Below are 144,179 nucleotides of genomic sequence, written 5' to 3' on the forward strand. Positions count from 1 at the left end.
CTTAAGTTATTAAATTAAATTAAATTTGATATTTAAGTTATGAGATGAACAATCATATTTTCTGCTTTGCCCTATGCTTAAGAGATACTTCTATATAATTTAAAAGGAAAATACTCTTTCAAAAATGTGAAAAATCATTTATTTTCAATTATTTGCTCTTAATCTATATTTTGATGAAAACATCTTAAAATCTTATATACTTTGATTATAACTGCATTTTAGTTTTTAGTGTTTAGAATATTACTGTCCACAGGACACAAATTATGTAAAAACGATTGTGCTAACGATTTTCTGAAATGTGGGCAAGGGGAATAAGTATTATGGGATGAATACAAGCTAATATATGAGTCCCTGGAGGCCACCGCAAGCCGCAGGCTGAGGGGAGTGGGCAGCGGTTGGGACCGCACCTGACTCCTGTCGCACGAGGACTGCTCTGGCTGTCACATCAGAGCAGCAGGGCTGGGCGGGAGGGCGGTGCCAGTCCCGGGGGAGGTGTTGTCAGTGGCTCAATCCCACGGGGGCAGCATGGAAGTGGTCGGGTGTGGGGAGCAACTGGGAGCAACTCGGACTAGACTAAGTTACTGGAATTAAGACTTATTCTATGCATCTGCTCTCCCACAATATGGCGCTGGGAGAGGAGGAAACAGCTTCTACACAGCTGCCTCCAGTTCAACCAATAAACTGTAGGACCTGCTCCTGATTGGAGGAGAGCAGCGTACTCGGCGTGTGGGTAGCAGAGTTGGGATTGGTGGAAGAGGACTATAAAGGAGGAGAGAGACAACATGCACCAGGAACATCTAAGAGGAACATCTATCTGAAGGAACACCTGTGCAGCCCCCGAGAGAGCCGGCCGGCGGTGTGCCACTCCCCCGCGGAAGTGGGGAATGTGGCAGGGGGAACCGCCCTTCCACGGAGGTGGAAGGGTCGGTAGCCAACCCGGGAAGAACCAGCAGCAAACCCGGGGAGGGCCGAGCAGACGAAAGAACAGCGCAGGGTTTAGTGTCGTTCCTCCACGAAGAGGGGGAGCGACATAATGGTGCCGTGACTCGGATATGAAGCCTAGGCAGGGCTTAGTGTCGTTCCTCCATGAAGATGGGGAGCAACAGTCGGGGGCTTGGCTCCTGGGCTTCTTTGAAGATGGACTGCAGGGACCTCCTGGCTGGCTGGCTGGGCCACATTAGACACGGCCAAGGGTGACCCCAGGGCGTGAAGTCACAGCTCCATCCGCAAGTATTGTCACTATGGGAACTTTACAGTGGGAGGGGGGAACTCGGAGGGTTCACAGCTGACGCAGGTGAAGCCGTTTCTGGGTCCAGTGATCCGGATGTCACAACCCACAGGCACAGCTTCTCTGCGGTCAGGCTGGTTCATAGCTCCTTAGGCAATGGCTCCTAAGGGTTTCCTTACTCCATCTTGGCAAATAAACAGTCATAAAGTCGCGCAAGTCGCCGACTGTCTTTACTCCTCCCAGCTCTCCTCGGGGAACTTCAGCTCACCCCGGAAGGAAGCTGATGCAGCCCCAGGTTTCTTCCTGTCACGGATATTCACAGAACAGGCTCTGTGTGCCGGGGTGTCCAGGAAGTGCCCGTTTATGCTGACTTCATAGCTCTTTTTTGCTTGCTAGGTTACCTGTGTCTCTGGCAATCGTGACAGACTAGAAGCAAGCTAGGTGTTCTATGCCAGAAAATCACACCCATATCACCCTAATACTACGGAGTGTAAGTGAAGACATTCACAATGCAGGTAAGGACAAGAGGAAGTTGCAAAATGGTAAGTATAGTCACTGCATGTTTCAAGGCCATGAGAGATCCGTCACAGAGCACAAGCCTGCTTGGTGATAGAGTCACAAGCTACTCCCTTTCCTGTCCATCTTCTTTTGACATTCACTTAGTAGACCTACTTCTCTCTTGGCCCTTGGATCGAAACCTCTATCAGACTCCATGTATGTTGTCTCTGGCAACAGAGGAGCCTGTGATTTCTCCCAGGAAAAGGTGCTTCTATTATCAGCAAAAATGTTCCTCCCCAAACTTGATTTAGAGCTGAGACGTTTTCCCCTTGTCCAAGTCAGAACTTCGAACGCTTGCAGCCTGGAGATGGCTTGCATTTCACTCTCGTCTCTGCTCCGCATTGCTCTGACGCCCGTTCCCTACCCACTGGGCTCACTCCATCGCCTTCTGGTTCCTGGCAGCGTTGGGGCACAGGAGGGAGAAGCAGCAGGGCCAATCCAGTCCTTGCCTGGTTGCCACTAACGATGACTGAGGATCAGAGCTCTCAGGCCGGGGCGTGGCTGACTGTCCCTGTGGACGTGTCTCGTATGTTGAGTAGTTCGGGGTTGTATTCTGGACCTCGTGGGTGCTGTGCTGTGCACTTTCCTTCTCGTGCCCTTTTATAATGTGCTGAAGAGTGTTGGGATTTCCATAGCAGCTGAGCCTGGAACTCGAGACAGTTTACAGATACAGAAAGCAATCATCCTCAAGTTCTGTCTCCTACAAGCTTTCTCCCACATTCTCCACGCTGTAAGACCAAGACATCTTATTCTAATTCCACTTTTTAGGCAAAAACATTTGGAATTTAAGCCAATCAATCACTTCTAAAGAAACCACGGATCAAAGAGAAAAATCAAAAGGAAAACCTCAAATATTATGAACGATCACCAAATTCTCTCTCCCCACTGCCATCATGTCCAAGTTGGGGTCTCCTAAGGCGCCGGACCAGTGGCAGTGCTGCATCTGAGGCCTGAGCATTGTAACAGCCCATGGGAGTCCGGGGGCTGCTCACGAACTGCGTGGTGGTGAAACCGAGACCACGTGTCTGGCGGCTCTGGGTTTGCCACCTGCGCGCCATGGAGGAGGTGGACACAGCGTGAATGCAAAGCCACAGCAGGTGGACAGAAGGGGGGTGTGGCCACAGAACGCTGTCTCAAGGCCACAGCAGGTGGACAGAATGGGGTGCAGCCACAGAAGCTGTCTCAAGGCCACGCCTGGTGGACGGAAGGGGGTGCAGCCACAGAGGGCTGTCTCAAGGGAAGTTCTCAGGGAGCAGCAGCCCAGCGTGGTTGGTGGCATTAAGGAGGCTGAGAGCAACCCTCAGAGGTGATCAGCGTGGCTGAGGCCATGGCAGAAGACGGGTTTTGCTCCCGTGGCCTTTGCTGGCCATGCCTCTGCTGTGAGATTGTCGCTCCTGCGAGCGGCCGCAGCTGTGAAGCCAGGGCGGCCCTTCCGATGCGGGAGGCGGCTGGCTCGCCATCCATCCCGGGAGGCTGAGGCGGTTCTGGACAGTTTGGTGGCCGTCGTGGCACTGGCTGTGGTGGCGAGGACAGCTTGGGTCATGGAGGGCACTTCAGTGGTCGTGGTGGCTTTGGTGGCAGCCGAGGTGGTGGTGGTTAGGTGGCCGTGGGGATGGGCACCATGGGTTTGGCAATGACAGAAGCAGTTTGGAGGTGGTAGAAGCTACAATGATTTTGGCAATCACAGGAATCAATCTCCAGATTGTGGATCCTGGAAGGGAGGAAGCTCCGGGCCCTGTGGTGGCGGCGACCGGTATCTGCCAGCCACAGGATCAGGGTGGCTATGGTGGTTCCAGCAGCAGCGGTTATGGCAGTGACAGAGGGCTTTTTATTAAGCTTTATTTATTTATGTGAAAGGTACAGTTACACACAGAGAAGGAGAAACACAGAGAGAGAGAGAGAGAGAGAGAGAGAGGTCCTGCATCCACTGGTTCACTCCCCAGAATGGCTGCAACAGCCAGGGCAGGCTATGCCAGGCTGAAGCCAGGAGCCGGCACTTCTTCTGGGTCTCCCACACGGGTGCAGGTGCCCAAGGACTTGGGTCATCTTCTGCTGCTTTCTCAGGCGCATTAGCAGGGAGCTCAATGGGAAGTGGAGCAGCCGGAACTCTAACTGGTGCCCAGATGGGATGCTGGCGCTGCAGGCAGGGGCTTAACCCCCTGTGCCATGGTGCTGGCCCCGGCAGAAGGTTTTAATAACAGCCAGGATAAAAAGCTTAGCAGGAGAGGCGAGCCCGAGAAGCGACAGGGAACCACCGGTTATAGCAGCTTTGTGATCTCAGCAAGTGCAGGGGTGGCAGGGCCCAGCAGCTGGGAAGAAGACACGTGTTAGACAGCACCCTGTGTACAGGCCAGAACCCCCAGGGCTGTATCTGGGACCAGGTGCATTCCGGGTTATTTTAGTCTCTGTTCTGCGGGAAGTGGAAAGCGTTCCAACACAGGGTTTTTATTTATTTATTTATTTATTTGTTTATTTATTTTATTTTTTTGACAGGGAGAGTGGACAGTGAGAGAGACAGAGAGAAAGGTCTTCCTTTGCCATTGGTTCACCCTCCAGTGGCCGCCACGGCTGGCGCGCTGCAGCCGGCACACCGCGCTGATCTGAAGGCAGGAGCCAGGTGCTTCTCCTGGTCTCCCATGGGGTGCAGGGCCCAAGCACTTGGGCCATCCTCCACTGTCCCCCTGGGCCACAGCAGAGAGCTGGCCTGGAAGAGGGGCAACCGGGACAGAATCTGGTGCCCCAACCGGGACTAGAACCCGGTGTGCCGGTGCCGCAAGGCGGAGGCTTAGCCTAGTGAGCCGTGGCACCAGCCCCAACAAAGGGTTTTAATGTAGTTGTTTTTTTGTTCTTTCTTTCTTTCTTTCTTTCTTTCTTTCTTTCTTTCTTTCTTTCTTTCTTTCTTTCTTTCTTTCTTTTTTTCTTGTGCCCTGGCTGTTGATTGTTAAATGTAATAGTCTGATCATGATGCAGAATGTCATGTGTCTTTTTAAAGAATGTGCCGTGAAAAGTTAGTCTACCTTGAAGCCATCTTGGTAAAGCTCCCCGGGGGCGTAGTCAGGATTCGTCAGTGATGCCGGGTTCCCTGGAATTCATTTATAAACTGCTTGGGAGGAGAAGCACGTGCTCAGATACTGACAGCTACTACTGTGCCCTTCCGAAGGTCACCATTAAAAGAGCCGCCCAAGTGAACTCACGGGAATATTTGTCGTAAATGACTGTTGGCACATCCTTTGCAGTATATCTAAATTGATTAATGTACCAGGTAAATCACGGATGGGAATGAAGCTGTGTGATCCATGATTATGTCTAATCAATTAGTAATTTCTCTTGAAAAATACTATAAATGAAATGAAAATATGACATGTCAAAATCCAGGAGATGCAACCAATGCAGCATTTAAGGGCAAGTTTGTAGCATTAAAATGTTTCTGTTGGGGCTGTGTTTGGGCATAGCTGGTTAAGCTGTTGCCTGCAACACCAGCATCCCATATGAGCACTGGGTTGTGTCCCGGCTGCACCTCTTCAATCCAGCTCCCTGCTAATGAGCCTGGGAAAGCGGTGGAAGATGGCCCAAGTACACGGGCCCCTACCACCCGCATGGGAGACCCAGAGGAAGCTCCTGGCTCCTGGATTCTGTCAGCCCAGCCCTGGCCACTACAGCCATCTGGGGAGTGAACCAGCAGATGGAAGACCTCTCTCTGTGTCTATGTTACTCTGAATTTCAAATGAATAAATCTTTTTAAAAGTTTATGTGAAAGAGGGAACAGTTCTCAAGTCCGTGATTTAAGCTTTCACCTTACGATATTAGATTAAGAAGAATAAATTAGACCTAAAGAAAGAAGAATGAAAATAATAAAGAGCAAAAATTAAGGATGTTGAAAACATAAAACGATATGGAGAATAAAAATAAAATCAGGCTTTGAAAGTATCAACCACAGTAGTGAACATCAGGGTAGACTACCTGAAAGGGAGCCAGAGAGAGAGAAAACACAAAAATTTCCATAACAGAAATGAAGAAGGGGCATCACTACAGACCATACAGATATTAACAACAATAAAGGAATAATATGGGAAACGTTATGTTATACATTCAACAACGTAAATGAAATGGGCCACTTTTTAGAAAAATACAAAGTACTAAAGTTTATGTAAGAACTAGGCAAACCTGAATAGCCCTATGTAAATTAAAGAAATCGAATATACAATTAACAACCTTCCAACAAATAAAACTTCAGGCTCAAAGAGTTCACAGGGAGATTTTACCAGGCACTATGGAAGGGATAGAATTCTACCCAAATTCAAGAAAACTGAAGAGAAAGTGACACTTACTATGAGGCCAGAGCTACTTTAATATAAAGAAATCAAGTTCATAATCTCCTGTGTATATACGTGCAAAAATGCTCAACAAAAATCTTAGTAAATTGAAATAACACATTAAAATGACAAGAATAATATATGATAGCTTAATAGGGTTTGTCTTGGGAATGCAAGACTGGTTTTATACTCCAAATTATAGCAGTGTAATTCACCATACCCACATACTAAATAATAAAAACTATTTGCTATTCAGTGGATGCAGGGAAACATTTGACAAAAGTCAATACGCACTCAAGATAAACCAAGGAACTAGGACTAGAGATGGACATTCTGAACCTGAGAAAGGGAATCTCTTCCCAGAAGTTATAGCTAACATCCTGCTCTGTGGTGAAAGACCGAATACCTTCCCCTGCAGGCCAGGAGCAACACCAGGTGTCTCCTTGAACCATTGCCGTCTGACGTGACACTAGTGGATTTAGCTAGAGTGACAAGCTATAGGAGACAAGATGATTACAGACGGAAAAGGAAGAAATAAATCTGTGGTGATTCACTGATGGATGCATGTTAAAAATCCCAAAATATCAACAACTACAAAAATTCTCCTAACACCAATAAGTGAGTTGAGCAAGGGTGAGGGTGCACATTGACATACAAATAGAATCATCATTTTATATGCTAGCAACAAATCAAAAAATGTTTAAAATACCACCTACAGTCACACCCTAAAAAAGAAATATTTAGGCCCAACATGAGCCCAACAAAATATATCCAGGATTTACATACTGGAAAATAAAAACACTGATTTAAAAGTCAACTAAGATCTGAGTAATTCAAAAACATACATTGTATCTACAGATTGGGAGACTGCGCTGTTAAAATATGAAATCTTTACAAACTCATCTTGAGAGTCAATGCAATGCCAATCAAAACCCCATAAGAAATTGTTTTTGTAGAAACTAAAAGCAGATTCTAAAACTTCTATGGAAAAAAAGGAACTTGAAAAACCAAATAAATTTTGCAAAAGATGAAAAAAGCTGGACAATTTACATTACTTGACTTCAAGACTCATTACAAAGCTAACCAAACAAACAAAAAAGACAGTGTGGTATTGGCACAAAGGTAGACCAATAGGCCACTGGAACCGAACAGAGTCCAAAACAGACCACACTTACACGAGCAATTGGTTTTCAACATTGGCACAACAGCGATTAAAAGTCAAGAAGGGCCAGTGTTTTCAACACACGGTCCTGGAACATCACGGCATAGACAGAGGGAAAAAAGCCACGATTTATACCTCATACCTTACAAAATGTTAACTCAAAGTGGGTTAAAGACCTAAAAGTAAGAGCCAAAACTGACATCCATCAAAGAAAAAAACTGACAAACTGGACTTCAGCAAAATTAAAAACTTTGTATAGAAGATGGTGTGAAGAGGATTGTAAGCCAACATTGAGAGACAGTGCACACTCATCCCAGGTCTGACGAAGAACTTGCTTCCATTCACGTTAGACACTTGTACTACTCAATCAGAAGAGAACAACTAGGCCGGCGCCGCGGCTCACTAGGCTAATCCTCCGCCTAGCGGCGCCGGCACACCGGGTTCTAGTCCCGGTTGGGGTGCCGGATTCTGTCCCGGTTGCCCCTCTTCCAGGCCAGCCCTCTGCTGTGGCCAGGGAGTGCAGTGGAGGATGGCCCAAGTGCTTGGGCCCTGCACCCCATGGGAGACCAGGAGAAGCACCTGGCTCCTGGCTCCTCCCATCGGATCAGCACGGTGTGCCGGCCGCAGCGCGCCGGCCGCGGCGGCCATTGGAGGGTGAACCAACGGCAAAGGAAGACCTTTCTCTCTGTCTCTCTCTCACTGTCCACTCTGCCTGTCAAAAAAAAAAAAAAAAAAGAGAACAACTTGGGCGGTTGCCGTGGCGCAGCAGGCGAGCCCTTGCTCGAGGTGCCCGCCCGTCCCTGTCACCTTTTGGAGAGCGAATGTGCACCCTGGGAGGCGGCAGGTGAGCCCTGAAGTTCCTGGGCCCCTGCCACCCGCGTGGGAGACACAGGCAGAGTTCCGGACTCCCGGACTCAGCCCGGCCCAGCCCTGGCTGCTGTGAGCACTGGGGAGTGAACCAGCGGGTGGAAGCTTGCACTCTCTCTCTCTCTCTCCCTCTCTCCCTCTCTCTCTCTTGCTCACTTGCTCCTGATCTCTCTGCCCCGGCCCCCATACCCACCTTTCAAATAAATGAAAACAGATAAAAGGTCTTTGAAGCCAAAACAACTCAATTCAAGGAAACGGGCACAAGATTTTCAAAGGCTTCAGCGAAGGTGGTATCTCAGTGGTGAACAAGCAGGTGAAGAGACAGATACTCAACCTGGTAGTTGCTAGGGAAACGCACATGACCCACCGCTGGGCTAAAGGCCAGGCCCCAGTGTGGCTGTTTTTTAACAAAGCTCAACATAAACACTTTTGGGGCCGGTGCAGTGGCGCAGCAGGTTAACGCCCTGGCCTGAAGTGCCGGCATCCCATATGGGTGCTGGTTCAAGACCTAGAGGCTCCATGTCTGATCCAGCTCTCTGCTGTGGCCTGGGAAGGCAGTAGAAGATGGCCCAAGTGCTTGCACTCCTGCACCCATGTGGGAGACCGGGTAGAAGCTCCTGGCTCCTGGCTTCGGATGGGCGCAGTTCTGGCCGTTGTGGCCAATTGGGGAGTGAACCAGGGGATGGAAGACCTCTCTCCTCTCTCTTTCTCTCTCTCTCTCTCTCTCTCTCTCTCTCTGCCTCTCCTCTCTCTGTGTAACTCTGACTTTCAAATAAATAAATAAATCTTAAAAAAAATAAAAATATGGGCTGGCTCCATGGCTCACTGGGTTAATCCTCCGCCTGCGGCACCAGCATTCCATATGGGCGCGGGGTTCTAGTCCTGGCTGCTCCTCTTCCAGTCCAGCTCTCTGCTGTGGCCCGGGAAGGCAGTGGAGGATGGTCCAAGTGCTTGGGCACCTGCACCCGCATGGGAGACCAGGAGGAGGCACCTGGCTCCTGGCTTCGGATCGGCATAGTTCCAGCCGTGGCGGCCATTTGGGGAGTGAACCACCGGGAAAGGAAGACCTTTCTCTCTGTCTCTCTCTCTCACTATCTGTAACTCTACTTGTAAAATAAATAAATAAAATCTAAAAAATAAATAAATAAAAATAAATCTTAAAAAAAAAAACCACCTTTAACATATGCAATACCACTACCAAGAGCTGAGAAAAATACAAACTGCATTTACATACAATCCCGTACTTGTATGCTTACAGTGGCTTTATTCATAAGTACCCCAAACTCTGAACCATACCCGAATGTCCTTGACCTGGAAAACGCATAATGCGACTGCGGTGTGTTCACACCATGGGCCGCTGCCCAGGAGGAGAAAGGAAGGAAGGAAGGCCGATGGGGCAGCAGCACGTGGGAAATTCACACAACGAGGGCAGCACACTCAGAAGGGCGTCAGATTCCCTTCAGGTGATATTCTGGAAAAAGTGGAATTACAGAGCCAGGAACCAGGTCGCGGGTTGATGGGCTGGGGGTGAGAGACGAGAGATTTGGGGGGGGTGACAGGTTGCTCTCTTTTAATCTTAGTGGGGAGGGGCGGCACTGTGGTGTAGCGGGTAAAGCCACCACCTGGGGCACCAGCATCCCATATGGATGTCGGTTCTAGTCCCGGCTGCTCCTCTTCCGATCCAGCTCTCTGCTGTGACCTGGGAAAGCAGTAGAGGATGGCCCAAGTCCTTGGGCCCCTGCACCTACGTGGGAGACCCAGAAGAAGCTCCTGGCTCCTGGCTTCAGATCAGCCCAGCTCTGGCCGTTGCAGCCATCTGGGGAGTGAACCAGCGGATGGAGGACCTCTCTCTCTCTCTCTCTATCTCTACCTCTCTCTGTAACTCTGTCTTTCAAATAAATAAAATAAGTCTTAAAAAAAAATCTTGGTGGTGATTACCTGGCTTACACCTCTGTCAAACAACAGCGTACAGCAGTGTACACTAAAAATAAGTGACTTCTACTGTGCATAAATTTCTAAAAAGTAATCTAAAGGGATCAAGGCTGAAACTGGCACTTAGAAGAGGCCCTGGTAATTAGTAAGCAGTATGAAAGCCAGTTCTCACTGATGTCTGGATGCACATATTAATACTATTTGCCTCTTGCGTATTTGAACTATCAGCCAGGACACAAACTATTTTCCAACTCAGTAATTACAAATTAACGCAGAGATGTCCAGAGCCCAGAGGAAGTCCTGAACTGATACCAAGAAATGTGCACGCGCTGGTCCCAGGTTGGGGACCTCTCTGACCACCAATTATTGTTGTTCATAAACCAAAGCAGCCCCGTGGCCAGACGGCACTTTCCAAGTCAGGATCAAAAACAGAAGGGAGCCGTGGTCCACAAATAAACATCTCCCGTGCAGCAAGACAGCCCAGGAATGTCCCCGATGGAATTCAGAGTCTCGGAGCAGCTGCTTCCACGTGGAAACAGAGCAATCGAGATGACAGCACACGGAAACACAAATCAACAAGAAAAAACACCCAGCATTCAGGCCTGATTTCCCGATCTTGTAAACAAGTCCAGCTTTCAAGGACCCCTGTGGCATAGACGGCAGGCCTGAGGCAGGCCTGGCTACTCTACACCATCAGTGTCTGTGGGTTAAGGAGAGACAAGTGCTGAACACGGGAGGAAGCCCAGGGTTGCCTCTCCGGTGGTCACCCCTGCATCCCTTCTCACAGCAGCGCCCTAATCCTGAACTTGGAGCCCAAGAACCCTGTGCCAGACTGGGGTGGTGATGCTGTCACCTCTCTCCAGGGAGCACCCCCCCCCCACGCCTTCATTCCCGAATGAATCAAACTTTTATTTTTAAAAAGGATGTCTTTATTTATTTGCTTGAAAGGTAGCGTTATATACAGAGAGGGGGAAAGGCAGGAACAGGGGGAGCTTCCATCCGCTGGTTCACTCCCCAGATGGTTGCGACGGCCAGGGCTGGGCCCGGCAGAAACCAGGAGCCAGGGGTTTCATCCAAGTCTCCCTCATGCATGGCAGGGGCCTAGGCCCTTGGCTCATCCTCCGCTGCTGCCCCAGGCACATTAGCAGGGAGCTGGATTGAAAGTGGAGCAGCCGGGACTTGAACTGGCGTCCTATGGGAAGCCGGCACTGCAGGGGGCAGCTTAACTTGCTGTGCCACATGCCAGCCCCTCAAACTTTTATTACAGCAGGACCAGCTCTCATCGGAAGCCTCCATCCGTCTTTGAATGGATGAATTTGAAGTCCAGGGGTGGGGGTGGGGGGTGGGGGGGGCACGCGGGCTGTGTTAGTCCAGGGGCAAGCAGGTGGCTCGGTGGCTTCCTGAGGAGGGAAGAGGAACCAATGCAGGCGCCTCTGAGTTCAGGTCACTGGGCGAGGCGCCGAGGGCAGCTGGACAGAGCACCCCGCCCCGGGGACAAGCGGCTTGGGTGTCTTACTCATAAATTAAGCATTTTGAGGACAACAAAAACATGCTAAAGAGGGCTGGGTACATGGTAGGGGCTGGACAAACACTGGTTGAATTAAACTGAACTAAATGAGAAGTTTGGCTATGTTGTGGTACAGTGGATTAAGCTGCAACACAGTCTTCCTATATCAGAGTGCCGGTTCGAGTCCCGGCTGCTCCACTTCTGATCCAGCTCCCTGCTAACACACCTGCAAAAGCAGCAGCAGATGACCAAATGCTTGGGCCCCTGCACGCACATGGGAGACCTGGGTAGAGTCCCAGGCTCCGGGCTTCAGCCTGGCCCAGCCCTGGCCATTGCAGCTCTTTGGGCTGTGGGAGGTCAACCAGCAGACAAAAGATCTCTCTCTCTCTAATTGCCTTTCAAATAAATAAATAAATCCTAAAAATAAGTGAGAGGGGCCGGCTCTGTGGCATAGTGGGTGAAGCTACCACCTGCAGTGCCGGCATCCCACGTGGGCATCGGTTTGGATCCCGGCTGCTCCACTTCCCATGGAGCAGTTTCGATGCTCCACCTCAGATGGCGGTAATTAGGGCGGAGGTGATTAGGATAGAGGGGAAGCCCCTTTGGGGCTTGAGTTGACAAATTTTGACTTCCTTTGAAGCAAAGTTCTCATTTATTTATTTTTGTTTAAAAATTTATTTATTTGAAAGGCAGAGTTACAGAGAGGCAGAGAGAAAGGTCTTCTTCCATCTGCCGGTTCACTCCCCAAATGGCCACAACAGCTGGAGCTGTGCTGATCCGAAGCCAGGAGCCAGGAGCTTCTTCCAGGTCTCCCACGTGGGTGCAGGGGCCCAAGGACTTGGGTCATCTGCTGCTGCTCTCCCAGGCCACAGCAGAGAGCTGGATCAGGAGTGGAGCAGCCAGGACTTGAACCTGCACCCCATGGGATGCCAGCACTGGAGGTGGTGGCTTTACCCACTACGCCACAGCACTGGCCCTGCAGACACTTTTGGGGAGGTGGGCTGGGAGGCCTGTGGACGTCTAAGTGGATTTGGATTGCAGCCACCCCTCAGGTGGGACGGATCAGGAGTACTTTTTCCCCCCACCCCCCACCCCCCACTGTGTGTGTGTGTGTGTGTGTGTCTCCCTCTCTCTCTGCCTTTCAAATTAAAGATAAATAAATCTAAACAGAAACAGAGGCCCTCCTTTGAGGTAGCCACCTTATATCCATGTAATGGACCACGGGCTAATCCCTCTGAGTTCCAAGATCAGGAAGTCAGCGCTTTGTTTCCACTGCCTTTAAGGCTCAAGTCTGAGATCCTACACAGAAATGAAGCTGTCGGTGTGTGTGTGTTGGGATCCTGGGAGGGGCCACGTCATGGATGGCCTTGGGGGCTGAGTGTGGGAGTTGGGATTTGGTTCCAAGGAAGCTGGGCTCGGAGCTCCCCACAAAGCCTGTTCCCAGGTCCCTGCCCCCACGCTCCCCTCCCCCACCGTAGTGCTCAGGGCCAGTCCTGAGTCTTGCACGTGGGGCTAACCCACGGGATGCTTTGCTATCATATGAGTTACGTGTGGCACAGTTGGGCTGACAGCTGCCCCGAGAGCATCTGTGTGTTTGGTGATCTTATTTCTGCTCAAAACCAAGAGCTTTCTTTGGGCGTGTCTCAGGCAATAAAAGGAGCGCGTGGTTTTTCTTTGAGACCAGGGGCATCACAGAGGACGTGCAGGCCATAGCTTCATTGCGTAGGCGCCAGGGGCTCTCGCACCTGTTCCAACAGTTTAAGCAGGAAAGCTTAGAAAGACCAGAGCATCGAACACGGAAGGGCTTGAGGAAACAGGAACCTTTCACTGTATCAGTCACCTGACTGGATGACTCATGTTCTTATCACAGCGTTTCTCATTCGTCTGCCTGTTTCTCCCAGGGATGTCACCCATCACTCCTCACCGGGCAGGTCCAGGCAGCCCGCCGTCACCAGGAGCCACTGCCTGGACTGGGGTGGAGACCCTGAGCTGAGCCTCATCCCAGCTCGCTGGGTCTGGATTCTGGAGTCTGGGATGCTGCACCCAGCAGCCCAGTGTACAGTTGAGGTGCAGGGGGGCCGCGTGCGCCCCAAGAAAGCCAGACCCCAGGGAGAAGAAAGGAGCGAGGGACAAAGGATGGGGGAGGGGAGCTGGATGTAAAAGGGGCAAGAGCAGCACCCAGTAGCCACCCCAGCGGGGTTTCCGGTCCTGGGACCACAGCTCCAGCTTTGCAGGTGCGCTTTTACCTGCCCACCTTCTGAGGCGCAGGTGCACTCCAGCGCCAGGCGGTTTCCTGGGGCCCAGAGGCAACGAGGACTGGGAAGATATTTCACTCTCCAAACCCACTTCCTGGCTCTGCTGGCCAGGCAGGTGCGCCATACAGAGTCATTGTGGGGCCGGCCACGTGGTAGATCTGACAGAAACTTGGGCTCCATCTGGAATTGTTCTGTGATTACCCAGCATCAATCTACACTCTTTTCCATACCAACCCTGGAGACCCACCCTGCCCTGACTCCTCCCTCCTCACCTCCTCACGGCCCCACCCTCCCACACCGACCCCGACAAGGGGCTCAAGTAGGTCAAGGCCAAAGCTCATCTGGCGAGCACTGGAAATCATGTTTTAACAAAGGGTTCACTAATTCAGCCCCGGAGGATGCACACCACTTCCCGAACCCACAAACAAGGGGCCGAGCAGGACGCTCGGGGACCAGGAGTGAACCCCTAAAGGCAGGCCATGGCATCGGCCCCCAGGAGCTGACGTCAGACATAAGCACACATGGAGTAGGATGTGCACAGACGTCTGTGAAGTGGCGTGTGCCACGTTTGAACTTCGGACCTTACTTAAACCTGGAAAACCTCAGCATGGGCGCACAACGTTGTTTCTTCAAAGCCCAGACGGGAGATGCTGCAGGCCTTGCACGCGGTCTCTGTCCCGCGTCGTCTGTTTGCTTTGCGTCAGTGGAAACCAGTCTGAGCTCACAGGCAGGGCCTGAGCTGCAAGGCCGGGTACTTCCGGTCATTTCCTCGGAGATGGCACCTGCCGTTTCCAGGGACGCTTATTCCGCGGTGACTTTTCCACGGTCCTTTGCTCTGTCGACCTAAGCGCTCTTTTCCCACAACTCCCGCTGTGTCCACTTCTGCCCTCCGGAGCCGGCATGGGCTCCTCTCTGTCGGCCACCACTGCCCTGGAGGCTGTCCCCCCCCCTGGCCTGGTCGCAGCCCTCTTTAACTTGAATGCCCGTTCTCATCCCCTGCAATGGCCCTCCTGCCATGTGGCTTCTGGGTCTTCCATTCTAGAAAGGCGGTGCCGCCACCCCAGACTCATCTGAACCATCAAGCCAGCTAATCTGAGCAGAGTGTTGAGAACACACCCGGGACGGCTCACGTGCGCTCCAACTGGGCAGGGTGAGGGTCACTGTGGGGTGTGCACAGAGGAGACGGCATGCAGATTCGTGGGCCCCCCTCCGTGTGGGAAGACCCCAACCACTCTCTGTGTGGGAACACCCCCCTCCCCACTCTCTGTGTGGGAACAGCCCCCCACTCTCCATGTGGGAACACCCCCAACCACTCTCCGTGTAGGAACACCCCCCAGTGTGGGTATACCCATTCTCCGTGTGGGAAGACCCCCCTCCCCACTCTGTGTGGGAACACCCCCCCCCACTCTCTGTGTGGGTAGACCCCCCCATTTGACGGGGCCCTGGCAGGACAGCGTCTGTCCCCTGGGCCGGGACTTCATCCTCCCTCGCCCAGGCTCTCCAAGCCTTCGGTCCGGGGCACTGAGCTCGCGGCCTTCATCCTCCACTGAGCGTTACACCCGCGGTGTCTCTGGTTCTGACGTGGCACGGACTGAGCCACGTCACCAGTACCCAGGTCTCCAGCCTTGAGAGGGCCTGCCGTGGACTTCTCACCTCCTAACCTTGTGCACCAGTTCCCCTCATCAGTGTGGCGCAGTGTCTGCCATCAATCCTCTCCCGTGTCACACTGAGAAGCACATTTTCAGTGGTCACCCGGGAAACCAAGCAGCTCCTTCCCTGGTTGTCCCTCCTTCACGTCCGGGAGCCCGGGAGCCACTTCTCGATCCCGCACCAGCTGGCACACTGGGCTGTGGCTGACACGCGGCTTCTCTCCTGCTAGATTCCGGCTCTTTCCCCGCTGGTCACTGTGGAGAGGGTGCCGTGGGAGCTGAGGGGGACGCCCGGCAGCACAGCCCCACTGCCCACACCCGGTAAGGACCCCGTTCCGCTGGGTCCTCACCCTGGCACAGGGCTGGCGCAGGGCCCACAGCAGGCCTTGCCTCCAGCTCGCCGTGATGCTGACAGCTTGATGCCAGGACAGACACCTTGCCCTGCAGAGCTGCCCAGGACACGCAGGAGCCAAGCTCAGAGAAAGCACGGAGTTCTAAAGCCGATGGGGAGAGAGCCCGCTGACCATCAGGGAGAGAGCACCTGCTGACCAATGGGGAGAGAGTGCCCGCTGACCAGCGAGGAGAGAGTGCCCGCTGACCAATGGGAAGAGAGTGCCCGCTGACCAGTGAGGAGAGAGTGCCCGCTGACCAATGGGGAGAGAGCACAGCTGACCAATGAGGAGAGAGTGCCTGCTGACCAATGGGGAGAGAGTGCCCATTGACCAATGGGGAGAGGGCACAGCTGACCAATGAGGAGAGAGCGCCTGCTGACCAGTGAGGAGAGAGTGCCCGCTGACCAATGGGGAGAGAGCACAGCTGACCAATGAGGAGAGAGTGCCTGCTGACCAATGGGGAGAGAGTGCCCATTGACCAATGGGGAGAGGGCACAGCTGACCAATGAGGAGAGAGCGCCTGCTGACCAGTGAGGAGAGAGTGCCTGCTGACCAGCGAGGAGAGAGCTCAGCTGACCAATGAGGAGAGAGTGCTCGCTGACCATCGGGGAGAGAGCGCCTGCTGACCAGTGAGGAGAGAGTACAGCTGACCATTGGGGAGAGAGCGCCCACTGACCAATTGGAGATAGAGCCCACTGACCAATGGGGAGAGAATGCCCACTGACCAATGGGGAGTGCCCGCTGACCAACAGGGAGAGAGTGCCCACTGACCAATAAGGAGAGTGCCCGCTGACCATTGGGGAGAGAGTGCCCACTGACCAATTGGAGATAGAGCCCACTGACCAATGGGGAGAGAATGCCCACTGACCAATGGGGAGAGAGCACTGCTGACCATTGGGGAGAGAGTGCCCACACGCCCTCTCAGCTGCCTCCCAGAGCTAATGGTGCCTAGAGAAGTGAAGGAAGGGGAGAAGCGAAGTTTGAAAGGGAGACTTGGGAATCGCTTGGGGTCTAAAATCTTCATTCATCTGGAAACGTGCTGGACTGGCCACCCAGGAGGCGGTCACACGGGAGGGGAGGCTCCTGAGGCGGGAAGCCCCAGCCCTGAGGTGGGCCTGCAGGTGGGGTCCTCGCCCGAGGCAGCTCCGTCCCCCTCGCTGCCAGGGCACAGCCGCAGTGGAGGGGTCATGCGACTCCCTGTGGCTATGCTGGGTGCAGTGCGTGTCCCCTGGCCACTTCTCTAAGATGTCAGCCACAGCACCTTTGCCCAAAGAGTCCCACACACCTGTCTTATGAACATAGCACAAACATGGCCATTTTAATCGCTGGTCTTGCAGACGAGTGTGCACATGCATGTGCGTATATACATACATATCAAATTGGAGGACTGACACGGCATTTGATACGTTTACTCTAGCGGTGGGTGGGTTCAGACAATGCACCTCAAGGACGATACAGGTCTTTGTGGGTGTTTTTAGTAACCTGGCTCTGCTGCGCAGACGAGATCTGAAGCTTGGGTTGGGCTGGGTTGGAGATGTCCATAATGAGCAAGGCAGAGCGTGCGGCGTTCCGTGGGCAAGCGCAGCGTGTGCGATGCCCTGGTGGTGTCAGAGCGTCCACACCCCGTGCCCCAGACGTCTGCACATCACGGAGTCAGCTGCCGGCTTCGTGGTGACTCTGGGTGTGCTGCCCACACAGACGCCGTGACAAGTGAGGCGAACAGTGAGGCTGGATCCTGCTTGCAATCGAGGTCGAGAGTGGACTGTGTTCCAGACTGAAGATGCTGAAATGCCCAGTGTCCACCACGTGGCCTCCGCGGCACCCGGTGGCAGCAGCCTGAGGCTGTCCTTCTGCTCACAGCCCCGGTGAGTCAGTCAGCACGGCGGCCCACGGTTACCACTTCCCGGGGATGGAGACCCCACACTCGTACCAGCCCACATAGTAGTAGGGGGTTCCAAATCCAATCTGGCCAAAGCTGACGGGCTCCTGGCGGTACTGGCGGTAGTAGCCTGGGAGGCAGTGAGACAGAGGGGAAGGAACCGTCAGACACAGAACCAGCGGTCACAACGCTCACCTCCAGCCTCCTCCAGGCAGAGCTGACCTCACGCCGCGTGTGACTGCACACGCAGCCATGCCTCACGCCGCCTGTGACTGCACATACAGCCATACCTCATGACGCCTGTGACTGTACACACAGCCACGCCTCATGCCGCGTGTGACTGCGCACACAGCCATGCCTCACACCATGTGTGACTGCACACACACAGCCATGCCTCACGCCACGTGTGACTCTGTACAGACACACAGCCATGCCTCACGCCGCATGACTCCACACACACAGCCATGCCTCACACCGTGTGTGACTCTGCACACACAGCCATGCCTCACGCCACGTGTGACTGCGCACACACAGCCATGCCTTACGTCGCATGTGACTCCGTACAGACACACAGCCATGCCTCACGCCGCATGACTTCCACACACACAGCCATGTGTGCACGGGGTCACGGCTGCCCGCAGGGTTTGTCTCAGTCCCCGGAGGTATGTGGCTACGGCAGGAAGGAGCAGTCCCACCCCTCCTTCCCTCCCGCTCTCCACAGAAGGCTGTGTGGAGCTGAGGGCTGCGAGCACGCACAATGGGGCAGGCACTGAGCTGAGCAAGCACCCAGTCCTCAGAGCTCAGTAGGCACCCAGTCCTCACAGAGCTCAGTAAGCACCCAGTCCTCAGAGCTCAGTAGGCACCCAGTCCTCAGAGCTCAGTAAGCACCCAGTCCTCAGAGCACTCAGTAAGCACCTTGTCCTCACAGCACTCAGTAAGCACCCAGTCCTCACAGAGCTCAGTAAGCACCCAGTCCTCACAGAGCTCAGTAAGCACCCAGTCCTCAGAGCTCAGTAAGCACCCAGTCCTCAGAGCTCAGTAAGCATCCAGTCCTCAGAGCTCAGTAAGCATCCAGTCCTCACAGAGCTCAGTAAGCACCCAGTCCTCAGAGCTCAGTAAGCACCCAGTGCTCACGGAGCTCAGTAAGTACCCAGTGCTCACAGAGCTTAGGGTCTCCAGGCTGCCAGAGCTCCACCCAGGAGGACTGAATTCTGAGTCTGTGGTGACTCTTAGAGCTTTCAAGAAACTCCCTCCACAGAAAGAGCAGGGCAACACTTCTCCTCTCCCTTAAGGGAAGGGATGCCCCATGCTCCAGACTCCCCTGGCCCCAGCTGCTCCAGCCTGGTAGAGCTGCCTGCGTTCCCCCGGTGAGCTGATGGACTAGCGGCCCCCTGTGTACAGCACACCGTGGCCGCCGGCACAGACACCAGTGGAACGCAGACCACGCCTGGGGCACTGCAGGATTCTGAGAAGTTAATGACCGAGACACAAGTGCTGAGCTGGCTGATGTTGAGTCAGTGGGGCCAGACTGGATGTTTGATCTGACACTGCAGATTCTGTGAAGTGCTTGTTGGACAGGGTTAACACTTAAATCAGCAGACTTTGAGTGAAGCGGGTCACCCCCTGTACCATGGTGGGCCTTGTGCAATCAGCTGACAGTCTAGACAAGAAAAGGGCTGACATCCCACCAAGTGGAGGGACTTCCGCCGCTACTCCCTGGTCTCCGGCTTGGCAGCAGCCTCCACAGTCACATGATGTGACTCCTTAAAATAAATCCCTCGATTGGTGGATAGACAGCAGACAAGACAGACGGTGGATTAGATTACAGGTAGACGGATTAGAAGGACGGTGGGATGGATGTATAGATAGAAAAATAGATATTTAGATAGATGATTGATTGATAGATCCTATTGGTTCCGTTTCTCTGGATGAGATAACTCTGATAACACTCATTTTAAATCCTTGAAAATAGGTAATGGTTTTATTAAAGTATTTCTCAAGCTAAGTATCTAGGCGGGTCAGCATATCTCATGTCCCAGAATGTGTGATTCCCTAAGGGTACAGAGCAGGCTTCACTTAGCTGCTCTGATGGTGGGGGGAGTTGGTAACACACGGGGGGTTGCACTGGGGGTGAGTACACCCATCGCCCCCACACCTACAGAGCCATAATCAAATAGCTGATTCCACTGTCTCCTGAAACCCAACGTGCTGGGTCTGCACGTTTCTCTCTGGCGTCTGTACTTTTGCTCACGCCATTCTCCACTCCCTGCATGTTCAGCCAACCCTCAAGGCTCACCATAGAGCCTGCATCTTCCGGAAGCCTTCGTTAGTATCCTCACATGGCCGCCACCTTCAAAATCATACAGTGACCATCATAATCACCTGACAATAGGACCAGCATATGATGCAATTCTTGTCATTATCTGAACTTGAAGGTGTTCACGCTTAGTTACTGTCTCACATTATCATGGTCATTGCGTACTGCCAATTTCATAGCCCATTCCTTACGTTAGGGCTGAATTCTTTTATTTTCCTTTGTATCCCTACCTACTCGATAGGAGTAGTTTGCTAATTCCTTATTTTTATTTTCAGTGGCCTAAAGTGTTCCCAAATCCATCTTCAAGTGGTAAATCAAAGGCAGAGCTACTGAGAATTTTCTCCTCACGTTAACCCTCCTCTCCCACCCAGTGTAACCTGAGCACATCAGGAACCAGCTCGGATTACCTTGAATGGCAGGGAGGGCTTCCACATAGGACTGGGGCCCCGTTCTCCCATCAAGGTGTGAATCCACAAATTGGCAGTGGTCTTCCCCTCTTCCCCAGCTGTCTCCGATGCTGTAGAACGTATCTGCGTGAAGAAACAACAGGTCAGCTTCTAGGCGAAGAAGGGCAGCTGGCTGAGGCATGTCCACACGCTTGAGGGACCGTTCGGCTGGGCACGTACTTACTCTGGGTGCGGCACGCTTTTCTGGTATGAAAAATGGTGACAGCAGCACCAGCCTCATATATGTTCTAAGACTTCTGCAAGATCGTATATGCTGAACACTTAATGAATATCCAGCAAGTGGTAACTATTATTACAGGTAGTTTCAACTTATAATGATAGACCTTTTATGCTTTAGTTTAAAAAAAAGAAATTAAGAACATTGTGATAAAGAATATTATTGAGTGATTGTGAAAGGCAGGAAGGTCTCCCTAAACAGAACCTATTTTCATGCGTGACTACATGAAGGTGTGTCTGTGGTGTCAGACGCTGTCCATGGTGCTGAACCACCTCAGTGCAGTAGGGCCAAGTTGCGTCCCAACCCCGGATACCAGGAAAGGCTGTGCTTCCCTCTCCCAGGAATTCTGAAGCACGGGAGGAAGAGAAGGGACAGGAAAGCGATAAACAGTGTTTGCGGGGATGGCCACGTACACAGAAGCCGCCAGCACAGGGCATGGGCAGGGAGGCTTGCTCTTTGACAAGCTTTCCTTAAATCATCACTCCTGGCAAGAAAGACACAAAGATCTTTTCCAAAATTATCGGTGACAAAATACAGAGCAGCGCAAGCCCAAAAGATGCATTTGCTAAAAGACTGAAAACTGTACAAGTTGAAAATAAAAAGCCAGCTTGTGCATGTAGGTGAGTCAGAGCCAGTGGAACAGAAATGGCATTTTGAAGTCCAGTGCACTCATGGAGTGTCTGCTTCAGTCCTGTACTTGGGGAAAATGATGCGATTTGCATTTGCACACAAAACACACAGCACTGTTGACCTACATGTCTCCATGTAAATATTTTTCCCTGTAGTTGTGGCAAATGGCAGGAGTTAAAGGGGAACTTTTCCTCAATTCCTTCCACTTACAGTCATACCTATTATTTATTGAATTAACTTCAAAGAAGACAGATGTTTAAATTTCTAGAAGAACGCTGGATTTCATTCCTAAAATGCAGTGCATTTAAACATATATACATATTGTTGGGTGCCAATGTAAAAATTAGTTACCCCAAAGTAGAGGACATGCGGCTGGTTTGCATCTGAGCCGCATGAGCCACAATAGGTCTGGGCCCCATATGCATTCTGATGCACCTGCAGCATCCAGTCAACATCCGAGAAAATGAAAAACGCCCACACTGGGCCGGCGCCGCAGCTCACTAGGCTAATCCTCCGCCTGTGGCACCGGCACACCGGGTTCTAGTCCCGGTCGGGGTGCCGGATTCTGTCCCAGTTGCTGCTCTTCCAGGCCAGCTCTCTGCTGTGGCCTGGGGGTGCAGTGGAGGATGGCCCAAGTGCTTGGGCCCTGCACCCCATGGGAGACCAGGAGAAGCACCTGGCTCCTGCCATCGGATCAGCGCGGTGCGCCGGCCGCAGTGGCCATTGGAGAGTGAACCAACGGCAAAGGAAGACCTTTCTCTCTCTCTCTCTCACTGTCTACCCTGCCTGTCAAAAAACAAAATGAAACAAAAAAACGCCCACACACCCCCTCCCCAGTCATCCCCAACAACCTACCTTTCAGGTTGTCACTGAGGTAGATCTTATACCTCAGGGAATTACAAAGAACGACTCCCACGAACTTCCTATACCAGGTCCGCTTCACGTATTGCCGCCCCTGGCAGTCCGTGTAGCTGGGGTCGTGTTTGAAAGCAAATGGTATCCAGATGGGCTCGCCACCTTGACAGCACAAAAGACACGCGCTGAGCCTGTGCCCTCCACAGAGAGCACGCACCACGCCTCTCCCTCCTCCCAGGGCCATCCTGAGCCTGTGCCCTCCACAGAGAGCACGCACCACGCCTCTCCCTCCTCCCGGGGCCGTCCTGAGCCTGTGCCCTCCACAGAGAGCACGCACCACGCCTCTCCCTCCTCCCGGGGCCGTCCTGAGCCTGTGTCCTCCACAGAGAGCACGCACCACGCCTCTCCCTCCTCCTGGGGCCGTTCTGAGCCTGTGCCCTCCACAGAGAGCACGCACCATGCCTCTCCCTCCTCCCAGGGCCATTCTGAGCGGGTTTTCTGCCTCGCCAATGAGCACCTCCTTCTATCCCCGTCTGTTTTTTAGTACTGAAGTACAACTGGGGATTCCTGTTCAGCTACACACGCTCCAATAAGGGGTTTTCAGGTTTAGGGAAAGTGCACCTCAAGGCCATAAGCTGCACTGAAGACCTGACTTTGGGGTGCATCACCCCAAGCCCCTCAGCAGAGACTCCCCATCCCTCTTGCCATGCATAAGGCCTGTCTTGAACTTCAATATCAGGGCTTTCTAAGTTTGTGTGAAAAACGAAGTAAAACTTCATGGTACATGAAGCATTTTGTCATTTGCCCAGCAATTTAAAGTATTCGTAGGGTTATGTGAATAACTTATTTAATAGATATTGGCTACTCCCTTCTAGTTTTCAGAGATACTGACTACTATGGCTCCATTAAAAAGTTCCCACTCCTGGGGCAGGTGTTTGGTATAGTGGTTAAGCCACCACCGTCACCCATACCCCATGCCAGAGTGCTTGTGTTCAAGTCCTCACTCCATTCTCCATTCCAGCTTCCTGCTAATGCACACCCCCGGGAGGCAGCAGGCGATGGCTCTAGTCGTTAGGGCCCTGCCACCCACCTGGATGGAGTTCCCGGCCCCCAGCTCTGGCCCAGCCTAGCCCTGGCTGTGGCAAGCATCTGGGGAGTGCACTAGTGGACGCGAGATCTCTCCCTGTCTCTCTGCCTTCCAAAACAAATAAATAAAATTTTTAAAAATTGCCATCCCCAGCTTCACTCCTGCCTCTAGCTCCCTGCTGATGCAGCCCTGGGAGGCAGCAGCGATGGCTTCAGTGGTTGGGTCCCTGCCATACGCGTGGGGAACCCGGACTGAGTTCCCAGCTCCCAGCTCTGGCCCAGGACAGCTCTGGCCCTTGCAGGCATTTGGGGAGGAACCAGGGAATGAGAGCACCTACTCTCATTATCTCTCAAATAAACCAACGAATAAAAACGTTTAAGTTCCCTGGACAGTCTTTTCCAAAGCTCAGGCTGAATGGTGCCAACAAACCGGAGGACTCCTCAGAAAACAGAGAACTCACAAGTGGTGCAGCACTTCTACTCGCGAGTGACCACAGCGGCCGCATGTGCAACACTGAACCCGATGGCCAGAGGCTCAAGGTCATCAGGGGCAGAAACTTACCTGGGGGCCTCACGACGAGCAGGGGGTTGTCTGCAGAACGAAAAAGAAGTAACTGAGCTCCGCCTCCTCTCACAGGCAAGCACAGTTGGGATGCTCACTGTGACTGGATCAAGAAGGCTCATTCGAGAGACACCAGTGTCTCTCCTTCGTTTTTATCTCCCAAGCATTTCCTTTTTGGAAAAGTCTTTTCTAGTTACATTGCACTTTGATTTACACAGAAACTGTAGATCCCTGAAAGTCCTGTTTTGATACTGGGTGCTATAAAATAATTCAATACTCATTTAAAAAGAAAAACTCTCTTTGGAAAACCGCTTGGCAGTTTCTCAAGAGGAGAAGCCTACACGTGCTATTTGATCCATCCATTCCCCATTCCCCTTTTACTTATTTATCCAAAAGTAGAAACATATGTCTGTACAAATACCTACACATAAATGTTTATAGCATCGTGGTTTGTAGTAGACAAAAAGCAGAATCCATCCAGGTGTCTGTGGACAGGTGACTGGGCTGGCACAGCCACACAATGAGACAGTCCAGGTATCTATGGACAGGTGACTGGGCTGGCACAGCCATACAATAAGACAGTCCAGGTGTCTGTGGACAGGTGACTGGGCTGGCACAGCCATACAATGAGACAGTCCATGTGTCTATGGACAGGTGACTGGGCTGGCACGACCACACAATGAGACAGTCCAGGTATCTATGGACAGGTGATGGAGCTGGCACAGCCACACAATGAGACAGTCCAGGTGTCTATGGACAGGTGATTGGGCTGGCACAGCCATACAATGAGACAGTCCAGGTGTCTGTGGACAGGTGATGGGGCTGGCACAGGCATACAATAGACAGTCCAGGTGTCTGTGGACAGGTGACTGGGCTGGCACAGCCATACAATAGACAGTCCAGGTGTTTATGGACAGGTGATGGAGCTGGCACAGCCACAAAATGAGACAGTCCAGGTGTCTGTGGACAGGTGACTGGGCTGGCACGGCCACACAATGAGACAGTCCAGGTGTCTGTGGACAGGTGACTGGGCTGGCACGGCCATACAATAGACAGTCCAGGTGTCTATGGACAGGTGACTGGGCTGGCACAGGCATACAATAGACAGTCCAGGTGTCTGTGGACAGGTGATTGGGCTGGCACAGCCATACAACAGACAGTCCAGGTGTCTGTGGACAGGTGACTGGGCTGGCACAGGCATACAATAGACAGTCCAGGTGTCTATGGACAGGTGACTGGGCTGGCACGGCCACACAATGAGACAGTCCAGGTGTCTGTGGACAGGTGACTGGGCTGGCACAGCCACACAATGAGACAGTCCAGGTGTCTGTGGACAGGTGACTGGGCTGGCACAGCCACACAATGAGACAGTCCAGGTGTCTGTGGACAGGTGACTGGGCTGGCACAGCCACACAATGAGACAGTCCACGTATCTATGGACAGGTGACTGGGCTGGCACAGCCATACAATGAGACAGTCCATGTGTCTATGGACAGGTGACTGGGCTGGCACAGCCACACAATGAGACAGTCCATGTGTCTATGGACAGGTGACTGGGCTGGCACGACCACACAATGAGACAGTCCAGGTATCTATGGACAGGTGATGGAGCTGGCACAGCCACAAAATGAGACAGTCCAGGTGTCTATGGACAGGTGATTGGGCTGGCACAGCCATACAATGAGACAGTCCAGGTGTCTGTGGACAGGTGACTGGGCTGGCACAGCCATACAACAGACAGTCCAGGTGTCTATGGACAGGTGACTGGGCTGGCACGGCCACACAATGAGACAGTCCAGGTGTCTGTGGACAGGTGACTGGGCTGGCACAGCCACACAATGAGACAGTCCAGGTGTCTGTGGACAGGTGACTGGTTTGGCACAGCCACACAATGAGACAGTCCAGGTGCCTGTGGACAGGTGACTGGGCTGGCACAGCCACACAATGAGACAGTCCAGGTGTCTGTGGACAGGTGACTGGGCTGGCACAGCCACAGAATGAGACAGTCCAGGTATCTATGGACAGGTGACTGGGCTGGCACAGCCATACAATAAGACAGTCCAGGTGTCTGTGGACAGGTGACTGGGCTGGCACAGCCATACAATGAGACAGTCCATGTGTCTATGGACAGGTGACTGGGCTGGCACGACCACACAATGAGACAGTCCAGGTATCTATGGACAGGTGATGGAGCTGGCACAGCCACACAATGAGACAGTCCAGGTGTCTATGGACAGGTGATTGGGCTGGCACAGCCATACAATGAGACAGTCCAGGTGTCTGTGGACAGGTGATTGGGCTGGCACAGCCATACAACAGACAGTCCAGGTGTCTATGGACAGGTGACTCGGCTGGCACGGCCACACAATGAGACAGTCCAGGTGTCTATGGACAGGTGACTGGGCTGGCACGGCCACAAAATGAGACATTCCAGGTGTCTATGGACAGGTGATTGGGCTGGCACAGCCATACAATGAGACAGTCCAGGTGTCTGTGGACAGGTGATTGGGCTGGCACAGCCATACAACAGACAGTCCAGGTGTCTATGGACAGGTGACTGGGCTGGCACGGCCACACAATGAGACAGTCCAGGTATCTATGGACAGGTGACTGGGCTGGCACAGGCATACAATAGACAGTCCAGGTGTCTGTGGACAGGTGACTGGGCTGGCACGGGCACACAATGAGACAGTCCAGGTGTCTATGGACAGGTGACTGGGCTGGCACAGCCATACAATAGACAGTCCAGGTGTTTATGGACAGGTGATGGAGCTGGCACGGCCACAGAATGAGACAGTCCAGGTGTCTGTGGACAGGTGACTGGGCTGGCACGGGCACACAATGAGACAGTCCAGGTGTCTGTGGACAGGTGACTGGGCTGGCACAGCCATACAACAGACAGTCCAGGTGTCTATGGACAGGTGACTGGGCTGGCACGGCCACACAATGAGACAGTCCAGGTGTCTATGGACAGGTGACTGGGCTGGCACGGCCACGCAATGAGACAGTCCAGGTATCTATGGATTGGTGACTGGGCTGGCACGGCCACACAATGAGACAGTCCAGGTGTCTGTGGACAGGTGACTGGGCTGGCACAGCCACACAATGAGACAGTCCAGGTGTCTATGGACAGGTGACTGGGCTGGTACAGGCATACAATAGACAGTCCATGTGTCTATGGACAGGTGACTGGGCTGGCACGACCACACAATGAGACAGTCCAGGTATCTATGGACAGGTGATGGGGCTGGCACGGCCACACAATGAGACAGTCCAGGTGTCTGTGGACAGGTGACTGGGCTGGCACGGCCACACAATGAGACAGTCCAGGTGTCTGTGGACAGGTGACTGGGCTGGCACAGCCACACAATGAGACAGTCCAGGTGTCTATGGACAGGTGACTGGGCTGGTACAGGCATACAATAGACAGTCCATGTGTCTATGGACAGGTGACTGGGCTGGCACGGCCACACAATGAGACAGTCCAGGTATCTATGGACAGGTGATGGGGCTGGCATAGCCACACAATGAGACAGTCCAGGTGTCTGTGGACAGGTGACTGGGCTGGCACGGCCACACAATGAGACAGTCCAGGTGTCTATGGACAGGTGACTGGGCTGGCACGGCCACGCAATGAGACAGTCCAGGTATCTATGGATTGGTGACTGGGCTGGCACGTCCACACAATGAGACAGTCCAGGTGTCTGCGGACAGGTGACTGGGCTGGCACAGCCACACAATGAGACAGTCCAGGTGTCTATGGACAGGTGATGGGACTGGCACAGCCACACAACGAGACAGTGCAGGTGTCTGTGGACAGGTGACTGGGCTGGCACGGCCACACAATGAGACAGTCCAGGTATCTATGGACAGGTGATGGGGCTGGCATAGCCACACAATGAGACAGTCCAGGTGTCTGTGGACAGGTGACTGGGCTGGCACGGCCACACCATGAGACAGTCCTCAGTCCTGAACCACTGGTCAACACAACAGTATTGATAAATCTCAAGGTGATGGTGCTGGAAGCCAGACGCCAGGCAGAGGCTCACGCCCTACGACGTCCTCTTACACAAAGTTCTACAAGTTCTGTCGCCTATCGAGACAGAAAGCAGATGGCGGCTGCCTTCAAATAGAAGGGAGGAGGCATGTGAAACCCCTTCGAGGTCATCTGCCTGTACTTCCAGTTTTAAGCATCTTCTTGCAAAAGATTTTACTTTTTCCACATAGTTGGTTCGGCAGACCTTAAATTATTCCATCTGAAAATATTTTCCAAAGACAAGTTTGCTGGTATCAGTGACTGTGTAGGAAATACCTAAGCAGATGGAAGCCAGAGTGGTGGGTGCAGGGCTGGCTCTGCTGGTCTGACCTGAACTCCCGAGGGCTTCCCACATGGAAACGTGGCTGACCCAAGAGTGGTCACAGTGGGCCAGCCCTCGCACGCGGCCCCAGACCCCGGGTCACAGGGACGTTGTGCTGAAGGGCCTGGGAGCTCAGCCTGCCTGCATCCCGAAATGCAGTGAGATGCTGTCAGAGAGAGCGTCTGTGAGATGGAATAACCTTCCCATTGAACTCTGCTCTCTGGCTCCTGGCAAAGAGCATATCGGAGACGTGGCTAACTGAAGAAGCCGCCTGTCGTCCACACGAGGTATGCGACCTTGAGCTCAAAGAGCTCTGCAGGTAGCTGTGGGCCAGGCACACCCGAACTAGTCTTTTCCTTGGGGTTGGAAACCGGGTTTTCCTTTCATTGGAATTCAACCTTTCTCGCCCCCAAAGGGCCAGGGAACACTGCTTTAAATTGTATCATCCCAGGTTTAGCCTAGCAGGAAGAAAATAACACTTACCTTATGAGAAGATACAAAATATGAGCTTTTTACATACAAAAGTAAGGGTTCTGCTGCTTTAATTTGTACATTATTGTCATTATTCTGGAAAATTCATTTAATTTCCAACAAAAGCAGAGCAGACAAGACCGGGAAGACGCCCGTACCTGATTCTGTAACAAAGGAGACTGAGGGGCTGATGGGTCCGTAGCCGTGCGGGTTTTTGGCTTGAACTTTAAAATAATACCTGAAATTAGGAGAAAGCGGCTTTTGAAAGAGCGATTCATTTGATTCTGTGTAATGGCACAGACTCCCAAACAACTGAATATCTACTCACAGCAGCCTTTTAGTCTTAGTTTGTATAAACGCACACACCACAAGCTGCTTCAGGTTTATTCTGAATATTCTCCTTTTTAATAACTTTTCTAAATTATAAGAAGGTACTTCAAATAGTTCATGGAAAGAGGAATGAAAAGATACATTCATTCTGGTGCCCCTTCCCCAAACTGAACCCACCTGTTGTTTTCTCATTATATGCCTTTCCACAAACTTTCTATGCAGACTGCTAGTTCACTCCCCACGTGCCTGCAATGGCCAGCGCTGGGCTGGGCTGAAGCTGGGAGCTGGGAACAGAATCCAGTCTCCCATGTTGGTATCAGGAACCCAGCTACTGGAGCCATCACCACTGCCTCCAGTGTTTGCATCAGCAAGAAGCTGCAATCAGGAGCCTGAGCCGGGCTTGACCAGGCACGCTGAGGGGGCACACGGGCATCCTAACTGGTGCTTTAACCACTAGATTGAAGTCCACCCTTCTTTCTTTCTTTTATTTTTAATTTTTTGTTTGAGAGGCACAGAGAGAGAAAGACAGAAACAGTGAGACTGATATCTTTCTGTGAACTTTTGGAAGACCCCGGGCATGCATGGATTTCAAAATTCTTTGCACCAAAATAAAACTTACCTTTTAATTCCATTTCTCACAAACTTTTTATTACTATACTATTTTGTTATTCTATTATTGTTTCTCTGTAATTACCATAGTGGAGACACACAGCTAGTGGGAAGAGAAGGGGCGTACGAATGAAGCGAGAGGTTACTCAGGCAGCACGCCCTCCTCATAGCTGCGTGCAGGACTGTGCAGGCTCCCAGGGGCCTGCCCTGGGCTGCTGCCTGCTGATGCTGCTCTGGTCGCAATCTGAGCGCCACAGCCTATCACTGAGGCCAGGGGGAAACGCAGGAGGCTGATTCAATGGCGATGCAATGTGTGGTTGGCGGGCAGCAGGTGCAGCAGGCCAGAGGTTGGCCTCCTCCGCGGAACTAATGCGACAAGGATGTTGTGGCCACAGGAGGAGCCTGTTGTTGGCTCTGGGCTGGGAATGGACAGCCCCGCAGGTCACTGAGTCAGGAGCTCCCGTACCGCCAGGACAACGCGAGTGCAGAAAGGGGACGTGGAAATGCCTGGAGCGACAGCCCTTGCTCAGGGCTGCACTGCGTCTTGGAAGAGAGAACGTGCCAGACACACACGGAGTCAGCTGGCTCATGTGGAGGGAGCCGCGTACCGTGCACTCTTACATGAGCTAACAGACAAAAAGTGGTGCTTAGGAAAATGCTGGAGACCAACACCACGCCGAGAGCCCTGCCGCGATTCTCAGTGAGACAGCACGTAGCACACGAGCTGCCCTGGTCTCAGCTGCTCACAGCGGAAGAGGGATGAAGGCAGCCCAGGGGTGGCGGCGCTGGGCCACTGTGGAGAGCTCAGTTTTCTGGCCAGAAAGAATGTCACACAAATACCACAGAACCCGCAGTGGGCACTACACCGGCCATTCGGATGCTGCTTAAGATGCGCATGTCCCACACTGGACTGCCTGGGTTGGATCCAGCTTCCTGCTAATGCACACACCTAGAGACAGTAGTGATGGCTCAAGCGACTGGGCTCCTGCCGCCCACATGGGAGGCCCAGACTGAGTTCCTGGCTCCTGGCTTTGTTGTGGGCATTTGGAGAGTGAACCAGCAGATGGAAACTCACTCTGTGTGTACGTGCGTGTGTGCGTGTGTGCGTGTGTGTCCGTGTCTTATTTCTCAAAATAAAAAAAAATTAATATTACAATATTCTTTATACAATTAAGTCAGGCCTGGCGATTATGTAGTAGTTCAAATGTACTAAGTGTAACAGGATGAATTATCTACAGAGAGTGAAGGGTTAAATGACTTGTTACATCAACTGCCTAGCGCCAAGTGGTTGAGCAATTGGGATGGTCAAGGCAGGGCCTGGCCTCACAGGCACAGAGGTATTTTACTTGGGTTTGATTAAACAGAAAAACCGAAAAAATGGTTTGCAAAATTAGTCTTCTTAAGTCATTCACTTCTCATTTAAGAGTATTCTTTTTCAAATTTAATTTAAAAAAAAAGATATGCACAATTAAAAACACATGAGTTCCCCAACCTCAGTTCACTCTGCAGTGGGTGTTTTCCCAGTTGTGCATACTTTTATTCAGTGGTTGTAGAATTATTTAAGGAAAAACTCTGCAGGCAGCTCAAGCAGTGGGTTTGGCATACATCAGCGACCCTGCTCAAATTTTCCTTAAGGAACGACACTTCTGTTCAGAGACTAAGGGACATTTCTGCTAAATAGCTCCTTAACCCATTGCTGGACTCCCTCTGCAGAGGGAGGCTCATGCGCGCCAATGAGGCGGTGCTAAGAGGGTGAGCACCTGGCTGAGACCCACCGCTCAGACAAACTTGGTTTTGCAGCGAGATTGTTTTTCCCACTGCAATCTACCTTCCCGCGGACAGGATTCTCACGCGCTAGCGCCAACCCCGAGGCCAAGGAGAGGTTCTCAGAGTTCACAGGAAACTCCATTAGAAGATACACACAAGTTGGCAAAAAGAATTTTGAAATCCATGCATACCAGAATCCTTCCAAAAGCTCATGAAAATACACATTATGGAAAAAATTATGCACAGAGTTCAAAAATGTTTTGCATTCAAATGAACGCATCTTTTAATTCCATTTTTCCACGAACTTTCTGTGGCTTCCTTGTTTCCCATTTGTTTCACCTAATATGTAAAAGTAAATCTGAGTGTGCTGCACAGAAAAACAGCTGGCGTTACGAGAAAAGTGAAATTCCCATCTTCAAAACCACAGGAAACTTTCCTGTGGACTAAAATATGTGCTTCATATCTGAGTAGCCGCTGCCTCACCCGTCACAAGAGCAGGCAGACCTGGCCTCCTACATAAGCTTCTGGCGCTTTCTTTTGGACATCTCGAAAGTGACAAGTCTCTGTCCTTATGGACGTAAAGTACGCAGACTCCACAGCGGGATGGGGCTCCCTGGAGGGAATAAGGTCAATAATCTCACGTAAAGTGAAAACCAAGACCCAGTTATTAGGAGCCAAAGCTGCCTTTTGTGCCTGCCTCCTCCGTGAGTGGCTGACTCCCTGTGTCTCCTCCACTGGCTGGGGCTGGTCCCCCAAAGAGGCCCCAGGGAGTGGGGAGTGGGACCTCACGGAATGAGCCCCTCGATGCAGGAGACAAACAACCATTCTTGTGTCACACCTGTATTCTCCTAGCTGTGAACACAGCAGCTGTTCCGAGAGTTTTGGGGAACTTGGTGTAGGAGCCACACAGGCTGTGTGCAGCCACTCCAGGATATCCCAGGGGACCCAAGCCCTACCCCCACGGCCACCACCACCTGCACTGTGGGTGCAGCTTCCTCTCCCGCAGCCCTCACTGAGCCGCCCCCTTTGGTTCCTAGAACCAGTCTTTGGGCCATGCTCTCTGGCTGCAGCAAGGCTGCCCCACTCCATTGCACTCATGTTTTCCCCAGGTGACCACCTGTGTGGGAGATCAGGCTTCCGCAGGGAGGCTGACCCGACTGCCCCTCTACCCCTAAGCACAGTGTCCCCTCATGACACGAGCAGAAGCAGTCACATTTGTGTTGCTGAAAGACAACCTGTGTCCTCTAACAGACTGCAAGCTCCAGGAGGGTCATGCATATCCCCCCAACCCCCGGTCCCCCAGATTATACCCCCGATGCACAGTGGGAGGGGAGCCCACCCAAACTGAATGCTAACCACATCACAGGACAAGCACCTGTTGAATAAGCTGCCATCCTGCATAACCACCTCCTGACATTATTGCAAAGTCTGCAACCATCAGGCCCAGCAAAAGCGTGACCAGGACTTCTGACTGGAGGCACATGGCAGGGAGCAGTCAGGAGACTGGGATGCCAAGTCTGTTGCAAGCAGCCATGTGGGAAAACATCTGGAAGGCGTCGTCCAGCTTTCCAATCCTGTGGCTGGGCTATAAACGTACTGTCACTCTGCACACAATAAAAAAATGATGCTGACCTCGCTTGCTCTAATTTTGTTTGCTCTGGTTAATTGTTTTTCATGCTTTCTCAGTGTCCTGCTTCACTACTTTGTCTTTTTATTTGCCAAATCCTGAAACTGGTAATAGTTTGTAAAAGCTCAGTTCAAATAAGCCCGGATGGCGCATTCAAGCGTTCTGAGCAAACTCCCAGCGGGCTCCCGAGTCGCTGGGTGCCTGTGGCCGCCGTCCAGTTCTATTTCTGCAGAGTCCATGTAGGCAGAGTGCTCTGTTCCAACTCTGTGATCCTCTGACGACACAGAAGATGAGAGCCCTTAAGCCCACCCCCGAGGCCCATGAGCTCTTTGCTGAGTAAACAAAGGCCAAGGCAAGCCTGTGCTGGAGCCTGGGGGCCCATCGCTTCCATGCAGGATTTCTGCAAGCCCACGGGGATTCTGAAATTGGCCAGGGTAGAAGGATTTATAAAACAGAAACTGGGAAATGCATGAACCAGGGTTTCCTCCCAGAGATCCAGCTTAGCCGTGCATCTCTGCTTGACCAGCCCATGCCTGGTGCCTTGCCCGTGTCCCCCGGCCAGGGGAGCTTTCTGATGGTCATTAGCATCAGAACCAGACAGTGTAAACCAGGACGCACAGTCGCTCCCTGTGCAGCCCCTGGGATCCAGTTTTTCCCATTTCATGCTGAGGGCTATGAACTCTGCCTTCCAGAATGGTGCACTGACCAGCCACTGTCCAGTTCACGCGAACAGGCTTGCAACTTCATCAGTGTGCAGAATGCCTCTTTCTTGACTGGTCTTCCGTATCAGTCAAGTAAGCTGCTTAGCAACTGCTACTCCATTAATGTCACATAACAGGGCTGTGCCGCCTAATGCTGCCACACTGGTGACGACAAGTGGATAAATCCCTTTTCAACACACAGAGCAACCCTTCATTCCTAAATGGTACAAGTAGTGTTTAAGAAAACATGGAGTAGGCCAGCGCCGCGGCTCACTAGGCTAATCCTCTGCCTTGCGGCGCCGGCACACCGGGTTCTAGTCCCGGTTGCCCCTCTTCCAGGCCAGCTCTCTGCTGTGGCCCGGGAGTGCACTGGAGGATGGCCCAAGTGCTTGGGCCCTGCACCCCACGGGAGACCAGGAGAAGCACCTGGCTCCTGCCTGTGGATCAGCGCGGTGCACCGGCCGTGGCGGCCATTGGAGGGTGAACCAACAGCAAAGGAAGACCTTTCTCTCTGTCTCTCTCTCACTGTCCACTCTGCCTGTCAAATAAATAAATAAATAAAAAGAAAACATGGAGTAAAATATAAACACTGTAACCTAACAATTACAACATAGTTAGTCGTCGTGTTACCTGAGAATATATGACACTTGGTCAGCATTCATTGACATTCGATGAGAACTAAAAAGAGAATTTAAATTCTAAAAACGTTTTTTCTTCATTCTTTCCCTTTCAACTGAAGGATATCTGTGCCTATGCAGGCAGCCCTCTTGTCTTGGACTGACTGAGACCTCGTACCTTGTGTTTGGCTTCAGGTTCTCAATGGGCAAATGAGTCACAGAGGACGCCTGTGTGGACCACTTGTTCCTGATGAAGTCCTCATAGGATGCACTGTAGACCAAGTAACCTGGGATGGAAACAGAGAAGCCAGTGAGTGGGCCAGCGCTGTGGCATAGTGGATAAAGCTGCCACCTGCAACGCTGGCATCCAGTATGGGTGCTGACTCAAGTCCTGGCTGATCCACTTCTGATTCAGCTCCCTGCTAATGGCCTGGGACAAGCAGCAGAGGATGGCCCAAGTACTTGGGCCCCTGCACCCATGTGGGAGACCTGGCTGAAGTTCCTAGCTCCTGGCTTCAGCCTGGCCCAGCCCCTGCCATTGCGGCCATCTGGAGAGTGAAACAGAAGGTGGAAGATCTCTCTGTAACTCTTTCAAATAAATAAATAAATCTTAAAAAAATGAACGAACACAATGAGTACCAAGGGACCAAGTCAGATACACAGAGCAGCCCCGTGAGAGGATGGGGCTGAGGCTGGGCCGTCCACCTGACCCTGGGTAGACTCCAAAGACAGCGAGTGGCAGGATGGCACACAGCCCTGGCACCTCTTTGATTGTGGTGGAATCAGAAGGCCATGACAAGATGGCCACTGGCAACAGAAACTGCCTGGCAACAGGCTGTGATTGGATGCCTTTAGAAACTGCCTGGTAACAGGCTGTGATTGGTTAGGGCATAGACCGCCCCTTGACCGGATTGGCTGGTCTCGACTATATAAGTTGCTGTAGCAACTGAAATAAACGAGTCTGCGGGCTGCTCGCCTCTGGCCTGCTTTCACCTGGCTCCTGGGGTCTGTGTGGTGACCCCACATCTCTTGCCCCCACCATGCTCCTCCTCTCAGAACGAATCCACCTCAACATTTGATGACAGAGATGGACACATGAGTGAGATGCTTGCTAATGACTTGCCGGCTCCCTGCTTGCTTCCTTCTCTGCTCCCTCTCACTCCCTCGGCTTCCTCGTGTCTTCAGAACCGATCACGGTCACCTTGACTGCACAGAGAAAAAGGAAGCAGACGAGAACACCAGCAGCTTCCTCGCAAGATGTACACCGCTGTCCCTCCTTTGAAGGGAGGAGCACTGACAGCAAATACTGTGCCTGTGCATGAGACTGAAGACCCCCGGTTCACAGAGACCCTCGCCCTCCAGCGAAGGTTCCTGCCTGCCCTTGAGGCCACCTTCTGATGTCAGCACTCAGGCAGCCCGTCCCCCTGATGTCCAGTCTCTCTTATCTGCTGGGAACAGCCTTCCCCAGGTGCGGCCGCAGCTCCTACACCTGCCGAGCCCCAAGGCTGCTCCAGGAGGCAAAGTGAAGTTCAAAGTGACAGCGCAGGGCATCTCTTGCATCCCTAATACTCAGTCTCTTATGAGGACAAAAGGAAGAACATATCTTTCAAGCACTTCTTATGTGTCAGGCATCACGCTAAATAAACACTTTTGATTGTTTTACTTGGATTGATGTTCATGAACCTTGTATGTAGGTGTTGCTATCCCTATTTTGATATGAGAGGAAACAGCTTTAGAGACAGGTTAAATATCTAAGGTCTAACACCCATCGAGTGTTTATGGCAAGACTACTGTTTGTCGGATACTACACTGAGTGCTGGAGGTGGAACTCAAGTAGTTGGATGTTCACACCTGGAATTCCACAGCCATGACCAGTGCTTCCAGGAGGTGTGTGGGGAGCTGAGCTATTGTGGGAGACATGAAGAGCTTCCTGGGAGACACACAAATGGGGCTGATATCTGAAGGATGAGAAGCAATTAAGGTGTGTGGCAGGAGTGGGGAGGATACCAGGGAGAGGGACACCTGGGCCAAGATGCTAGGGGGAGGCAGTGTGGCTGGAACGGGGGATGGCATGAGATGAGGCCTAAGGAGCAGAAAGCAGAAAAACCATGCAGTGCCCAGGCTGGCTAGGAAACAGACAGCACCAAGAGGCAGGGGACAGGCAGAGTCCCAATCCCAGGGCTGACTCGGACACAGGGTGATGCACGGCCGGCAACTCTTCATCACCATCCCTGCCATCTGACCTTACGAGTGGCTACCTCTGTCCATTGTCACTTGCAGGATTCTACATAGACTGCTGGGGAGACGGGAGACCAAGGCCCGCAGAGATAGAGCAGCCCAAGGTCAGGCAAACCAAGTAGGTACCAGGTCTCAGGAATTCCAACTTCCATCCAGTTCTCTTTACACTCCCCCACCAGGCTTCTCCTGCTGCCTACATTTCATTCTGTTGGAAGGAAGCATCTGTATCCTTCATTCATCCCATCTATTGATCCATGTACACAACCATCTACTTATCCACCCATCCACCCCATATACATCCTCCCGTGTGTACACCCACCTACCCATCCATCCATCCATCCATGTACACAACCATCTACTCATCAACCCCTGTATACACCTACCCATGTATACACCTACTTACCCACCCATCCATCCATGTATGCATCCATCCACTCATCCATCCATCCATGTACACAACCATCTACTCATCCACCCATCCACCCCATATACATCCTCCCGTGTGTACACCCACCTACCCATCCATCCATCCATCCATGTACACAACCATCTACTCATCAACCCCTGTATACACCTACCCATGTATACACCTACTTACCCACCCATCCATCCATGTATGCATCCATGCACTCATCCATCCATCCATGTACACAACCATCTACTCATCCACCCATCCACCCCATATACATCCTCCCGTGTGTACACCCACCTACCCATCCATCCAACCCATCCATCCATGTACACAACATCTACTCATCTATCCATGTACACAACCATCTACTCATCCATCACTGAGTACACCCACCCATGCATACATACATCCATGTATACATTCATCTACTCGTCCATCCATCCAAGCCATTTATCATCCATACCTGCATCCACTCATGAATCCAGTCATCCACCTGTGTATATATCCATTCACTCACCCATGTATACACCATCCATTCATCCCCCCATGTACACATCTATCCACTCACCCATGTAGACAACCATCCATTCATCCCCCCATGTACACATCTATCTACTCACCCATGTAGACAACCATCCATTCATCCCCCCATGCACACATCTATCCACTCACCCATGTATACAATCATCCATTCATCCCCCATGTACACATCTATCCACTCACCCATGTATACAATCATCCATTCATCCCCCCACGTACACATCTATCCACTCACCCATGTAGACAACCATCCATTCATCCCCCCATGCACACATCTATCCACTCACCCATGTAGACAACCATCCATTCATCCCCCATGTACACATCTATCCACTCACCCATGTATACACCATCCATTCATCCCCCCCATGCACACTTCTATCCACTCACCCATGTAGACAACCATCCATTCATCCCCCCATGCACACATCTATCCACTCACCCATGTAGACAACCATCCATTCATCCCCCCACGTACACATCTATCCACTCACCCATGTAGACAACCATCCATTCATCCCCCATGCACACATCTATCCACTCACCCATGTAGACAACCATCCATTCATCCCCCATGTACACATCTATCCACTCACCCATGTAGACAACCATCCATTCATCCCCCATGTACACATCTATCCACTCACCCATGCAGACAGCCATCCATTCATCCCCCATGTACACATCTATCCACTCACCCATGTAGACAACCATCCATTCATCCCCCATGTACACATCTATCCACTCACCCATGCAGACAACCATCCATTCATCCCCCATGTACACATCTATCCACTCACCCATGTAGACAACCATCCATTCATCCCCCCATGTACACATCTATCCACTCACCCATGTAGACAACCATCCATTCATCCCCCCCATGTGCACATCTATCCACTCACCCATGTAGACAACCATCCATTCATCCCCCCATGTACACATCTATCCACTCAAACATGTAGACAACCATCCATTCATCCCCCCATGCACACATCTATCCACTCACCCATGCAGACAGCCATCCATTCATCCCCCCATGCACGCATCTATCCACTCACCCATGCAGACAGCCATCCATTCATCCCCCCATGCACGCATCTATCCACTCACCCATGTAGACAACCATCCATTCATCCCCCCATGTACACATCTATCCACTCACCCATGTAGACAACCATCCATTCATCCCCCCATGCACACATCTATCCACTCACCCATGTAGACAACCATCCATTCATCCCCCCATGTACACATCTATCCACTCACCCATGCAGACAGCCATCCATTCATCCCCCCATGCACACATCTATCCACTCACCCATGTAGACAACCATCCATTCATCCCCCCATGCACACATCTATCCACTCACCCATGTATACAATCATCCATTCATCCCCCCACGTACACATCTATCCACTCACCCATGTACATCTATCCATACAGCCATTCCTCCATGTATGCATCCATCGACTCATCCATCCTTCTCTATTGTCTGTATTCCCCACCTACAGAACCATGGAACTCCGAGCATCATCCTGGAACACACCTGTTACCACATCTCCAGGGGAGGCTTTGTCCCAGTCCACAATGACAAACGAGTGACAGCCTTCCATGGCGACCACAGTGATGTTTCGGGGGACATGCTGAGGGGGCAGGTCATTCTTCTTCAGGTCATGTGGGATGATTTCATCCAGGCTTTCCACTTGGAAGTGATCCAGGGCATCTGTCAGAGAGCACGGTGCTGCTGGGTCTTTACTTAGGTACGTCACGTAAGGAGCTGGAAGAGAGCAGCGACAACCAGTTACATTGCTGACGACTTTCTCTGGAGGCAGAGACATAGTACCTGCTGCGTGAAGGCGGATCTGGTGCTCAACCCCTTCCAGTCACACAGACGCCCCGGGGCCATCAGCTGGTGTCAAGTCCCACAGCTCATGCCTGGCTCCTCCCAGAGGCTCCCTACATCACTGCTTTCAATCTGGGGATGGCAAGAGAGTCCCCTGCCCTACCAGCATGGCCAACTGTCCTCAAAGTGATTTGGAAATATCTCCAGACTGTAACCCAGCATAATATAAGCCCACAGCTTGTTGTTGCTATGCCCAAACACTTGGGAAAGCCTGAGTCAGGCCCACCCTACAGTTAATGAGCATGCTCTCAGTCCAGACCATCTCCTTGACTCTCTTGGAACCCGGACAAAATGCACACTGATAAGAATGGCCTCTAGCCTCAGCCCAAATGGGTTCCACTAGAATTTCACAACGTCCCACAACTCTATGAGGGATTTGTGTGTAAGGCCAGCCCCGGACAGCCAGGCAGGGTCACATGAATTATCCAGATCCGAATGATTCTGTCATCAGTGCTCAGCCTAACAGCCCCGCTTACTGCTGGGCAGGCTGAAGCCTTTTCAGTACTGCTAGTCTTGGTGCAGACAAAGGACCTGGGCGCAGGCAGGATGGGGACCGATGCTCTCATTCCAGCCACGCCTGCTGGCACCGGGACTGCCCGCCCAGGGCTCATCCACCAGGGCACGCTGCCCCCAGCTCTCAGCTGTTTTCTCTTACATCCCACTCTTTAAGAAGTTAGAAATGCCCAAGAGGTGAGGCTGGGGCTTTACCCAAGCAAGACTCTCAAGGGCCCCTATGTGACAATGCCCAGAAGTTTCCAAAGAGCCCATGGCATCTTTCAGAGCCATGTTCTCACTCTCTGAATGCAATTTTAGCTCCTCCATTTTCCAATAATTCATATAAAATTAGGCCTTTAGGGCTTGTCCACACATATCATTAGGGAGTTTCGGGAGTACTCGACTATGTTTTGTAGAGCGATGGACAGTTGAGAACAGTCAGACAACAGTAAGCCTTTCTTTCGGTCTCTGAAGGGCGCTATGGAACATCTAAGAATAGTCCTGAATGCGTTTCAACTTCTGTCACGGGGCTGTGGAGGGGAGAGTCGGAGCGCTGGGTACACTGCGAGGCGGCTGCACGGGCTGGGCCGGCACACGCCTCTGCCGCAGGAACGCCACCTCACATTGACATTCTGGTCCTTCAAAGCATGGCTGGTTCAGACACTCGATCACTACACCTTTGGCTGGGCGAGAGCGTTTCTGTCTGTGGCAGAACGTTTGTTTTGGAAACAGAAACGTGTGCTATTACTTCAGCTGTTGCTGGTCTCCACGTGGCAGTATTTAAATCCAGCTGTCTCATTAGCCAAGTTCATTAGGGGCACGGGAAAGGCAGGCTTACGGGGAGAACCAAGCACAGGCTAGTTACAAGGAACGTCCTAGGGAAAGTGTTTTCATTACTGAGGAAGAAGAATGAAAGGAACTCCTAGACCCCAAGTCCTGAGATTCATGAAAATCACAGGAAATAACTGCAGAAAAACAGCTTTGGCCAGCGCCGCGGCTCACTAGGCTAATCCTCCGCCTAGCGGCGCCGGCACACCGGGTTCTAGTCCCGGTCGGGGCGCCGGATTCTGTCCCGGTTGCCCCTCTTCCAGGCCAGCCCTCTGCTGTGGCCAGGGAGTGCAGTGGAGGATGGCCCAGGTGCTTGGGCCCTGCACCCCATGGGAGACCAGGAAAAGCACCTGGCTCCTGGCTCCTGCCATCGGATCAGCGCAGTGCGCCGGCCGCAGCGCGCCGACCGCGGCGGCCATTGGAGGGTGAACCAACGGCAAAGGAAGACCTTTCTCTCTGTCTCTCTCTCTCACTGTCCACTCTGCCTGTCAAAAAAAGAAAAAAAAAAAAAAAAAAAAAAAAAAAACCAAAAAACAGCTTTGGCTCTGCAACACCCCCGAGTGCTGGTGGCGCTCGCTGATGCCCTGGTTACCTTGAAGGAGAACCTAATGCGCAGACCAGGCTGCAGGGGATGTTTCGTCTTGGAAACACGAGCCGTCCTGGCCCTTGAGGTTTGGGTGCCGCCTACCCTAAGGCCAATCTCCCCGCTGCTGGATGCCAGTCTCCTGGGCCCGCCCCCCTGCTGAGCTCTACAGAGAGCAAACCCACACGCATCCAGGCCGGGCTGACTGCCTGCGTGACCCGCACTGGGGCCGCAGTCTGGGGAAACTCAGAACGCCTGCCCTGGCCAGGCCGAGAGATGCGTCACCGTCGGCGCCACAGCCTGCGTTTCTCTGACTGGGGGGTCACAGCAAGGGTTTTTACCAACAAAGCGCTTCCTTCCGGCCAGGTCGAACTCCTCTTCGGGAAAGGAACGGATGGTGCCTTCCTCGGGGACCACCTGAGGTGTGGTAGCTGTGGTCGTGGGCTTCGTGGAGGCCGGTGGCCTCGAGGTTTCAAATACATAATCTGCAAGAGTACGAAGGCTCTGGAGTCAGGTGCTGCTGCGAGAGGGCACCGCCTGCAGTCAAATGCAGCCTCCTTAAGACGCAGGTGTAGACTGCACACTCACGGCCTAAAGCAAACACTGTCCCAGCAAGTAACTTTCTCTGCTAAAATAGCACGTCTCCCCACTTTAGTTCCCTCTGAAAGCAGCTAGAAAGAGAGAAAAAGAGAGAGAGAGAGAGAGAGAGAGAGGGAGAGAGGGAGAGAGGGAGGGAGGGAGGGAGGGAGAGAGAGAGAGAGAGAGAGAAACACAGATGACCAAAGACAAGGATTTAGGATCAGGGCTGGAGCACCCTAGAATTCAGCCAGCATAGCATGGCCATCTCTGCCTGCATCGCTTTCTCTTTTAGAATCATGAACGATCCCATCAGAGAATAAACGTGAATTTTTTAAAAAAACAAACCTATCTTCTGTGTATGGCCTTTCTTTCGGTGGAGGTCAATGCTACTAAGAATCTTTTAGCACTGAAAAAGGCCACTCAGGGGCTAGCGCTGTGGTGCAGCAGGTTAAGCCACCGCATGCTACAGTAGATTCCATACCAGAGCGCCTGTTCGAGCCTCGGCTGCTCCACTTCTGACCCAGCTCCCTGCTAATGCTCCTGGGAAAGCCGCGGAAGATGGCCTAAGCATTGGCACACCGCACCCAGGTGGAGAGCCAGTGTTCCGGGCTCCTGGCCCAGCCCTTGGGCCGCCTTCCGCGCCCCCCCCCCCCCGGAGCGTTAGCAGGGAGCCGGATCGGAAGTGGAGCAGCTGGGACGTGAGGCCGAGCCAGAGCCCACGTGGGACCCCCGCGGCCACAGCGCTGGCCCCCAGGGACCTCCTTCACCTCAGAGGCAACATCGACCCTCTCACGCCCCACAGGGCCCTGACCACAGAGCCGCGTGGGTCAGCAGTTACCGGGGCTGTGACCGCACCCCTACTACTCGAGATACCCTGAGACAAGAAATCACCAGGGGCAGCGTCACAGGCTTTGTGCAAACAGGAACGGAGGGAAGGGAAGAGCGTGGGAGAAGGAGGACGGGAGCCCAGGCGTGAGGCGAACCCTGGACTCCACAGAGAGGGGCGGAAGGTGGGGGGAGGGGAGGACGGCGCAGCCAGGACCCGGATGGAAGCAATTTGAGGCCAAGGCCGGTCCTCCTCCTGCTCTCCGCCAGGGAGACCATCCTTGGGGTCATAAGGTCCTCTGCGGGGGCAGGGCGACGGAGTCTGCGCGCACCTTCATCGTACACCACGTACGCCTCTTCCGTGGGGATGGCCGTGTCGGTCTCCAGGCCCGAGAAGTCATCTGGGGGGGGAACGGGGGAGGGGCGTCACGGCCTGCGTTACCTCCAGAGCCCGGCCGCGGGTCAGCAGGCACAGCCCACTCCCCACCAGCCAGCGTGCACAGCCCACTCCCCACCAGCGGGCGTGCACAGCCCACTCCCCACCAGCGGGCATGCACAGCCCACTCCCCACCAGCCAGCGTGCACAGCCCACTCCCCACCAGCAGGGCAGGCACAGCCCACTCCCCACCAGCGGGGCAGGCGCAGCCCACTCCCCACCAGCCAGCGTGCACAGCCCACTCCCCACCAGCGGGGCAGGCGCAGCCCACTCCCCACCAGCCAGCGTGCACAGCCCACTCCCCACCAGCGGGGCAGGCACAGCCCACTCCCCACCAGCGGGGCAGGCACAGCCCACTCCCCACCAGCGGGGCATGCACAGCCCACTCCCCACCAGCCAGCGTGCACAGCCCACTCCCCACCAGCGGGCATGCACAGCCCACTCCCCACCAGCGGGCGTGCAAAGCATCTGTGGCTTTTCCCTCCGACACTGAACGCGACCCAGGCCTCCTCTCCTTGGGTGCAGAGTGGGGCTACAGTCCCTGACCAGAGGCAAACACCGCCCGCTGGTCTGTCTGCCCTCCCGGCCACCTGGGCCCCTCCCTGAGGGAGGTGGCAGGTACAGTCTTCCGGGGAGGGAGGGCAGCTGGTGCTCAGGCTGGTGGCAGAAATCCCTTTATCAGGAAGCATCTGTTCTCTGCCCCTCCAACTTGCCTCTGGAATATTCTAGCAGCCAGAGGCGTCTGACCTCTCCTACAGTCTAACTTGACAAAGTGAGCTCCCGGGCCTCTCCACTCCATCTAAACTGCCACCCTCTCTCACCAGCTACTTAGATTGCCTAACTTCATACGGAGTTTGGAAATAACACGAGAACAGGTTTCTCTTCACAGACACTTGGGCACTTCCCACTTCTGACGTGTGGGAAGCTGACGTCGGCGTGTTTTCCAGCAGGAGTGACGAATGCTCGCCTATCATTTTGCTCCTTGAGGGGTACGGATGCAGCTGTGAAGAGGAGACCATCTTGCCGTGGCTGGCAACATCTTGAGGCAGAAGGTTTCGTAACTCAGAAAGCTCACAGGAAGTTCTCTCTTCCTTTGACCTGAACGAAGCCCCCAGTAACTCTGAATCCAACTTGCCTCTGGAAGTGGGTGGCGACAACAGGGAGAAGAGCTCCAGTTCACTGGACGGCTTTGTGGTGCCGGCACTATTAGGGGTATGCTGGTGGAGGCCACCCTCGCCTCAGCCCTAGAGGTGTGCGGGCATACCTACCCGCCTCTCAGGTAAGGCACCAGGGCTGTGTATAACAGGCCCGGGCAGCGGCTCAGTGACAGAATTTGAACTCCAAGCCCTCTGGCCCCCAAGACTGTGTATTTTCACTGCATAAAACTGCCTCTACTTTGTAAAGGTTGCACTAACCCATCCAACTGGTGTAACCTCGAAACCTTAAGGTGTGCCCCCAGAATCACCATCGCACTGTGTGATGAGGCGGGGTTATAGCAACTTCCTTCAGCAAAGAATTCGTGTGAAGTTTTCACTATTCGGAAATCACTGATCATTGCCCAGCGAGCCTGGGCTGATGGGCGTTGTGAATGTTATGGTGCAAATACAACCCCCGCTGTGGAGGCCTGGAGCTGGTCTGTCCATCCCTGCTGCAGGGCAGGGTGAGAAACAACAGCCACCATTCAGAGGACCCCAAGGCGCCCCTGTGCCTGCCTGATGCAGGAGAGGGCCACCCCAGCTGTGCTCTGACCAGGCCACAAATGCTGACATGGGCGATGCTGTCAGTCTTCCACCCTGTGGGGAGCAGAGTGGTCATTTCATGACAAACCATTGAGCACATTTTTCCTTAGGTCATTCAATGTCACAGTGCCCACATCCAACACGAGTCACTTCTGGGCTGGCTCATATCAGAGTTTTCTGGACCAGAACCCTGGTGTTGGGGTTAAGTTGCCATTATTTCCTGGCCTACCATTTTTCCCCTTATCAGTTTGATTTTTAGGAACATAGCCTACTTTTCCTCCTTATTAACCCACTTTCATTTCTTTTGGTTATTATTTTTAGTTAGGTCCAAATGGAATTAATTGAGCCATTTTTGCATTCCAGGGTGAACAAGAGTAGGGGAAACTATATGGCTTCCTGTGTGGATTCCTGGTGCTGAGCCCCAAGTCCCTGAGGTGCCGTCACACACAGAGCAGGCAGCAGGCCACAGGGACACTTTTGCCTGCAAACCAAGGCCTCTGCGGGAGATGAGGACCGCTAAGTCCACTGCACCCGAGTGACGTCATGCCTTTCCCCAAACCAAATAAAAACTGGCAAAGCTTCCTAAAACAGCTCCGTCGCGACTCCAAGGAAAGCAACTTTCATATGTAGCGAAGTATTGGGACGACTTTTTACAAGAATTAGCCACCTGAATTTGCCCCACCTGGATGTCATTTTGAAGCACTGGGAGCTACACAAAACCGGACACTGCCTACGTCAACCTGACTTCAGGGTCAGAAGCTCGAGTCCTCTCCCATCAACGTGGCTGCCGGCCACGGGTCCATCTTCAATCACTTATCGGAAGGGTCAGGAAACAAGCAGTTCAGAACGTTCCCGAAGACTGAGGGCCTGGGCTCCAGGGACACTCAGAAATACAGAGAAAAAAACTGTTCTCAGCAGAGACTTAGAGAGAGGCGAGAGCAGCCTCTGAAACTCATGATCTCCCCAAATTACACGGCTGGTCCAGTGGCTGTCGATGGTTCCCTTTGCGTGTTCTGTCAGAGAGTGAGCTGCTGGCAGGGCACACGGTTTGCCATAACATGCTCTCTGCAGCACGCAACAAGCTCATGGTGCAAATTCTCGAAGGTGTTCAGCTGGCTCAAAATATGTCAAATACTCAGAGTATCATGAGGTCCGCCGCAGAAACACAACCTGCAAAACAGAGGTCACGCGCTCTAAGTCCCCGGCTGGAAGACGGAAAAAGCCTGCGTCCTCAGTGGGTTTAGATACCAGAAATGCACAGTCCGGTGCCAAGGGCCAGTAGAGAAGAAGTAATGTTGTCTTCTTATCTAACGGGGTAGCAAAAGCCAAACACACGTGTGTGTGTATGAACAGGGAGATGAGGGTGAATGCGATAATGGGAACAAGCACATCGTGTCATCCGTGCCTATCTGCAGGGACGTGGGGCACCTGTAACAAAGAGGAAAGCCCACAGGAGGACTGCTTGAGTCACTGCCGTGACTGTGGCCCAAGCCTGCTCCTCGGACGCTGTTTGAAAGCAGCATTTTGGGCCGGCGCCGTGGCTCACTAGGCTAATCCTCCGCCTGCGGCGCCGGCATCCCGGGTTCTAGTCCCGGTCGGGGTGCCGGGTTCTGTCCTGGTTGCCCCTCTTCCAGGCCAGCTCTCTGCTGTGGCCAGGGAGTGCAGTGAAGGATGGCCCAAGTGCTTGGGCCCTGCACCCCATGGGAGACCAGGAGAAGCACCTGGCTCCTGCCTTCAGATCAGCATGGTGCGCGGGCCGCGTCAGCCATTGGAGGGTGAACCAATGGCAAAGGAAGACCTTTCTCTCTGTCTCTCTCTCTCACTGTCCACTCTGCCTGTCAAAATAATAATAATAATAAAAAAAAGCAGCACTTTGAAGGAAAGGAGGAGGAGCGGGTGCTGTATGCAGCTGATCAAGCCACAACTTGGGATGCCTGCATCGTGTATTGGATTGTGGGTTCCAGTCCCGGCTACTTTACTTCCTGCTAACGTACCTGGGAAAGCAGTGAAAAATGACCCAAGTACACGGGCCCCTGCCACCCACGTGGGAGACCGGGGTGGAGCTCCTGGCTCCTGGCTTCAGCCTGGCCCAGTCCAGCTGTTTTGGGCATTTGGGAAATGAGTCAGCGAATGAAAGACCTGTATCCTCTCTTCTCTCCCCTCCCCCACCCCAAATAGCCCAGCAGTAGTGGAAGTGCACTGTGGGCTGGCAATGAAAGGGAAGGTGCAAGAAACACAGAGGGAGAGGGAGAGGGAAGGGGAGGGGGAGGGGGAGGGAGGGGGAGGGAGAGGGAGGGGAAGGGCGAGGGCAGGCGCAGGGGCAGGGCTAGAGGCAGGGAGGCGTGGCTCAGGAGGCTGCAGGTGGGGGGAGGCCCAAGCCTGACGTGGGCTGACACCAGGGCCCTGACTATGAGCTCCCCTCTGCTCTTGGTGTCTCCAGGGCATTTACAGAAGGGCCTGTTGAACAAGAGGTCACTCCACGGTGCTCAACCAAAACCTAGCACATGCACCGTCTTTCGTAGCTTTCTCGAGGAGTCCGCGTGTGATTTTCAAGTCTCGGGCCCTCGTACGCACACGGTTCCTGCCGAGCTGTGCCCCTCTGCCTCTTCACTGTTAGTAGCAGTCATGTCACACCCAGCAACAGATGAGGCAGGTTCCAAGTCCGGCACTCCCAAGGCACAGCCACATCTACAGCGGGTGTCAACACCTGGGTAGAGGCACATGGGGACTGGTGGCAGAGGCCGTCAGGGATGATAATTTGAGAGTTGGGCCAACAGGGCAGCCTAGAGATGAGAAGGACAACAACTCTAAGAAATTGGGGGAGGAAGAATCCAAGGGAACTGCTGAGCCTGACCAAGAAGGCGGGTGGAAGAGCAAAGGGGACAAAGGACACTCCAAGCCATGCTCATCCTGCCTGGTCCCACTTAAGGGAGACAGCCTGCTCATCTTCGAAAAGTTGTTTTTATTTGACAGAGAGACAGTGCCCATCTGCTGGTTGACTCCCCAGCTGCTGAAGGGACAGAGCCAGGAGCCAGAAACTCACCCTAGATCTCCCACATGGGTGGCAGGGACTCGACTACTTGAGCCGTCACCTACAGCCTCTCGCGATGTCTGTTAGCAGGAAGCTGGAATCAGGAGGGAAGCCAGGAATCCAACCAAACGCTCTGACACGGGGTGTGGGCACCCCGTATTTAACTGCTATGCCAGATCCTCATTCCCTTGTACCTATGTTCAAAGTGCCGCCTAGAGGCAAACTATCGTTTGGCTTGAACCAAGAAATCAGAAGAATGGACATGAGTGAAGTAAGAAGTAAGTATGTGTATACGCACACACACACACACACACACCATGATTTTCAAAGAAAGAAGCGAAAATGCCAAGAAAAATGCTAGCTTTCATGCCAAATAAAAGTCTGAAGTACCAACATCGTCATGGAAACAAAGTGTTTATACATAAGGCCTAAATGAAAGCAGGAAAAATAAAATGTAAAGAAATACCAGGAATTAAAACCAAATCCAAACTAGTTTACAGCTACTTATTAAGTAATGACAAGTTTTTGTCATATTTCAGTTTTGCGAAGTTAACTAGTGCTGCATGTATGAGAAAGAATTCAGTGAGGGAAACATACTATTTTAATAACTAGAAATTCAAGGTGGATCCCATTGTACTCACCAGGGACCCAGACAGGGTAGGACCCTCTTCCCCCATGGTTTGCTTCCTCTGCAACTTTCCTTGTTCTTTGGTTTGATTTTTTCAGCTGTGTCCAGTTTTCCTGTGTATGTGGGACTTTTCCACGAAAGGACTAACTTCAAACAGAACTGTCATTTTGGATAGAGTATTCACATTCTCACTGATGAGGATTCGCAGAGCGCACAGTGCTGTGTGAGCGTTCCAGGCCTGCACCGGGTCCTGACAGGAAGCGTCTTCACGCTGCATTTGCCTGAACACGCGGAAGTGTTATAGCAGTCACGCCAGCCCACTTCAAAGACGCATCTCTGTCTTCCTGGCCTGCTGCAAATCCAGGAGGACCGCTTCCCAAGGGCACAGAACAACAAGGATGAGCCCATGTCGGGCCCACCATGACCTGCACAGAATCACTGTGGCTCCATTTGCAGGGAGAACGAACCTTTTCGGGCAGATGTCAGGCAGGAGCACAGCCCAAATCCAGTGTCACAAAGCAGGGAGAACGGTGCTAAGAGCTGTACTCAGCCAACGTCCACACTTCTGAGAGGCTGCTCCCAGCATGAGCGTTTTCCAAAAAGAGGGCTGGTGCAAAAGGCATGTAGCATCCAGACACGTGTGCCTGGCAAAACACTTTACCTGGAGGTTCACCGTGAGCCTATTCGATGGTACAAACAGCCCAACAGGAAGTAATTTCTTGGGCCTTGTTTAAATCACACAGTTAATCACAGAGCCTTTTAAAAGTATTTGACAACTACGAATCTACTTACACCCAGTGGAACCCACTTTGGGAAACACTAGTCCAAACTAACAATGTCACGCGTTCCAGCTACATTTTTGACTCAGGTGTTGACGAGGGTTCTCAGAGAAAATGCAGGATACCCAGTTAAAGCTGACTTTTAAATAAAAAAAAGTAGATAACTGTTTCAGATCAGTATACCCCATGCACTGCTCTTTATCTGCTAAATCTGCCTACCCCACTGGGACCCTGTACAGTGAAACAGACCTGTTGGGATGAAAGTTGCCGCCAGGGGCTGTCGTACTGCATCAGCCCTCGGTCTCCCTCCCCTGCAGGCTTTGCCACGCTACCCTGCCATGCAGCACGCTAGTTCCCCGGTTACCATGGAGAAAAGCCAGCCCGGTTACCTTCCTCGGGGTAGCATTCCGGGATCCCATTTGAGCCCATTATCAGGTTGCCGTCATCATCGTGCTGTTCCAGGGTCCCGGGGGGGCAGGTTGGGGGGGAGGTAGTAGGTTCAGGAGTGGTGGTGGTAGTGGTGGTGGTGGTGGTGGTGGTGGTTGTCCGCCTCGTGGGTCGGGTGGTGGTGGTCGGGCGCGTGGTGGTGGTTGTGCGGCGGGTGGTAGTGGTCATGCGACGGGTGGTGGTGGTCGTGCGGCGGGTGGTGGTGGTTGTGGGCCGCGGGGTAGTGACAGGCAGAGGGGTGGTAGTTGTGGTGAGCCGCCGGGTTGTGGTGGGGGGAAGGGTGGTCGTTTTGACAACCTCCAAGCCCACCAGAGGCTTCCCTCCAAGACTCAAAATGGGCTTATCCTGGGCGCTGGCCAGTGGCTTGCCGTGTCGCCCCTGCCCAAACAGGGGAAGGCCATCAGGACTCACCACCGGGGTCCCGCTAAGATCTGAAATGAAAGCAACCAAAGCCTTGCAGACAGTGGAATGACCCAGAGGAACTACAAGGCCAGGAGCAAGTGTCTCCAAAAGCTTAGAAAAGGCAAAGGGAGAATTAACAGCAGAGCCGCGAAGGGAGTGGCAGCTGCAGCTGTCCAAATACTCTCGGCTCATTATACTGCCCAGGGCTTTGCATCACCCTTACAAATACACCTGTAACGTCAGCACTCCACATCACCCACACAAATACACCTGTAACTGCCAGCACTCCACATCACCCACACAAATACACCTGTAACTGTCAGCGTTCTGCATCACCCACACAGATACACCTGTAACTATCAGCACTCCGCATCACCCATACAAATACACCTGTAACTGCCAGCGTTCTGCATCACCCACACAGATACACCTGTAACTATCAGCACTCCACATCACCCACACAAATACACCTGTAACTGCCAGCACTCCTCATCACCCATACAAATACACCTGTAACTGTCAGTGCTCTGCATCACCCATACAGATGCACCTGTAATGTCAGCACTCCTCATCACCCACACAAATACACCTGTAACTGTCAGCATTCTGCATCACCCATACAGATACACCTGTAACTGTCAGTGCTCTGCATCACCCATACAAATACACCTGTAACTGTCAGTGCTCTGCATCACCCATACAGATGCACCTGTAACTGTCAGCACTCCTCATCACCCACACAAATACACCAGTAACTGTCAGCGCTCCACATCACCCACACAAATACACCAGTAACTATTAGTGCTCTGCATCACCCACACAAATATACCTGTAGCTGTCAGCACTCTGCATCACTCATACATATACACCTGTAACTGTCAGCGCTCTGCATCACCCACACAAATACACTTGTAACTGTCAGTGCTCCACATCACTCACACAAATACACCTGTCGTGCATCAGGGTGCCCCTTATCCCGGGGGTAATCCTATCCTCTTCTCACTCCCCCTCCTCAGGGTAAAAGTGGCATGTCACGCCAAAGGGCAGCAGACTTCTCCCACAAAGGGCCAGAGAGTAAGGATGTGAAGCTTTCGGGGCCAGAGGGCCCTAGTGGGACTGCTCAACTCTGCCTTCTAGGGCAAAGCAGATACTAGACGCACAGCAAGGGAGGCAGGTGGTGCACAGTTAGAGGAGGGTTTCCACAGTCCCAGAAAACTTCGTGTACCAACACCGAAAAGTAAGTTTTGTGTAATTATTACATCACAAAATATTGTAATTCTTTGCAATTATTAAAAAAATACAGAAACTGTTCTGAGCTCCCAGTTTGTCCCTGCACCCTGAACTGCCCAATTCCAAGAGCAAAGCAAGGTCCCACTCTGCAGAGCGTGGAGGAGTTCCACTCTGCAGGAGAGTGGAACTAGGGTGGGAGGAGGGAAAACGCTCAGTGCTGCCCCTCCTGGGCTCTGCTTCCCACGCAGATTAAAGTAAGGGACCAAGGGCAACCACTGGAAATCAGGGGAGGGGGAGACGGGATATTCTGCAGCTGACTGAGCACACTTCTGCTCCTTCCAAGCGTCTCACTTACCCACAATGGTCCGACCATCTCCTCCTAGTTTAACCCGGAGAGGGTTTCCGTGGGAATCCTGGAGGTGCCTTCCTTCCGCATTCAACACTAACCCACGGTCAAGGTCCACCACCTACACCCAAGACACGGGTTAAAGAATATAGTGGACATGTCACACATTCACATTCATCCAAGACATATGTGTCTGGACATATGCAGACACAGCATGGGAAAAGTAAAAGGTCATGCGCATATGGTCCATGGACTTTCTGAAGTCCCTAGAGTCCTTATGCGTGAAGTGTGCCCGAAAGGAAACCATAACAAGAACTGAAAACATTTTGCCAGTAGCATTCACAAGATTTAAAGAAAGTTAAATGCAAAACGAGTCATATTATGTATTATAGTTGCTTACCTATATAATGTGTACATTAAGTTTCTCAAATAGAAGGTGTTCAGAGTCTTTTTACCAGGGAGTACACTGTGGCTAAAGGCTAAGTGTCTATCAAGAGAGTAAACAAATCGCAGCGACGTCACAGTGTGGAACTATCTGCAGCCAGTGACAGGGCTGTGGAGACGACAGGCACTGACTCTGCCGACAGCTCCAATTTAGGATTTCTTATTTTGTGAAAACCGAAACACACTCACTTGTCTTTATAATCCTGAAACACTGGAGAAAAAGTGCTCTAAGGACAGTCCCTCCACTGTTAACAGTGGGAACTGTGAGGAGTGGCTTGGGGTCGGGGGGACTTCTTTTTCATATATTTCCGAATAGTTTTAACTTCTTGCTATGAACACACATTAGCTGCTAGTGTATTAAAGACACAAGATTTTTCCATGTGGCTATTAATGTTAAAAATCAAAGCTGCTACAACAACACAATTTAATTTGTAATTGCTTAGTATAATATGTATACACAAATGTCATATTTTAAGGAACTATAAAATTGGAAAAGAGCTATTATCTCTGAGTGAACATGACCATGCTTGTCGCTGGTGATTCTCAAAGCATAGCCTGGGGCTGGTAGCCACAGCGTCACCCGGGAAGTTTTCACATATGCAAATCACCTGCCTACCACCTGCCCCAGACCTGTACCTCAACAGTGGTGGGCCACTGTGTCAGGCTGTTTCGGCAATTAAAACACAATTTATTCACATAATCCACCCCATACAGTCTCAATTCAAAATTTCTTGTAATGCCATTTTGTTTAATATGTGTTCTTCCTCTTACTCATTTCTGTTCCCTTGAGGAATAATAAAATGCACCTTTAAATCATCTCTGAAAATGTAATAGAGTCTTTCATGTGTTTTCTTGAATTTTTTCATTCTAAATGGCAAATTTTGATTGGGAATTTACTGAGTAATTTTTTGATTCTTTCAAAGCATATATATATTAAGAGAGACAGAGCAGTCCCACTGCTGGATCACTCCCCATGCATGCAACAACCAGAGCTGGACCTGGAAACTCAACCAACGTCTCCTCTGTGGGGCAGTCACCCAGTTGCTTGAGCCATCACCAGGATTCTGCTTAGCCAGAAGCTGGAGTCAGGAACCGGAAGCAGAAACCAAACCCAAGTGCCAATGTGAGATGCAGGCATCTCAAGCGTTAGGCTAAGTGCCCGCTCTGCAAGAACTGTTTTAAGAACACTGTGAAGTATTCTGTCCATTACCCTGGACCCACTAAAAACTCCTAAATAAGCGCGGGCATGCTTTACAGTGGACATACATAAGGTAGCAACACCTCATTTTAGCCAGACAACAGTTGCTGGAAGATTCGAACGTTGCCAAGAGGACTCAAGGGTTTTCCTTGCTGACCTGCTTCCTTTACAAAGGCTCGGGGACGACCTACAGAAAAGACGCGTCACTCCCCGTCAGAGGCTGAACAAAACTAAAAGCAAGGCTAGGAGCCCGGGGAGACAGAAGTCCATTAGTGAGGCCCTGAAGAGTCGCTGTGGTTGAGCCAACACTGGCTTCTCCTTCCTGACCAGACAAGGAGAGGGAAAAGGGGGTCTCAGTAGCTACCAGAAGACACGCCAGGGACCCAGGAAAAGCAAAGACTTCTGAGCTTAGCGAAGCTACACATACGTATCTAACTGAGTGCTTCATCCGGAGGGAGGGGGAGCGGGGGAAAAGGAGGAAGGGAAGGGAGGGGGAAACCGGCTGGGAAGGGGAGGAGGAGGGGGAGGGGGGGGGAGGAGGAGGAGGGGGAGGAGGAGGGGGAGGAGGAGGAGGAGGGGGAGGAGGGGGGGGGAGGAGGAGGAGGGGGAGGAGAAGGAGGAGGAGGGGCAGGAGGAGGAACTATCACTATTTATCGGCACACTGTGTCCACCATGTTTCTCTTCCCAACAGCATGGAAACAACTGGGGTGTGGAAGACGCTGACCCTACCCACTTTGTTCCTTGAGGGCCATTGATAATTCGCTGTCCATTCGGTTTCCCATTACTACCAGGGAGTACTCTCCCTTCCGCATTCGGTCTGCCGTTATAACCTGCACAGTGCAAAAAATAATGAAAATAAAACACAGTAAATTCAATGTTCCTGGCAATCCAGCCACGTAGCAAACTGTACGTAGTAACTCAGCACTCCAAACAGAAACACCAGGCAGAATTTTAAACCAAAAGTTCATGCACGCTAGATAATGCTGGTCTGACATGGTGACCTCTGTGTGACAAATGGTTACGTTCAGCGAGAGCGCAGTGACGTCACAGCTTTCGGACAACACGGGGTGGGGTGTGAGCGTGTGAAGTCTAAGTAAGTTTGCTCCATGAGGCTCAGGACCTGAGTGGCTGCAGCTTTTGCTTCAGTCAACCAGAAGCCGGAGGGAGGAACAGAGAATTCTCTCCCAGGCACTCGGATCTGTCTTTTTCTGGGCGTGTGGTGCTAAATAAACCTCACAATGATTTTAGCAGACTCGGGTCCCAGTGCCCCATGGCCAGGTGTGAGAACTCCGTGCTGCCCACCAGCTGGCCGAGCTCTGGGGAGGTCTCTGCTGAGTCAGCAGGAGGGGTGGCGGCTGTCCTGTCCTTCCTCCACCTCACGCCCTGTCACAGCAACCGCAGAGCCGGAGCGCTCGGCTGCAGCCTCGCCTGCCGGGGGAAGTGCTTCTGACACCGCTCTGCAGATCAAGGACTTGTACCTTGCCCTCCTTCATTGAACAAACACTACTGAGGATTTACTGAGCTCCTGCATAAAAGGGAATGCTGAGTTTTAGCTCTATTATTGGGGTCTTAGATTTGCTTAAAATAGTCAGTCTTCAAGGACTGTTGACTTCAATGTGGGCCGTTGTTCTATGTCTCCAGACTGGACTAAAATATTGCATGGTACGGATTAGCAAGTATTCACACATTCATTCAAGAATGTTCTATGTAGCTCAGATTACATCAGGAGAGCTCATGGCTTAACTGAATGCAAGTTTATGTCAAACACTTCAGTCCCTGCTCTGGGGTCCGTGTGGGCTCCAGCTCACAGCTGCCTGCGTTCCAACCTGTGTCACACACACACAAGGCACAGGTCCCTGAGACCCCCTGAGTGACACACACCCTTCTCCAGCACTGCCAGGAGCACCCCGACAACATTCACTGTTGTAATCTCAGAGTTCACACTCCACACCTTGGAGTCTGGCCCAGAGTGCATTTGGCTGGGAGTGTGGAGACAGAAATAAGAACCAGACAGGAGCAAGAACAAGATAGGCCCACACACTATCCAATGTCACTGCGGAATCCTTAGCTTATGCTGACAGGAGAACGGCTACACAGGACGTCACAGCAGTGACAGTCTCTCAGTGTGACACTCTCTCAGTGTGACAGTCTCACAGAAGTGACAATCTCACAGTGTGACAGTCTCGCAGCGTGACAGTCTCACAGAAGTGACAATCTCGCAGTGTGACAGTCCTCAGTGTGACAGTCTCTCAGTGAGACAGTCTCTCAGTGTGACAGTCTCTCAGTGTGACAGTCTCACAGAAGTGACAATCTCGCAGTGTGACAGTCTCTCAGCGTGACAGTCTCTCAGTGAGACAGTCTCTCAGTGTGACAGTCTCACAGAAGTGACAATCTCACAGTGTGACAGTCTCTCAGCGTGACAGTCTCTCAGTGTGACAGTCTCTCAGTGTGACAGTCTCACAGAAGTGACAATCTCGCAGTGTGACAGTCTCTCAGTGAGACAGTCTCTCAGTGAGACAGTCTCTCAGTGTGACAGTCACACAGAAGTGACAATCTCGCAGTGTGACAGTCTCTCAGCGTGACAGTCTCTCAGTGTGAGTCTCTCAGTGTGACAGTCTCTCAGTGTGACAATCTCACAGAAGTGACAATCTCACAGTGTGACAGTCTCACAGAAGTGACAATCTCACAGTGTGACAGTCTCTCAGCATGACAGTCTCACAGAAGTGACAATCTCGCAGTGTGACAGTCTCTCAGTGTGAGTCTCTCAGTGTGACAGTCTCTCAGTGTGAGTCTCTCAGTGTGACAGTCTCACAGCAGTGACAGTCTCTCAGTGTGACAGTCTCACAGCTTTTACAGTTTCACAGTGGTGACATTTTCTCAGTGGTGACATTCTATCAGCAGTGACACTCATACTGCTGACAGTCTCTCAGTGTGACAGTCTCACAGCAGTGATAGTCTCTCAGCAGTTACATTCTCACAATGATATTCTCACAGAGGTGACAATGGTGACAGTCTCACATCATGACAATCTCTCAGTGGTGACAGTCTCACAGAGGTGACAGTCTCTCAGTGGTGACAGTCTCACAGTGTGACAGTCTCACAGCAGTGACAGTCTCACAGTGTGAGTCTCACCATGGTGATAGTCTCTCAGTGTGACAGTCTCTCAGTGGTGACATTCTCACAGCAGTGACAGTCTCACAGTGTGACATTCTCACAGCTTTCACAGTCTCTCAGTGTGACATTCTCACAGTGGTGACAGTCTCTTAGTGTGACAGTCTCAGAGGTGACAGGCTCACAGTGGTGACAGTCACACAGTGGTGACAGTCTCTCAGTGTGACAGTCTCTCAGGGGTGATAGTCTCTCAGTGTGACAGTCTCTCAGGTGACAGGCTCACAGTGGTGACAGTCTCACAGTGGTGACAGTCGCACAGTGGTGACAGTCTCACAGAGGTGACAGTCTCTCAGAGGTGACAGTCTCACCATGGTGACATCCTCACAGTGGTGACAGCCTCACAGTGGTCTCAGTCTCACAGAGTAAGAGCACACGATAAGGACTTCCAGGAGGCAGAAAGACAGGGGGCTGTGTGGTTGCATTTGGACTGCGCCTGTAGCTCAGCCACTGCAGGGACCTGACCCGGGCCAGCCACCGGGACCCTGAGCCCAGCATCTCCTGCGTGGGTGACAGGCCAACCCTGGGAGCCGCTGGAGAGGCCAGGATGATGACACCCGTGCAAAGGTGCTAAGTAGTCAGGTACCACCGAGGAACTGCTCCCAGCTCACTGGCACCTCTAGGAGGACACGAGGCCGGGAGATGGTGTGTGACGACCTATTACCTTGTGTGTGCAGAGACCTGGGCGGCTGGCGGGAGCCAGGGGTGCGGAACCGGCGCTGCATCCGCTGGCGCAGGGACAGCATGGGCGTGGTGGACGAGAAGTCAGGTGGCGCACGCGTGGGTGGCCACGGCCGGGAGGAGGCGCTCACCGCCGGGCTGCGAGGCGGGTGTCCCGTCGGCGGCTGTGGCGTTCTCGGGGTGCTGCCTGGAGGCGGCATCCTGTCCTTGGTGTATTTGCCACCCCTGGGGCTGGTGGCAGAGGGCCACTTGGACACAGAGGGAGGCAGAGGGGCTTCCTTTCCCCCCTTCAGGTACCCCGCGTCCTCCTCCTCCTCCTCCTCCTTCTCCTCTGCAGATACCGACTGTTGAGATTTGGACAGCAGGGGCCGCTTGGAAAGTGCCTCCTTCTGCCCTGGGGTGGCCTGGACCCCTGTCCTGCTGGGGCTCCGGGGCCAGCCAGGCCGCGGGGAGGAGCCAGCAGGTGCGCGCTGGGCCCCGCGGTCGTGAGGTGTGGCCTGATGGGGAAAGGCCTGGCCGGCGACCTGGGTGCTGCCGTCCATGGAGCCGCTCGAGGACTGCAGGTCACCACGCGGGGAGGCCGTGTGGAGTACTGCCCGGGAGCTGGCCGGGCCCGGTGTGCTGGACGCAGGGGGCCGGGCAGGGGGCAGCCGGTGGCCATTGGACACAGGCCGTGTCTGAGGGGAACGCAGTTCCTCGTCCACGTCCGTGCTTTGCTGAGCGTCCAGTGTCTTATGGGTCAGCGCGGCGGTCTTGTCCTGAGGATGCATGACTGTCCCGGCTGACTTGGGGCTCTCTGGAATGGCCTCCTTGTGGTAGAGGCTGGCCCCTCTCTGGGGGCCTCTCCGCAGGGGCTCCCCGCCCCGAGAGGTGGGCTGCCTGGAGGAGGAAGGCACGTGGTCATGGACCACAGTGGCCGGGAGTGGTTGCTCATCCTCCTCCTCTGTGTGGACAGAGGAGCCTGGCCAAGGGTGGGAAGCCGGCTGAGGATGAGCCCTGGAGTGGGCTGGGGAGGCCACAGTGGCCTGGGGGGAGCGGGAGGGCTGCAGCCGCAGTCCCCGGCCACCGCCCAGCCTGCTGGGAAACCTGCCATGGGCAGCAAAGGGCCTGTTTCGGAGCAAACTGAGGTGTCCAGAGGCAGGCCTGGCCCGCGCAGTGGGGGCCGTGACTGGGTCCTGCCTCCTGCTGTCTCCCACATCCCCGTTGTCACCATCGCTCCCTCCCCTGGACCCCTGGGTCCTGGAGGAGAAACGCGAGGAGGCCGGGGAAGGCACTGTGGGCTGCGATGGCGCCGTGGGCCCTGCTGCAGCTCGGTCAGGTGTGCCCTGGGGGGCTGTGTGGTGGGCGCCTTGGCCACGCCTGTGCACACCTTCCTGCCGGGGCGGCCCTGGCACCCTGGCCCTAGCTGGAGTCCTGCCAGGGACCAGGGCTGGGTGGCCCGGTCTACTCAGTGGCCTCAGGGTTTGCCTGTGCTCTTGAGTCTGCAGGGGCGTCGTGCGTGGGTCCTCCAGGGAGTCCGGCTCCTCCTCCTGGGTGACTTCGGTCGACTGAGGATCCGGCTCTCCAGTCTTCCTGGGGCGGAGCTGGGGCTTCCTGAGCAGCCCCCCGTTAGCCAGGATTTTGTTCTTCAAGTCCAGGAGCAGGTCCTTGGCTTTGCTGCCTCGCGGGGAGGCAGGCACACGCGTGTGCCCTGAGGGAGCTGGGGTCTGGGGCGGAGGGGAGGGCGCCGCGGGGCTTTGGGGCTTCCAGTTCTCCACCGTGCTCTGCGCCGCGTCCCGCTCAGCTGCGCTGGCTGCAACAGATCGCAAAGGACTGGCCGTCAAAGAAATGTAAAAGCTGTGCGGACGATGGCGGGATGGAAGTGCCCCAAGTCGGTGATGGAAACCGACTGCTCTGCCTGAGCACCCTGGATTCCGGAGCTGCCTTCCCCACTTACAGTGTTCTGTTGGGAAGCTCTGTTCTGCTTTTTAAGTAACAGATCTATCCCAGAACACATCGCTGAATCGGGTCTCTACAAATCACATCAGGATATGTCCCAGCTGGTTGTCTGCTGGAAACTTGAAACGAGTGCTGCGAAGCACAGTCAGCACCCTGCATCTGTGGTTTCTGCTTCCAGGGACCGACCAAGCCCGGAGAGAACCGGGACTGATGGTGCCGCGGCTCCCTGCACAGCCCAATACCCCCTGGCACGGTATTTACACCGCGCCGGTGTCACACGCACTCCGGGAGCACAAGCATCCAGGCGGGTGTGCACATCGCAGGGACGTGAGCATCTCAGAGTTGGCATCCTCCAGGGGTCCTGGGGCCCATCCCCCACTGACCCCAAGGGTGATTCACTGACTTCGGAAAGGGCAAAATCCCACGTAGGGTGCTCGCCGTGGAACGGAGTGTCAGTGTATCACATGAGCATCACAGACACTCGGGGAGACGTATGCCTGGTACAAGATGCCGAACGACCCGCACTCCAACGCATGTGGGGTGCAGGGCTGGGGCGAGCCAGGGACCCCATTTGGGAAGCCTGAGGGTTTACAAGGCATTGCCTGTTGCCCTCAATGTGGCTTTGCTTATTTCTTCCTTCTTGCTTAAAATGCCATTACTCATGGATACAGCTGTAATTTAAAAAAAAAAAAATCCTCCTGGGCCAGGCCAAACCTGCTACTAAACAGACCCCACAGGTCACCGTGACCCAGTCCCTCCTATAAGGGAGGGGGTTTACCTAGCAAGGGGGCCCGAGGGAGCAACCCTCTTCTGCCTCAGTTATTCTCAAGGGAAACTTCCCGGTGGGGAACTCTGCAGGCCCTGAGCGTGGACGCCCGCGTCGGGCAGGACTGTGGAGAAGCAGAGACGAGAAGCCGTCCACAGACACGCCCGCCGCTGTGCGACTCTCCTACGTGTTGGGTTTTGATGCTTTTCAGATAACGACACCAGTGAAATTCTCCCCAAGGATGATGGGCCACGGGGCAGGCACGCGGCCTGCAGTCACAGCGCCACTTCAGCTGCACGTGTCCCACGTGGAAGTCTGATAACCCAGCTCCGGCTCCTGACCCAGCTGCCTCCTGATGCAGACCCTGGGAGGCAGAGGTGATGGCTCAAGCAGCTAGGCTCCTGCTTCCCACCTGGGAACCCTGGCTTGCTGGGTTACAGCCTCAGCCAACGACTGCTGCAGGCATTGAGTAAGTAAAGCAGCAGATGGGAGCTCTCGCTCTCTCTCTCTCTCTCTCTCTCTGCCTCTCAAATAAATATTGAAATTTTAAAAAGTGGACTGCACACTAGAACCTTAAATGCCAGATAGAAAGTAAGGAGTACTAACAATTACAAATGTCACTCTACACTTGTAAAAACATTCTTCTTGGTCACCACAAGCCCCCAAATTAAAAGCGATGTACAACTATTTGTATAATTTAGACATTTAGAACACTGTAAAAATGATGGATGTCATCAGCCATCAGTTAACATTTTAGTCTTTAGATAGACTATTTCTAAGGGGGGGGCACAAAATATTTTAGGCATCTACATGCAAACTTGAACCCCAGAAAATCAGCACCCAAGCAGGTGCACCCCGAGAGCGTGATTCAGAGTGACACGGCACCGGCCGCAGGGACGAAGAGGGAGAGAAACCCCGAGACGCGAGGCTTACCTGCCGGCATCGCCACAATGAAGGCTTTGGAGGGAGGGCCGGGGCCCCTCCTGTTGGCAGCCCGGATCTTGAACAGGTAGCGTTCCCCCGGCTGCAGGCCGTCCACCAGGGCGGAAGTGGTGCCTCTGGGGTAGGTCAGGGACTTGGCTCCAAACGGCTTGAGCGCCGGGGCGTAGGACAGAATGTATTCTGAAAGGATTTGGCAGGCGGTTGGGAGAGCGGACTGGGAAGGGAACTGCATCCAGCGCTCAGAGCGCATGGGCAGCTGAACCAAACGCGCATTACCCAAGGCGGGGCACCAGCCCTGCACGCCATGCCAATCCCAGCCGAGCAGCAGTGGGAGGTGGACTCACACTCATCCACTCGGTCACCGCACCGCACAGAGCTGGCTCCTGGCAAGCAGATTAGATGCTGGAACCCAGGAGGTCAGCAGTTTCCACACAGTTCACAGAAAACACATTGTGCGTGAGTGGTTTTCATTATATTCATTTACTAACTTGCTGTGATGGAATTCACAGGTCCTGGGCAGAAGAAACCAGCCAAAGAAGCACCAACCACTAGGGCTGGATTCCGAATAGCTTGTGACCTCCTCATGATTTTGAGTTTATTACTAAGCTGGCTCGTGGTCCTTAGCCAGAAAAATCCCCTACTAGGAATATAATTTCTCCTTTGTAGGAATTATGAAAGTTGGTCCCCACTGTATGCTGATAGGGCTATTTTGCAGTATTTAGAACTGTGATGAGAAGCTGCTAGCGGCTAGCACTGTGGCGTAGCAGGTAAAAAAGCCATTGCCTGCAGTTCCGGCATCCCATACGGGCACCAGTTAAGTCCCGGCTGCTCCACTTCTGATCCAGCTCTCTGCTGTGGCCTGGGAAAGCAGTGGAAGATGGCCCAAGTCCTTGGGCCCCTGCATACCACATAGGAGACCCGGAGGAAGCTCCTGGCTCCTGGCTTCAGATTGGCCCAGCTCTGGTCATTGTGGCCATCTGGGGAGTGAACCAGCAACTGGAAGACCAACCTCTCTCTCTCCTTCTCTGCCTCTGCCTCTCTGTAACTCTGCCTTTGAAATAAATAATTTTTTTTAAAAAAAGAAAAGTTGCTAAGTACAAAGATTTTTATGTGATGTCTAATGTTTCTATCTTTAGTTGGTTATCTCACTCTGGCTCTTGAACTTTCAAAATCATAGAAAATTCACTCCAAGAAACTAAACCACCTCTATGCATCCGTGGAAATAAAGTAACACAAGAAGTCATACTGTAAACCATAACTTCAGCTGTCAACTGAAAACTATTGGGCCTATTTTCCCCCAGTGAACTCAAGATTTACAAAACTTGCCAAATAATAAGAGTAGGAACTAAGAAAAATGATTTGAAACAGAAAAAAACGAAGCAATTACCAAGAGCATCTAGACCTTTTCTTTCCTCCACTATTTGGAAAATGCTCAACCAAAAGTGATTGTGCAGCATTTGTCTGGAAAAAATGGCATTTTTTGTCCTCACTGAAAATGAACAAGCTGGCCATTTGCGGTGGTCAAAAGTAACAGTTAAGAGAACCCACTATGAATAAAATTTTGTAATTCCAATTCTTCTTTTGGATTCAATTCATCTGGGGAAAAAATTAACTGTGTCAAAGAATATCCTTCTATTGTGGCTTTTTATATATGGACAGTGCCCCAATATAATTATTTCAACCCAACCACCGTACCCGCATGAAAGTAATCTAAGCCAGGCTTACAGACATGAATCTTTCAAACATAAAAACCCAGGAGAAATGAGCATTTCTGGAAATACTGAACTGATAACCAGGGAACTTCTCTCACCAAAGAGCTATAAATGTAAACTTAAGATGTGGGAGAGAAACAGAGAATAAATGGCCTGGTGATAAGTGGCCAGAGGAGGGGTCACTGACTTCTCTAAAACTAAAAAAGGAGTCACCCAAAACGCCTGTCTTCCATGTCCAGAGGCGCTTCCAGCAACACAGCACTGCTCAACAGGGGGCCCACGTGCAGAGTGTCATTAAGAAGTGATGCGGTGGGGCCAGCTGAGTACTCGCTCCCTTCATTTGCTTTGCATTTATCCCATTGAGAAAAAGAACAGTACAATCTATTCTTGAGAGACCGGAAAGTGAGAATTAAGTATGGAAACCACAGTTCTCCATCCATGTACCGCCCTTCACTTCTATTGTTCCATGAAAACACATCCTACACATCAGCAAAGACAATTTATGGTTGAATACAAAAAAAGAACCATTCAAGATTTCCACTTAAGAAATTCTCAAAGGAGATTAGTGGTAATTTTCTGGATTTCTTCACAGTAACTTTTCATAGTTTCTGGACATAACAGACTTAAAGTTGTCTCCCAACATCTAGTGGCAATAAAAAATATTTCTTCCTTAAATGCAAACTCCACTCCCTGCCTAAGTTTGTGGTACATTCCTGTAGGCAACGCCAACAAAAACCTCACTGTGGCTCTACAATGCGTCTGAACAGACGTCTACAAGGTTCTTGAGTGCTTTGGCATTGCAAAAGAAAGATTTATGCACATTTTCAAAATTCTCAATGACTATTTTTTTAAATTTAACAAGTTATGATTATTTTATTCCATTCTTTGTACTTTTAAATCTCCAGTATTTTTTCTATTTTAATGTGATGTTTTCCTCAGCATCGACAAAGACTGACAAATGTGAAATAAATCTGTTTTCCAGTAATTAGTGCTTGGGTCTTTCAGACCTACTGGAAGCACTGAGGGTCCCATTAAAGATAGGTCTGGTTTTAGAGAGTCCCTGCCAACCCTACTTTCAGGATTCTACTGGCGCCATGGAAGGCTCCTTGCATGAAGATAAGGGTGTGGCTTGGATGGTCAGGGCTGTGATGTCACACCCACGCAATCAACATCCCTCCTGACGGCCACACCAAAGCCCCTGCCTGTAGGAAGGTGAGAAGAAGAATCACCTCCCAGACTGCCTGAACTTCCGTATCCCTAGTGTTGGAGCCTGTTATACATATGTTACTCCCTTGTCCATCTCCGGCCACCTGACCTATTGACCTGTTGTACATATGTGGCTCCCTTGTCCATCCCCAGTCACCTGACCTGTTGTACATATGTCACTCCCTTGTCCATCTCCAGTCACCTGACCTGTTGTACGTATGTAGCTCCCTTGTCCATCTCCGGCCACCTGACCTGTTGTACATATGTAGCTCCCTTGTCCAACCCCAGTCACCTGACCTGTTGTACATATGTCACTCCCTTGTCTATCTCTGGCCACCTGACCTGTTGTACATATGTCACTCCCTTGTCCATCTCCGGCCACCTGACCTGTTGACCTGTTGTACATATGTCGCTCCCTTGTCCATCTCCAGTCACCTGACCTGTTGTACATATGTTGCTCCCTTGTCCATCTCTGGTCACCTGACCTGTTATACATATGTGGCTCCCTTGTCCATCCCCGGTCACCTGACCTGTGAGCGGAGGCAGCGTCCATGCATCTCCCAGTCTGGGAGTGAGGTTCCTACCTTTCACTTTCCCCTCTGTCTCGGGCAGTGCATCCCAGGAGGCGGTGACAACTGTAGGTTTGCCATTGACTGGCCAGACACGTAAGTTTTCAGGAGCTGTGGTAGGAGCTACAAAACAACAAGGAATCACACAGCTTAGAATGCCCCCATGGATATCCTAAAAGTAGAGGGCAGACGCACAGCCTACGTCGCACATGTTTTCAACTAAAGAGCTACGGTGTTCACGTGTGTCACACGTGAGAGTCAATGCTTCATTTGCTCTCGTGCACTGTGGCAACTGCGGCACTTGTACCAACTCACGAGTTCAGGTGCATCTAGCTGCACGCTCGTAGGAATTCAGAATTTCCCTCATAGCCAGACATTGAAATACACAAAGAGGATTAAAACCCAGTTCCAACTCGCTTTTCATGAAACACTTAAAGATGCAGTCTAAAAAAAAAAAAACTAAGGGTAACCCTGCACGCAGAACAAACTCCTCCCCAGACTCACACACTCCACCCGAGGCTGAGGGAAGGGGAATGTGTCCTCCACACAAGAGCCACACATCACAGGAGCCCGGCACACGCTGCGGTGGCTTGCAGTGGCCACACGCACAGGGACTCCGTGTGCTCCACCTGTTAGAGCGACACGCTGGGGAGAGGCCGGTGAAGGCCAAAACATGGACCCCAGGAGCCACTTCCTTCCTTTCTCTGCGCTCATAAATACAAACACGACCAGGACTTAGGGTGACAGTGACTGCTGTCATGCTAGCCTGGTCACACTCTGTCTTTCCATCCTATTTCAGGAGTAATTCCCAACCTGCGAATGCAAAGGGCACTCGAATACAGACCAGACTCGGGGGTCCTCTGGAAGACCGAGGTGCTCCACTTGCCGTCTCGCTCGCCCTGTGAGATACGGACTGCAAATTCATACACGGTGTCTGGAATGAGGCTCTCGATCAGCGCACGCCTGTTAGCGGTTTGCTTGTAATCCCACCTGGCTGACTCGCCCTTTTCTCGGTAGCGCACGGTATACTGCCTGTAGGAAACGCAACAGCACACGCAGCTGAGGAAACTGCGGCTCGACTCCAGTGCCTTGCTGCCGTTCTGCCCCCCAGGTGATGACGTTGGGCGCGGCACGGGGAAATCAAAGAGGGGAAAAGCTGTCAACTACTGGCCTTGTCGATACATCCCAGGCAGTGCTGTCTACAGTGGGCCAGCCACGACGGAACTCGGTGGCTTCTCAAGACCAGAAAGTCTCACTGCTCCAAAGATCAAGCAGAGGCTGTCCAGGTGAGGGATACAGGTACCAGGCCGGCACTGTGGTACAGCGGGTAAAGCCGCTGCCTGCAGTGCCGGCATCTCATATGGGCGCCAGTTCGAGACCCAGCTGCTCCCCTTCTGATCCAGCTCTCTGCTATTGCCTGGAAAAGCAGTAGAAGATGGCCCAAGTCCTTGAGCCCCTGCACCCACCTGGGAGACCTGGAAGAAGCTCCTGGCTCCTGGCCTTGGATTGGTGCAGCTCCGGTCGTTGTGACCAACTGGGGAGTGAACCAGCAGATGGAAGACCTCTCACTCTGTCTCTACCTCTCTCTGTGTGTAACTCTGACTTTCAAATAAATAAATCTTTTAAAAAAAGAAAGAAAGGGATACAGGTGGACAGATTTTGTGAGCCCACTACCTGTGTGTGTGTGAGAGAGAGAGGGACGGTGGTGTGAGTAGGGGAAATGCTAAAGGCCAGAATGAGCCCAAGGTGTCTCAGCTCTCCAGAAAAAAAGAAAAAAGACACATTTCATGCCTCGTCAGGCATGTTTGCTCAGGTTTAGGCGGAAAGGAGACATGTGGTTTTGCGTTGACTTATTACCATAAAATGAAGCAAAAATGTGGAACAAATAGACCAGGAAAGAGACACTTATGGAAGGAACTCTGTGTATGGTTGTCTGGGACAGAAACACGGTGTAACCAAATACGGTGACACTCTGCAGCCCAAAAGCCACAGACATTGTGTACCGGGTCCTATTGTCTCCTTGCAGTAGAAAGTATTTGATGCATGAAAAATGTGCTGTTGATTATATTTAATGAGTCACAAGGCTGCAGGTGAAGACATGGCACACGACGAACACAAGTCCCGCTAAGAGAACGCAAGCCTCCTTGGGCTTTCAGCGAGACGTTGGAAATCCACTTCAGGCAGCAGGAGTGGGTCGTGCTGGGGAGGCCAGCGGGCCGCGGGGAGAACCTCTGAGGGTCTTCTGAGGTCTGGTGCAAGGAGCAGAAGGTAAAGGGAGCTATAGAGCTGATCTAAGCATCAGCACGTTAGTACATGCGTGTACATACGAGTTCAGCATTCCACTCCATTCGTGTTAAGGTGCACTCCCTTTTCCTCCCTGTAGATGGGGTCAAATATGAGGTTGTTTCAATCAACTTATAGAAAAGTGGAAGCAAGAGAGAACTTTAGGGTCGGCGCTGTGGCGTAGTAGGCTAAGCCTCCATCTGCAGTGCCGGCATCCCATATGGGCACCAGCTCATGTCCAGGACGCTCCTCTTTCAATCCAGGTCTCTGCTTACAGCCTGAGAAAGCAGTGGACAATGGACCCAATGCTTGGGCCCTTGCACCCTCATGGGAAAACAAGAAGAAGCTCCTGGCTCCTGGCTTTGGATCAGCTCAGCTCCGGCCATTGCAGCCATTTGAGGAATGAACCAGCAGATGGAAGGTCTCTGTCTGCCTCTCCCTTTCTCTGTCTGTAATTCTACCTCTCAAACAAATAAATAAAATCTTTTTTTAACTAATAACTTCATTGGATTACCAAAAAAATGAAATTCACACAGTGTTTCCATGAACTTTGTGAAGACCTCTTGTATTAATACACAACTAGGCCCCCAAATTGTCGTCCTCTTGATCAAATGAACTATCCAGTCACTGAACGTATGCAACGTTGATGGCTGCACTAATTCACCACTAACCAGAAATGAGGGGGGCGGTCACCAGTGCTCTTTTAATGTAAAGAATTATTTTAATTTTATAATTGATTTTTCTTCCATTACTATCACAAATGAATATAAAAACCTGGGTAATAATGCATCGTGGGCTGAGACAAAAAAGGTACACTTTGTTTTGCACAAATGAGCTGAATATGAAGCAATTCGGTGTTCCACAAATGGCTAATGAGGAGCTACGTGAGGTAAAAATCCACCCTCCTGGGACTCTTCCTGGGTGCAGGAGCAGCTCAGCCTCCTCCCAGGATAGGTCTTGTGCATGAACAGATATTAATGAGACAGAGCAAAACACACATGGGCCAGGAAAGAGATGGAATCTAGGGTGTTCCAGGCACAATACAGAACTCTCAGCAAGTCAGATGGTGAGATGTGAGGTCCTGCTGTGTCACACACAGAAACACACACACACAGATACACAGAAACACACACACACATACACACATATACACACATACACACATAACACACAGACACACAAAGACACGCACACATAACACACATACACACAGAGACACACACACACAAACACATATACACACAAAGACACACACACATACACACACATATACACACATACACACATAACACACAGACACACACATGCACATAACACACACAGACACACATATACACACATACACATACACACAGAGACACACACGTACACATATACAGAGACACACAGAACACAGAGACACACACACACATACACACAGAGACACAAACACATACACACATACACACACAAAGACACACACGCACATAACACATACACACAGAGACACATACACACACAAACACATACACACATACACAGACACACAGACACACAGAGACGCACACACACACACATATACATACACACAGACACACACAGACACACACACAATAACACACATACACACATATACATAAACACACATGCACACATACATATACACATATACACATACACACACACACACATACATACACACGGATACACATACACACACATACACACTCACATACATACACATACACACATATGCACATACACACATACATACACATATTCACATGCACGCACACATATACACACACATACACACAGGTACATGCATACCCACATACACACATATACACACAGACACACACATATGCACACACATACATTCACACATACACACTCACATACACACATATGCACACACACATACACACACACACACACAGCAGCATCTGACTTGTGAGAACTAGATGGCCACAGAACAGCGCACAGGTCAGCTACAGAGAGGCCAGCATTCACAGGAATCAGAAAACCGAATCCTCAGTGGACGTGTTTCCAGAGCCGGGCCAGCCACACCCCTCACGGGTCAGGGAAGGAACACGCAGAGCTACCTGGACGCGACGACTTTCTTCTGCTTCTCCACGGCGGGGTCCACCCAGGCCACAAGCACAGACTGGGACGACATAACCCGCACACTGATGTCTCTGGGGACGTCCAGTTCGTCCTCTTCTGAAACACAACGGGAGACACAGAAGGCCGTCACCACCCCCAGGCGCAGAGCGTCTTACTCACTCTGCAGAACTCGGGGTCACGGTGCTTACTGTGGTCAAGTGAATGAAAGTGGAGGTAACAACCATCTGGCCGGTGCAGAAGAGCGTACATCCCACTCTCGCTCTTGCTACACAGTCTGAGAAACAGGAGTTCGCTTGAAAAGCTGCCTGACCCGGAAGACACAGAAGAGCCCAGAAAGCGTGCTCTGCCTTGGTCGAGCTACTCCAGGGGTCCCCAGGCTGCTCTCCGTGTACTCCGTAAATCTCAGGGCAATAATAAAAGTGTCTAAAATTCCTCACTTACTTATTTGAGAGCGAGCTCCCATCACTTCCCACGACAGCCAGAACTGGGCCCAGGCTGAAGCCGGGAGCCTGGAAATCCATCCATCCAGGTCTCCCACTTAGGTGGCAGTGACCCAAGGACTTGAGCCATCACTACTGCCTCCCAGGAACCGCAGTCAGGAGCCAGAGTTTGTGCCAGAGTTTGTGAGACACGGGCGGGCTAGCCCACATCCTAACTGCCAGGCCAAACACCCGCCCCCCAAAATGAAACTTTTATGGGAAGAAAAAGTTTAGAGGAAAAAGGGCTCAACTTTGTATTTCTTTTTATTTTATTTTATTTTATTTATTTATTTTTTTTTTGACAGGCAGAGTGGACAGTGAGAGAGAGAGACAGAGAGAAAGGTCTTCCTTTGCCGTTGGTTCACCCTCCAATGGCCGCCGCGGCCGGCGCGCTGTGGCCGGCGCACCGCGCTGATCCGATGGCAGGAGCCAGGAGCCAGGTGCTTTTCCTGGTCTCCCATGGGGTGCAGGGCCCAAGCACCTGGGCCATCCTCCACTGCACTCCCTGGCCACAGCAGAGGGCTGGCCTGGAAGAGGGGCAACCGGGACAGAATCCGGCGCCCCGACCGGGACTAGAACCCGGTGTGCCAGCGCCGCTAGGCGGAGGATTAGCCTAGTGAGCCGCGGCGCCGGCCGAACTTTGTATTTCTAGCATGATCACAGCAAGAAATAAAAATTTGGGTTCAAACACTGTAAAAATAGCATGGCGCTCGATGTTCTCCCATCTTCAATAAGTGACTTTAAGGCAGATAAGATTCGTGTTCAGATATAAAACAGAACTCAGCCGGCCAGTTTCTCACAGAGATTTCTCTCTGTAGACTGTAGATGCAGCATCATTACAAAGTTCACAGTCTTAACAAAGCTTGTAATCTCCAACACAGTTGAGACTTACAAAACGTCTCTAATCTTGCTTTTGAGTTTCCTATTTTTAGCTTTTGTTTCTTTTATTTTTCTTTTTATTTCTCAGGATGGTATTTCAAAAGAATGTGGATTTTGCCACAAAATAGTTATCCTGTTAGATAGGGTCTTTCTCTACGTCAACAACTGATGAATAATAAAAGTGAAACATCATCTTAGTGGAACTTCTTTTTAAAAGTATAATAAATCCCATTTTACATTAGGATTCATGAAGATGACCGTGCTGTAGGCTGTCTCTTTAAATTGGACACATGGTCCAGAAAAGACATGTAATTCGTTAATACACGAATAACATAAACAGTATCCGTGAACAGGTGTCAGGGAAAGTCCCCCGTGGAGAGAGGACACAGCCAGGCTACCACACCACTGCTACACCTGTTCCCACTCTGCCTCACGCCGTCTCTACGCCAGGGTAGCTGACACAGTCTCTGTGAGAACATCTTCCTGCTCCCGCCTGGGTCTGTGCACTGCCAAGGGCAATCCCCGGGGGGCCAGGCTGTGCCTTTCCATGGAGTGAGGCGTGGCTGCTCCTGCCACGGCAAAGCCAGTGCACAGAGAGGCTGATCAAGCAGTCTGGTGCGCTGCGGCTCATCCCAGGAACGCCCCAGCCTCTGCCTGCTCTTTCCCCCAGCCTCCGACAAAGTCAGCCAGCAGCTGAGCTGGCGCATCCTCAGAAACCCACCTGAGATCTTCCGTTTGGTGAGGGCAGCCCTGTAGACCGGCTGGCTCTGGCCCTGGGAGTTCACGGACTGCAGGGAGACCACGTACACCGACTCCGAGGCTGTAGAGCAAAGCGCAAGGTGAACCGCAGCTCGGCCATCACGGCACGCGTGTCCCGGCCTCCCGCAGCCCCCTCCTCTCTGCTCTGTCTTTCCGGTGGCCTCCCCACTTCTTCAGCACAGCTACCGATGGGCCCAAGACCTGCAAGGACCAAGCTGCAAGGGAGCACTCGTGGGAGAGAATGCAGAACTGATTATCACCCATCAATCCTGAAAAACGGGCTTCCATCTCAAAGAGAGATGGACAATGTTTGAAAAAGCACATCTATTCCCTTACCCTGATGTGTTTTTTAATTTCCAAAATACAAGGAGGGCATCACTTTAATGCTGTCACCATCAGGGAGAAGGGACAGGCAAAGGTGAAGCCAGATGAAACCTCGGTCATCTTCCTCTGTGACCTGATTTTACTAATTAAGACAAAAATCCATAACAACAGAGGGACTTGCCCAAGGCCACACCCTTAAGAAAGACCCAGTGTTCCCTGGATTCAAAGCCACGAGTGCATGACCCCAGCCTCCCCCCGCCAAGTTCCCTGTTGCAGCTGTCATCAGGGCAAGAATAAAAACAAGGCGACCTCACCTGTGTCTATGCAGGTAGTTACATTATCAGATAACACCTGGCAAGTCACTGGAGGGGACTGTAAGATCCTAAAGTGGGAGGGGGTGTCTAGAACACGAGACCCCTTCGTTCAGGCATTGCAAAGTCCCAGACAGCAGTGGGTACACAGACCTTTATCCTCACAACACGTAGATGGAGACCTAGACTCACAAGCTCCACCTGTGGGCCCTGAGATCATTTGGTCTGGGCAGGTGGGACTCAACATTCCAGTCAATCCATAGCAGGCTACTTGTTAAGGTGACAATTTTGAGTGGCCCACGAATGAAGTCAGAAATCTCCAGATGGCCCTTGGTGGAAGCAAGGGTCTCACTGGCGTCTTCGAGGGCCTAGCCTGTTGCACTCCTTGCATGAGTAGGAAACAACAGCAGAGGAAGCGCAGGGTTGGAAACAGGCACTCCCAGTAGAGGGCAGTAGCGGGGCCCTGGGGGCAGGTGTGCTTTCTAACCTGGGGCAGCTGTGCTTTCTACCCTGGGGCAGGTGTGCTTTCTAACCTGGGGCAGGTGCACTCTCTAACCTGGGGCAGCTGTGCTTTCTAACCTGGGGCAGGTGCACTTTCTAACCTGGGGCAGCTGTGCTTTCTAACCTGGGGCAGGTGCACTTTCTAACCTGGGGCAGGTGCACTTTCTAACCTGGGGCAGGTGTGCTTTCTAACCTGGGGCAGGTGCACTCTCTAACCTGGGGCAGGTGTGCTTTCTAACCTGGGGGCAGGTGTGCTTTCTAACCTGGGGCAGGTGCACTCTCTAACCTGGGGCAGGTGTGCTTTCTAACCTGGGGCAGGTGCACTCTCTAACCTGGGGCAGGTGCACTCTCTAACCTGGGGCAGGTGCGCTCTCTAACCTGGGGCAGGTGCACTCTCTAACCTGGGGCAGGTGCACTTTCTAACCTGGGGGCAGGTGCACCTTCTACCCTGGGGCAGGTGCACTCTCTAACCTGGGGCAGGTGCACTCTCTAACCTGGGGCAGGTGCACCTTCTACCTGGGGCAGGTGCACTCTCTAACCTGGGGCAGGTGCACTCTCTAACCTGGGCAGGTGCACTCTCTAACCTGGGGGCAGGTGCACCTTCTACCTGGGGCAGGTGCACTTTCTACCCTGGGGCAGGTGTGCTTTCTAACCTGGGGCAGGTGCACCTTCTAACCTGGGGCAGGTGTGCTCTCTAACCTGGGGCAGGTGCACTCTCTAACCTGGGGCAGGTGCACCTTCTACCTGGGGCAGGTGCACTTTCTAACCTGGGGCAGGTGTGCTCTCTAACCTGGGGCAGGTGTGCTTTCTAACCTGGGGCAGGTGTACTCTCTAACCTGGGGCAGGTGCACTCTCTAACCTGGGGCAGGTGCACTCTCTAACCTGGGGCAGGTGCACTCTCTAACCTGGGGCAGGTGCACTCTCTAACCTGGGGCAGGTGCACCTTCTAACCTGGGCAGGTGTGCTTTCTAACCTGGGGCAGGTGCACCTTCTACCTGGGGCAGGTGCACTCTCTAACCTGGGGCAGGTGTGCTTTCTAACCTGGGGCAGGTGCGCTCTCTAACCTGGGGCAGGTGTGCTTTCTCACCTGGGGCAGGTGTGCTTTCTAACCTGGGACAGGTGCACTCTCTAACCTGGGGCAGGTGCGCTCTCTAACCTGGGGCAGGTGCACTCTCTAACCTGGGCAGGTGCACCTTCTAACCTGGGGCAGGTGCACTCTCTAACCTGGGCAGGTGTGCTTTCTAACCTGGGGCAGGTGCACCTTCTACCTGGGGCAGGTGCACTCTCTAACCTGGGGCAGGTACGCTTTCTAACCTGGGGCAGGTGCACCTTCTACCTGGGGCAGGTGCACTCTCTAACCTGGGGCAGGTGTGCTTTCTAACCTGGGGCAGGTGCGCTCTCTAACCTGGGCAGGTGTGCTTTCTAACCTGGGGCAGGTGCACTCTCTAACCTGGGGCAGGTGCACCTTCTACCTGGGGCAGGTGCACTCTCTAACCTGGGGCAGGTGCACCTTCTACCTGGGGCAGGTGCACTCTCTAACCTGGGGCAGGTGCACTCTCTAACCTGGGCAGGTGCACTCTCTAACCTGGGGCAGGTGCACCTTCTACCTGGGGCAGGTGCACTCTCTAACCTGGGGCAGGTGCACTCTCTAACCTGGGGCAGGTGCACCTTCTACCTGGGGCAGGTGTGCTTTCTAACCTGGGGCAGGTGCACTCTCTAACCTGGGGCAGGTGTGCTTTCTAACCTGGGGCAGGTGCACCTTCTAACCTGGGGCAGGTGTGCTTTCTAACCTGGGGCAAGTGCACTTTCTAACCTAAACCTTGAATCATACAGTGCGTGTGCTCCTTGCAGTCCAGCACCCCCAGGAAGAAGAGACATAAGAGGCCACGCAGCACCTCCAAAGGATCCTTCCAACTCATCCAGTAGATAAGAAGGCGTGAAGGAGGCGGGATGGAGCAAGAGTGACACAGCCAGTGGCACTGCCTCCACAGGAGAGACCTCTCAGAGCTCAGCCTGCATCCACTGACCAGGCCTGGCCGTAAGTAAGGCCAGTGCAGGTCAGCACTCCATCCAGGCTGGAACCTCATGCGTAATTCCTCTGGGCTGCACCAGACACCCCTCCAGCATCCCCTGGCCACTGCTTCCTCTACCCAACAAATGGGTTGGAAAGAGAGAGGGCAGACCACTATGTTGCATCTCCAGGGTACCCAAGGCCGAGCACCCCAGGGTATGAAAGCTTCAAGGAACAAAATTAAAACATTTCCTGCCTCCAAAAAAACTGGCCTGGCTTATAGGGTTGGTGCTTGTGAGATCGAGAAGCAGGTGACAGGGACTGGGAAGGCAGCCTTGTCCTGGCACCAACTAAAGGTCACAATGATGGAGACCAGGATGGGGAATGAAGAGCATAACCTTCAAATACCTGTAATACCCGGAGAGTGAACGTCACAGCTGAAAATCTTCCATCATGAATGAGCTTCTAAAATGCTGACATGATTGCCAAGGTCATTAGAACATTGGGCACCTTCGCTGTTAAACTCACCCAGCTTTTTAATCTCGTGGCTCCGCTCATCTCTCGTCAGGGGAACGTAATTCATCTTCCGGCCACTCTCCCCATAGCCCAGGAGAAACCCGCGTGATCTGCGTGGACTCTTGGCTCCAGACAGGCGTGGCGCCTTCCATGCCACCGACAGCCTGTCGTCCGAGGACCGGACACGCACACGCAAGGGCTTGTTGGGCACTTCCTTTTCTTAAAGAGGACACAACACAGAGAGCGTGAACCCGTGAGTCGCTCTGAGCCAACCATTACGTATGAAAAATCTGCAAACGCTGAGCCCAGACCACGAGCTGCTGGGCTCACAACAGCCATTTCTGGTGACCAAGTCTAGGGAAAAGGCTCTCCTCCCCAGAGTTCATACCAAGCACTTAATATAAAAACACCACGTCAGGAGCCTGCCAGCCAGAAAGCCCGAGTGTTTTACAGTCTCCCTTCTCATCTATTTTCTTTGCCTCCATCAGGCCAAAGCTATATATTCTCTGGCAAGTGCTAAAGGGCAACATGAAAATAGAGCAGACACACATTATGCGCTATTTATAGCTGTAAGACGGCTTCGCTTGCCCTTTCAAAGAACCACTGGGAGCTAAGTGCCAGCAGCTTTCTCTGGGGGGTTTTGATCTTTTCTTCCCCAAGTCTCGCCCCTCCAGGCAAGACCTGATCATGCCACACCCTCCCTGCTACCCCTGTCTCTGGTTTTCTTCTTGCTAAATTCATCCGTTTGGGAAAATCCTCCTTTTAAACTGATTAACCTCAACAAGGCTTCTCACTGTTAACTTTCTCAGAGCAATGTGTCCTGGTGGCCAACAGTGTTCCGAGTGTTGCTATGACATCAGATAAGAGATGTTGTGTCTTAGAACAAGTGTCTGGACAGTGCAACCCATCACCCACTTCTTCACAGGGGACCCATGCCAGCTCCCATGTGAGGCTCCGTTAGGCTGATGGGTGTCTCTCCAATTGTGTAAGCCAGTTACTCTCCAAGCTTCTTCCCTCCACTGCATACATCAAACCCACCATCAACTGGGACTAATTTTATGGGGTTGGAACATTCCCAGCTAAGCGATACCCCCACACTGAAACATAAAACCAAAAACTAATGTCACAGGTCAGGTGACCTTCAGTAACATGCAAATAGTGACAGAGGTGGGTATTCTGAAATGCCTGTTGTCTGTTTCCAACGTCCTGGATCTAAACCAAAGGAACTCCTTTTGCAGATTTGCCAGAGCTCCCTCATCAGTCACGGGGATCCCCATCCCTACGTGTTCCTGAGACAAGGCCATGCGACATCAACAAACGTTATCCTCAACACACAAAGTAGGAAGAACTGAACAGTTTTGTGTCTAACAGTACAGCCACATGGGTCTTACGGGAGTTAGCTAAAACTAAACGATTGAACAGAGATGGTGTTCCCGGCACACAGGTCTGCCGCAGTCCTGGCCCTGCCAACCCCCAACACTAAGCAGTCAGTCAAATACTAAAAAAAAAAAAAAAAAGTAATACACACAAGACTCCTGGAGTTTCCTAAAGGGATGGAGTCCCCGAGGAAGGAGTGAGGCTCCAAGGACAAGGAACTCGGTCACAGAGCACGAGTTTGTCTTTGGTGTTCGGCCCACGGCTCCGTCCTGACCCACACCAGGCCCAGCAAGTGCAGCGGCTGCCCACTGAAACTGCACAGCGTCGCTCCACCCCAGACTCCAGCCTCCTGTCTGACCGCACCACACAGGCCCACCAGACAGCTGTCAGGCAGGGGCGGAAGCTGGCTCTCACGACCCATTACATGGCTGATGAGGGCACTGCGACCAGTTCGTGGGAAAATGGAATGAAAAAGGAATGCACATTTTCCCTGAACCTTCTAAAGATTCCTTGTATTTTAGATAGAACTTTATTTTTTAGAATTTTTTTTATGTATTTATTTCCATTTTATTTGAAAGGCAGAGAGAGGGGCACAGACAGAGAGATTCTTCCTCCACTGGTTCAATCCCCAAGTGCCTGCAACAGACAGGGCTGGGCCAGCCCAGAGCCAGGAGTCTAAAACTCAGCCCCGGTTCCCCATGCAGGGAGCAAGGACCCAGGTACTTGAGCCACCACCTGCTGCCTCCCAGGGTGCGCATTAGCAGGAAGCTGGACCAGAAGCACCCGCTATGGGAAGCAGGCATCCCAAGCAACGACTTAACTATCGCAGCCAATGCCTTCTCCGTTGGAACGTCTCGGTTTCCAACAAGCGCTCATGTCATTTATCTTACTTGACCCTACAAAGCCCCAAAGTAAGAACGATAGCATCAACCCCACGAGAAAACTACAGCTGGCAGAGGAGCCATAGCTAACCTGAGGTCCAGAGCTGTTTCCTGCCAAGCAAGCGCCTGAATTCAACCATTGGGACCCCATGCGCCAGCCCCTTTGACCGCGGCCCCTTCCCTGGAAGCTCACCCCCCGACCCAACGCCTCTTCCCCAGCCAAGAGAGCGAAACGCGGGCTTGGGGCTAGCCGTCCTCCCCGCAGAGCACCAACACGCAGCCTCACCCAGCAGGCGTTGAGTACAACGAGCCAGGTAGCAAGCGGACGAGAAAAGCATCTCGCCCAAGACGGCCCCAGGAGCAGCTCCCACGACTCCACGGCGCACAGAGTGACGGGAGAAGGTCACCCCTTCAAACACAGTCGCCTCTCTTGCACACCTCTGGGTTTAGAAAAGCCAACCACATACTCTTTCCAAGTGTTTGAACATTTCCCTTCTTTCCTATGCTGGCTCCAGATACCTCCTACATCTTTTATAGATTATCTGGTAATCCCTTTGTGAGCTGATGCACGCATCCACAAAGCTACCCCCATGATTCAAATTCATTGCCGCTAAATCAGTTAAGTGCTTTCCTAAGCTGCGTGTGACAGTCTCACCCAAGCCCTCAGAAAGTTCCCAATACATCTCTGGAGGTCTTTTATCTTAAAAACAGGAAGTCACTGCAGCCAAGGACAACCAAGCTCACGCCCACCCACGCTGAGTGCGAATCAGACCTGGCAGGAAACGTCCCTGCCATCGCTCTCAGGGCTGGTCGGTGACAGGGGACCTGCAGCCGTCAACCACTTCTGGTCTACGCAGCTAAACTATTGCCACCCAGATGCGGTGGGCGCCAGGAGGCCAGGTAAGAGGAGAGTTTCTCCTGCTTCGTGTAATCAGCTTTGCACACTGGCAACTGCTCTGCAATCGCTCAGCCTCAAAATCCGCTCTTTTCACAAAGAAAAATACCCAAATTCCAACAGGAAGCTCCACCCACTTAGACTTCCACGCTAGCTAACCGCAGTAGCTTCTGAACTGGCTTCCGCAGGCTGGGAGGCCAGGGTTCGCGTGCCGCCACGTCGGGACTCTCCCTGCGTCCCCGCTTCTCCCTCTGTGGGAGTGCACAGCACAGAGCGTTCGTACGAGAATCCAGGTGAGGCCTCCCGTCCTGTAGCTGCGTGCACTCAGCACACCGCTCGTGGCAGTGGTCTGACAAAAGTGAGCTCTCGCTCCGATGCGTAGCCCGAGTGTGTGGGCCCTTTCGGAGTGTGGGCTGCGAGCTTCACCACCAGGCTTCACAGGCGGGGGCACGGTGGGAGAAGGGAGAGGACTGGTTATAAAGAGCACCGACCATCTCTTCACCTCTGACACGGCTGATATCCAGACATTCTTCCCTCCCCTCCCCTCCCCTCCCCTCCCCTCCCCTCCTCTTTCTTTTCTTTTTTTTTTTTTTTTTTTTTTTTTTTTTTTTTTTTTTTTTGACAGGCAGAGTGGACAGTGAGAGAGAGAGACAGAGAGAAAGGTCTTCCTTTGCCGTTCGTTCACCCTCCAATGGCCGCCGCGGTAGGCGCGCTGCGGCCGGCGCACCGCGCTGATCCGATGGCAGGAGCCAGGAGCCAGGTGCTTTTCCTGGTCTCCCATGGGGTGCAGGGCCCAAGCACCTGGGCCATCCTCCACTGCACTCCCTGGCCACAGCAGAGGGCTGGCCTGGAAGAGGGGCAACCGGGACAGAATCCGGCGCCCCGACCGGGACTAGAACCCGGTGTGCCGGCGCCGCTAGGCGGAGGATTAGCCTAGTGAGCCGCGGCGCCGGCCTCCTCTTTCTTTTCTTTTTTCTTTTCTTCTTTTCCCTCCCTCCCTCCATCCCTCCCTCCTTTCTTTCTTTCTTTCTTTCTTTCTTTCTTTCTTTCTTTCTCTTTCTTTCTTTCTCTCTCTCTCTCTCTTTCTCTCTCTCTTTCTCTCTCTCTCTCTTTCTCTCTCTCTTTCTTTCTTTCTTTCTTTCTTTCTTTCTTTCTTTCTTTCTTTCTTTCTTTCTAATTCTCAAGCAGAGTTAGACAGTGAGAGAGAGAGACAGAGAGAAAGGTCTTCCTTCCGTTAGTTCACCTCCCAAGTGGCCGCCACATTCGGTGCGCTGCGCCGAGACGAAGCCAGGAGCCAGGTGCTTCTCCTGGTCTCCCATGCGGATGCAGGGCCCACACACTTGGACCATCCTCCACTGCACTCCTGGGCCACAGCAGAGAGCTGGACTGGAAGAGGGGCAACCAGGACTAGAACCCGGCACCTATATGGGATGCCGGCGCCACAGGCAGAGGATTAACCAGGTGAGCCACGGCGCTGGCCCCAGACAGTTTTATTGTTCCAGGAACTGAAAGAATTCGTCATCATCTTCATCCGCCTCTGACAAGCATTCCTTACTCGAAGTTCTCACTCTTCACTGATGGACAAGAATGTTTGCCCCCTGCTGGCTGGCGGCCACTTTCTCCCGGCCCGGTCTTGCCTGTCCGGGCATCTCATCTTCCTGTAGAATGTGCAGTATTACTCACTCACTCTACAGCTCCATAGAGCGTGGTTTTCCCACCAACCCCACTGCAAAGAGGGCCTTGTCCCCTCTCCCCTCCGTGGCCTGAACTAGCAGGCCTGCGTGCTCATGGGCCTTGCAGCAAAGGGTCTAGGCCACCTGGACTACCGCCGTGAGGCTCAAAGGTTAGGGTGCCCCTGAATCACCAGGGCTCTGGAAACACACACACCCTCAGCCCCACCTTTGTCGGGACCAGGGAAGAGCCTGGGTTTCTGTGCCCTTTGGACGACCGAGCGTAAGGAAGAAGAGAGTGAGCACGAGAGAAAGGAGAGGAGGCGGGGTGGGGGATGAGCCGGTAGGCAGTGGAGATCAACCAAGCACAGCCGGGGGCTGGGGAGCCGGGGTGTCCGCTCCGCCGCCCACACCCTGAGGCTGAAGCCCCTGACCCAGCCAGGCCCAGGCCCTGCGGTGAGTGATCTGGCCCGAGGCGGGCCCGCCTCACCAGCCTGTGTCTGCCACGGCTTTCTTTCCCTGGGCAAGCCAGGACGCATAATCCTCTCGAAACAGCTCTGAATGGATTTACAAAACTCACCTACACACCCAGTGTCTCTAAAACGTCTCTGATGCATTTTCCTCTCAAGAAATTGACCTGAAAACTTGCTATGTTAACTGAAAGAGTTCCTGCGAGACGTCTGGGTTGCCCGGCTACCTAACCATAACCAGCAGAAAGGAAACCTTGTTCCTTCCTTTGGGGACAGCACCTGTCCAAGAGCCACCAACCATATCCTGATTTTCTGAGCCCCCGACGGGGCACAAGGCATCCGACACTTGCTCTCACAATAACCCGACACCAACCCACTCACACAGAAAGCGAGGCACAGTCCCCGTGCAAGCCATTCACACGCAACCTACTGCAGAAATGTCAGCAAGACTCCCCAGCCCTGCTGGCCCTGGGGGCAGCCAGCGCCACCTGTGCCTTCAGCGTCTGCTCCTTGCACTACTGCCTTGCGTCCCCTAGGTCACCTGCTGTGTGACAAGGCCAAGAGCCAAGTCCCAGCAGCACCAACGGAGGCCCAGCCACCTGACTCATCTCGCACGGTCCGCGGCAAATCACGGCTGGGCTCACAGGGGTTCCTTTCATTCTGCGTTGTTTCGGGTTGGCTTTAGGCTGAAGTTCTTCTGCGGGGCAGAACGGTGACACCGCGGCTTTCCAGCAGTCACAGGGCCTGTTTTGTGGAAAGGCTGTCGGTCACGGCGACTCCTCTGTCATCCGACGTGCCGCGTGCAGAGGGAAGGTGTGAGCCCAGCACAGGGACGGGCTGACACACTAGAAAAGCAACCGCTTTCATTTCAAGACGAGTTTCTGAAGTAGCTGGGGTCCGAGGCAGGAGCTCCCTCCCTCCCTGGCCGGGGCAGCCCCACGCCTGCACTCCCCATCAGCCCGGAAAAGCCTGCAATAGACACACAGCCGGAGAGCCCCATCCAAAACGCTGACCTCGGCAGAAACACTCGAGTTCCTTCCAGGACCGGGAGGCAAAGTGACATTTTATTCAAGGCTGCATTTTATCCCAAAGTGACATTTTATCCCAGGCCCTCGCACTGGGAACAGCCACTCCTTGGCTCCTCACCCCCAGAAGTCCAAAGCCCGCTTCCTAAGGTCAGTATCTGTGATGAAAACCCACGGCAGGGGAAGAGGGGCTCAGAAGGGCTGCCTTGTCCAGTCACACAGATCTGTCCTGAGTCCCCTCCGCGGGGACCTGGCCGGGGACTGCTAAGGCCTCTGCGCCTACCCAGGGACGCGTGGCTGCACACCGCAGCCTCCGTGGCCTGCTTCTCTCACTGAAGATGCTAAAGTCTAACCACGTTCCAGTGCGAGCGGTGGCTTTGAAATGGACACTCAGAGGAAGGGACCCACACCCTGAGGCTGGAGGTGCCCACACGTGGACAGAGTTTCCTCGGGAGGGAACGGCAGGTGCACAGCGTCACAGCCAACAGATGTCTGCCGAGTCACTGCATCTTCATAGCCCCGAAGAATTCCTCCCCCGGATGCGCACGCGTCACTGCTCACCCAGGCCCTCGCAGCCTGTGGTGGGCGACGTGGCCTGGCCCGGACGGCCCCCCGAGTCGCAGCTGAGCCAGAGGCCACCCTGGTCTTTCTCACGGATGCCTCGGCCTCATCCATTGCCCAGCTCTGGTCACTCTCGTGTCCTTGACCATGGGACGGACACCTACAACTGCATTCCACTCAACACACCCTTCATGAACACCTACTACGTGCTTGGCCCAGGCACTGGGTTACAACGAGGAGTACACCAATGTGATCTGCCCTTGAGGAGTTCACTGTCCAGGTCATGAACCAGGAACCCCGCAAGCTGCCCACCCCATAAAGCTGATACTTGAAGGAGAATGCTGAGAAAGTAATCTCACAGCCGTCACTGATTCCCTGCAGGCCGGACCTTGATTGAAATTAGCACGTGGAAAGAGGACAGTCTTTGGCTAAGAGTTCCTTCTTATTTTTTTTTATTTGACAGGTAGAGTTATGGACAGTGAGAAAGAGAGACAGAGAGAAAGGTCTTCCTTCTGTTGGTTCACTCCCCAAACGGCCGCTACGGCCGGTGCACTGCGCCAAGCCGAAGCCAAGAGCCAGGTGCCTCTTCCTGGTCTCCCACACGGATGCAGGGGCCCAAGGACTTGGGCCATCCTCCACTGCCCTCCCGGGCCACAGCAGAGAGCTGGACTGCAAGAGAAGCAGCCAGGACTAGAATCCAGCGCCCAGAGGGATGCTGATGCCGCAGGTGGAGGATTAGCCAAGTGAGCCACGGTGCTAGCTGAAATGGGCTATGCTTGGCAGACCCAGTGTGGTGCAGGGTTTTGGGGCGGGGGGAGCCTTGAGTCACCTGCGGGTCGACTGCACAGCCCCTCGGTCCAGAGTGGCCAGACGCTGGGCAGTTTAAGTAAAGGAACACAGCTGGCTCCACTGGCTCCTATGGCAGCAGGGACAAGGGGGCCGTGGGGACAGGTGCCCCCTAAAATGTCACTGGAGATGGTTCTTTATTCTGTGTGCATTGCATGCATTCAGCTACAAACCTGACCCACAGAAATACAATTTGGAGCTTCCACCTTCGCTAGCAGGATTTCCGAAGGTGCTGATCGAGAACATTCTAAGTGGGGCAGAGAACCGGAGAAGGGGCAGGGTACACCCATACACAGGGGTCCCAGCTCTCCCAGAGCGTAGCACCACTGCAAGTCCTGGAAGGGGTCCACTTAGTGTCATAGCTTCCCGAACCTTCAAAGCTCAAACTCAGAGCCTCAGAAAGAACTTCAGAGCCCCAGTTCTTAGAACCTAGAACCATCACCTCCCGGATGAGAAGCCAGAGGCGGTGAGAAGGTGCTTGCTGGCAGCTGAGTTGTAGTTGGGGCCAGAGCCTGGCGCCCCAGATAGGTGCTCAGAGGTGAACAACATGGAGTTTATGAGTCAGTGGCTTGATTGTGCTTGTCAGTCCACAAGGGAGACCGTCATCGTAAGACACCAGGTTCAGGGCTTGACAAGAGCGCAGAGCACTCGATTTTTCAGACAGCCACAAAAAGGGTTAAACATGGATACAAGCATACTCAGAGCTAACATTAACCAGAAGCTGACACTGTTGCCCGGAACAAGCTGAGTCCCAGGGCTGACCAGGAGCAGAGTCGGGATGTGTTCCTGTCCTGACCCCCAGAGCCTGGCTCTCTACCGCCAGGAAGAAAGCTAGAACAACTCAGAGAAGCCACAGAGATGCTAAATAATCCTGTCTGAAAAGACACTCTTCCCTGGGGAGAGATCCGGAGGATCAGGCTCGCCTCCCAGCGAGAGGGGGTCTACAGGAGGCAAAGACAACACTGAGAGACACAGGGTGAGCTCCACGGGGGGCCCAAGGAGGCAAAGACAACACTGAGAGACACAGGGTGAGCTCCACGGGGGGCCCAAGGAGGCAAAGACAACACTGAGAGACACAGGGTGAGCTCCACGGGGGGCCCACCGCCTGCCCTGGGGCTGGGAGAGACACAGGGTGAGCTCCATGGGGTGGGGAGCCCACCGCCTGCCCTGGGGCTGGGAGAGGTGCAGGGTGAGCTCCATGGGGGGTGGGGGGAGCCCAACGCCTGCCCTGGGGCTGGGAGAGACACAGGGTGAGCTCCATGGGGTGGGGGGGGGACAGAGGGAGCCAACACCTGCCCTGGGGCTGGGAGAGGCGCAGGGTGAGCTCCATGCGGGGCCCAATGGCTGCCCTGGGGCTGGGTTTTAGCTGAGCCCTATCACTGCCTCAGTTTCCACATTTAGATGAGCGGCCCCTCTGAAATTCACTTAAGCCCTGTCTCACCTCCAGAACTCACTCTCTGGCAAGTTCCTCCTCCTCCCGCTCCTTCCCCTCCTCCCTCTCCTTCCTCCCCCTCCCCCTCCTCCTCTTCCTGGGGCTTCAGTCTTGCCAGCTCTGTCTGGTCCCAGCTGGGGGCCACCCCCTCACCACCAGGCTCCCAGACCCCAGCTAACCTCCTCGCATCTACTTATTCTGTATAACTGGGCTGTTTATGTTTCAGGCAATAATGATCACACTTCCGGCTCCACTGTGCCCCCACCCCAGTTCCCATGCGGAAGCTCTGAACCCCGTTAGATCGCGCCTGTAATTGTGAGCAGGGTCTTTAAGGAGGTGATGGAGTTAGAATGAGGCTGCAGGGGGTGTTCTACTCCAAGCTGACCGGTGTTCTTATAGGAAGAGGAAACCAGGCACACAGAGACACCACAGATGCACACACACAGAGGCAAGGCCACGTGAGGACGTGACGAGAAGGTGCGACTGGCCAGCCCAGGAGACTTTCCCTGCCGACACCTTCATCTTAGACTGACAGCTTCCAGAACACGAGAAATACACTTGTGTTATTTGAGGCACCCCACCCCCACATCATCCTGTGGTTATGACCACCACCCTAGCAGGCTCATAAAGTTTGTGCATTTCTTTAAAGATTTATTTATTTTATTTGGAAGGCAGAGTTACAGAAAGAGAGAGAGAGAGAGAGAGAGGTCTTCTATCTGCTGGTTCACTCCCCAAATGGCTGTAACAGTCAAGGCTGGGCCAGGCCAAAGCCAAGAACCTGGAACTCCATCTGGGTCTCCCACATGGATGCAGGGGCCCAAGTACTTGAGCCATCTTCCACTGCTTTCCCAGGTGCATTAACAGGGAGCTGGATGGAAACTGGAGCAGCTGGGTCTTTTTTTTTTTTTTTTTTTTTTTTTTTTTTTTTTTTTTAAGGCAGAGTTACAGAGAGCAGAGGGGGAGAGGGGGGAGGGAGGGAGGGAGAGAGAGAGAGAGAGAGAGAGAGAGAGGTCTTCATCCACTGGTTCACTCTCCAAATGGCTGCAACAGTTGGAGTTGGGCGGATCCAAAGCCAGAAGCCAAGAGCTTCTTCCACGTCCCCCACGTGGGTGCAGGGGCCCAAGGACTTGGGCCATGTTCTACTGTTTTCCCAGGTGCAATAACAGGGAGCTGGATCAGAAATGGAGCAGCCGGGACTCGAACCAGCACCCATATGGGATGCCCGCACTATAGGCGGCAGTTCTACTGGCTACACCACAGTGCTGGCCCCAAAGCTGGGTCTTGAACCCACACTCATGTGGGATGCTGGTGTCACCAGTGGCTGCTTAACCTGCTGCGCCACAATGCCAGCCCCGTAACTCTGGTTCTGATACCTGTGCCTGGAACCCCTGAATTAATTAATTAACTGATTAAAAGTCTACTTTCAGGTAAAGACAGCTCAGTCCAGATAGGTCCAAGCCATCAAAAGAAAGCCTTCTGAATCTGGACTAAAACCATTGTTCCCCGCAGAATAACAGAAAGGATCTTCCTCTGGTTCTGAATAAAACCCAGAATGTGAGAGGCGATCAGAGTCCTCCAGGGACCCCCAGGCCTTCCGCCAGGTGCTGATGGCAACACTGCATTTTTGAGAACAGACCCTCTTCCTCCGTGGGGTTCTAAATACTCCTTTTGCTTGACAGAATCATCACACATTCAACCATTTCTCAGAACAACAGCATGGCATGCAAGAGCACTTCAGAAAGTTCATGGAAAACACATTTTATGAAAAAAAGCATGAATTTCAATATTTTTGCACCAAAATAAATCTACCTTCCAGTCTCATTTTCCATGACCTTTCTGAAGTACACTTATATTTTCCAAGTTCATAGAAAAGGTACAGATACACGTCGCTCACTTGCTAACATCATCTCTCATAAATTATTCCTACCCCTGTTACTGAAAATGAAATGTGACTTCTTTTTCCTAGCGAGGTTTAGCCAAGACTGCGGGTTTTGGTTCTTCACAGGTTTTTGTGTTTGTTTTTCAGCTTTGCTTTATAGCATATGCTACAAAGGGTCTGTGCCAGCCATTTTCTGTGGTGCCTGCTTCTGTAACACCTGACAAACGGAACATCACACACCACAGCCCAGCACGTGGGCTGCCAGGACCTCCAAGGGCTCCTCCCAAGAGAGATTAAGTGATCTCAACAACACAGAAAGCCAGTGGCCAGTAGGAGCAGGACCGACTCGGACCCCACCCCCAGGATGTGTCTCACACCTGCGTACTCAGGAAGGTCTCACCTACCTACACACACGTCTGTCAAAGAAGACAAAAGAAAAGCCCTAACTTGTTCTGAAACTACTGTTGTGCAGGGAACTTTACCAGGATGATGATGAAATGACCATTTGAAATACAGCACACACAGGGCACGCACCCATCAGCAAAGGGTTATGCCTACGTTTGCATTCACGTCTTCTGGGGGGGAGGGTCAGCCTATGAAGTAGACATCTTTCTTATCTGAGCATTCCCTAGCAGTACAGAAGCCCCTGTCATCGCTGATTTCACTTTCCAAGAATCCAAGTCGCTCACGATCAACTGCGATCCAAACATATTAAACAGAGAATTCCAGAAAGAAATAATTCATACGCTTTAGACCGTCGCTTGTTCTGAGTCGTGTGATGGAATCGCACACCGTTCCTGCTCAGTCCCACCAGACAGGGAGCTGTTTGTCCCCCGTGTCCATGTGTCTGCACTACCCACCGGCTGATTGCTGAGGAACCAGCTCAGTGAGCGGATGAACTGCCACACTACTGCCGTGCTTCTGTCCACGTCTCCCCTACGTAGAAGCCCAGCTACATCACGCCCTGTGTCATTCACCTCAACGTCGTCGAATCAACTCTTATCACAGCAAGAACAAGAAGACTGAGTGCAGGCCACCAAGCTACTCAGAAAGAAAGGCCACAGTCACATGACTTCTGTAGTGTTTCGTTCTAACTGCCCTACTTTATTATTAGTGATTGTTGTCAATCTCTTACTGTACCTAATTTATAGGCATCACCATAGACAGGCACGTATAGGGGAAAACACTACACCATACACGTGTGTGTGTATGTGTGTGTGTGTGTGTGTGTGTATAGCCACACTATTTGGTACTAACAATGGGTTTAGGCATTTACTGGCAGGCAAGGGGTGGGTGCCTGCACTGTCAGTGCTTCCCAAGGCTTGGTCCTTGGCCCCCTGCCCCTCTCTCTCCCAGTCCTCATGCACTTGCACCCTCTCTCTCCGCTCTCACTCAATCACATGATTCCTAAGTCCAGGTCCAGCTCTTACTTCCTTCTTCCAACTTTCATTCCTCTTCTCCAACCACCTACAAACATGTCCATTGCAACTCCCCATGGTCACCTCAAGTCCAGTGTACTTCCGTTCCTATTCTCCAACCACCTACAAACATGTCCAGTGTCCATTGCAACTCCCCATGGTCACCTCAAGTCCAGTGCACTTCCGTTCCTATTCTCCAACCACCTACAAACATGTCCATTGCAACTCCCCATGGTCAGCTCAAGTCCAGTGCACTTCCGTTCCTCTTCTCCAACCACCTACAAACATGTCCAGTGTCCATTGCAACTCCCCATGGTCACCTCAAGTCCAGTGCACTTCAACAGGAACTTATCACTTCGTCCAGAAATCCAGTGTCCTTCACTCAGGGTTTTGTTCTACCCCCGTTTCAAATACAAGCAGAGCTGTCTCCACCCACCAAAATCAGTCTGGGAGCAATTGATGGTCCTTGGCTTCGACGTACTCACCTTCCGCTCCACGAGAACCACGCGGATGTGATTAGACGCCTCGTACAAGAAAATGAGACAGCTCCTCGCTTTCCCACTTTTGAAATATTATTACCCAACCATACTCAGACATAATGGCATTCATTTTGCATGATTTTTTAAATAAATATATTCAAGAAACACACAAGAAATGGCAATACTTCTCTTAATAAATAGAACAATACGACCAGACAACACCAACATCCAAATGGTAAAACACACAAATACACAAATATGGATCAGAGATGGAAGGCAGGTGGTCTAACATGTCACAAAATATCCCAAGATTGTAAGAAAACAGAGCAAGATACAACAGATCAGCCAATAGAAGTCCCTGTTTTGTGGGCCCCATTCATGTATGCCATTCACAGGTGAAAAAGCTGTAAATATCCTAATCGGGCCAATACTGCCATCTCAACCGCCATATTTGCCTGTTACCAAGGCGACAGTGTCCCCAGGTGTAGATGCAGACACCGCGCCACGTGAGAACACAGAAGAACAGTAAGCAATGAGCAGCCCAGCACAGCGCGGCTCATCACGTGCAGAACACACCGACCGAGACCGGGTGGCAGCAAGTGTGTTAGTGGAGCGATGGGAACAAATGAAGGTTGTGAGCAGATGTGTGTGACAGAAGCACACCCCCTTGCGGGCTGCTGCTTCAGTGACGACATGAACGGGCACGCAGTACCTGTGATGGTCTCATTAAATGCTCCTGGACCCTTAATGGGAAAACCATCAATCTTGATCCATTCACCTCCTAAATTAGGGAAACGCAACTTGATAGTTAGAAACGAGGACTATTGGGTTTTTCATAGTTCAGTGCATCCCTCACATATGCTTAGATGGTCTCTCATCAGCTCGGGCCACACCTGTCGCTCCACACCTAAGCTTTATTAAGGACAGAACATAGCTTTGGCCCTCTGTACAAGGCTGACTCTGTGAGTTTGCAAAAACATTCAGGCAAAATATGAATCACTGTGTTACACCTGCTTTAAAAGTAGGGACAAATCTAGTTCTCAATCTCCCAACTTGTTGCACATAACCAAAACGTTCTTGTTCAGAATTGTTTACTAACTCAAAATTTATATGGAGTGGAGCAAGTGAGGAGGGAGGTGTCTCCTAATCTAAGCAGCCTCCGATGCTGGTTCAGACTTACCAGGCAGGCTCTCAGCTCTGTAAACGGGACGGCTCACTCCACTGTGGTTTTCTGCAGTAACCAGCACAAAGTACACTACCCCCGGCTCTGAAACACACGGTTCGTATCAAGCCACTGTCGCAAATCTCCAAGAACAACACAGTTGGATTTGCTAACCGTCTTCCTTATCCCAGTTACCATCAAACACAAAAATCTGAATCGAGCAAGAAGTCTGACAATAAGCTTTCCCTTGTTTCATTAAAATCACCCCTGTTCTTCTCACACCAATAAAACGCAACCAACCCAAAGACACAGCCTTTGTCTGGTACCGGTACACGGCATGTGCAGTAAACATGGCCTCCCAAGCTTTGCAGACGTTTCAAGTGAGTTCGATGTAGGGAAGAGGACAACACTGTCCACACAACAGGTGTTTGCATACACAGTGTCAGTTCCATTGAGTAATATCTCCCCTCAGAAGTTCCAAATGGAACTCTCCAGTAAACTAAGAAATGTCAACGTGAACTCGTAAAATTGAGCACACGGGAAGTCTTCATTGCAATGCATAAAGCCTCATGAAATTATCTTTTTCACAATAAAAAGTTCCCTTTACTATGTCTGCCTGTTCTTTTGAACATTTCAACACCAAGTCAGAACAAGTAATTCTTTGGAAACGTTAAGGTTAAAACAATCGATTGGGCTTTGCTTTTTAACTTTGTCTAGAGATCAAGGGCAAACAGCCCAGAAGGCTTTGAGCTCCTGAAATTGTTAAGTGGTAAAAGGAAACCAAGATGCCATGTTACAAAGACGGGCTTGCAGCTTCAAAGTAGCACCTGCTTTTCTCAGACTGGATCGTCACCTTGCACCAGGTAAGGGAAGGTTCCCATTCCTCGGGCAGAAGGAAGTCTGGGCATTCTGGGGGAAGACGGGTTGGAGCGGTGCCAGGTGGTCCTGTCCAAGGTAGCACTGGGGACTGCACTCCTCAGTAAGGAGCATGTCTTTAACGACACTCCACTGGGGAGCTGTCCCCGGCCATCACCATCCGGGACCTGCTCTGCTCCAGCCCTGAGTGACTTCTGCCTGACCAAGGCAGGGCCTGGTGGCACTGGGGTTTGGCCCAACCCGCAGGACCAGGTGGGGACACTCTCCATTCAGACAGCACCAGACAGGAGGCAACAAGCATGCTTCACTCGGGGCTGCTTGGTAGTTCAGGCACATGGAGCCACGGCTCTGATTCCCACGTGGCTAACTCATCAGAGAGCTGCCAGGGAGACACCATTTGTTTTCCAGTGAGTTCTCTGTAGCACTTGCTTCACATGTTTCTCTTCCACAACCCACGGTTTGAGCAAATAAATGTGACTGCTCGTGCCATCGGCCTGACAGTGGGATTTTGCAGGACGAAGGTGATGTGGAAGACATCCAGGGAAGCATATGTGTAGCTGCGGCCAGGAGGAAGGGAACCTGGCCTTTTCCATCTTTCTTTTATACACTTTCTGTTCCACCTGCATAAATTAAAATGCAGGCATTCAGAAGGAACAAGTGTGGGAGGCAACAGCCGGGGGACCGAGCGGAAGACAATCCACTAAGGGATGAAAACGCGAATGCGTTCAGGGAAGACCTGGTCTGCTGCAGGTGGGCTTCTGTTACTCCCTTAGGGTCCATGTTGAGGTTGGACTGCAACACGATGGGAGAACCCGCGGACTTACAGGCTACTGGGGTCAATCGGAAGAAGAGAGTCCAGAGGAGGAGGCCGAAGACCCAGCCCGCCGCCATCAGCAATACAGATTAAGGCAGGGCTGGAAATCCTCCCAACTCCCAGAATCAGGTTAAAATCAAACATAAACAGGAGAAACACTGCATCTTTACCAGGTGTGGCTGGACATGGCTGACGACACACACCTTTGCAGGGACATAGTACTGAGTAACGGTTCATGATCAGAAAATATCTAGATGAGGCTACCAAGCTGTCTCGTGGTCACATTGCTATGAGACAAAAAGGGGAATCATTTCCCAAAGCACACTCAGAAGCTAAAAATGGTTTGCTACATTAACTTGGGGAGAGGGATACTCAAGGTCAAATGCACCGATGGGGGAAACCCAGAGCCAAGATGAAGCCAAGAGGCACAGGGCTCAAGAGAGGCTGAGAGCCCAGCTCCCTGCTCCCAGAGGGCTCGGGAACCCTGAGCTCCGCTGTGCTGTTGGCCAACAGCCACCCTGAGTGCGAGAGTGAGAGAGCAGGTGCACGTCACTTACCCACATCCTCAGTAAGGAAGGAGGATGCCTCCGCATTCACCTTGACGTACTTAAGGCTTTTCAGTGACTTCCCATAGGCAATGTTGTAATGCTCCACGGGTCTACTGGCGGCATCTCTGGGTGGCTCCCACGTGACCTTCAGGCCTAGCTTACTGGACAGCAGTTTCACGCGCCTTGGCTTCAGTGGGTGGTCAACTATGCAAACAGCGCAACTATCAACTCAACAGCAAAGGCACATTGGGAAAACGAACTGTTCGAGTGGCCCCCGACATGGCTAGCAATAATAATATAATAAGAATACTCGGGTCATGACATTTCCTCTGCATGACCCTGGAGAGTTCAGGTACAGGCAGGTTTGCACAGTGTCACAGCAAAACAAACAGACCAGGCCCACAAGTCTGCCTGTGCTTTGCACAACTGTGGGTGGTAACTTCAAACCAAAAGGGGAGCAAATCAAAATAAGCTCAGGGTTTTCTATGCCTTGATTACTGGTTCTTGCCAGGGCAAGGATAACAAACTAGTAATTTGAAATGGTCTCATATCAATCAGGCTCTTAGTATTTTGCATGATAAAACCGAGCAATCTTTGGAACACCTCTGATACAAAATGATCACGATTAGGAAGAACATCTACTGTATTCAAAGGGAGACAACCCAAGCTCCATTTCCACAGGAAAACAAACCAAGATCATCATCATCAACTTAAAAAGGAAGGAAAACTTGGGGTTTGTCTGCATACGTCTAATTTAAATGTTTCCATGTTCTACCTCAGAAGAAAAATATGTTAAAAGTGCCATTACATTTCCATCTTAAGTTATGATGTTCTAGAAATATATATTCTTGATTTTCAAAATTATCAAAAAGAAACAAAGTATTTTGTCAAACAAAATCCTTCAGTTCACTATGTAAATGATACTGTAATACAATATAATGTAAATGTGCTGAATATTCATGCAACAGTCATATTCTGGACAAAGTTGGATCTGAAACGGACTCTCCAATGATGGAAGGCTCCTCAGTATAGAGAAACATAATCTAAAGACAGAAAACACTTACACTTACTAACGTTTAGAAAGATGCGTTTGCAATCCCATTCTCACAAGGTACAGAGAGGAAAATGTTTCACGGTGACAACTCCATCAGTTAGTGCACAAGTTTAATGCTGTCTGAAAATCCATACCCAATAAATACTGATTCTAACATCTCTCATCCTCATTCCTCCCAAAACTTCCCACGGCCTCTGGAGTAAAACAGTTAGCAAAGGAGAGAGCTCCCGAGGGAGATCCAAGGGATAAACAAAGGGAGTGGAGGAGGCTCAAAGCCCGAGACAAAGAAGGTCCCCCTCAGCCACGCAGCGCAGGGCTGTGTGCACGGACCCAGATGCACGAAGCATGCTCACCTGAGACCTGAGCGGCAGCACCCACGGGGGGCCACCTGCAGCTCTCTGGCAGGTGACCCAGTGTGAGTAGCCTGGGCTAGAAAGACAACACCCCAATGCCTCCCTAGGCATAAAAAATGAGTGACCATGGCTGCTCGTCTAGAACTTTCTTTAACCCGCCCTTCCCTACAGAAAGGCTCCCAGGAACCCATCCCAGGAATCCAACATCTCACACTGGCCAAAAGCAGTGTAAAAGCAAAACAAAGCTGCTGGAAACTTCAAGGGGGGCCCTCCCAGGCAACTGATGTGTGAATGGGGAAGGCTGCTTTCACAGCTCAGCCCCAGGACCCCATCTTGAACAGACACTCTGCAGTGAGAGGCCCGTGAGGCCAAGCAGTCACATTTCCTGCTAGGTGCCAGCAATTCAGAGCACAAGGAAGCCAAGGCGAGAAGCATTGTCCTTCTATTACTGAAGAAGAACAAGTGGCAGGTGCACTCCCTCTTCTCTGCCGTGCCTTGCATGTAGCCGTGGACCCAGAACAGAATAGTGCTTCACACACTTGAGGATCCACACGCCAAAGGGGTGCACCTGCCCAGTGTAAAGGGAGCCACACAGACCTTCCAGGAGCTCCAGCACATGAACAAGAAGGGCAAGGGAGACCCACCACCTGGGGCTGCCAACCCCTGGTGAGTATTACACCAAAGTTCCCAAGCTTGTCCACGCATGAGTTTGCCTGCTCCCCTCTTACCGATGCCCAAGGCACCAACAAATGTGCCTCAAGTCAGCAACTGCCCGTGCCAGCGTTTGTGTGTGAAGGAAAAGGGGTTTGGTGGACAGCTGCTCTAAGACACAGGGCAACGGGGGAGTGAGCCGGGAGGGAAAAGGCTCAGAGCCTACAACCTGGCACCCTCTCTCCTAAGCACTGAAGCTTTCATGGCACGAGAGTCTTAACACATATCCAGGAACTACTTCTTCCTCCAAATGACTGATGAGGAAATCAAGTCCTGAACAGAGATGCTAGGGCAACTGCCCGGAGCCACAGACCTGCACCAGGGATGTCCCCCGTGTCCATGGTGTCTACACTACCCACCGGCTGATTGCTGAGGAACCAGCTCAGTGAGCGGATGAACTGCCACACTACTGCCGTGCTTCTGTCCACGTCACCCCTACGTAGAAGCCAGCACTACATCACGCCCTGTGTCATTCACCTCAACGTCATCGAATCAACTCTTAACACGGCAAGAAGAAGAAGACTAAGTGCAGGCCTGATATTTAACCTTGACATTGACAAGAGGACATCACGCAAGGCTAACTCAGAGGGAACTGGACACAAAGGAGACGCATCTGGGAGGTGAACCTGCAACTGGGTGGTCTCTCCCAGTGGCTGGTGTGTGTGTGTGAGACCTCACCTGCCTCTCCCTCACCCTCCCACTCTGCTCTCTCTCGACACCAGTGCTGACCACAAACTCGGGGCGCACTTAGATGGCTGGTAGTTTGCAGAAGCAGATGTCAGACTCACGAGACCAACCCAGGGGTGTCCGGCACAAACCCGAAAGCGCCAGGAAGACAGAGAGAATGAGGACCCGCGTCGATGAGGGCATCTGCAGAGAGTGTAAGCTCCATCACACAGCGCCTGGTAGCTTCAGGCACCTGTCGACAGGAAGGAATGCAGGCCCCAGATCCGCCTGTGCGCTGTGCTTTTTTTCTAAGAGGCTGGAAATCTTGATTTTTATGTGAGGTTTTCCAGTTATAGAATAACGTGATTAATTTAATGTCTAAAAAACACTATGAAAGAAGTTGTGGAAAATGAAATTGAGATAAGGCTACTGTGGTACAAAAAAAATATTAAATCCAGGCACTGTTTATTCATAATATGCGTTTCCACGACCTTCCTGAGTGCCCTTCTCATGCAGGGAAACACAAACACATCAGATGCGCAGACTCCGATGACCGGCAGCCAGCCAGGGACCTCCACCTTCAACCCAGATGGGAAACTGGCATTGCTCATCCAGACGACCTCCCCACGGCCACTTTCAATCCTGAGGGTCGTGTGAGTCTGAGACTGTGACGTCCACACATGAAGATGACAGAGTGTGCAGAACTCTGACTGTCCCAGCCCACGGGGCACCAGGTACAGAGCTGTCCAAGGACTCAGATCCCACAGCCAGGCCATGTCCCTCCCAACAGACTCACTGAATCTGAGAAAGCTGGCCTGGGGCTCCAAGAAGCAAGGAAGCCCCCTCCCCAGGATGGCTGGAGGGAGGGGACAGAGAATTCTAATCAGCACACGTCTACCTCTGGCCTTGCCATTCCAGATCAACACAGTCCCGAGTGAGGCTGGAACCTGAGAATGGTCCAGACGCAACTGCTAGCTAAGTGCTCCGATCCTGGTTCAGACATCAGCCCCTCCCACACAGCCGAGTGGGATGTCTGGGGGGCTCCTGACACCTACAGGCAAATCCACAGGGAACCAAAATAAGCAGTTTTCCTCCATGGGGAACTCCATCAAGGGCTGCTCCTCAGAACGAAGAGAAGGCAAGTTTGGAATCCGTTACTAAAAGGAATCGATGGTAAGAGTGACACCATGACAAATGCTGGTGGAGAAGGCATGCTTAGAAAACTGATTCAAAAATAGGATCTCCGGAAGCAAAATGCTGCTCTTGTCTGTTGACTTTCGTTCCATTTTTTGGAAGATTTATCTATTTATTTGAAAGGCAGAGTAACAGAGATAGGTCTTCCACCCGCGGGTTCACTCCCCTAAAGCCTGCAAAGGCCAGGGGTGGGCCAGGCCAAAGTGAGGAGCCTAAAACTCCATCTGGATCTCCCATATGAGTGGCAAGGTTCTAAGCACTTGATCCATCTCCCACTGCCTTCCCAGGCACATTGGCAGGGAGCTGGGTAGAAAGAGGAGCAGCTGGGTCTTGAACCCACCACCACATGGATGCTGGTGTCACAGGCGGCGCCTGTACCCATTGAGTCACACCATCCCTGTTGTTCCACCTTTTAAAAACGACATATACTTACTTCATTGAGCTCTCCAGGTGTGTAAAAAGAGAAAGGAAGGTAGATGGGAAGCAGAGGTGAGAGAGACTTACAAGGAGAAGCGAGGAAAGAATGGCCTCCTAGCAGGTGCATTCCTTTGAATCAACTCCATCCTAATTTTGAAGCTGAGTTTAGTCGAACACGCTACACCCTGAGAGTGCCGGCACACAGCGAGCGCTCAGTACCTACCAGGAGAAGGAAGGAATGGTCTGCATTGGACGTACAGTCAGTACCTCCAGGGACGATGCAGCAGCGGGCGAGCAGGCGCACCTCTTCACACGCCCGTGACTGTACTGAGTCTGCGCTACCACCAACCGTGGTCGGAGGACAACAAAGCTAAGGTCCACAGCAGAGGGAGGAAACCCCCAACACCATGGCGACGAGGAGCAGCCAGCTCTTCGCTGGGGCAACTACTGACGCAGGAGCCACAAGGAAAACAAATACCATCTCGTCTTTGATTTCTCTGCCAGGGACTTTACTGAAAGAAATGAAGTAACTACAAACCAGTGTGTTTTGCTCTGAAAAACAAGTCTGAAAAATACATCTGCGTCACTCCTTGAATTTTTGTGTCTGAGTCTTAGAACCCATCCGTCACATCGCACTTAGCAAGTGGGAAACATTTGGGCAAGCAATAAAAAGGGATCTGTAGGTTTCTCCTGTGTGGGTAAATAACAAATCCCATTTCAGTTTTAAATTCCACCCAATTCAATGTTGGAAGCAGCTTCCCCTGACTTTAGTGGATGGAGCACAGACATACTCATTACAGGCACCTGAGCCCAGTACCGAGGTGAGATGTCAGAAATCAAAATATCAGGTTTATAAAGTTGAACAGGAGAGCATAGCTCTTAAGTGTGACCACTATGATGCTTCCTGCTTCCCAGCTCTGCTCCCCAATCCTTGCTCATGGCATGAACCCAGAAGGGGTGCCGGGCCTGCCGCTTCCCGAGGAGGGTGGGGGAACCGAGGGTGACAGGCTGGGCCCCAACCCAGTGAGCTCCCACATGGAAGCAAGTGTGCAGCCCAATGCAGCTTCCCAGGGAAGGCAGGAGACACACGCCTGGGGCTTCTCATCCACTAACACCACCAGGCAGAGTGCAGACCAAGGGGGCCTGGCCTCCCACACACCCAAGGAGTGGAAGGGTTCTAGGTATGAGGGAGGCTGGCAGTGTCCTCTAGCTCCTTGGCAACGTGGGACACTAACGAAGTGCCCTGTCGCTTGCCCCTGCCTCTGCTGGCCACACAATCAACCTGGGCTCGTGCTCACCTCCAGGAGACCCCCTGCCCTCAACAGTGCCCATCAGGTGCCTTCCTGGGGGCACGGGTGGAGATATCAGCCCCATGTCCCCCACCCCAGAAGACTCTGAAAGAGTAAGGCTCACTCTGTAGCCAGCTCTAAAGCCAAGCTGGCCTCTAGGCTGAAAACCTCTTCCTGGCCCGTCCTGTTCGAATCCAGATTTCACCCAGAGACCCTGCCAGGAGTGAGCAGGAAGCGACACGACACGTGAAAATATGCCGACAGCCAACACCAGCAGCATCAACACGGCCCAGCCTTCTCACTGTCCCCACCCATCACAAAGCTCCCAGGGAACGGCAAGTCCAACAGTGAGGCGTCTTCACTGTATGGCTTAAAGCCAAGAGAATTAGAGCCCAGCTACCTTTCTTCTCCCGCTGCTCATCCTGCGTAGCCTCACGCAAAGCCGATTCACTCCGGGGGGGGCCAGGGTTCCCTCAGCAACCGCAGCCTCTGAATCCAGAGCCTTCCACTCCGGGGCCCAGGATCCTAACATCTCCGTAAGGCAGCGAATCTGCAACATGCCGTGTAGGGAGCACATACTATATTTTTTTAAAGATTTATTTATTTATTTAAAAGGCAGAGCTAGAGAGAGAGGGAGACACACAGAGAGATATCCCCCCATCCACCTGCTGGTTCACTCCCCAAATGGCAGCAAGAGCCAGGGCTGGGTCAGGCTAAACCCAAGAACCTGTAACTCCATCCCGGTCTCCCACGTAGTGCAGGGGCCCAAGCTCTTGGGCTATCTCTCGCTGTTTTTCCAGGCCGTAGCAGAGAGCTGGATTGGAAGTGGAGCAGCCAGGTGCTCCAATATGTCGGCTATGCTGCAACACTGGCCCAAACACTTACTATTTCTGAATATAAGAGGGCCCTCCCCAGAGGCTGGACCTGCGGGGCCACCCGATCGTGAACACTCAGCCTCCAAAACCATGAGCCAACAAAGCCTCTTTTCTTTATAAAGCCCCCAGCCCCAGGCATTGTGTTGAAGTGACAGAAATCAGACCACTCCTGGGTATTAGCTCTGGGCACCGTTGGTCCAGCTCAAACCTGCCTCCCCCCACCAGGAGACAACTCCAAGAGCCAATGAATTCTGGGAGTCAAATTAGTTCAAGCTGGGCTTCTGCCATGTGCAGCCAGGCCTTCACACAGCAGGATGCTAAGGACCAAGGTCTCCTGCGAAGACCGGAAGCGGCCCTCTGAAGCAGCCAGGCAGCTGGTGCATTTGGCCAGATGCTGCCGAGCAGACACACGGGGAGCGCTGGAGGCCAGGCCAGCCGCCGACAGCTGCCCTCCAGCTGTGTGCTCCTGAAGCCCACCTGGTTGGGCAGCACCTGTGGAGGGGCAGGTGAGCACCACCTCGGTTGTCCAGAACTGCTCCCCACTCCTCAGAGGAGTGTTAAGTTTCAGAGACAGGTCGGTCCCTTAAAACCCAGAAAAAACACTAAACTATTTCTTAAGCATTCTGAATCCGAAGTCTGTTTTTTTTTTTTTTTTTTTTTTCGGACAAGCAGAGTGGACAGTGAGAGAGAGACAGAGAGAAAGGTCTTCCTTTGCCGTTGGTTCACCCTCCAATGGCCGCTGCGGCCGGAGTGCTGCAGTCGGCACACTGCGCTGATCCGAAGGCAGGAGCCAGGTGCTTCTCCTGGTCTCCCATGCAGGTGCAAGGCCCAAGCACTTGGGCCATCGTCCACTGCACTCCCGGGCCACAGCAGAGCGCTGGACTGGAAGAGGGGCAACCGGGACAGAATCCAGCATCCCGACCGGGACTAGAACCCGGTGTGCCGGCGCTGCAGGCGGAGGATTAGCCTATTGAGCTGCAGCGCGGGCCCCAAGTCTGCTCTTGAGCACAACAAAACCTCCACAATGCCATGAGTCTCCCTGCTTCATCTGCATTTGAGAGCCAAGCTCTGCTTTGCCCTGGAAACCACCAAATACCTCCCACACTCTGAAATGAGGAAAACACAGGTCTCCGTGGCCACATGTCTTGGTCCAAAACCCGGTAGATAAGCATGAGCGGCGAGGAGGTCCTACACTCAGAGCAGAGCTGGGGGCAGGGACAACGCGAGGTCCAACTCTGAGACTATGAGTCACAGAGCAGGTGGCAGACTCGGCTGCTGTCCACGTCACAGCAGGCGGCAAAGAAACATCCGACGGTTGGTCGCATGTGGACAAAACTGCTTGAATTTTTAAATAATCTTCCAAATGGGTGCTGGAATTGCAATTGGCAAATAATTAGGATCCTTCCTCTCCAAAGGGAAAAATCTGAAAGTCCAGGTTGTTTTGCAACTGTGTAACAGGAAATTGAATCAGTAGAATTAACAGATGGTTTGATGGAGTCTCCCCTAGGAGGCTGGTGTTGGGTTTAGGGACAGTCTGAGTGTTAAAATAACAGCTGGCTCCTCTTCCGACATTTCTTAATAGGCAGGGGCTCCACATAAAGCGCTTCCCACAGTTGGCACTGGTCCTTTTGGGGTAGCAGAGTAAGAAATGGAATCAGGGGCTGGCACCGTGGTGTGAGGGTAAGCCTCCACCTGCAGCACCGGCACCCCATGTGGACGCCAGTTCAAGTCCCAGCTGCTCGTCTTCTGATCCAGCTCTCTGCTGTGGCCTGGGAAAGCAGCAGAAGATGGCCCAAGTGCTTGGGCTCCTACACCTGTATGGGAGATCTGGAAGAAGCTCCTGGCTCCTGGTTTCAGATTGGCCCAGCTCCTGCCATTGTAGCCACTTGGGGAGTGAACCAGAGGATGGAAGACCTTTCTCTCTGTCTCTCCCTCTCTCTGTCTGTAACTCTACCTCTCATATAAAAAATAAAATAAAATCTTAAAAAAGAAAAGAAATCCAACTCAGGAGCTCCAGACTCTGGTCTTACAGGTTGCTGCCAAGAGCTGTGAACACAAACCCTCTGATGGTGCCGTGGGAATACTTCAGGTCAGAGAGAGACACCAGGGAAAGCTGTGGCCCCAGACCCCCCAGAAATCAAGCACAGCCAAGCACACAGATCCCAGCTCTGTGGACTTTAGCCCTGGGTTCCATCCTACAAGACACAAACAACAGGGGCCGGCATTGTGCTTTAGTGTGTAAAGCCACTGCCTGCAATGCCAGCATCTCATATGGGCACCGGTTTGAGTCCTGGTGGCTCCACTTCCCATCCATCGCCCTACTACTGCACCTGGGGAAAGCAGCAGAAGATGTCCCAAGTGCTTGGGCCCCTGCACTCTTGTGGGAAACCCGGAGGAAGCTCGGTCCAGTCCAGTACTGAACATTGTGGCCATCTGGGGAGTGAAACAGCAGGTGGAAAACCTCTGTCTCTGCCTCTCTCTTTCTCTGCTTTTCAAATAAATAAATCTTTTTTAAAAAACCAATCAATTTCCCCCAGAGAGCTAATTCACTGGATTCTACTCTTAGGCCCAAAGGTGCCCTGTTGTATTTACCTGGTAATGGCGGCAGGTGTTAGCACACTGCAGGCTGCTCCAGGCAGGTGGCTGCCATCAGCACTCCCTGCTGAACACGGGAGCCAGCTCGTTCCCCCTCTGCCGCCTCAGTGAAACCTGAATTTCCTGTGTTGGTCTCTGCCCCTGTGCCATTTCTCAGCATTTCTAGGCAACCAAGCAACGTTCTGCTGAGACTAAAAGGCCCGATGTGCACGCACACTCATGGATGCCAGTGTGCTCCTAAGGGCACTTGAGGGCCACTGAACACAGCTGCGAAGCCCAGTTTCCCTTCATCAACTCACAGTAGCCGAGTGGAGCCATCCAACCCCCAGGCGGAGGCCGCTTGCCAATGCTGAAACGAGCTGATCAGAGCCCAGCACCTGTGCGAGGCTCTGTGCGAGGAGTGTCCACCCGCGGCGGGTTTCATGTGTTAAGCAAACAGGTGATGCCGCCTCGAACTCATCCGAAATCCTGCACCACCTGCTCCCCGAGGCGCCGCACAAAGAGGGCCATGCACGAGGCCTCCAGGCACTGCTGCTGGCACACGGGACTTCCCAAGGGCAGAGCTCCATGTCCCTTTCTCTCCTCAGGAGCAGGCCCTCCACCTCCACCCAAGCCACCCACGATGACGAGCCCGAAAATGACACGGCCGGGTGGCAGAGTGGACAATGACCCTGGGCCAGATCTGCTCTCTTTCTCTGCGCCCCAGTTCACTGGTGAGTGAGATCACCAGTCCCCTGACTTGTCCAGCTGTCCCTGGGATGCTGTGCCCCATCAGCCTAACCACAGCTCCTCCACATGGCCACTCCCGGTCCATAAATCAAGTCACTTCTCTCGGCTTCTAAACGAGAGCTGACATTTTAACTTTAGCTTCTTTCTGTTTGTTGACTGTAAGGGATCCACTCTTGGAATGTAATGGTTTCTCTGTCAGTGTGCCATTGACCTGAGCAAGTCCATCTGTCCCAAGAGTGATGCAACCAGAAATCAGAGCGCACTTAACCAGTAGAGCTGGCAGAGTCTGGTCGTCAGGATTGGAGGCTTTAAAGCCCCTGGCCAACTAATGTAAGCAAAAGCTACTGTTTAGAGGGAGGAAAACTAATTCTTCCCCATCTAAACCACCAGCTTTCTAAAGTGGCTTAGGAAAGTAGAACTGGAAAGATTTTGTAGATGTATTTATTTACAACAACAGTAACAGTGGCGCGTAAAGGGCGAACGCCCGCCGTTGAGAACGGAATACAGGACCCACGCCTGCTGTGGACGGCAATCGAGACCCAGTTAGAGACCAGCACTTCCCAGGTTTCTGTGGGATCTTTTGCACATTCTTTAAATTCAATCCACAATCAAGAAATAGTTTCGAAAAGAATGACCATTGTTTGCTGGTCCAGCTTAAACTCAGCCTAGATTCACTGCCTGCCATGCCAGCCAAAAAAAAAAAAAAAAAAACCTCCCTGAAAAATGCATTCCTTTCCCCAAAATGTGAAAGTCATTGTCTAACTATGTTAAGCACTCGGGCATCAGCGTCTCCCAGATCACCACGCATCTGCTCAGAAAGCTTCCCGACAGAGCCGCAGAAGAGAGGCCAAACCGATGTGTGCAGAGGCAGGTACCCAGCACAGACGCATGGACCCGGGACAAGGCACGCTGCCAGGGAACACTTCTTAGTATTGCAGCTGACCACGTAACGATTACAAAAGGACACAGGCAAATTACTGAAGGGAGGTAAAAATGCACAACACACATAATAAGCAGAGTTTCAGTGTTGCAGTGGGTCCTTTCTGTGATAAAGAAAAAAAATGCAAGGACGTGAAAGAGAAGAAAGAAAATGAGTGTTTGTTGAGGGCCTACTTCGTGGCAGCTGTCTCATTCACTCACCCACAGGTGCTTACTGAGTACGACCATGTGCTGCAGTCCAAAAAGGCGCTGTATGCTCAGATCCACAGAGCTCCAGGGGTGGGTGCTCAGCCAACAGCTACGACGCTGGTTACTATGCCCGTGTCTGATGTCAGAGCGCCTGGGTGCAATGCTTGGCTCCAGCTCCTGACCCCGGCTTCCCGCTGATGCAGACCCTGGGAGGCAGCACTGTTGCTGGCCCAAGGCACTGGGCTTCTGCACCCGAGTCGGGGAGCTGGACTGAGTTCCCGGCTCCCAGCTCCAGTCAGCCCCAGTCCCGTCCTGGCCAGCGCAAGCGTCTGGGAAGGAAGAGAACCCACAGACAGGAGCTCTCTCCTTCCATCTCTCTGCCTCGCAAATATAAAAGTGACAATAATAAATCCTAAGTGTCCTACGTTATCATAACCATGTGCTCCTTAATCCACATCACAACCATGCTTTTGTGTCCCTCAAGCTGAGCCCTCAGGAGTTAAGTAAGGGACGTGCCCAGGGCACACAGTAGTCAATGACAGTGACTAAACCTAAACCTGTCCGAACCCATACGCCACGCTCTTTCTACCATGTTGCCTCTCAGCTCTACTGATAACTAAAAGCAATAAAAGTAGCCCGGACCCAATATGCAACTGAGAGCCATGAGTGGCGGCTGAATTTCCAGGGACACTCGAGTTCGTGGCACGGGCAAGACTGCGTGAGCTCAGGAAGACCTCGCAGAGCCAAGCCTCACCTGTGGCCCGCGGCCCACCTGCTTCCGTAGCGGGAGATTCTGCTGCTAGAAGCACCTCTTCTCCCGTCTTCCCTCCCACGCGGCCCCCCCCACCTCCAGACTTGACTCCCTGGTTTCCCTCCCTTCCTCGGCCAGAACTGAAGGCGCTGGACGTCCCACGTCGCTCCTGCACTGCGCAGTCTTCCCTCCCCGAGGCAGCACCTTGGGCCCTGTCACTGCCAATGCCAACGCCAATCACGTACTCACAGCCCATGAATTCCCAATCCCAGCCACAGCTTCTCCCCTGAGCTCCCGGTGTCCAGCTGTCCCCTCAATGTGTCCCCAATGGAGCCCAAGAACAGACATCTGGGTGATGGTGGGGCAGGAGGAGGCGTTTCAAAGGTGAATGTTCCTGAGAGAGGAGACTCAGGAAGCCAGATGTATCGGGGGAGCCAGGAGAGGTTCAAGTTACAGGAAGCTGGGCACGTCCACCAGGGTCAAGTGTTCCTCCCCTTGTAATGACGTCATCCACCCCATTGGAGGCGCTCACACAAAGCAAACGGGCCACTGGTTTCTCTGCGAACACCACTCCACAAATGGAGCTAACAGCCGCCCTCCCTGCCTCACAGGATTCATTCAAGAATAAACGTGAAATCAAATCCCGAAGCATAAACAAACGTGAGCGAGTATCAGCACAAGGAAGCAGAGCCACAGGGCACTGTTCTCACCAATCAAAACCCGGCAGAAGGGCAGGCGCTGTGGGTAACACAGCCGCCTGCAGTGCCAGCATCCCCGTATGGTGCCGGTTTGTGTCCCAGGTGCACCACTTCCGATCAGCTCCTTGCTAATGGGCTGGGAAAGCAGTCAAAGATGACCTACGTGCTTGGGCCCCTGAACCCATGTGGGAGACGCAGATAGAGTTCCAGGCTCCTGCTTCAGCCTGGCCCAGCCCCAGCTGTTACAGCCACTTGGAGAGTAAACCAGCAGATAGGAGATCTCGCTGTCTCTCTCTCTCTCTCTCTCTCTCTGACATTCAAATAAATAAATAAATCTTAAAAAACATAGAAAGGAACCCAGCATATCCCCTGTGTCTCAGCTCTTGGCCAATGCTACCCCTCACACTGTAGCAACAGGTGAGGGTCCTCATCTTTCCAGGATGCCCTGTGACTAGGCAGTCAGAACCAAGTCAAGGCCGAGTGTGCCCCCCACCTTCAAAGGCAGGCCTCCGTGAACATGTTATTTAACTAGGCGGCCCTCGCCCACCTGGGGGCAGAGAAAAGAAAGACAGTGAGGGCCGGCACTAGGGCGCCCCCAGTTAAGCCTCTGCCCACAGGGCACCAGCTCCAGCCCCTGCTGCTCTGTTTCCAATCCAGCTCCCTGCTAATGGCCTGGGAAAAGCAGCAGAAGGTGGCCCAAGTGTTTGGGCTCCTGCACCCACCCAGATGCAGTTCCTGGCTGCAGCCTGGCCCAGCCCCAACTGCCTCAGCCATTTCTGGAGTGAACCAACAGATGGAAGAACTTGTTCTCAAATTGGTAAGATAAACCTTTTTTAAAAGAGAAAGAAAGACGCTTAGAGGGCACAGGTGAGCCCACAGTGCTACTCCGATCACATCCACCTGTCCTTGCTTAGTGCCATCATCCCCAGGCCTTACTGATAAATCTTGGCAGCCCGTGTCCCGGAGCCCAGCATGGTGACTTCCTTGTTGAACCTCTGAGTTAACCTGTTAGTAAGTAATGCTCAGGGAAGGGCTTCACCAGGCTTTGTCTAAGATTAAGGCTTGGGCCAGCGCCGCGGCTCACTAGGCTAATCCTCCGCCTTGCGGCGCTGGCACACCGGGTTCTAGTCCCGGTCGGGGCGCTGGATTCTGTCCCAGTTGCCCCTCTTCCAGGCCAGCTCTCTGCTGTGGCCAGGGAGTGCAGTGGAGGATGGCCCAAGTCCTTGGGCCCTGCACCCCATGGGAGACCAGCAGAAGCACCTGGCTCCTGCCATCAGATCAGTGCGGTGTGTCGGCCACAGCGCGCTGGCCGCAGCGTGCCGGCCGCGGCGGCCATTGGAGGGTGAACCAACGGCAAAGGAAGACCTTTCTCTCTGTCTCTCTCTCTCACTGTCCACTCTGTCTGTCAAAAAAAAAAAAAAAAAAGATTAAGGCTTGACTGGCCCTAGAGCACTGGCACTCTGGGCTGGGAGCTCACACACTCGGGCCGCTCAGTGACTCATGACTTCTCAGCGGCGACCCGGGCTTGGGAGATATGCATAAATTCTTTCGCCCAATGAAGAGGGATCGTGCCGTCAGTCACCATGCGCTGTGGGTTGAATTGTGTCCCCTAAAAAGACGTGCTAAGTCCCAACTCTTGATACCTGAAAACGCGACCTTATTTGCAGATAGGGTCTTTGCAGAAGTAACCAAGGTAAGAAGAGGCCACGCTGGATCAGGGCCAGCCCTAGCAAGGACGGTCCTCATAAGAGGAAAAAACTGGGAGAAGAGGCACGGATGTGGCTGCAAGCCGAGGAAAGGGGCAGACACTAGGAGGAGGCCAGGAAAGACCCTTCCCAGAGTCCTCGGTGAGATCAAGGCTGACTCCGCCCTGCGGGCTTCAGACCGCAGCCTCCAGAACTGTGGGGCATGGTTTCTGTTGTGGAAAGCACCTGCGGCTCGTGGTGTCTTCTCCCAGCAGCCCGAGGCACGGACACGCCTTCTTCCCTCCAGCATCACTGCACTTCTCCCTTAACAACGCGGGTCAGACCCTACCTGGCCAGAGTGGGAAGGGTCAGGGACTGCCCATGCGCTCAACACCGGCCCCCACCCATCCTGCCAGTGACAGTCAGCGGGGGTAAATGCATCTCCTGTGTGTCAGGTACAGTTAACAACAACGAAGGCACACAAACCCACTCAGCTCACGCTCACTGAGCGTCCACTCAGGCCCCGAGGGCTCCACAGTGGACAAGCCCAGCGAGCTCTCTCGCCCTGGGGGGCTCAGGCTGCAGCACAGTAAGACAGCTGTCAAATAAGTCAGTAAAATCATGAAATAGCCAGGGTAAGGAGGGTGTGAAGAAAAATAGGTCAGGGATGAAAAGTACTGGGGAGTAGGGACAGGTGCAAAGGTCCTGGGGCTGGCCGGGGCCTAGCACATTACAGAGGCAGCAAGGAGGCCGGGAAGTGGTGCTGGCGGCAAGGGAGGGCGTGGGGTTGACGATGCACGTGCAGTCTTGAAACCGCTACAATGTTGGTTTGTACCTGAAGGAGATGGGAGCTACTGGAAGGTTCCACCTCCTTCTCATGAGAATCACGGTGGCTGCCATTCGGCAACTAGAGCACAGGGGAGGGGGCAGCAGCCGGAGACCAGAGGTTACCGCAACAGCCCAGGCATGGCGGCTGGAGCAGGGCGGTAGTGGCCGTGCCCTGAGACGCCCAGTCTCCTACCAGGACAGCTCGGTCTGCACAGAAATCCCTGCGAGCTTACCAAGGTGGTCACTGGCACAAAATACACACTCTCTACGGCCACACACTGCACGCTGCCCCTTCTAGGACAGACGGAAGAGCGGAGCGTGGAGGCTGGAGAGGAGGGGAGGGAGGGTGCCCGGGGCCACAGAGGGCGGCACGGGGCCCAGCAGGGAGCAGCTCCACACCGTGAGTGTGGGGGCAGCCACACAATCTACACGGGGTAAAATCTCACACACACACACACATACATGCACATGCACACATCCACACATGCATGCATGCACAATACACACTCACATACATGCACACATACACAATGTACAATACACACATGCACAATACACACAAGCACCCACATGCACAATACACACATGTACATGCACACATTCACTGCACACACAGGCACACACATACATGCATGCACAATACACACATACACAATACACACATGTACACACACATCCACACACGCATGCATGCATGCACAGTACTCATGTAAACACATGCACACACACACACATTGGTAACAGCTTGGGAAACCAGGGAGCATCAACTCCCTGGCTGGGACGCTGCCCTGCAGCCACACTGGACGCCACACGAGGCAGAAGTGGGTGAAAGGTGCACAGGACCCTTACATCGCTTCCTACGACCACAGGAGAAGCCATGAGTCCAGAAAGCAAACCACAGGGAAGGGGCTGGCGCTGTGGTGTAGCTGGCTAAGCCTCTGCCTGTGGCGCTGGCATCCCATATGGGCACCAGTTTGAGTCCCAGCTGCTCCACTTCTGATCCAGCTCTCTGCTATGGCCTGGGAAAGCAGTAGAAGATGGCCCAAGTCCTTGGGCCCCTGCACCCACATGGGAGACCCGGAAGAAGCTCCTGGCTCCTGGCTTCAGATTGGAGCAGCTCTGGCCATTGCAGGCACCTGGGGAGTGAACCAGCAGATGGAAGACCTCTCTCTCTGCCTCTGCCTCTCTGTAACTCTGCCTTTCAAATAAATAAATAAAATTTTAAAGAAAAAAAAAAACCACACAGTGAAACCCAGAACCTGGCTCCGTAGAAGTGGCCAGGGACAGCGCTGTTGGCCCTGACCCACAGCACATGCAGCCAAACCGCCGCTCTGGGAAGGGCACACCTCCGTCTGCCCCCTTGGAGGGGACACATCCTCCCTGGCATGTGTCCATCAGAGGGGCATGAGCCTTCCCTGCAGGGAGACTGATTTCATACATTAACCGCCAGCGTGAGCAACATGCATCTGAGACTGCCCACCGTCACCCCAGAATGCCCACCTCGGCAGTGAGGCCCACCAAGGAGCCCCTGTGCTGGGTCATCATGTTATAGCCCACAAGGCACCCACCTGCCCCCCAGGCCTGCCCAGCCCTGCCTTGCTGGGGATTGGGGGCGGGGCTTCTCCTGAGGCCTAGCACAGCACACCTGTCACCTGTCATGCCCTGTCCAGCCCTGCAAGTGACCGTCAGTGAGGCTGCGTGTGTGGACAAACGTGCTATCTTCAGGAGCGAGAGCCACTTCTCTCTCACTGGGAGGAAGCGCTACCCAACCCCAGGTACAGCCGGCAGGCCCCAGCCACACACCCCACGCTTCTCCACCTGGCCACGGACTTGGCCAGTCTGTGATGTCCTCTTCAGCCCACGGCCCCTCCCACCCTCCCAGTCAACCCCTGTCACTCACCCGGGGTTTTCCCCCTGAATTCCGCCCACCGACCGGCCCTGACCCCAGAGCCACTGTGCTTCATCCACTGTCCGGGACTTTTCCTTAAATTCCACCAGACCACCCACGTGTAAACACAGGGCACTCGTGGCACCCAGGAGCCCTTTGCAAACTGGGAATGTCCCAGAATATGTGAGCCACTGAAGAGAAGTCTGCAGATGAAATATGGCTGAAGGGAGAAACACTGGCTCGCACTGACTTTGGGTCTGTGGGGTCCTAATTAAAAAAAAAATCCAAAACTCAAAGGAAAGTATAAAGGAGCCCCAAACACGATGGAGGGATGACCCATGGCCACTCTGACCCACGCCCAGCACGGCCACCCCAGGGCTGCCTGCATGACCACCCACTGACCCAACCCTCGCCACATCCCGCACCGCGCATGGGGTGCCCACCCACTGTCCTGGGCTGCACCCCACTGCACACTTCAGCCACTGCCAGCACCTCGGATTCAGGGCAGACTCTGGGAGCTCCCTGAGCTGCCTGCCGCCCCCCCTCCACCAAGCCCTTGTGGCCCTGTACCCCTGGTGTGCCACTTTGCAGGAGCCGCCCAGCACACCCACAGGCCCCCAAACGTGGCCCCACCCTCTGTTCCTCCGTCAGGGAGGTCTTCCTGCCTGGCTTCTCTAATGCCTGTGCCCCTCAAGCCCAGCCTGCATACAGCTGCCCTGGACGTCCCAGGGGACTCACGCCAAGGCACCTGTGCGACCCCAGTCCTGACGTCGGTTGTGTGACTGTATCCTCCACCCATCCCCTGCTCCAGGCCCTGCCTGTGCGTTCTCTCCCAGCAGGGACTGGGCCATTTGACTCGGTGCACCTGCTTCTGATGCGGATGAACACTTGCTGGCCAGCTGAATGAATGAATGGATGGATGCATGGATGGATGAATGAGTGAGTGAACGGACACCCTTCAAATGGAGAGTCCCACACAGTTAGAGCTGGGAGTCCCTTGTCCATATCTCAGGCCGTCCTCCCATTGTGCAGAGAAGAGTCCTAACCTGCCCAAGGTCACAGGCACAAGGTCAGTTCTTACTGGACTGGATGAAGAGATGTGACACTAGGAACAGCCCTACAAACCCAGCCCAGCACCTCCGTGGCTCGTTTCTGCTGACAGTTCCAAGCACCCGAGGAGCCCTGGCCCTGGGCTCATGGCCTCTGAGAGAGGCAGGGACGCGCTTCCTTCCTGGATTAGACGGTCCTCAGTAGAGAGCGTGAAGGGCTCAGAACTCCCGGGAGCCTCCCACCGAAAGAAGAGAGAGTGCTGACAATGCCAGCTCTGAGTCCATGCCAAGGACCTGCAGACAGAGCCCCTGTGACAACAGAGCAGGGTTAGGCGGGAGCCCGCAGGGCACACGGTAACCATGCCAAGGCAAGGGCGCCTCCCACAGCGGCTCGGGCTCACGCCCAGACGCCAGCTCTACTTGGTAGCAGGAAGCAGGCTGACTGCAGCTTCGTCTTAAGCCCTGCTCAAGTTCAACACCTTCTGACATGCGGCGGAATCATTCCTCGACAGCCAACAGCGAGGTTAGGAGGGTGGATGTAGCGGAGTGAGGCGGGAATTCTGGTTGTGGGGCCAACACTGCGGCTCAGTGTTGGTCCTCCGCCCACGATGCCTGTGTCCCACGGTCCTGGCTGCTCCTCTTCCAATCCAGCTCTTTGCTATGGCCTGGGAGAGCAGTGGAAGATGGCGCAAGTCCTTGGACCCCTGCACCCGCGTGGGAGACCCACAAGAGGCTCCTGGCTTTGGATCGACACAGCTCCAGCCATTTCGGCCAACTGGGGAGTGAACCAGCAGATGGAAGACCTCTCTCTCTCTCTCTCTCTCTCTCTCTGTTTCTGCCTCTCCTTCTCTGTGTAACTGACTTTCAAATAAATAAATAAATCTTTAAAAAAATTGTTAAAAAATTTCACTCTAAATGAATCTATGTCAGCCGTTGATGAAAGAATGTTACTAACACACTGTGGACACCTTTTGCAATGTAAATCCATGCCCCCCCTTTTAAGCCCCATCCTACAGCACTAGCATCCCTCATGGGCGCCAGTTCGAGCCCCAGCTACTCCACTTCCAATCCAGCTCCCTGCCAATGCACCTGGGAAAGCAGTAGAAGATGGCCCAAGTCCTTGGGCCCCTGCACCCATGTGGGAGACCCGGAAGAAGCTCCTGGCTTCAGATCAGCCCAGTTACGGCCATTTGGGGAGTGAACCAGCAGATGGAAGACCTCTCTCTCTCTCTCTCTCTCTCTCTCACTGTAATTCTGCCTCTCAAATAAATAAATAAAATCTTAAAAAAAAAAAGTGCTGGCCATGGCACTCACACCACCAGGCTATGAGCCAGGCCCCGGGAATATGGGATGCACCCAGAGCTGCAAGTGTTCAGCGTAGGGTGCAGGCAGGGAGGGCGGAGAGTTTGGAGGTGGGAGATTGAGATTCAAATCCTGGGACGACCACGAACCAGACCGGGGGCCTTGAGAAACCAGGTAGACTGCGTGAACTCGGTTCCCACGCAGTAGGATGAGGGCTTCCCGCCTTCCAAGGTCACTGTGAAAATCGAACGAGATTGCATTCGCGGATCCCGATGCTCAGGCACTCTAAGCTCCAGTTATAAGAGGAGGAGAACCCGTGCAGCTGCAGCTCCTGACGCTGAGAACAGAGCTGGGCAGGCTGCACTCTCGAGACGGTGCATCCCTTCCCCGGGGAGGAGGCCTGGCCAGCAGCAGTTTCTCCGTGGCTATGCTACGCTCACGGGAGCAGCACTGCTGATTCTCTTATCTCCATGAAGCAGCAGCTACCGCCGAATTCCCTGCAGCCCGGCGGACCCAAGGGGCCCGTGGTGGGCGGGAAGGCCAGCAGCGCCCTCTAAGGGCCGCCGCGTGCAGGCACTGCTGCCTGCCAGCTCCCGGAGACACACTCAGGACTTTGCAAAAACAGCAGCAACTTTTAGGAGGAAGGAAGGGAGGACGCTCACTCATGGGGACAGCGAGTGACTCCCTGACCCCTAATCTACTTCTGTGAAAGCTGAGTGGAACACCGGCCGCCCCAGAGCCCCACCCAAAGACAGCCAAGGGCCAGGGTCCTATGCATCCCAACACACTCCAGGGGAACACACACACGGGGCGCTCTCCTCTCTCCCTTCCTGCAGCTGGCAATGCTCGCCTCTGAGTCTTCTAACGGAAATGCCAGCTCCTGACTGCAGAGGTTGGGTTACAGCTCCAGGAAGCCCGAATGCCCTGAAGTCAGCCCAGGCCACCACGCGGCAGCTCCTCAAACGTTGGCTCCTGGGCCCCCGCCCCGCCTCATCCCTTGAGGTGGACAGGAGGAGGTTCCCCGAGATGTCCTCAGCCCCACAACCGAGGAAGGCGGGCACCTGCAGCGGTGGGAAAGGCAAGGAGGCGGAGTCTGGCCTGCAGCCTCCCGGAGGAGCACAGCGAGGCCCACCTGGAGCTTGGACCGCCAGACCTGCACTGCTCCACACCACTAGGCCTGAGCTCACAGGAAGCCAGTACAGCCCCCCCCCCATCCCTGCCCTTCCTGTTTTCAGGGCCGTGTGGCCTGAGCACAGGTGTGGATGGCGCTGGCAGCATGCAAGGGTGTGCACTAAAACCAGCACTCTGCAACCCTGGTGCAGCCCCCAAGTCCACAGCACCGGGGCTCCTGCTGGGCTGACGACTACGCCGGCCCTGGGAGGGGGGCCCTGCGGATCTCGACACGGAAGCAGCCGTGGCAGAGCTCTGCAGGCTCATAGGGGGGGGCACTCTCCATGTGGCATCTCCTGGAGGAGGGCAGGTTCACCAGCCACGGCCACCAGGGGCGGGTGACAGTGCTGCACCCCACCCCAGGCGGCCCTTCCGGTATGTCCTGGCTCTCAGAGCTCCTGGTCTCTGCACTGTTTCCTCTGCTCAGGGAACGAGAGACCACCCAGGTCACGTCTGGGGTGTTACTCATACCTATCTACATAAGATACGTTTAAAATGCTGGCTAACTCCTCTTAAAAATACTAAGCCATTATATGTTGATACAAAAATATTTTTATTTAAAAAAAAAGACTGTTTCCAAAAACAAAAACAACTAATCAGAAGAGCAGCATTGTTTTTATATTTTGGCAAAGCTACTCAAGAGAAGATCGTTGGCTCTCCGCTCCGCTTATCTGTTCAATTTGTTGCCATATGTTTTGAAGAAAATCTGGTCTCACACAATATGTGGTTGAAAAAAATTTTCAGTAGCTTTTCCAGTGAATTTTGGAAAACCTTTGATACTACACCAAAACTCATCAGGTAGACGCTTCTCAAAGGTTAGCTGCACTAGGGAATCTGAAACCATATAAGGCATTGGCCACATTTTGCTACGTTTTGTTACAGTACAGACCCACTGGGCTCTCTTGTACTTGCAATGGATCTTTTAGGCTTGCAATGTTTTTGCAACACTGCCTACTGGCCATTTGGATTTATGGGCTCACTTGGTAAAGCAGGTCCCCAAGATGACAACAAGATTTATAACAGAACTTTAGCCTTTGTATCACCATCGATCTCACTAGAAAATCTGTAAGCATCGGGAGGCTCTCAAGCTTATGGTGATGGAGACAACATGGCAACATCTGCATTTTCACCTGGAATCTGGGATACCTGCAGTTCATTCACTGGAGAAAGCGGGCTCCTTCACCCATCGTCAGGGAAAGGACCGCGAAGACCCCAGCCTGAATAACTAGGGTCTGTCTGTACTTGTTCTTCTGGTGAGCGTTGTGTTTTATGAAAAGGAAAAGGAAGGACCTGGTTCAACCCACAACCCGAATGATCACCCACGTGCTTCGCCCTGTGGCTCCTGCTGAGCTTGGCCTGTCAGTAATGGCACGTCAGGGGTCCTTCTCACTTCTTTACACAGAATCCGAAAAAGACAAGCATTCCAGAGTAGAGGTGATGAAAATCAACTGTTTTTACTGTAGCATCAAGGACATTGTTACTGGAACACGGCATGTCTTTTTTTTTTTTTTTTTTTTTTTTTTTTTTTTTTTTTTTTTTTTTTTACTGCTAAGGCCTGAAAAAGCCAATGCCTGCCAGTGCATCCCGACGCCCAGGCCCTGATCCATGGCCAGGAGCTGCAGGTTTACCTGCCAAGCTCTTGCACCCTCAGTGCAAACGTCAGCACGGTGGGAGAGGCCAGACAGCATCTCAGAGCTCCTCTGAGACTAGTTCTGGCTCCAAGGAGTCTCTGAAAGGGTCTTTGCACTTCTAGAAGACCAAAATCAGCCTTGGCCACCCGAAGACCTCCACCGTGGATGCGGGCGTGTTTGGGTGTGCGTCTGTGGGCTTTTAGAAAAATGTATCCTATCGTACAATTTTCATGGATGCAGGGTAGCCCATGGTAGGGACGGAGGTGGGGGTGGCATTGCTTGTTTTTTGCTTTATGCTTTAATTGACCCTGAGTTGAAGGGTCTTATGGTGCCTTGCGAGTTACTTCTGCTTTAAGAAAAGAGCCTGTGGCACTCTGGGGGTCTGCCGTTCCCAAGGGGAGATTCTGGTGTGGGGGTGGGGCCAGGCCCGGCAGGGGCAGCCTGCTCTGTCCAAGCATTACTTCCACCCGAGGCAGGGAGCGCCTGCCCATGGCCTTGCCTCCAGACCCAGAACACAACACTGGAGCAGCGCCTGGCTGTGTGGAGCCAGGCAGCCGGGCAGGAGCCCACGGCATACGCTGTGGGCCCACGGTGTCTCGCACAGCTCAGGGAGCCAGCCCCAGAAGCTGTGTCCGTTTCTTTCCATTATCCGTGGAAACAGGGTGGCCGTCCACTGTGAACTGTGCTAGTCCTCCTTTGTCGGTCTCTAGGCTGAGCCCACGTCAGCACAGAGCAGCCGGGAGCCTTCCAGCTCCCACATTCCACAGGGCGGTGAATCACCGGCTCCCGGGGCCATCGCAAACCGCCCTGGCTGCAGACTCGGAGCCAGCCTCACCCGCCAGCCTCGGGGCAGGTGGCAGGGGCACCCGAAAAGGCACAGAGCAGGGGGGCTCCACGGAGATCGTGGACCCCGTTCCAAAGACAAAAGCTCTTTCAGCACTCAGAAAAATGTAACTTAGAAAACCAAAGCCAAGGACCGTGGGTGGGGGCGTTGGAAGACTTCAGAACAGATTTATTCCAGTCGAGGACCAAACAAAACACTCGGGAAGTGTTTCCTAGACATCCCAAAAGCCCAGAGGGAAAAAGAGACCCGTGGCCAGCACTGCCCCTGATGACAAAGTGGCTCTGGGCGTCCAGGACTGAGCCCAAGGCTGCCCCCAGCATGGGCGTCCTGCCTCAGAAAGGCGGGGAGCAGGGTGAGCCCCGCTTCTCCCCCTCGCCCTCCCAGAAAGAGCTACACAGGCACCAAGTAGCATCCAGGACAAGCCACCACCTCTGAATTCCTGCGAGTGAGTGACCCCAAACGGCCACTCCTTGGAGCTCTACACACCGACCCCACAAATAAAAGCCACGTTGCTTCCAAGGCGCCAAGGCCTGCAGGAGGGGGAACAAGGACCCCCCCAAAGGCTCGGGGATGAACACTCCCCCACACTCACGCACATATGCACTTGCCTCCCCCCCTCCCGCCCCCCAGGGCACCAGCATCTTTTTGCAAAGCGTCGCTCCGCAAGCAGCACCCACCCTGGCGCCAGCCCAGCTTCGGGGGACGGTGGCTTCTCTGGACCCCAACTCCCCACCCACTCCAGTCCCCTCGGGACCAACGCTTTCGCGTGGCCCCCAAAGCGCCCCGTGCCGGCGCTCGCAGGAGCCCGGCTGCCTCCGGCGCGCAGGGCCCCCGACGGCCCCGCGGCAGCTCGGAGCCTCCCTCCGGCATCTCGGGGGTGCCGCTCGGTCGGGACAGGTGAACCCACCCCACCCCGGGGAAACTGGGTCCGGAAAGGCGCCCGCTGCCCCGTGCAGGGTCGCCGCCGGCCGTGTCCGTCTTTCTGTGCCCGAATCCCCCGGCCCCCGGCCCCGGGGCCCGCAGACGGCTCGAGCGCGCCTCCCGGTCCCGCGGCGGCGCCCGCGCCCCCGCGCTCCCGGACGCGACCCGCAGCCGGCACATCGCCGGCGGCCCGGCGGGGCGGACAGACCGGCGGCGAGCAGCGCGCGAGAGTACCTGGGGCCCCCGCCGAGGAAGCGACGGGGAGCAGCGCGGCCAGGAGCAGCAGCGCCGCCCAGGGCAGCGGGCGCGGGACGCGCGGGGGCGCCCCGGCCTCGGGGGCCATCGGGAGCCCGGGGTGCGCGCGGGGACGCGGGCGGCTGGCCGGAGTCTGGGCAACGGGGAGGAGCCTCGGCGGGGTCCCCGGCGCCGTCCGTCTGCTGTGCGCGCTGTGCGCCCTGCCCGCCGCCCCGGCCGCGCACCGGCCGCCGCGCTCCGCCACTGAGGCCGCGGGCCGCCCGCGGAGCCTTTTAGCCGCGCGCGGGCGCCCCCTGCCGGCGCGCGGGCGGCGGGGTCGGCGGCGGCCCGGCCCCCGGCGGGCGGGGCGCGGGGCCGAGCGGGCGCGGGGTGCCCCGCAGCCTGGCGGGGGCGGCTCTGGAGGTCCCGCGGCCCCGGGAAGACCCCCTCGTCCGGGCCGATCTCGCGCACCGCCGGGCGCGCGCTCTCGCTCGCTGCCTCGCCCCGGAGCGCGCCTTGTTTCAGCGCACCTGGCCCTGGGGCGCGTGCGGCGCTCGTCCACCTGGCCGCCGTGTCCACCTGAGCCTCCTGCTCCGGCCAGGGGCGCTCCGCTGACCCGGCTTCCTCCCGCTTCTGCCGCGCCTGGGTCGGCCGGGGCCGGGCTCGGGGCGCCCCTGGCGGAGGCGGGGGTCGCGGGCTTAGTGCGGCCACCGCAACTCCCCTCTGAGGTGAAGCAACCCAGACTGCGCGAACGCGGTGTAGCCCCCGCGGGCGACCACCCCGAGGGGCCTAGCGCTCTCCCTCGGGGTGACGCCCCCTGGAACCCGGCGCAGGCTCCTGCCAGCCCCTGAGCGCCCAGAGCGCGCACGCTGGCCACACTTCACGTCGCAGGGCGCGCCGCCCGCTTGTCCCCATGTAGTCCCCGCTGTGGCCGCCCTCTGCCCAGCAGCCTCCTCTGGGGATAGTAGTCCCCAGCCTCACCCCAGCCAGGTGGCAGGTCCCCTCCCCACCCCCGCCCCTTCCTAAGCCCCTTCTCCTTGCCCCCTATCCAGCGAGGCGGAGGCAGGGCTGCCCCCGCAGGACCTGCTGGGACAATCTCTCTGCTCTCCCGCCATTCCTGGTGGGACCCCCCCCTCCCCTACACACACACACACACACACACACACAAGATCCGCCTGTCTTCCTTCCTGGAACCTGTCTCTCCGTGTAACCTAATGAGAGGGAAATTAGGGTGAGAGGTTTTCCTAGATAATCTGGTTGCGTCGCAAATGCCATCATGCGTATCCCGGTAAGGAGAAGGCGGTGTGACAGTGCAGGCGGCACGCTAGTGATGTGGCCACAAGTGGAGAGATGCCCGCAGCGATCGGAAGCTGGAAGAGGCCAGGGAGGATTCTCCCCTCCTGCTGGGGTGGGGGTTGGGGGCGGCAGCCCTGCACACATCCCAGTTTCAGTCCAGTGGCCCTAATCCCAGACGCCAGACTTCCAGAACATTCTGTGTGCAAGCCACCCAGTGTGTGGGGCTTTGTTGCGTCGACCACAGTAAGCGAATACAGTAGCCAGGACAGGCCTGCGGCTCTGGCTGCAGCCTCCGGGAGCACCGACCACAGGGAGCGGAGCCATCATGGAAAGATTCCAAACAGGAAGAAGGCTCGGCTCCACCTCTTTCCCTGCACTTCTGGGAGACAGCAACCTCCCACGGCTAAGTTGAAGTGGGATTTACACCCCACGTAACCACCGCAACTAGTCCATTGCCCCTGACTTTAAAAGCATAAGAACCAGTATTTCTCTTTAGTTTCTCTGCCACCCAAAAGAGGGACCAAGCACATAGGAACTCCCAGGAAATGCTTATAGGCTAAGTGTCATCCACCCACACAACCAGTACTTATTGTGCACCTGCTATGTGCCTGACACCGCTGTGGGCCCTGGAGGTCTAAAGACAGAAGAGCAGGAGGTTAAGTCGGGAGAGGTGAGAGACAGCTGGTGGTGAGACCACGCCGGCGGCGGTGAGCGGACTGAGTGGGGCACGGGGCAGCACTGGGGAGTCCGGCTCAGAGAGGCCGGGAGGCAGGCTCCTGTGAGAGCAGACCATGCTTGGCTGAGAAGCAGAGCAGGGCGGCGGGCGGGGGTGGGGCACGAGAACTTACGAGGGGTGCACTCGAGGGTGCCGTAGGCTGACTTTTGACCAACTGGATGCAGGGAGAAAGAGAACTCGCAATATACAGCATCACCCAGCTCACTGGCTCTCCACTAGGACTCTTGTGCTCTTCCCTCTTCGGTTTAGCTTTAATAAGTCCACCACATGACCTGACGTGTGGAAGTGTGCAGTAAAAACTCATCAGAGAGGGGCCGGCACTGTGGCGTAGTGGGTAAAGCCACCGCCTGCAGTGCCGGCATCCCATATGGGCACCAGTTCAAGTCTCGGCTGCTCCGCTTCCCATCCAGCTCTCTGCTATGGCCTGGGAAAGCAGTAGAAGATGGCCCATGTGCTTGGGCCCTGGCCACCCACGGGGAGACCCAGAAGAAGCTCCTGGCTCCTGGCTTCAGCTCGGCCCAGCTCCAGCCATTGCAGCCATTTGGGAACTGAACCAGTAGATGGAAGACCGTTCTCTCCATTCTCCCTCTCTCTGTCTATAACTCTACCTCTCAGATAAATTAAATCTTTAAAAAAGTCAAAAAGAAAAATCTGCCTTAAGAGTCATAGCATCTGTCCAGAATGTGATGTCCCTAAATGGAAGCTTGCCTTCTCCTAATTTGGAGCCCTGTCATTCTTATTGTCCTCATAGGTTTAACTGGTTTTCACATAACTCATTAATCGCTGGTTGTTGCTTCTATTTTGTTCATCAAAGCAAACCAAAGAGAATGTCACCGTGAGGCTAGATGCATCACCTGTTGAAATGGGACTCTCTTCTCTCCTGCCTCCAACTTGGTCCCGTGGTCAATTACTAGCTTTACAAATGAGGCCGCACGCACATCCACACACACTGTCTCTGGTTCTAGTTATTTTTTTTAAATAGCCATGCATCCAAAGAGTTCAACACTCTCCATACACATTGTCACAGCATTCCTATGTGATAGGGTAGACTAAAATGCTATTCTCGTGTGTCGATGGATAAATGGAAACCAAGTTCCAAAGGCCATCCAGCACAAACTCGAGGCGAGTTTGGAAGTGTGCATCTCATTCCATTCATCTGACATCGTATCTTGTCCAGTCTTTAGTCTGGCTGACGTGACTCTGCCTTCCATGCAAGCACCACATTTGCATGCATCTACATGTCCTGAAGCAGCAGCACAGTCCACAGCACCTACTGCATGAGAGTGATGTGCACCCCACTTTTAAGAGTTCTGCATGAGGGGCTGGCGCTGTGGCGTAGCAGGTTAAGCCACTACCTGCAGTGCCCGCATCCCATATGGGTGCCGGTTCTAGTCCTGGCTGCTCCACTTCCAATCCAGCTCTCTGCTGTGGCCTAGGAAAGCAGTAGAAGATGGCCCAGGTCCTTGGGTCCCCTGCATCCACGTGGGAGACCTGGAAGAAGCTCCTGGCTCCTGGCTTTGGATTGGCGCAGCTCTGGCCATTGCAGCCATCTGGGGAGTGAACCAGTGGATGGAAAACCTCTCTCTCTCTCTCTCTCTCTCTCTCTCTCTCTGCCTCTCATTCTGTGTAACTCTGACTTTCAAATAAATAAATAAATCTTTAAAAAAAAAAGTTCTGTATGAATGTAGAATGAAAGAGAGCAGTGTACAGAGGTGGCGAGGGACAGACGCAAAATTCAGGCACAACAGACCTAGGGGACAGTGCCTGTCTTGAGGGTCCATAACCAGGGAAAGGTGGAAGGAAACTAGTGACTAGAGGTAGGCAAGTGGACTCTAGCTTCCCAGTTTCACCTTGACATTGGAGCAAGATGATACAAATCACTTCTAAGTGGCATGAAAATAAAACAGTGCTAACGGGGCTTTCCTCGAGCAGTCTCCATCTTGTTCTGCTTCTCACAGCAGCCTTGGAGATGGCCTTGTGATTTTACAAGAGAAAGCCAAAGCCCTGAGAGGTTGTGGGGCCTGTGCTGGGCCCTGTGGGTGAGCGTCCGAGCCCAGGCCAGGCCTCCTCACATCCCCGTCCAAGAAGATGCCTTGGGGTGCCTCCTCCCTCTCTGACTTTGAATGAAAACATCTGGCTGGAGACAGAGTGTAGATGAGTCTGTCATAGTGCCCTGCGTATGGTACAGATGGACCCAAGACCCTTCTCTATCATCCAGTCGGCGACCGATCCCTCCTGGCAGCCAGTTACACCAGACCTGTCGTTGCTGATGTTTTTCACCTTCCCCAGGCTGGAAAGGTGCAGGATAGAAACAGCACTCCTTAAAACACTCCTGTGCGTCCCTTGGTGCCTGCCATGGGCCAACTGGTTTCCACTGAAGGGCAGTTCTCTTTTTTGCAAATACACTGGAAATGAGCGGCACAGGTTAAGATGTCAGATACCCAACCTCACCTACGAGGGACCTTCCAGCAGTTCATGGAAAATGCATAGTATGAAAAAAATCTACCCATGGATTTCAAGTTTTCGCACCCAAATAAACTTACCTCTTAATTCCACTTTCCACAGACTTTTAAAGCACCGCATGTGCATTCTTGGGGCTCCTAGCCAAGAGTATTTCAGTTGGCAAGATGGAAAAACCCACCGACGTTGCGCTCCAAGTTTCTATCCAATGGCCTGGGCCAATAAGATGTTCGAGGGGCCAGTGCTGTGGGGTAGTGGGCTAAGCCTCCGCCTGTGACGCCAGCATCTCATATGGGTGCCGGTTTGTATCCCAGTTGCTCCTCTTCTGATGCAGCTCTCTGCTATGGTCTGGGAAAGCGGTAGAAGTCCTTGGGACCCTGCACCCCTGGGACACCTGGAAGAAGCCCCTGCTCCCGGCTTTGGATCCACTCAGCTTCAGCCATTGTGGCAGTTTGGGGGAGTGAACCAGAGGATGGAAGACCTCTCTTTGTCTGTAACTCAACCTCTTAAATAAATAAATAAAATCTTTTAAAATAATGTTCAAGGGTGCTTTGTGATTTTCATGGAGAAAGACACTACCACTTAATTTCATCTTTCCGTGAACTTTTTGAAGTCCCTCCCGTCTGTACCCCAGATGAGAATAGAGGCTCCAATCCTACCAATCACCGCATGGCCTGGGCCATATCATTCGTCTTTTTCTCCACGCGACCTGTGTCAAACACCGGTTTTTATTCCAGGTGATGTGTTAGGATCTGAAGACACAAGTGTGACCAAGATGTAGACAGTCCTGCTTCAAGGAGCTCCCAACCCAATGTGATGGGTAAACAAGCCAGTCAGCTCCCCCAAAACACAACCCAGTGTGATGACAGTAATATGGAGACCACAGAGTGAAAGGGCTGTTCAACAAGCGTTACCTGCCCCTTCCTGTATGGATTTTTCCCTCGGGAGGATTGTAACCCTGCACCTACTTGTCACAGGCATACATGGGGCCCAGTCACTTTAATCCTACAGAATTAACACGGTTTGGGGAGGAGGCCTGAGGAAATCTGGGAGGAACAAGAGCTCAAAGTGTACAGTCTTCAAGTTGCAGTTGGCGGTTTAAAAGTTGGCCCAGGCACCATGCTAAGAAAACATACGTCTGGCTGCCTTCCCGGGCTGCACTTTCCTCCCTCCCAGCCCCTGTCCAGAGCAGAACCCAACCACTCGTCAGCGGGGTGAGCACTGCCCAGCCCGACCCCGTGCTGCTGTGCCCAGGGGGGTGTCCCGCGAGGCCCCCGTGCTACGGAGTGCATTAGAACGGGCAAGCACTTGAGTCAGGAGCTGTGCCAAGTCCTGGGAGGAGCCCCAGCTGTGTACCTGTTTGGGGCTCAGCCGTATGGTTGGCCACACAATGGCTTCTGGACCAGCTGACGCGGGCTTTGTCATCAGCAGCCCAGAGAAAGACCCCCAGAATACCCAGTGCAGGAATATCCTCCCCCGAAGTGCGCTGCCCAGTGGGACCAGCTCCAGAGGTGCCGGGGGCAGTCTGGGTGACACTGTCTTCATGCCACTTACCCGGACCTTTCCAGTCCCCCTCTCACCTAGCAAACCTTCCTTCAAATAGTCTGATGTCTTGCCAGCTAAGCTGTAAGAGACTAACAAGGCAGTGTGGAGGCGTCCAGGTACCTGCTGGTTGGCAGTTCACAAATGGCTGTAACAAGGTGCGGACAGGAAGGCACTGCTCAGGGCTCTTACGAAGGCTTTGTTCTGCTGGTGCTGCCATTTTTGGCGGCAGCACTGTGACTACTTTTCTCAAGCCACTCTGGAGAGGCAAAGCTCTGCTTTCTTTACATCCCTCTGAATCCGCACAAAAGCCAACACCTGCAAGGACACATCCTGTGATTCCATCCACCCAGCACAGCTCACAGACCACATTGGAGCATTACCTGTGCAACGCTCTTGGCCAGCCAGGCCTGCTCCAGGTGGCTTCTAGGGGCTGTCTGCTGGGAGGGACCTGGTGTCTCCGCTCTTGCTTGAGTGATGAGAGCTGCGAGCCTCAGCAGCGTTCAGCCCCGTGGCCTCTTCTTCATTCTGGAAGCATCTTTTCCTGACCTCTGACCCTCGATCCTGTCCTGGCTTCTCTTCTGATGTTCCTGCCACTCCTGCATCTCCTGTGAGCCCTAAGCCCTCTCTAGGTCTTTTTCTCCTCTCTCCATCATCCATGTAGCTCTGGCTACTTGGTCCTTTGGGCTCAGAGTCAACATGCTGCCCAGCCACAGGACTTTGTCCTCACTGGTCCCGTCCCCTGCACCCTCTTGCCTTCTCACCGGCCTTCAAAGCTCAGCTTTTATCAGGCCGGCGCCGCGGCTCACTAGGCTAATCCTCCTCCTTGTGGCGCTGGCACACCGGGTTCTAGTCCCAGTTGGGGCGCCGGATTCTGTCCCGGTTGCCCCTCTTCCAGGCCAGCTCTCTGCTGTGGCCAGGGAGTGCAGTGGAGGATGGCCCAGGTGCTTGGGCCCTGCACCCCATGGGAGACCATGATAAGCACCTGGCTCCTGCCATCGGATCAGCGCAGTGCGCCAGCCACAGCAGCCATTGGAGGGTGAACCAACGGCAAAGGAAGACCTTTCTCTCTGTCTGTCTCTCTCACTGTCCACTCTGCCTGTCAAAAAAAAAAAAAAAAAAAAAAAAAAAACTCAGCTTTCATCAACATCCCCTGTGGCCTCTCTGACCGGTTCCATTGGCCCTTCTGCACCCGGTAACTTTCTTGGTCTTTTTCCCTTCTCGTGGCCAATCTTCACACTTAGCTCTGTGACCTTGCACTGTCCATCACTCCCAGCCCAATCGTAGACTCCACAAGGACAGCACCCATATCTGTTTTCGCTTTCCGTGTAACCCCAGGACTTGGCATAGCTCCTGACTCAAAGCAGGCCCACAGCAGTGTGTGTGAATCCATGCGGGCATGCACGGGAGGAGGGAGCATGTTCTTCGTTCAGCACGCTTGGTAGAGTTGGCCTCTGCAGGAAGCCAGGCTGGGGCCGGCGCTGTGGTGCAGGGGGTTAAGCTGTAGCCTGTCTTATCAGCATCCCACATGGGCAGCAGTTTGAGTCCCAGCTGCTCTGCTTCTAATCCAGCTCCCTGCTAATGTCCTGGGAAAGCCATTGGAGGAGGGGCCAAGTGCCTGGAACCCTGCATCCATGTGGGAGACCGGGAAAAAGGTTCTGGCTCCTGGCTTCGGCCTGACCCAGCCCCAGTTGTTGTAGTCATTTGGGGAGCAAATCAGTGAATGGAAGATCTCTCTCTCTCTCAGGCTCTCCTTCTCTCTTTAACTCTGCCTTTCAAATAAATAAATACATTTAAAAAAAAAAAAAACGTAGGTTTGCAGAACCCTGTGTTCTGCCACACCACTCCCACCCAGACTCTGCTGCATCGACCACCCTCTGTACATAAACAGCAGTCGAGGGACCAGTGGCTGCCGTCCTGAGGCTGGGACACAGCACAAACACAGCTGGAATCACCAGATTTCTCAAGCAGGCCCTTTGGTGCAGTGAATCTTTTAACTGGCAAAATGATATATATTTTTTTGTCTCCAAGGTGATACAGGATGAGGTAATTTGGTGGCAAATTCCATTTTGGGTGGTTGGGGGAGTAATGCTTTTTTTTAAGGTTTATTTATTTGAGAGGCAGAGTCACAGAGAGAGAATAAAGAGAAAGAGAGGTCTTCCATCTGCCAGTTCACTCCCCAGATGGCTGCAATGGCCAGAGCTGGGCCAGGCCAAAGCCAGGAGCCAGGAGCCACCTTCAGGCCTCCCACATGGGTGCAGGGGCCCAGGATTTGGGCCATGTTCCAGTGCTTTCCCAGGTGCACAGCAGGGAACCGGACCAGAAGTGGAGCAGCTGGTACTCGAACCGGCACCCATATGGGATGCCAGCACTGCAAGCAGAGGCCTAACCACTATGACACAGTGCGGGCCCCAAAAGTAATGCTTTTTTAAACAATTTACATGAAGGGCACAAATTTCATGTGTTTCATAAATACAGTGTTAAGATCATAACGGTACTTCCCACCCTCCCTCCTCCTTCCTCTCTTAATTTTCTTTTAATTTTTATAATGATATATTTTCTTTTTTTTATTTGACAGGTAGAGTTATAGACAGTGAGAGAGACAGAGATAAAGGTCTTCCTTCCGTTGATTCACCCCCCAAATGGCCATCACAGCCGGCGCTGATCAGGAGCCAGGTGCTTATCCTGGTCTCCCATGTGGGTGCAGGGCCCAAGCACTTGGGCCATCCTCCACTGCCCTCCCAGGCCACAGCAGAGAGCTGGACTGGAAGAGGAGCAGCCGGGACTAGAACACGGCGCCCATATGGGATGCTGGTGCTGCAGGCGGAGGATTAACCAAGTGAGCAACGGCGCCAACCCCATACAATGATATATTTTCAATTTACTTTATAATACAGGCTTAACCCTCCACTAAATAAAGAGTTCAACAAGTAGTAAGTGGAATATAGACAAGGGCTATAAACAATAATTAAATCTTAAAATGTCAATTTTGCTCACATATTACCTTTTTTGTACTCTGTAAATTAGTTACCACAAATCAGGGAAAGCATATGATATTTGTCCTTTTGGAACTGGCTTATTTCACCAAGCATAATGGTCTCCAATTGCATCCATTTTGTTGCAAAAGACAGGATTGAATTCATTTTATGGCTGAATAGTATTCCATAGTGTGTGTGTGTGTGTGTGTGTGTGTGTGTGTATGCCCCACAATTTCTTTATCCAGTCATCAGTTGATAGACATCTGTGTTGACTCCGTATCTTAGTTATTGTTAGTTGAGCTACTATAAACATAGGGGTACAGATAGCTCTTTCATATACTGACTTCATTTCCTTTGGATAAATTCCAGGAGTGGAATGGCTGGGTCATATGGTAGATCTATTTTCAGATTTTTTTATATTTGTTTATTTGAGAGGAAGAGTTACAGACACACACACACACACTCAGAGAGAGAGAGAGAGAGCGCTTCCATCTACTGGTTCACTCCCCAAATGGCTTCAACAGCTGGAGCTGGGCCAAACCGAAGCCAGGAATCACGACCCAGGAGCTGCTTCTGGGTCTCCCACGTGGGTGCAGGGGCCCAAGCACAGTAGGCCATCTTCTACTGCTTTCCCAGGCCATAAGCAGAGAGCTGGATCAGAAGAGAAGCAGCGCCAATATGGGATGCCAGCACCAGAGGTGCAGGCTTGTCTTACTACACTATAGTACTGGCCCCTAATTAAAATTTCTGAGAAATCAGCATACTGTCTTCAATAATGGCTGTACTAGTTTATATTCCCACCAGTGGTGGATTAGGGTACCTTTTTTCCCACATCCTCACCAGCATTTATAATTTTTAAATGTTTGCGTGATAGCCACTCTAACTGGAGTGAGGTGGAATCTCATTGTGGTTTTGATTTGCATTTCCCTGGTGGCTGGTGATCCTTGGCGTCTTTTCATGTGTCTGCTGGCCATTTGCATTTCATCTTTGAAAAATGCCTCTTCACATCCTTGGCCCACTTCTTAGCTGGATTGTTTGTTTTATTGTTGGGTTTCTTGAACTCTGTATGTATCCTGGCTATTAATCCTTTATCAGATGTATAATTTGCAAGTCTTTTTCTCCAATTCTGCTGTTGCCTCTTTACTTTGTTGAGTGTTTCCTTTTCTGTGCAGAGGCTTCTTAACTTGGCGTCATCCCATTTATCTATTTTTGTCTTTATTTCCTGTGCTTCTGGGGTCCTATCTAAGACCTCTTTGCCTGTGCCAATGCCTTGCAGTGTTTCCTACGTTTTCCTCAATGTGATTATTTCAGGTCTTAGGTTTAGCTCCCTGATCCATTGTGAGTTGGTTTTTGTATACAGTGTAAAGAAGGGGTCTTGTTTCATACACCTGCTTGCGGAGATCCAGTTTCCCCAGAATATTTGTTGGAGAGACTGTTCTTCCCCTAGGGAGTGATTTTAGCTCGTTTTTCAAAGATTGGTTAGTTGTAGGTGTGTGGATTAATTTCTGTTCCATTGGTTCACATGTCTAGTCTTGTGCCAATACCAGGTTGTTTTGATTATAATTGACATGGAATTCATCTTGAAATATGGTGTTGTGATGTCTCCAGCTTTATTTTTATTGTTTAGGATTCCTTTATGTATTTGGGTCTCTTGTGAGTCCATGTGACGTTTAGGGTCTTTTTTCGGATCTGAGACTTTGGCATTCTAATTGGGATCACATTGAACCTGTAAACTGCTATGATAGTTTGGACATTTTAATTTTATTAATTATTCCAATCCATGAACATGGAAAATTTTTCCTTTTTTGTCTTTTTCTGTTTCTTTCGTTAATATTTTATAATTTTCATTGTATGGCACTGGTGCTGTGGCATAGCGGATAAAGCCACCACATGCAGCACTGGCATCCCCTATGGATGCCAGTTCAAGTCCTGGCTGCTCCACTTCCCATTCAGCTCCCTGCTAATGCACTTGGGAAAGCAGCAGGAAATGGCCCAAGTGCCTGGGCCCCTGTACCCATGTGGGAAACCCAGAAGAAGCTCCTGGATCCTGACCTTGGCCTGGCACAGCCCCAGCTGTTGCAGCAATTTGGGGAGTGAACCAGCGGATGGAAGAACTCTCTCTCTCTCTCTCTCTCTCTCTCTCTCTCTGCTTCTCTGTAACTCTGACTTGCAAATAAATAAGTAAATCTTTTTAAAAATTGTTTCATTGTAGAGATCTTTTTTTGACAGGCAGAGTGGACAGTGAGAGAGAGAGAGACAGAGAGAAAGGTCTTCCTTTTGCCGTTGGTTCACCCTCCAATGGCAGCCGCGGCCAGCGCGCTGTGGCCGGCACACTGCGCTGATCCAATGGCAGGAGCCAGGTGCTTCTCCTGGTCTCCCATGGGGTGCAGGGCCCAAGTACTTGGGCCATCCTCCACTGCACTCCCTGGTCACAGCAGAGAGCTGGCCTGGAAGAGGGGCAACCGGGACAGAATCCGGCGCCCTTCCGGGACTAGAACCCGGTGTTCCAGCGCCGCAAGGTGGAAGATTAGCCTAGTGAGCCACGGCGCCAGCTTCATTGTAGAGATCTTTACATCCTTGGTTAAATCTACCTTGAGGTATCGAGGTATTTAAATTTTTTGTAGATATTGTGAATGGAACTTATAAGTTCTTCCTCAGCCATGTCATTGTTTGTGTTTACAAATGCTATTGATGTGCTACACACAGAAACAGAGAAATATAGCATAATGAAAGAATGTGAAGGCAGAAAATCTCCTAATAGAAATACAAAGGGAATTCCAAAAATAGGAATATTTATGGAAAAAATGGCAGGACCAGGTCATCACTTATCAATCATAACCTTGAATGTAAATGGCCATAATTCTCCAATTAAAAGCTAAAGACTGGCTGAATGGATTAAAAACCAAGGCTCATCTTTGCTGCCTACAAGAAACACCTCACCAACAAGGATACACACAGAAAGTGAAGGGATGGAAAAAGATATCCCATGGAAATCAGAAATGAGCAAGAGTAGCCATCTTAATATCAGACAAAATAGACTTTAAGACAGAAACGTTAAATGACACAAAGAAGGGCATTATGTAATTATTAGGGATCATTTCAAAAGGAAGATGTGACTATAGTAAATGCATATTCACCCAATACTAGGGTACCTGCTATTTAAAACAAATGTTAATGGATCTAAAGGGAGAAGGCTCCCATGCAATAATGGACTTCAACACCCTACTTTCATCAGCGGACACATAAACTAGACAGAAATTAACATAGAAGCAGCAGAGCTGATCTACACTTAATGGGGCTAATTGATATCAACAGGACATTTCATCCCACAGCTGCAGATGCACACCCTTCATCAGTGGAATTCCTTCATCAGCATGGAATTTCCTCTAAGACAGACCATATGCTAGGCCATAAAACAGGTCTCAACAAGTTCAAAAAGTAGAAATCTTATTATGTATCTTTTCTGACCACAATTGGGAACATCTAGAGACTGAACAGCATACTCCTGACAGGCATTAGATCATAGAAGAAATCAAAAGGGAAATTATAAAATTCCTAGTAACAAATGAAGATGACAACACAGCAGAGCAAAATTTATGAGATACAGCAAAAGCTGTGTGAAGAGGAAAACTTATAGCAATAGGTGCCTATATCAAGAAATTGGAAAAGCAAATGATCTAGCAATGCATCTTAGGATATAGAAAAACAAGAACAAACCAAACCCCAAATTAGTAGGAGGAAAGAATAGTAAAAACTATATAACAAAACTGAAACAAAAAAGATATAAAGATCAATGAAGTAAATAACTAGTTTTTTACTAATTTTTTGAAAAAATAGACAAAATTGATACACCATTGGGCCAACCAAGCAAAAAAAGAAGAGAAAGAAGTGGAGGGGAAGAGGAGGAGGAGGATGGTGAAGACCCAAATTAACAAGAGCAGATATGAAAATGGAGCTGTTGGAGCTGCCGCTGTGGTGTAGTAGGCTAAGCCTCCACCTGCGGTGCCAGCATCCCATATGGGCACAGTTAGTGTCCCAGCTGTTCCTCTTCTCATCCAGTTCTCTGCCATGGCCTGCGAAAGAAGTGGAAAATGGCCCAAGACTTGGGCCCCTGCACCCACATGAGAGATCCAGAAGAAGTTCCTGGCTCCTGGCTTTGGATTGGCCCAGCTCCAGCCATTGTGGTCATTTGGGGAATAAACCACAAGATAAAAGACCTTTCTCTCTGTCTGTCTCTCTCTGTAACTCTACCTCTAAAATAAGTAAACTAAATCTTTTTAAAATATGAGCTGTTACAACAGATACCACAGAAATAAAAAGAATCATCAGGAATTACTACTGATTTCTGACAACAAATTAAAAAATCTAGAATAAATGGATAGATTTCTGGGCACATACAATCTACCAAAATTGAGTCAAAGATATAGAAAACCTAAATAGGCCAATAACCAAGACAGAGATTTAATCAATGACAAAGATCCTCCCAATAAAGAAAAGCCCAGGACCAGATGGCTTCACTGCTGAGTTCTACCAAACTTTTAAAGAAGAACTCTTCTTAAACTATTCATAAAAGAATTGACAGGCAGGGAATCCTCCCAAATTGACCTTCTATAAGGCCAGCATAACCTTACTTCCAAAACCAGAAAAATATACAATGAAGAAAACTATAGACATATGCATGCAAAATCCTAAGCAAAATACTAGCTAATTGAATCCAACAACATATCAGAAAAATCATCCACCTGGACCAAATTGGATTTATCCATGGTATGCAGGGATGTTTCAGCATATGCAAATCAATTAGCATGATACATCCCATCAATAAATTAGAGAATAAGAACCACATGATTATCTCAATAGATATAGAGAAAGCATCTGATAAAATACAACATGCTTTCATGATAAGAACCTTTAGCAAATCGGGTATAGAAGGAACATACCTCAACACCATCAAGGCAATGTATGACAAACCTACAGCCAGCATCATATTGAATGGAGAAAAGCTGGAAGCATTTCCACTAAGATCCAGAACAAGAGAAGTGTTCCCACTCCCACCACTACTATTCGATATATTTCTGGACATTTTAGACAATAAAAAGAAATAAAAGGGACACAATTTGGAAAGGAGGAAGTCAAATCATCCCTGTTTGCAGATGACATGTCCCTATCTAGGGAGATCAAAAGACTCCGCTAACAGACTATTGGAACTCATAAGAGAGTTTGGCAAAGTTGCAGGATATAAAATCAACACACAGAATTTGCCACTAGTTGGTGACACTCACCTTGCTTGTTCTTTCATTCATTTGATGAGTAGATAATGCATGCCTTGAAATCTGCAGACATGGTGACTTCTATAATCACACTGGACAGCTGGGTTGGTGCATGCTTTGTTAACCATCACTGCCAGGAAGGATCCATGGACTCCCAGTGAGGTCCATGGTCACCTTAACCACCCTTGTCCTATTAGAAAGACTCAGGTGGCCACCTTATTTTCTAGTCCACGACTGAACAGTCACCCAAGAAAAGGACAGCCTTGGTGTTTTTGTTTCCAGAAATTTTGCATTCTGGTTACTCTGAAACTTGGTGGTTTAAAGCTAAACCCATTTGTTATCCATCACAGTTTCTGCGGGTCAGAAATTCCAGAGCAGGTGTGGCTTGGAGAGTCCTCACGAGTCATAGTGACAATGTCAGCTTAGGTTGTAGTCATCTGAAGGTCAAACCGGGACAGAAGAATCCACTTCCAAGAGAACTCACCCATGGCCAGCCAGTTAGTACTGGATGCCAGGTGTGATGGAATGAGAAGGTCGTGCCAAGATGGCCGCTGGCAAGCCAGCATCAGTTACTCAGGGATGGCTTTGGAAATCATATGGCAACAGAGCCTGCCTGGCAACAGGCTGTGATTGGATGGCTTCAGAAACTGCCTGGCAACAGGCTGCGATTGGTTAGGGCATAGACCGCCCCTTGATCGGATTGACTGCCTCGGCTATATAAACTGCTGTACCAATTGAAATAAACGAGTCTGCAGGCTTCTTGCCTCTGGCCTGCTTTCACCCGACTCCCGGGGTCTGTGTGGTGACTCTGCACCTCCTGCCCCCACCGCACTCCTCCTCTCAGAACGAATCCACAGCAACAGCCAGGGGCCTCAGTTCCTGCCCATCGGGGCTCACTATCAGGCTGTGGGAATAGAGTCAGAGCACAGCAATGGGTTTTCCCAGAGCAAGCAATGCCCAGCATCCAAGATAGACATGCCCACCTTAGCAGTCACGGCCATCGTTTTCTACTGGTGACACACCCCAGCTCTGGCTTGCTGTGGGAGAGGATCCTGCAAAGCTGTGAACAGCAGGAGGTGGGTCACAAAGAGCCCGCTGGAGACTCACTTACACAGATTGACACCGTAACAGGATCCTTGCCTGTTTGTAAATCCCCAAGCTCACTGAACCAGTGATGTGTATTTCTTTGGCACTGCTCCAAACTCACGTCCCTTTGTCCCGTCTGAGGCCCTGCTGCTGGGGAAGGCACACACCTGCACAGCCGCTGATGTCTGCTCCGTGAGAGCCACAGGACGTGGCGTCCCGTTCCTCCAGACGATCCTTGTCTTATGGATGCCTCTGCCTCTGGTGCCCTCTGCCAATACGTATCCACTGTCCTCTGGCTCTAGGGATAGAATGTTCCGATTTGCTTATCTGGCAAGTATCTCCTTATGTGTCCACAAGATGGGGCACAGAGTGCGTGCTTACATTCTATGCACCGACCATCCTGGAGAGACTCTCTGTTTGCAGCCACATTGTAACAATGCCCCCTGGGCAGCACCTGGCAGATGTAAACCATGCAGCATTTGCCTCCTTCCATCTCTGATTCATCACCCCTCCTCTGCACTCTCCCCTACACTTCCCCTAGCCTGCAGGCCCCGTCCATTTTCCCTTCACCTAGTAAGTTTGCTCATATAAATGTTTCCTGCAGGATTTAGTCTAATCTTATGCCTGCTTCTTCTGGAAGCCTTCCTGACCAGATCCTCAAATAGTTTCTCCCTCCATATTCCTTCCATACTTGCGTCCAGCATCCCACACTTCATACTCCTGTGTTCCCGTTCCCTGCCTGGGTGCAAATCCCCATCCTTCTTTGGTACCCCACGAACTAACTGAAACTGTGGGAAGCATGTTGGGCCTTAGAAAGTCATTTCTGAACAACCTCATGGAATTTTTTTAACAAACATTCATGAAATACCTGCTGTGTGTCAAGCACAATGAGAAACACTGAAGACACAAACATGACACAGGGTCTGGAATTATGTTTCAGAAGAATGCTATTTTGATATCAACAGATCATGTTTTATTCAGCTTGATGAGTGACTTGTACACACGGACTAAAAAACATAAAGTCAAACAGAGGTTGAAATGTAGCAACACGGCCACTTTGCATGTTGTAATAGTTAGCAAACTCCTAAACGATGTCAATTAATCTGGCTGGGTATTCTTTTTGTATGGTTGTTGGCTTGGTTTCTAGAGCCCAACATGAAAATGTCATTGGGACATATTTTGCAAAGCAAGATGTCTTGTGTAACTGTTGGCAAGAAAGGAAATATGAGCAGATTGATTATCACACGGAAACATGAAACTGCTGAGCCACCAGTTCGGGTGACTTTTATAAGTTCTCCAAGAACAGAGACTCTCCAGGATTTCCACGTTGGAGATCAAGAATCCACGGCGAGCAATGCCCCCCATACGAGGGACCTGGACCCCGAACACCACACTGTCTGCCCAGTGCCTGGCCCCGATGCCCTCGATGCTGACGTTACCACACGCCCTGGGCTCCTTTGAGGTTGTGTCTTGATGGTTCCCATCCTTTCCACGTGGAGCACAACAAGCAGAGTCTTTTAGCTGTCAAACTCTTCAGAAACAAGCGCTCTGAAATCACCTCCTGGGGTGTCCACTCCCAACCGCACACCTCGTCTGAGCGTCTGCTGCAGGTGAGCCCTGGGAGCCCCCACAGTGAGGGTCCCCACTGCCTTCTCAGGGACTTCCCCACTGTGCTCTCCTCGAGCCGCTGAGGACCCTATAAATGCATTGCATCATTATGTTGAAAACAGGTGAGCGTGGGTGAACGGAAGGTTGGCTGCAAAGAAGAGACAGAACCTGAGCTCAAAACAGCTGCAAGACAGCAGGAGAAACAGGAGAAAAAGGGACCAAACTCTAGGACAAAGCACTTAGTTCCTGACAGAGGAAAAGGGTGTGTGTGTGTGTGTGTGTGTGTGTACATCTGTACTTAGGCACACACCCACACACTGCTTAAGGCACAGCCGAGGTAGAGTGTGTCCAGCTGAGGAGGCCAGTGAAAGGTGTTCTAGAAGAATGTTTGTGCCAAACCCGAAGGAAAGACAGTGCTGGAGAAACAGTGACCGAGAACTTGCCCATGGAGTGTCAAAAGCAAGGAGGAGGGAGAGACGTGAAATGAGCAGATTGGCTGGACTGTGGGAGGCGTGAAAGGGATGAGCAGGTGCTAGGTTTTTGGTTTGCATTTTTTATATTTTTAACTTACTTATATTATTTATTTGAAAGAGAGACAGACAGAGCTCTTCCGTGTGCTAGTTCACTCCCCAAGTGCTTGCAATGGTCATTCCAAAACCAGCAGTCCAGCGCTCGAGCCAAGTTTCCCACGAGGGTGGCATGGAGCTGACTGCTCGAACCATCATTTGCTGCCTCCCAGGGTGCACATTAGCTAAAGCTGGAGTCAGCAGAAGGGGTAGGACTCACACTCAGGCACTCTGATAGGGGTGCAGGTGTCCCAAGCAGTATCTTTTTTTAAGTATAGTGACAGTTCACTTTCTTTTTTAAAAAAGATTTATTTCAAAGTTAAAGTTACAGAGAGGGGGAGAGAGGGAGAGAGAGAGAGAGAGAGGTCTTCCATCCGCTGGTTCACTCCCCCAGTTGACCTCAATGGCCAGAGCTGTGCCAATCTGAAACCAGGAGCCAGGAGCTTCTTCTGGTCTCCCACATGGGTACAGGGGCCCAAGCACTTGGGCCATCTTCTACTGCTTTCTCAAGCCATAGCAGAGAACTAGGTAGGAAGTGGAGCCGGGTATCAATCTGGCATCCATATGGGATTCCGGCACTGGAGGCGGAGGATTAACCTACTACACCATAACACCAGCCCCACAAACAAAATCTAAATAGAAATTTTTAAATGTTCAGAACTGAACAATAATAAATCTTTGACATAATTTGTAGAATGTTTCAAAAGTAGAAAATACATAGCCTTGGGACTTGCATTGTGGCACAGAGGTGGGATGCCCGCATTCCATATGAATGCTGGTTCGAGTCCCTACTGCTCCACTTCAGATCCAGCTCCCTGCTAATGTAACTGAGAAAGCAGCAGAAGATAATCCAAGTGCTTGGGCCCTGCACCATGTTAGAGAACTGAGTAGATTTTCTGGCTCTCCTAGCTATGATTTGGACAAGCCCCAGACATTGCAGCCATTTGGAGAGTGAACCAGAGGACGGGAGATCTCTCCCTCCCTCTCTCTCTCTCTCTCTCTCTCTCTCTCTCTCTCTCTGTAACTCTTTCAAATAAATAAATAAGTCTTAAAAAAAGACATATAACCCTAAAATTCATATATGAGGAAAATGGATAGCTTTTAATATTTCTAAAAATCATCAAGATTGAAAGTAAGCAATTCGGAAGTTTAAAAAGTATGAAGAATAAACTTTTTTTTAACAGAAATAAAGAAAACAATGATGGCAGACATTAATGAAAAGGAACACAAAGGTAAAGCAGAACCTATGATGTACAAGGTTCTTAGAAAAGACTGATTGACAGCCAAAAGTTGAGTGAGATGTATCAAGAAAAAAGGGATGGAAGGCACAAACAAGGAGTAACACAAAAAGAAACAGAGCTACACGACCAGCAGACATTGAAAAGATAGTAGCTAGGAATCACCACAATTACTTTATCTACTTAGCATTAGTTCATGGACTTACCAAGTGCTGTTAGTAAAATTGAAGACTTACGTAAAACAAATTCCTGGAAAACTATGACTTACTAAATTTGACTCAAGAAGAAAGAGAATGCTTGGATGGTCCTATGATATGATCATTAAAGAAAACAATCAGTAGTTTAAAATCTTCCCATAAAGAAAGCAGCAGGCCCAGCCAACTTCATGGCAAATTCTAAAAGCATTTCAAAGAACTGTTTCCATCATCTAGAAGACAGAGACACGAGGGGCTCCCTGAGGGCAACTCTGTGAGTCTGATCCAGCTTTGCTGCCAGAACCACTCAGAGATGATTAACAGATAACCATTGATACAAAAGTCCCAGCAAAGGAACAAACCCAGACCAGAAGAGAGATCTTATCCACATTGGTCCCATCGCAGGAGTCCAGGGAGGCTTGACATTAGAATAAATGTAATTTAACCATATTGAACAGATTAAAGGAGAAAAATCCATGTGGTCTTCTCATTTGACTCAGAAAATTCATTAGATAAAATGTAAGAGGACAATTCTTAAGAAACTCAGTACACAAAAGAGATGCCATACACCAACGCACAGGATCAGCAGAAAACATCCAGCAAACCCCAGTCTCAGTTGTAGAAACCGAGCAGCCGGGGGTGTCCACCACTGCTGTCCAACACGGCACTGGAGGCTTTGCAAGTCACTTTTATCTATCCCAGGCACTTGGCAGTCCCTCCAGATGGGCTGTCAATTGCATTGCCTGGCACGTGGAAGGCAATCTTTTCCATGTATCTTAGTAACAAAACAACACAATTTTATTTACTTAAGTCATCTTCCTTCCTGAGATCCTATAAAACACATGGTGGTTACTGACTGAATTTTCGCTTCGTATATTCATTGAAGTTACCATACTGGCTGTCAAACAGTTTGAATAACACCCCAATTCTTAGGCAAAATCTTGTGAAGCCACTGCTCTGGCATTATAAATCTCTCTCCTCTAGGCAATGTCCATGCTTAAAAAAAAATCTCACAAATGTAGGTGGGATGAGGACAGCAGATAAATGTCTCTTTGTAGAAAATGTTTCAAGCACTTGGCTGTGGGCATGATTTAATTTCTCCGTCCTCTCACTGGTATGCAATTCTTGGTGAGCGCTCACTGTACTTCAGCATTACTTATTGTTCACATTTTCCATCAATGCCCTCGACGTTATTCTTCATACAGGGTAAGGAGCCTTGTGTGCATCTTATGTCATCATTTTAATGGTGTTATTTGTCCATTTGGAAAATCTGTATTTTTTAATATGCCTTCATTTCGAATCACAAATTGCTCTGCTTTGACAGCTGATGTGTCTAATCTATACTTAAAGTCAGAATAAAGTAATCGGCAAACATGATGTTACTTAAAGGGACATCTTGCATCTTTGACTATCCTTTTCCCTGGCATTTGACAATTATGTCATTATTTACAGTTGCTAAGGTGATCATGTAAGAATGCTCAGTTTTGGAAAACTTGGTGTCCAAGTTTGTGGCTCATGTCCTTGTAAATCTCTCCTCTGATAAATTAGATTAATTGGACACTCAATCACCTCATCAATTATACCTGTCAAGTTAACACAAACCAGCTGTACCCTGGCAGTAAGTGAGTTATTGCTGCCCGAGCCACTGCAACAAACAACATTTAGTTCACTTAGAAGTCAGATCACTCTCTCAGGAAAGCAGAGTGGGAGTGTAGCAGGGAAAATGAGTACAGAGAGACTCCCCATCCCTCGCTCCACAGAGCTGTTCAAAGCAAACCAAGATCAAGTGGAGAAGTGAAGCCCGGGTTCCAGCAGCCGTGGTTGTCACGTGGGAGGAGGACACTCAGAAGCATCTCTCAAAAACGGGAGTGAAGACATCCTTCGTATCGTTGGCACACAGGAGAGGTCGGGCTCAGCTAACTGAACTGAAGACCAGGAATCAACACCCCACCGTGCTGGAAGAATGAGGGGGGCTCATGGGGTAAAGACAAGGACTCAGGAGGGCTCTAGGGCAGAACCACCGGCAGCGTCTCCCTGGCACCTGTTTCTGGTCTAACCTGCAGCCACTCTGCCTGCTGTGCTGTTTTGCTCAGGGTGCAGGCTCTCAGCGGGAGCAGCGGGTGGGCCTGGGTGGGCGCCACGATCCTTTCTTCTCATGGATGTAGGATGCAGACTTCTCTTCTAGAGACAGGGACGGGGTTTGTGATGCCGATGAGCGAGGCTTTCTTGTGACACCTTCATTTTCTCCAAAGCAAAGTGGGGGCCCCGTTAGCAGAAAGAGGAAGAACGAGAGACAGACGGACAGACACAACAGTGTCCAATCTTCTCGGTGGTGGGGACGTGCTCCAGTCGCTCTGCCGGGAGAATCTATACATCTGTGTCTCACAGGTGAGGAATTATGTCGCTGCTTTATTTACTTGAGAGACAGATACAGACAGTTCTCCCATCTGCTGGTTCACTCCCCCAAGTGCCCCACAGTGGCCAGGACTGGGCCGGGCCAAAGCTGAGAGCCAGGAAATCAATCCAAGTCTCCCAAATGGGTGACAGGGGCCCAAGTACTCGAAGCATCACCTGCTTCCTCCCAAGGGGTGCATTTGCAGGAAGCTGGAATCAAAGGAGGAGCCAGGTACTACCACCTGAGGAGCAAGTGAGCCGAGTGACGTCTTAGCCACCAGGCTAAGTGCCCACCTCTACGGTATCATCTCTAGTGGTAAAGTCAAGAGTAACATGGGAGCTTGCGATAGAAGGTGGAGTGACGTGCAGCCGCACTGCAGAGTTCCAGGCAATCGGTCAGTGGAGGGAGCGGTGCTACACTGATTCTAAAGAATCAGAGGGTTCATGAAAAATGTTGAAAGATGTACTTTGAACAGGAAAAATGCATAAGGTTTAATAAGGAGACTTCTTTATTTATTGTCTTCCACTATTTATTTAAAATACTGACCGTGGGGAAAGTCCTTCCCAGCCACAGGAGAAACCCAGGTGGTGTCATGACTCCTGAGAGATGATAACTAGCAGATAAATCCTAGGGTCATGTTGTGTCATGAACAGTACCAATCCGGTAACCAAAAAAGTCCTGGATGATAATAAACACGCCAAACCTGCCGTAACATTAGGTTTTCTCTCTACCATGCTTCCAGGCTGTTGGGGTGTCCTCTTCTGTCTCCTGGTTCCTGGCCCTTCCAGGGTCAAGGTCAGGGAAGCAGTGGGAAGAAGGAGAACAGGAAAGTCCCTGCCACCTGGGAAGCTCCAGACTGGCCTCCCTGCTCTCCTGGGTGTGTAGGGGGTTCCTCGCAGGCCTCCCGGGAAATACTCAACAGCGCTGACCACAATGTTGGTCAAATCTTTTCCTCCCAATGCCCCCATGCCCCTCTCCACCGTGTTTTCAGGGGCCTGGTCCATGTGGACTCTCTGGGTGGACATCCCACTGGAATTCAGCCCCTGGCAGACCCACGCTGCACCCCGACCTCCAGTGCTGTGAGGGCACAGACCTGCACTGTCTGAAGCTGGTGCGGTCACAGCCGGCTGTGACAGCAGCCAAAGGGAAACACGCAGGCCCCATCGGTGGGACCCCTGGGATTCTCAGGCCCCGGTGAGGCAAAGTGACTGAGCTCTGGGCCCACGGAGTGTAGACGACAGTGGGCATTCCTTCATGTCCCAGCCCCCAAGACACACACAGGGCTGTCCACGTTGTCCATGGTCAGCCGGAGAGAGGGGAGAATCCAGCAGAGGCGTCTGGGGCCCTTGGGGAGAGCGGAGCCAACAGGTGGAGGCTCCCAAGTCCCCAGACTCCTTTCACCTCGACCTGCACTGCTCTCCGATGTGAACCAGACTCCTGCAGCAGTCACTGAAGTCCTGGCGCTCGCTTACGCGCTGGTGCTTAATTTACTTGGACTGTCAGGAAAGAGTTCTTCTGCTTAAACGCTGAGAAATACGGAAGGACGAGCTCCAGTTGAGCTTGACCCAACACTCATGCCAGCTTATCTCCCAGTGGCTTAAACCTTTATGACAAGCCAATCTGCAAAAAAAAAATCCCAAAACTGAACGTCTTTGAGCTGGAAGCAAGCCGTGAGCAGCCCTCGTTGGGATTCACACATAGTCCTACACTAGTGTGGTCAGTTTCCATCATTCACGGATTCCGACGTGTGAATTCACCTACTTCAAACACTTCGTAACCCCCAAAATCTGCAGGTGGAGCTGTGTCACCCCCATACATGCGCCGAGTGGGGAAGGTGGGACTTGCCCACCGGTGACTCCCCCACTCAGGTCTAACAGGGCAGCCCCCAGCTCCTGTTGCAGGCCTCATGCTGCAAACAAGTGCCCCTGCACCACCCACCTGGTGCCGTGTTTTTCACATTTTGTTGGGGTGTCGCTGTCTGAAGGGGCCCCAGGCGTAGTGCTGGCTGCTGTCCAGCCTTCCCCTGCGCAGGAAGACTGTACTGTGCCCCTGGAGAAAATACCCCTGGTCCCTGAGGTTTGCTCAGGTGGGAATTATAGTGCTGTGTGCTGAGTTTCGTGTTACTGAGTCAATAACGCCTGTCAAATAAACCCTCTTTCAACAGAAGCGCACAGTTTGGAAGGCTACACGTTGGGTGGTGGCTGGAAAGGTTGTGGTCAGAGGCCCTCAGGCGCCTCACCCTGCACTTCTCCAAGAGCAGCGCTTCAGCGTCCACTCACTCAGCCTCCACGGCGCATGTACAGACCTCCACGATGGTGGACAATGAGGATGAGGTTGGATGAGAGCCACCTGCCTTCTATACGTGGTTCAAAGTAGTGGCGAGAGCAAGGAGCTGAGAGCGGGCACTGCCAGTGGTTGACAGCTTCTAACCCCGAGAAAAGACAATAGCCCAATCTGAGGTTTAAACTTGTACTGGAAGGCTGACCGGCTCCTCGGGCGATCACTCCTGGTTCAAAGCTTCAGCTCTGACCCTAGAAGGTGGATTCGTGGCCAGCCTCACTGTTCCCGTCCAGTTCGGCCTGCCTTCTCTCACTTCCTGCTGGATATTGCTGCTGCAGTATAGTGCTACGCTGTTAATTCCAACGACAACACTCTGCATAATTTCAACATCATCCCCCGACCCCTGCCCCATAACCACTCACACCTCCTGTTCCTGTTAATGGCCGTCCATCCTCCATAGCTCTTAGGCACAAAACTCTTATGCACTATCTCACCGAGTGTACCCAATCAGTCACACCCTCCCGACTCTGCAGAATCTCACAGCTCTCTTTTCTTTCCTTTCTTGTTATTTCCACCCTCGTCAGTTTCTCAAGCACACCTGGATAAGTATCCACTTTTGACCCGACAGCCATCGCTCGCTCCTAGATGTTGGTCCTTAGTATGAGATTAATTTTCCTAAAAAGCGTCTTACCACATGCTGAATGTCTGATTTCACACACAATCCCGCTCCCATGGCGTCATCTGATGTCTGTGTGCCCTAGCGCCAGACCTGTACATCCAACAGCTTGTCCGCCATTCCTGTCCACGTGTTCCGTGCTCCCCTAATCTCAGCGTGCTCGGACCAATCCATTGTTCTTCAATGCGACCAGGCAGCCATTGCCATTTGATTGCAAACGCATTCTATTGCCATTCATTAAATATGAGAAGAAAGATTTTCAAACACTGTGTACAACTTTTATGTAAATCATTTAAAAATTGTACTTTGAAAGGTACCATTTGCTGAGGGTCACGATGCACTAGGCACTGAAGTGATTGCTTTGCTTCCATTACATCTTGTGCTTCTCAGGACAGTTCTTTACGGTTCCATCATCTTTCCCACCGTACAGACGAGGAAACATTTTCATGCCTCAATATGTGGGTGTAGTTAAATTGAATACATGCCATCTTTTTTTAAAGATTTTATTTACTTATTTATTTGAAAGTCACAGTTACACAGAGAGAGGAGAAGCAGAGAGAGAAAGAGAGACAGAGAGAGTGAGAGAGAGTGAGAGAGAGAGAGAGAGAGAGGTCTTCCATCCACTGGTTCACTCCCCAGATGGCCGCAACGGCCACAACTCTGCAATCCGAAGCCAGGAGCTTCCTCCAGGTCTCCCATGCAGGTGCAGGGGCCCAAGGACTTGTGCCATCTTCCACTGATTTCCCAGGCCATAGCAGAGAGCTGGATGAGAAGTGGAGCAGCCAAGACTCGAACCAGTGCCCATATGGGATGCCGGCACTGCAGGCGGCAGCTTCACCACTATACCACAGAGCCGGCCCCGGATACATGCCATCCTAATAAACACCAGAGAAACTCAAAGACTAAAACTGTTTTGAGAACTCCTAATGATGAAAGAAGACATTGTAGAGATAGCTCTGCTATACACGCAAAATATTTTTAAGATTTATTTTTATTTATTTGTAAGGCAGAGTTAATAGAGAGAGGGAGAGACAAAGAGAGAGAGTTCTTGCATCCGCTGGTTCACTCCCCAAATGGCTACAACAGCCAGAGCTGTTGCAAGCCAAGGCCAGGAGTCAGGAGCTTCTTCTAGGGCTCCCACATGGGTACAGGGGCTCAGGCACTTGAGCCGTTTCCTGCTGCTTTCCCAAGTGCATTAGCAGGGAGCTGGATGGGAAGTGGAACAGCTGGGACTCAAACCAGCACCATATAGGATGCTAGCATTGCTGGTAGAAGTTTAACCCATCACACCACAACACCAGCCACTTTGCAAAATATTTTTGTAGAATTATAATAATGATTTAGGGTGCCAGTTCTATGGCATAGTAGGCTAAGCCTCTGCCTGTAGCACCGGCATCCCACATGGTCGCTGGTTCGAGCTCTGTGTGCTACACTCCTGATCCAGCTCTCTGCTTATGGCCTGGGAAAGCAGCAGAAGATGTCCCAAGTGTTGCTCGGGCCCCTGAGCCCACATGGGAGACCTGGGAGAAGCTTCTGGCTCCTGGCTTTGGACTGGCCCAGCTCCAGCCGTTGTGGCCTTTTGGGGAGTGAATTGTGGATGGAAGACCTTTCTCTCTGTGTCTCCCTCTCTCTGTCTATAATTCTGTCTCCCAACTAAATAAATCTTTACAAAAAAGAATTATAATAATGATTTAAAGATTCTTCATTTCAGATGGTACGTCTATAACAGCCTGGAAGCACCCAGTTTTAAACAAAAGTGGTATGTCCTTTATGCATACTTCCAGAAGAGCTAAGCAGGAAGCTGAGAGCGTGGACAGCCGCACTGCTTGGGTCAGCCTTGCTGTCTGACCTTGGTTAAGCTGTTGAACCTCTCTGTGCCTCGGCATCCTCATCTGTAAAACAAGATAAGAATAGCTTTTTCCTTATACACCTATGGTGAGAATTAAAATGAGTTGGGGCCAGTGCTGTGGTGTAGCAGGTAAAGCCACCGCCTGCAGTGCTGGCATCCCATGTGGGCACCAATTCAAGTCCCGGCTGCTCCACTTCTGATCCAGCTCTCTTCCATGGCCTGGGAAAGCAGTAGAAGATGGCCCAAATCCTTGGGACCCTGTATTCGCATAAGAGACCCAGAAGAAGCTCCTGGCTCTTGGCTTCCGATCGGCGCAGCTCTGGCCATTGTGGCCAATTGAGGAGAAAAACAGCACATGGAAGACCTCTCTCTCTCTCTGCCTCTGCTTCTCTGTAACTCTGACTTTCAAATAAATAAAAAAAGAGTTACTCTTAGAATCCTATGAAATTGTTCAAACAGTATTCAGCCATGTTTTAATCTATAGAAACAGTGATTATGAGTGGTTCAGTCTACGAAAGGGCTTCGAAAAGTTCGTAGAAAATGGAATTAAAGATAATGCACCTTTCCTGTGGACACTTTGAAGTCCCTTGTAAGTTTTGTAAAGCACTTAACCACATGAAGCTCCACGTTGCTAGCACTGAGTTCCATGTGAAAACACAGTTGATTCTGAAAATACACTCTGAGCACACCACGGCTTCCTTCCTGCTTCCTTAGCAGACATCACCAATTGATCTCAGAACTCTTCAATGACTGTAAGAGCAACAATCCCTCTCAAAACAGCACTGTGCACCCACAACTCAGCTGTGGTTCTACACCTGCTCCCCCAGGAAGTAGGAAATCCAATGAGAATCCAACATGGAAACCTCAGAAAGCATTTTTTTAAAGATGTATTTATTATTTGAAAGGCAGAGTTACAGAGAGGCAGAGGCAGAGAGAGAAGAGGTCTTCTATCTGCTGGTTCACTCCTCAAATGGCCACAATGGCTGGAGCTGTGCCGATCTGAAGCCAGGAGCCAGGAGATTCTTCCAGGTCTCCCACGTGGGTGCAGGGGCCCAAGGACTTGGGCCATCTTCTACTGCTTTCCCAGGCCACAGCAGGGAGCTGGATCAGAAATGGTGTATCTGGGGCTATAACTGGTGCCCATATGGCATGCCGTCACTGCAGGCAGTGGCCTTACCTGCTATGTCACAGCGCCGGCCCCAGGAAGTGTTTTTAATGACAACACATCCATGTTCTCCCAAAGCAAATGTCATATTTTTCAGAATAAACATTGTCTTTATTTCCAAAAGTTCAAAAAGAACGTTGCAACCATGTGACTTACCAAGAGTTGTTATTTGAAACATTAACCAGATGCTCCTGGAATTATAACCATCATACATGCTTGGAAAGCCAAGGAAGGAGGTTCTGTGGTTTATCCTAAGTCAGAGAGCTAAGCTCAGGCATCCCAGTGCTGGGACAGTGTCTAGCCAGCGACACTTCTTCAGCCGGCAGGGAATGCCAACATTGCAGCATCACAAGCCCAAACAGAAGCAAAAGGAAAAATTTAAGCACTTGTTGCTTTCTTGCTGTGGCTTGAATGCTTGTTCCCTCCCAAACTCATGCTGAAATTTAATTTCCTGGTAATGATCTTATAGGTGGGAGCTTTAAGAAGTAACGAAGGGGCCAGCACTGTGGCATAGCAGGTAAAGCCGCTGCCTGCAGTGCCTGCATCCCATATGGGCGCTGGTTCGAGTCCAGGCTGCTCCACTTCCCATCCAGCTCTCTGCTATGGCCTAGGAAAGCAGTAGAAGATGGGCCAAGTCCTTGCACCCCTGCAGCCATGTGGGAGACTCGGAAGAAGCTCCTGGCTCCTGGCTTTGGATCAGGGCAGCGCCGGGCGTTGTGGCTAACTGGGGAGTGAACTAGTAGATGGAAGACCTCTCTCTCTCTCTCTGCCTCTCCTCTCTCTGTGTATAACTCTGACTTTCAAATAAATAAATAAAATCTCTCTCTCTCTTTCTCTATATCCTTCTCTCTCTGTATCTCTACCTTTAAAATAAATAAATACATCTTTTAAAAAAGATGCTTAAGCATGAAGCCAATAAATTGGATATAATGCCATAGTACCAAGCAATTTACAGATTCAGTGTGATACCAATCAAAATACCAAGGACATTCTTCTCAGATCTAGGAAAAATGATGCTGAAATTCATATGGAAACACAGGAGACCCCAAATAGCTAAAAAAAATCTTATACAACAAAAAAAACCAGAGGCATCACAATACCAGATTCCAAGACATACTACAGGGCAGTTAAAATCAAAACAGCCTGGTACTAGCACAAAAACAGACATGTAGACCAATGGAATAGAATAGAAACTCCAGATATCAATCTACATACCTACAACCAACTTATCTTTAGTAAAGGAGCTAAAATCAATCTCTGGAGCAAGGACAGGCTCTTCAACAAATGGCGCTGGGGAAACTGGATATCCACATGCAGAAGTATGAAGCAAGACCCCTACCTTACACCTTACACAAAAATCCACTCAAAATGGATTAAAGATATAAATTTATGCCCTGATACCACCAAATTATTAGAGAACACTGGGGAAACCCTGCAAGACACTGGCATAGGCAAAGTTCTTGGAAAAGACCCCAGAGGCACAGGCAGTTAAAGCCAAAATTGACAAATGGTTTTACATCACATTGAGAAGCTTCTGTACTGCAAAAGAAACACTCAGCAAAGTGAAGAGGCAACTGACAGAATGAGAGAAGTTATTTGTAAACTATACAACTGATAAAGGATTAATAACCAAAATATATATAGATATCAAGAAATTCAACAACAAGAAAACAAACTACCAGTTATTTAATGGGCAAAGGACTTAAACAGACATTTTTCAAAAGAGGAAATTCAAATGGCCAACAGACACTTGAAAAAAATGTTCAGGATCATAGCCATCAAGGAAATGCAAAATCAAAACTGCAATGAGGTTTCATCTCATCCCAGTTAGAATATCTTTCATACAGAAATCAACAAACAACAAATACTGGTGAGGATGTGGGGAAAAAGATACCCTAATC

General features: G+C 52.1%; 1 protein-coding gene across 2 annotated transcripts; it reads right to left on the minus strand.

Annotated features, from left to right (window-relative positions):
- Positions 1–17,153: 17,153 nt before the first annotated feature.
- On the minus strand, positions 17,154–115,199 carry FNDC1 (fibronectin type III domain containing 1). 2 transcript variants are annotated; one of them, XM_051854191.2, is made up of 23 exons: positions 114,940–115,199; positions 90,937–91,131; positions 88,708–88,794; positions 88,240–88,308; positions 74,607–74,813; positions 70,894–70,992; positions 68,793–68,910; positions 65,270–65,457; positions 64,441–64,548; positions 60,930–61,118; positions 57,276–59,084; positions 54,173–54,273; positions 51,811–51,922; positions 49,766–50,254; positions 43,096–43,164; positions 41,701–41,844; positions 39,097–39,327; positions 34,535–34,643; positions 28,864–28,943; positions 23,877–23,906; positions 22,229–22,390; positions 20,467–20,589; positions 17,154–17,872 (listed from the first exon to the last, which is right to left on the minus strand). In XM_051854191.2, exons 1-23 carry the CDS (start codon positions 115,046–115,048, stop codon positions 17,757–17,759), a joined length of 4,944 nt encoding a protein of 1,647 aa, XP_051710151.1. In that variant the 5' UTR covers positions 115,049–115,199; the 3' UTR covers positions 17,154–17,756. The 2 variants fall into 2 exon arrangements, with proteins under 2 accessions (XP_051710151.1, XP_051710152.1); XM_051854192.2 differs by lacking the exons at positions 88,240–88,308; positions 88,708–88,794; positions 90,937–91,131 and having other exon boundaries at positions 114,940–115,187.
- Between the last annotated feature and the right edge of the window lie 28,980 nt (positions 115,200–144,179).

The sequence above is a fragment of the Oryctolagus cuniculus genome, chromosome 5 (genome assembly GCF_964237555.1).
Source record: "Oryctolagus cuniculus chromosome 5, mOryCun1.1, whole genome shotgun sequence".
Lineage (NCBI taxonomy): Eukaryota > Metazoa > Chordata > Mammalia > Lagomorpha > Leporidae > Oryctolagus > Oryctolagus cuniculus.

Excerpts from the sequence above, each read along its gene's own strand:
- FNDC1 (XM_051854191.2), bottom strand. The coding sequence starts at position 115,048 with ATGGCCCCCGAGGCCGGGGCGCCCCCGCGCGTCCCGCGCCCGCTGCCC. Across the intron at positions 64,549-65,269 it reads CCAGAGGACCCCCGAGTCTG|CTCCTACCACAGCTCCTGAA; the intron begins GTCTGTATTCGA and ends GTTGTTTTGTAG. Across the intron at positions 28,944-34,534 it reads AACCTGAAGCCAAACACAAG|GTATTATTTTAAAGTTCAAG; the intron begins GTACGAGGTCTC and ends TCCTAATTTCAG.